Source organism: Harpia harpyja, chromosome 3 (assembly GCF_026419915.1).
Source record: "Harpia harpyja isolate bHarHar1 chromosome 3, bHarHar1 primary haplotype, whole genome shotgun sequence".
In the NCBI taxonomy this organism is placed as follows: Eukaryota; Metazoa; Chordata; class Aves; order Accipitriformes; family Accipitridae; genus Harpia; species Harpia harpyja.
Genome location: NC_068942.1, coordinates 83,361,330 through 83,505,508, shown reverse-complemented (window position 1 = coordinate 83,505,508; position 144,179 = coordinate 83,361,330).

Sequence of the window (144,179 nt, the reverse complement as noted above, 5' to 3'; positions counted from 1 at the left end):
TCCCACCGACACGCAGCAGCAGTGAATCACACCAGCCTGGATGCCAGGCTTCTGCGTGCTGAGAGGGCAGCAGAGCAGACTGCAGCCCCGTCCTGCGACGCCTCCCGAGCAGACATCACCGTGATGCCTTCTTATTCTGCTGTGTCCTTCCCCTTCCCACGACTTCTCCTCCTTCCTGCTCTGCTTACTTGGAAACCCCCTTCTACCAACATTACATAGCCTGAAATGCCATATTTTGAAATTGTCTTCTGAGAAGTAAATGTTATGACATCCTTATGTGTAGAACTACCTGAAAGCTAATATCTCCATTTTATGAAAAATGTCCTTGTTTTGAAAAGTCTTATTTGTTCTTTCATAAGTTTAGGAGTTGTAATGAGACTGTGAATTTTGTTGTATCTTATGTTTTAACATCGGAGAAAGACTTACATCAGAGTAGCTGCAAGCCCAGGGCGCAGAGCATTGTAACTGGCAGGAGTCGTGGTTTAAATTCCCAGGCAAGCTGCCCAATAACAGGGCCACAGGATCAGTCTCCTTCCCTGCGGAGATGTGCGGTATATACAGAGAACAGCTCCAACACAAACTGCTGGAGAGACTGTCTTAGTCACTTTGCACACAGCAGTTTTTTACAGCTGGTAGCCCCTAGACAGGTGCGGGGGGGACATAAACATGATTGGCAAGAGCCTGGGAGCTGGCAGATGAAGAGACAAAGCCTTGATGCACCTTAGTTGTAGCTCCAGGTGCTATGGCATGAGAGCTTTTCTGCTGCTGCTAAACAATCACAACAGACATTTCTGTTATAAATAAATATTTTGCACATTTATTAGCAAAAGGTGGTTTGTTTTTTATTTCATAGAATGAAAAGGAATGCATTCATTTCTCAGCTGCTTTTTTTCCCCTTTTACATCTTCAGTCTGATGGCACCAGGAAGGATCAGTAAGCACATTTCTCTGAGTCTAGCTTTCCTCAAGGGTGCAACTCAAGCACATTAGCATCAGATGTCTATTCTGAGTGGAAAACTGGTGTATGAAGGTTTTAAAACTTAACCTGAATATCCTGAAAATAATACAATACCGCTTGAATTTTAGCATTTTACAAAACATTGTTAAGTAGAATATATTTTATGTCTATATTCTCTTTTAAAAGTCTGGTGTTACTATAAGAAAATAATGATTTGATATCATTCTTGCTCTTCCTCTACTTGAATAACTAAGTACTGTATCTTCCTATGTTTCAGTTTACTTGTATTACTTACACATTAGTGGTGCCTCTTGACTGAGACTGAAGTTATATGGATGCAAGGAAACCAGATAGTGAAGTGGAAAAATATTGTGCATTTTGCCTTCAAACAAAGCAGATGATATTATTTCTCTGTTTTTCTAGATCCTGACCATCCTGGCGAGGGTAATAAGCTTCAAAGGTGGTATCCTGAAAAAAACAATTATACTGACTAGGTGTATTAAGCAACAGCAGCAAAGTACCAGTTCCAGGTTTTCTACTTCATACACTAGAAATATAGACAACAGAATGAGTGAAATAAATTCACAGGTTTCTTTGTGTTTCTTAAAACAATCTTTTAAAATTTAGCTAAAATTTAGGAAATCACAGATAAATGCATGACTGTCATCTTCCACAGGGCTTACTAGAGAAAAGAAATGGAGATGCCCTCCTGATTACAAGAGGTGCTACTGCTCTTAGTATTTATTGTAGCAAAGACCACCTATTCCCTGAACATTCTGAGGATGTATGAGAAAGAAATGAAGATCCTCATCTCAGGTGAGTACAGAAATTATGCAAAGTAAGGCACATGTGGTATTAAAGTGGTTTGACAGTACACAGCAATTTACTTCTTTACAAGAATGAAAACTGTTTCTAGTAAATCAGACTTTTGGAATTATTGGCTTGTGGGTTTCCCATTTCTCCACACAATTCATTGGATAGCCCTACCAGTTGCCTTTCCCTCAGCTTTATTCCAGTCTCTGGTCCACAACGGCTCGTACATGCAGGGATCCTGCAGCAGGGTGCAAGCCAGAGCAGGGTGGCTCCGCACCAGAGCCCGGCACTGCTTCCAACTGTACTAGCTAAAAGCCAAGAGGGGACTCTGCTTCAGACAGCGGAATCCCCTGTTTCTTCTCAAAGCTGTGTAATGTCAAATACTCAGTGTGTACCGGGCTCTGATATCACATGGAAATTACTTCAGTGCCTGCTTCAGATCACATAACACACTTCTAGTGAGACAACTTTGCCGTTAATGATGCATATGTGAATTTATCTTCTAAAAGGTATGCAAGATTCATTCCTTCATTTATCTGCACACATAAAAAGCATGACATTTAGACTTTGAGTCGTGGGAGAGAGGGGGAAGCTGATCTGGATTTTTTTTTTCTTTTTTCCCCTCCTTTTCCAGCATTACTGTTATCTTTACAATGTGATTATATGAGCAAGCAATTGGATTACTGAGAGCATCCAGCTCACATTTCCTCTGTTGAAAAGAGCTGTGAAGATCTTTATATCTATGGCAGGAAAGAAATAGAGATACCATAAAGTAAGTGTCTAGCCTGATATCTCTGATTAGCTGTGTGAATGTACTAATGCTCAAAAGCAGCATATTTCCTTTTTCTTTATTTAGCATTTTGTGAGGAAGGTCTTTCTATTTTATGTATTTGAAATATCTGCTGCTGAGGGATTTCCTTCCTGACAGGTAATCTGCTTTGTTTGTGAAAATCTTTGCCTCAGTTTTCGCAGAGCTCTGTCTCTGGGGTTCCCCTCTGAAGATGTCACATGTATCTGTGGAGGCACCCCCCAAATCATCCCTCCCTATGCCAGAGACATGGGTGCTCCTGAAAGCAGGAGTCACTTTATGGACCCACTGCTTTAAGTGTCTGTGGTGAGCACAGTGAATGTAGGTGTGTTCATGTGCGGTTGCGTGTGGCTGGATGTGGATTTTTCCCCAAAAGACAGCAAAACAACAACCCTGGTAGATTTCCTGGAAATAAACTGGTTTGGATGACAATTGGATACTGGAGAAAGACAGACACCTACCAAGATCCCTAGTCATATACCATTATTCTTTGAGAAAATGATACTTTTCTGTGTTTATGTTTCCCTGACATGAACTGAAGATTTTTTCTTTGTTATTATTTTTTATTTTACAATGAGTTCTTGCCCCAGCGCTAGTGGCTTCTTTATTCAAGAGAGAGCAGTAGACAGCAGTAGCCAGGAAAGACACTTCTGACTGTGATTGTAAGCAGATATGTGATATGCTGGGGCTTAAAAGAACTATAGGGGCTGCTGCTGCAAGCCAGACAGATCAAATAAAAAGGGGGGATTGGAAAAGTAGACTAATGATAATAATGGAGTTGCACAAAAAAGTCCAAATCTTGTGTGATAATATTGCAGAAGATGACAAGAACTAAAGTTATCAGCACTCCCAATAAAACAAAAGCTGTGTAGGTGAACAAAAATATTGCCAAGAAAAAAAAGCTTCTTCAGAAAGCCTACTGAAAATTTTTAGATAGCTGGAACAGAGAGCCGAGGAGACCATAATCACAAATGAACACATTTTTAACTTTTTTAAGCACATGATTCTCTGGTAAAGTGAAATGAGAAGTCAAATACTGTGATAAAGTTCTGTAGTTAACCAAAGGGAAGAATTGACCAAAGCTGAGTAGAAGCAGTGAGAAATGGAAGAAAATGGTTTTTTCTAACAGGCAAAATACTAGAGGGGACTAAAATCTATAGCTTTTGCTCAGAGAGCTAAGTAAACCTACATCCAAGACTCAGAACAAATCTGGAGCCACTGCTGGGAAAGATGTACCCAACTAAATGGTGAAATGAAGTACTGTGAACAGTAAAAAAGACCTGATGTCTTGTGGGTACAGCACTGGTACGATGTAGACGCAGCGAAGAGGGAGCCTTGAGTATCCTGTCAACAAAGCAATTGAAATATATGAATACTGCAAGAGATATTAGTTTTAAACAGTTGGTGTTAACTATTGGTCTGCTTAATTTAATGTTTTAACTGATAAATAGTTTCATTTATTTTTCATTTATTTATCTATACCTAATTGAAAAGGATAAAGTAAGCAGTACAGATAATAAGGGTTACTGGTCTGAGATTATTGTGCCAACTATGGACCAAATAGTATACAGCTATGGGTTTACATTCATTAACTTCCTCCACTCGAGCAAAGCCAAAGTACATTTCCTGCATGTGAATTGACTCAAAATGAATTCAAACTGGTATTTCAAATTCCTTGACTTTCATATACAGGAGGCGAATATTTTCCTTAAATGTTTGTTTTGATTCTGTTTTATCAGTCTCATGAATTAATTCCTTTCCACTTTAGATGTGCATATTTTCTAATTTGTTTCAGTTTCATCTCATTGGCCCCAGCTGGAATGAAACCAGAAACCAGAAGAACTTTTCTCATACTAAACTGAACTGGAAAACAATGACATCAATCACTCACTCAATCGCGACTGATCTTGTCCTTGTTTCTGAACTGTCGCTCTGGAGAGACGCTTTCCTTGCCGCGTGCTGAGCTGTGTGGGACAGGCGATTCAAGATGCCACACGACGTGTGAACATGTCAGAAGAGCTCCTGGGTGACGTCGTCTGCATCCCCACAAAGCACAGCTGAAGGTCCCTTCCTGGGCAGAAGCCAGCAGCGCTGCACAGTGCAGATAGAAGGCAAGGTGCAGGTATGGCGGGACGTTGCCGTGTCCAGCAGAGCCTCTGGTGGGACCAGGCCCTGCATCCAGCATCACACCTCATCTACACCGGTGCCAGGCTCGCCCATGGGACCAAGCCTTGTCTTGACCACCCCATGGGCTCAGGCTTGCTCACAGCAGCAATAGTGGTCAGTTGTTTGGGGCATTTCAGGAGAGAGGTCTGGTTCTTGAGGGCAGGTCCTGGGAAGGACACGACCTTCCAGGCACCCTTCGAGGCTGTCTGGTAGCAGCACCCTCAGACAGGGTGCTCAGAGGACTCCGACCACATCCTGCACTGTAGGCGCATGTGATAGTCTGGGACAGCGGTGGGGAGCTGGGCATTGATACCTTCCTTAAATGTGCCCTGTCCCCAAGTCCCAGATAAAGTAGTCAGGTATTTAGACCACATGCCTTTAAACATTCTGCTACCCAAAACTAGTGGAAAGTAATCCTGTTTACAGTTTACTTTAAACAGGCATTTCAGAGAGTGGCTATAGCTTTAGGGATCCCTGTTTTTGTTTGTGAAGGAAGTAATGGTGTTTTTTTCCACGTCGTAGTTTAAACCCAGCCAGCAGCTAAGCACCACACAGCCGCTCTCTCACTCCTGCCCCCTCCCAGTGGGATGGGGAGGAGAATCAGAAAAAAAATGTCAGACTCATGGGTTGAGATAAGAACAGTTTAATAATTAAACTAAAATGAAATATAATAATAACAATATCAATAAAACATAATAACAATAATAACAATTCTAATGAAAAGGAATATAACAAAAAGGAGAGATTAGACACAAGAAAAGACAAGTGATGCACAATGCAATTGCTCACCACCCACTGGCAGATGCCCGAGCAGCACTCCACCCCTCCCAGCCAACTCCCCCAGTTTATATAGAGCATGACATTCTATGGTATGGAATATCCCTTTGGCTAGTCGGGTCTGCTGTCCTGACCATGCTCCCTCCCAGCTTCTGGTTTGTGCACCTGCTTGCTGGCAGACCATGGGAAACTGAAAAATCCTTAACTTAGGATAAGCGCTACTTAGCAGCAACTAAAACATCAGTGTGTTATCAACATTATTCTCACACTAAATCCAAACCACACTGTACCAGCTACTAGGAAGAAAATTAACTCTATCCTAGCCGAAACCAGGACACTTTGGGATGCGTTTTGGCTTGTCAGTAAGCATTACAGTAGAACCAGTCTGCTTTTGCCCCCAGTTGCGAACAGCACTGCACAGCTTGTGACAGGTGATGTTCTTGCAGATCATTTGGTATACTCTGAGAAACTGTTAAAATGCAATTCAAAAGATACTAGCAAAGCAAGAGGCAGAGAATAATTTTTTTAGAGATTATTTTAATGAAACTATATAGTATTTTTACTCATCATTGTGTTGTGGGATGATTATTAGGGCAATAGGGTGGAATTCAGCGAAGAGGTGTCAAAGGGAAGGGGCCAGACTATCCCATTTCTGTCTGAAAAACCATCAGCACAACTGACATTTCTTGGGATTTAGTCACAGAGCAAAAAACTCTGACAAGAGAACAGCTGATATCCGTTAGCAAACTAAAATACAGCTACAAGCAGAAGTTTTATACCTTGGGAAACTCCAGCAAAAGTGCTTTTCCAGTAGAGATGATCAGGGCTACAGCCCAGCCCATAGCTCTGCCTGAAAGCAGGCAGGCAGGCAGAGAGGCCTGGACCTTGGTGCCCTCAGACCTGCGTTACAGGCAGGACTCAGCTGTGCAGCCATTCAGGCTTTTTCCCTTAGTATAGGGCAGTTTGAAGACTTTGCTTTTTTTTCATTCTCTCAAAAACTTCTGGCTCAACTCAGTAACCTTTCCTGGGGCTCTGGACCAAAGCTCCCTGTTAGAAAAGTTAGCCCCACAACACTAACATCCCTTCAACTTTCTCCTTTTGCCAAAAGAAACAGCTTAATGAGAGCTGTTACAGGACACCAGCTACGGCACACTCCCAGAAGGACTGTTGAAAGGAGCAAGGACTCGGTGCTGGCTAGCAGAGCCTGACCTTGGGTGACGCGGCAAACTCCGTTTCACTAGCCAGGCGGAACTGAAGAGAGCAGTCCTGGAGCCCTGCTCACCCGCAAACCCGCCGTCGGTGAAAGGCTGGCTAGGTCCGGAGCGCCCAGGCTGTGCTGAGCGTGGCACCGTCCGGACGGTACAGCCTCCTGCGCTTGGCAGGGCAGGAGCGGCCGGCACAGGCTGACCGACCCCTGCCCGCCGCTTGCCCGGAGCCGGCTGCTGCTCCCGCAGAGCCCACGCGTTTGGCGTGGTCCCGTGGCATCCTCCTTCTGCTCGGCAGCTGAGGGGCCCCAGCAGACCCCTCTCTGCACTGAGCGGCTGCAGGCAGGCTCAGAATTTCCTCGGGTGTTGGGGACGTGCTGAGAGGCACATCCCAGTGCCACCAGCACCTGCTGCTGCTGGAGAACCTGCGGTCACAGCACCGCATGTCGGGGCATTGGCCCCCCTGCGCTCAAACCAGCTCTGGCTGCTGTAATTTCACTGCAGAAAGTGGCGGTGGTGGTCGCCGGTTTCTGGCAACGCCGAATTAAACCTTAGCAGCTCTTTTCTTGTATCATCTTCCTCCCACCCAGCTAACAGTTGTTTTGCTGTAGCTTCCCCTGTCTTTCTGTATTTTTCATATCTTGCTCTTCTACTTATATTTTTCAGTGGATCCAATGAAAAACACTTTAGAATAATCAACTGGGAAAACTTACTGGGCTGGCTTGTGGAAGCAGAGCTTGCTCTGCAGGTATCACTAGACCTCACCAACCAGAAACTCTGCAAACACATTAGCTTCCTCTACCAGGGAAGGTTCTTCCACAGATGTCGAAGTAGCCTAAACAGCAACTAATTTGAAAGCTGAAATGGAAGAATATTTATGGTATGGGAGGTACAAAGCTCCACAGAGATCCCGGACAAGCCTGGATTTATTTTTCGTGCTAAGAGCTATTTGGGCTTCGGGTTGTTTGTTACCAACTTGCAATTCTGAATTTTTTGATTAGTGCTTGAAGCCATATTACTTGGTTTGCAACATTAATGCCTACAGGAACAATGACTGTGCTTTGGAAAACTCATGTTTATAGAGCTTTTAAAATATACAGTCTGCCTCAGAGAAAATTAAAGTGTCGCTCCATTCCTTATCCAGGAATTGCCAAAAATGTAACAGAACATATTTCAGCAAAAGGTGTAGCAGAAGCAGCAAATATTACTAATTTCATAGCCAAATATTATGATTTTTTCTTCTCATGTACCCATGAATTTTCCAGACAGATGTGTGCAACAGGCTTCCCCATGACACTATCAGTTTGAATGACTCATTTATGGCTGTTTTAAAAGAATTTTAAAAATAATTTTTCATCTATACTCCTTGTAGATGGGTAGCGAAGGTGGCTGTGGAAATTACACAGGCAGAACACCACTTATGTAGGAAGAGAAAATATTTTGGATTGGTATCTTGATGAAAAGGACTGGAAACACAGGCTGAAACCATTAAGCAATGTGTTTTGGTACAACATGTACAAAGAATGCAGGGATGGCTGAGACACGGAGGCAGTGACTACCTGCCACCCATGCCAGTGGAGGTACTGAGCTGCCCAGGTCCCAAGGTGGAAGACTTGCTGGTTAGGGCTCACCCTCACAGCTTTGGCCAGTAAGGAGGAAGCTATACATCTGGGTTGCTACATGCACTGAGAGGAAACTTATTTTCCTTCCACAAAAAAACCATTATAAAAGCAAAGACTCACCTCTGGTACGAATAGATGCATGCTGATTTGTGACAGCAAAGGACCTTCCCGCTATGGTTATGCAATTCTCGATCTGGTTTTGTAAATCCTTAATATTAACACTATGACAAAAATATGGACCAAGAGGGTGCTTTCAGATATGGTAGGCGTTACTAAAACATAGCTAGCAATTTTGTGTTCCAGATGGTCAGATGTGCATTTTAGTATTCATTTATCAAGGGCTAGCCAGAGAATATCTGTCTCTACTTATTATCTGACCAGCCCAGGTTCTGAAAAGGTTGTTTTCTTTGAATTCCTAATTAGATCTGAATGGAAGTATATCATTTAGCTAAACAAAGATACTTACATGAAGAATGATACCGAGGGAATACAGGGGCACACATTACAACTGGCCAAAGCAGAGCAATATCCATGCTTGATTTATAGCAACATTCGTCCTAAACAGGCCTTTGAGGTAATACACGACATATATAATTCTGCTTTAAGTGATCCCTGCGAGTTTTGAGAGGTGGAAATACCATGCAAATAACATCTGCCAGCATTTTTATTCATCGATCTGAAAAGAACAGTGTCTCATATGTGCATCAGCTTCACATTTAAAGAAAGTTAAGGTCGATAATTGCTTTTCTTTTCCTCCTACTTATGTATAGCTGTTAGGTAAGAGAGAGAGAGACTGCACTTTTAATAAACAGGCGATATTTTGAAATTGGCAGTTTTATGGTACCTGGGTGCCTGGCATTTATTTTCTGTGTACCAGGCCTGTGGAGGGCACAGTTGGCTCCGTCGTCCGTTCCGAACCATGCCTGACCGAGAGCTTTCAGCAGCGAGAGGCAACATTGTCTGTGCGAAGCAGGCTGGGCGAGGATGTCCCAGGGGAAACGAGAAGTACTTACTGAATCAGGGAAAGTCAGCCCCTTTGCTACACAGGTTAGGACTTAATGCTGCTAATATTATGGATAGCGCTAGGAAAAGAAGCTACAAAGCACGCTTGGCCAAATGTCTTGACTTTCAGTTGCAAAATGCTAATAGGGTGCACTGGGCTTTTCTTCAATCACAGGCGTATTCAAGTGAGACCTTAAATTATAATTAAATGTAGGATGCACTTGTCCTGTGTAAATATGATAATTGGTTCATAAATGTATAATGCTGTTAATTAGCGTGTGATCTCTTGTAACATAGGAATGTGTGTTGCTGTCTCCTGAGCCCCTGAAGATAGAATAATGAATCACAATTCAGTGCTCTTGTAGTACTTGGAAAGGAAAGAGCATCGTTCACTCAGATCAGGCTGTTTAGAAACTTTGAAGCAAAGTAAGGAAGAAAAGAGGAGTCTTTGCATGACCACATCTGTCTTGCTGAAAAGCTAATAATCATCTAGTAATAAGACAGAAATATTTTTCTGTTCAAAAGAGGGAAAAAAATCTTTTTACTTTTTGCATTACTCTCTGTCACATCCAGTGCCTCATGGTCACATGGATATGACCGAGGAACATTCCTATTTTGTATCCCAGCATGAAAGCTGTGATAGAAACACAGTAATTAAAAGAAGCTGGGAGGAAAATGTACTAATACATGCACACATGCATGAACACATTTAATATCAGCTCTAGCTGCAGGAATATACAGTAAGTCACATTGGAAGCATAAATTCATGGGCTCCAAGAGCAAACGACTCCATCCAGAAGACCTGTAACACTCAGTGTGGTTTCATTAATTATTGATTCGGCTGTTCACTGTGTTTCTCCTCAAGGTTTGTTTGAACAGTTGTTTTCACTTGAAAGATATGCTCAGAAGCAACTATAAACAATTGGAGACTATTAGCATTTTGTTCTGAATCAACATCGTGCTGGAGATACAAGGGCTTTCACTCTGCTTGGCTTTAAGACATCAGTTTAAGGTGGATTTCATCCACTGTTCCCTGGTCTGATCAGATCTAAAAAAAGGTGGCTTATCTCTTTCTCAGCCAGTCAAATTCTGCTTTCCTTTTAGCAATTTTTGATGCAACCAAATATATTGAAGGAAAAAATAGAGAACGCAACTTGATTTCAAAAAGAAATACAGTTTTACACAAACCCAGGGCACATCCTTCTCTGTCTGCCTTGCATTACAGCAAAACATCTTTGGTTTAGAAATGTGTTTGCATTGCAGAGCTGCTGTCAACCCTCTCTCCCACCAAATCCTCGCCAACCCCGTAGACTTATTGCAGGGGAAAAAAAGTGTTGAGCTGGCTATCCAAAACCCAAGGAGACTGAAGGCACTGGTGATAATTTCCAGAGAGTGCCCCTCCTTGAGGTCTCCATGGCACAGCAAGGACAACAGTTAGGGGGACACGTGGAGCGGTGGTAAGTGGAGGTTACGTGACAGTGGTCATTATCTGAGCAGGGACCTTTGTGTTTGAATCCCCCGCAGGCTGTGGCTGTGGTCAGAGCACTTAGTGCAGAAAAACACTTGAGGTTTTTCTTTAGTGAAAGAGGATGGGCATGGCCTCTTGTTGTTTCTCTGACAATGGGTTAAGGTCAGAAAAGAGAAGATACAGAGCACTTTTCCCACTAGTTGGTTTAAATTTACTCTTTATTGCCTCAGCATTCATTGTAAAAAATAAGCTGTTGTGATGCTCTTAATCTGCACTGTGATAGCTGGTATTTGTCAGCTTTACAGTTTTCATTTCATTTGTCGCTTCCATTTGTATAAAGAGAACAAATGGATGAGAATGGATAATAAAACAGCTGGCTGAAACAAATAGTTGGTTTAGTGAAAGTTTTTCTATTACAGGAGAACTAGGTTTCTGAGAAGACATAAAAATATGACTTCTGGAAAGCATCATATAAAATGAAAGTAAAAGCAAGAGAAGTTGCTGAAACAATTCCAGACAGACAATGGCTGAATGTCTTCTCCAGAAAGTTACTGTGTCAAGGACAGAACAGACTATATTTCTGTGAGGTCCAAGGGCATGGGAAGAAACCAGATAAAAATAGATTGGTGGTTTTTGTCTGTTTTCTTGATTACAATGCATGTATGCACCCCCAACCAATCTGCCATATACAATGTCCCATGACATTTTATTGCCTCCTAAGTAAAACACCACTCATTTTCAAGAGAAAATTTCAGGAAAAATTTGCAAAGATCTATCTTTGGCTCTGTTGGCAGGGAAATCAGCAACAGGGGATAAAAAATAGAAAACAGAGCAGAAGCCTGCTTTCTCCCATGCATTCCCCAAGTATTAATTTAATAACATCCTTTTGGTGTTATTCATGGCCTGACTAGGTTCATTTATCTCACTGACCAGTGTGCTCAGTATCCCTACTCACAACAATTTTTAGTGCCTTCAGGATTTTCAGATAAATCCTTTTTAATGAGGGATACAGGTCAAAATGATTATACATAAAAGTGTGTAGTTTTAAGGTAGACTCAGACTTGTTTTTCTTAAGACAATGAGGCTGCTTTATTGCTCTGGAAATCACTGCCCTGAAAAAATCCTGAACTCAAAGCTGAGACCTGGTGGCAAATTCAGGCTTTTGCTACTTGGACACATCCAGATTAGGATGGAGGGTTTCTAAAGGGGAAGAAACACACTATTTATTTCTGCCTTGTTTTCCACACCGGTTATAACTCATCTGCTTGGTGTGCTCCAGCCAGCATGCAGCCAAAACGGTGGGAGGGGGGCATGGGGCCCCGTGCCACCCCGGGGATGATGAGCCACAGCGCGGGTCCATCGCTTCTGCCAGCGCCCGTCCCCGTGGCCAGGAGCAGGGGCTAAAGCTGCCCCGCGGCAGCGGGAGGAGGCATTTCGGGAGCTGTGTGAGGGTGACGGCGTGCCCAGGGCTGCGGTCGCTGTGGGGTGCCATGGACGCCTCCCCGTGGGGTCCGGGCGCTGGGTGAACGAGGCCAGCCCCGCTGGCTGGTGGGAGCTGGTGCTTGCATCTCAAACTCTTTAGCCCATGAAGAACTAATGGTGTCCCAGCAGCACGCCGGGGCAGGAGGTGCAGGCTGCAGGGGTCCCAGGAGGGAGCTGGCAGGGAAGCTCAGCAGGGAGGTGGCCGTGCTGCCGCCGGGCCACGGGTGCTCAGGAGAGCCACGATCTGCCGGCCGCTGTGTGGGGTCCTGGACAGAAAAGGGCCAGAGCACCCAGGCAGTGCTGCCGGCTGCCGTGCAGGTCTGCGCCGGGAGAGGCTGGGGCAGCCGCCAAGGGATCAGGGCTTTCTGCCTCTCCTAAGGAAGACAGCTATTTGGCTTACTCCTCAGGCAAGATGCCCAGCAAAACTGGAGTTCAGTCATGAATTCTGTGTTCCCTAGACCTACCTCTTCATGCATACAGCCCAGGTGAAATGGAGTTTTTTTACTTGTTCAGTCAAGTGCAGGCATTTCTGGAAGGTCACTGAAAACACATTGCACGGAAAGCCGCCCAGGCATGCAGACAAGTGTAGATCTGGGTCTTGTTGTCATAGAGAAGTTCAAGATGAAAGTTTATTAGATCTTAAACCCTATCAACACTGCACAAGAAACCAGATTAAGAAGAATGAGATTGTCCAAAAGCAAATGAGAGTACCCGTTCAAAGAAAATCCCCGTCTGTAGATGAGTAGGGGATCCACAAGCCCAGCGTGATTCCTGTGGTGGCTCTGGGATATCCGTCTTGAGCTGGGAGATGTTTTGAAGTGTCTTGTCTTCTTTTTGTTCCAGAAGAGGCTCTGCTATTAGGCCATAACAAAGACAAGTTTATTAAACTGTTTTGTAATTGTTTTATTAAAGCAATTTTGTCATAAAGCAGAATTTCCTTCTTGGACAGTGTACTGGTTTGGCTGAGATAGAATTGATTTTCTTCACAGTACCTTGCACGTTGCTATGTTTGGGATCTGTGCTGAAAACAGTGTTGATCACACAGGGATGTTTCAGTTACTGCTGAGCGGTGCTTGCACAGTGTCAAGGGCTTTTCTGCTCCTCACCCTGCCCCGCCAGCGAGCAGGCTGGGGGTGCAAAGGGAGCTTGGAGGGGGCACAGCCAGGATAGCTGACCCCAGCTAACCCAAGGGATGTCCCAGACCACGGGAAGCTTTGCTCAGCAATAAAAGCTGAGGAAGAAGGAGGTACGGGGGATGTTCAGAGTGATGGCGTTTGTCTTCCCAAGTCGCTGTCACAGGTGATGGAGCCCTGCTGTCCCGGGGATGGCTGAAACACCTGCCTGCCCTCGGAAAGCAGTGGATGAATTCCTGATTTTGCTTTGTTTGTGCACGTGGCTTTTGCTTTACCCGTTAAACTGTCTTTATTTCAATGCACTAGTTTTTGCAATTTTACCCTCCTGATTCTCTCCCCCATCCCACTGTGGGGGAGTGAGCGAGCGGCTGGGTGAGCTGAGTGACCCACTGGGGTGAAACCAGAAGAGAAAGCCAGCCTTTGGTGCTAACTGAGAGCAAGCTCTGTCTGATGTGGGAGCCCTGCCCTCGCTGGCACCATCTGCCTGCGGCCAGAGAGCCGGAAAGGACCTGGTGAGCGGCCGCGACTCCCCCGATGCCCCACACTGCACGCCTTTGTCTCAGTCACACCCAGCAATTTTTCCAGGCAGGTTTAGTCGCTTCTTTCAGTGTTTGCAGAAATGTCCAGGGATGAAGGGAAGCCTCTGTTCTCTGATGCATTAATGCAGGGGACCTTTTTATTAATGAATAAGACAAGGTCTAGCCTTTATGACTCTAGTCAAATAGTGCTCCAGAAAAATTTTTGGTAGGATTTGAGTTGTCAGCATGGCTGTCTTCTGGAAAGATTTATCTATGAATCTGCAGGACTGAAAGAGAGGAATTCTGCATGGCTTTAATTCACTCCCTTACGATTCCTTGTATGCGTACACACAAACACAGAGTCACACATGCAGTGACCAAGTTTTTTAGACCTGCAGTCAGAGAATAAAAAATATCCAGTGAAAATTTTAACAAACACATAAAAGCTATTTCAACACCTATACATTCCCAGTATGTTCCTTATTATGAGTTTTTTATGGTTGTCTGGTTAGAATTGGGAAGCTTATTTTCCTTTAGTAACCTACATAGCTGGCAGCAGTGGAAGTAAGTGGTGGTGTTACAAAATCTTTGAAATATATACATTCTTACCAAATTTGAACTACTGAAAAGAAGGTAAAAAAAAAAATTAAAAATATTAAGCAGAAACCTTCAAAGTTTTTTTTCTCTTTTTAGTGCCAGTCTTGTGCTCAGCAGCAGTTCTTATCTCAGAAAGCCACAAGAACCCTGAATATCTGCTCTGTCTTTAACCAGTTATTAACAGTTCATATAACTATAACCTTTCTGCAAACCCATGTAGGTGTCTCTTTGTTTATTCTTTTGCCCTAAAGCCAGTTTCTGCCATGTCTTCATCTAGATATACTCTGTTTCTTTTCTCATTTTACAACAATGTCCTTATTGCTGCCTTTCTTTATAGCTCCATGCAGAAGTATTGCAATAACCACTTAAACTATGCAATTTTATTCTGTGTGTATTCCTCTATCTTAACTTCACCAAGTAAGTTCTCACCTCCTTATTGATGCTATCGAACTCAAACTTAGCTGCTACTCGATATGTCAGTCTCCAATTAAGTAATTTGCTTTCAGCAGCTTTTCAATGTAAAGAATCCTTCTTCTATTAAAGGTGAAGGGTTTAGGGAAATCTTGGTGCAGAGAAATAAAATAGAGGCAAGACAACTCTGTGTGAGATTCAGTGAGTTCTGAGCCTCTGAAACATGCTTCTGAGTGACCTTTATTATATAGTTGATATTTTGCTCTTCTAGTCAAGACATTTATTTATAAAGAGGGAAAATATCATGACAGGTCAGAAGAGCAGAGACTTAGTTTTAAAATGTGTTAGGAGGTCTGATTTAGTGATCAGTGTTCTGAAAAGTGTGGTGTATACATTATTTAGTTCAACACAGGTTAAGATCTCTGCAGGCATGCATGTCCACATGCAGACACGTAGTCTTGAGTTGATGAGCAGTTATGGATGCTCATCACCCCTCTCAGTCTGGAGCTTCCTCTTCCCTGTAGTGGTCAAAATGTTACTGCATAAATGTATTTCAGGTTGAGTTAGACCCTCAGCTGATGCAAAAGTGTGAAAGGGCAATGTCCAAGTCACCAAACGTACGCTGATTTACACTTTTCCCATATAACTGTATGACAGCACCTTCTTGCCATCACTGAGCAGTGGTTAGTCCTACTGCAGATGGGTTAGGGGGATGGATCTGTATTTGGTCCCTGGAAAAGCATTGGGTTCAGCATCTCACACCCGCTGGCTGTACGGTAACTGGCAGCCTGGCTGCAGGCATGGAGCAGAGAAATGCACTCTTCCCTTGCAGCCAGGCGTGGGTGAAGACTGGGAGAGGTGCTGGTCATAAACTTTTTGGGCTGTGCCAGGCCAGCATAGCTTGCAGAGCTGCAAGTGAGCTGATGTGCTGGAGCTGCCATAGGAGGATCTTTTCTGCTCAACCTAGCAGTTGTGCTGTGCAGTGTTTTTATCTGTTTGCAATTTTGTTTTGTTTATCTAAATCTATGCTTTTGAATATTATTTCATTTTTAACTGTCTGACAGCTCCCTGGAGCATGATAAATCCTTGGTTCAAGAGCAGACCAGCAGTCAGTGAAGACGTCTACCACCCAGAGAATTGAGGGCTTCCTAGGGGTATGCAGCAATCCATCTCTTAGCTGCAAGGGACAGCAGAATGTGCCAGACTGTGCAATGTCTTTCTCTTGCTAAATCTCATTAGGGAATTCTTATGGTACCCCTCAAGGTGAATTAAATGCATGTTTGTGCTTAAATATAAAAGAAAAAATTAATGAACAGTGCGTTGAGCAGAGCCGTACTGCAATGAGCGGTTCTACATGAAGTCTGCAAAGATGTGTCACAAACAGATGCCTTATATCCACTTGCACCAGCACCAGTCCTGAGAGCAGTTGCATGGGGCACCTCAGCCCAGCCACGGGTCCATCCCCCAGCCCAGCTCTGCTGTTAGTGTGATCTTGTCCAAAGAGCATAAGGACTGTGTTACACAGTGGAAGCCAAAGCCTCTCATACTGTCAGCGTGAATGACAACTGCACTGGCCCTGGGAAATCCATATGTAGAACATGCATGAACTAGAAGGGTTTGTTTTTTAAATGATTAACATAATGTTGTGAATACTGTCCTGCATGTGGAATGTCTGTGTCTGTAGAAGTTTTCTCAGTAAACAGCTGTGTTATGATGATGTGCAATGACTGCAATCTGACATTGGGTTTTTAATCCAATAGTCCTGGAGAGTTGCTTTTTTAATGGCTGTTCACAAATTCCTAAAATGGCTTTTTCAAAATTCTGTCAAACTGAAGGAACAGGAAAGGCAAATGTGGAGGTATTGGCAGAGAACCATGCACTTGTTTAAAGGGCAATGAGGCCAGTGACCTAGATTTGGCTGGCTGCACTGCTGTTTAAATGAGACGAATGGGTGAAAACCACTTTCATTAAATAGCAGTCAGTTGTTAAAAGGCTTTAAATTATCACCTCCATTTGTATTTTTTTAGTCTGGCTTCAGCTTACTTCATGTGTGAGATGCTTTTGACTCGTTATATTCTGGGCAAGCAGAACTAACTCCTGAATCTTGACAGCCCCCAAGTACTCTCCTCCTTGCCCATGTACTTGGAGCACAATTAACAGACTTCAGGATGGAGAGGTGAAGAAATAGTGCTGGTCAGCAAAAAACCCTTTCACTGCATTATTCATGTCTTAACTGGAGATAAATGGCCATATGGGACACAAGCAGTGATACATCATCTTCTGAATTCTTGCTTTTTTCTCCAGAGGCTCAGCCATTCTGCACCACCAAGGTCTCCACTGTGCAGTCAGTAATTGGCTGCGACCTAATTTAGATCCTGAATAATTCTAGAGACACACCGCTGTGGCCTTCCAGACCGCTTCACTTAAACGTAGTCCTCTCCTGATGCTGAAATTGCTCCCTTACCTGCCTCATGCACAAGGTTATAAGAGTTCCTGCCTGCCAAAGCCGACTGGAGAGCAGGGTATGCTGTTGCAGTGTTTGGCCATTACGGCACACCTAACCCGTGTCTGAGCTTGGGGGGCTCAGGGGGTGATGGGGGCTCAGAGACCCCCCTCGCCCTCTTTGTTATTGCCCAGTCCATCCCAGCTCAGGGGCTGGGCTGTGGTGGGGAGGCAGCGGGTGCTCTGGCACGGTGGCTCCGTGGGAGCCCCGGTGTCGCAGTGCCTGAGCTCAGCGATCACGGGGCTGACAAGGAATGAGACCCTTGTGGGACCGTGTCCAGCTCTGCCCCCCGCACTCCCTGCCCGCTTCGCCTCCCCGGCTCTCCCTTCCCGCTCTGCTCGGCAGCTCCTGTTTTCCCATCGCTGTTCCTGCAGCCCCCCAGAGATCCACAGCGATGAAGGATGAGGACGTTCTTTTTTAACTACCGTTGTACTGTTGGCAGTGTAGCTAAGACTACTTGCCCTATCATACAGAGTTTCCACATGGCTGGAACTGGAAAGCAATGCAAGTATCTCTCCACTTCTTTCTCCATTTATTTTCCTAACAGTTGCAGAATTCAAATCCAATTTCTGAGGCTGTCTGCAAGTGCAAATACCCTCCAGGAGAATGCCCCTGCCAGGGTCAGAACAGGCAAACTATTCACGCCATGATCTTGTGGCTTGAAACCTTACAGCAGCTACAATCACTGCATATGCCAGACTGTTTCAGGCAGTGTGTTACTTCCAGTTTAAGTCTTTCAACTTTAATTTCTGAATACTAAATGTAACAATGCTGCTACATAAGCTTCGCAAAAGGGCTTGAGGAACATGTCAATAAGGTGAACACTGAAACAGAGCTTCTGCCATCTTAATTCCCTAGCCAATGCATGCAAATAATTCCTGCACACAGCACCTACAGTAAACAGTGTATCTCTGCACATAAGAATTCATTCCAGTCCACCAAAGCAAAATTGAAAAGTAGACAAAGTATTTCTAATCAACCTTTTATTCTATTACTAAGTATATGCACACCATTTTACGGTGTTTCCTACCCCCTAGAGATCTTTCCCATGTTTTATGAGTCATTTCTGGCATACCACTGGGCGAACTTAGATCCACATTGCACAGAGCACTGCACCACTTGTGTCCAGAGAATTCATTCTCCAAATACACAGGGTTGAAGGGAATGAGAGAACAGAGAGTCTTCCATCTTTTATAGACAAGGAATCTGTGTGTGGGCTGGATTTCCTCACTTCCAACTAGCCCCTTAATCAACAGAGTAGATTTCCTTCAATCAATGGCCACTGTAAGATGGCCTTTGATTCTCACAGACCACAGAAACACACAGTGACTCAGAAACAAAGTAAAATGAAACTGGTTGCATAAATGGCTGCTGATCTCTTCTCCCTGGGATCCAGGGACAGGACACGTGGGAATGGTTCAAAGCTGCATCAGGGGAGATTCAGACTTGTCCTTAGGAAGCATTTCCTTACCAAGAGAGTGGTCAAACACTGGAACAGGCTTCCTAGAGAGGTGGTTGGCACCCCAAGCCTGTCGGTGTTGAAGAGGCATTTGGACAATGCCCTTAATAATATGCTTTAACTTTTGGTCAGCCCTGAAGTGGTCAGGGAGTTGGACTAGATGATTGTTGTAGGTCCCTTCCAACTGAACTATTCTATTCTATTCTATTCTATTCTATAAGTCATGACAGCCTGCTTCTGCCACTTCCAAGGTAGGACAGCAGCAGTGCTAGTGCTGGTGTTCCCAGCTTGGTGCTGTCCCGGGGGGCTGTGATGCTGCCTCCTCTCCCCTGGGGCTGGAGGGATGGGCTCCTTGCCAGCCTCACCACACTGCCACATATGGGAATCACGCTGCCCTTTCAGGCCTCTCAGATGCCTTCTGCTGACCATGAAGAATTGGTAGTGAGCAGTCTGCCATGACCACTAATATTGCTGCACTGGTGCTCTGTAGAGTCCCCTCACGTGCATCCCCTCAGCTTACACTTACTAGAGCCCGTGCTCTGTGAGGAGGAGCTTTGCCTGACCTGTGCTTGCACGGTGCCCAGAATGACACTGTACTGCTTCATGGCAAAGGCTCTTTGCCCTGTGTCAATGCAAATAATAAGATTTCTACTGGGTTATTTTGGTTTTGCCACAGGAGCAGTTTAGAGACATGCATATTCCTAAATGTTGTGCAAAGTGATTTTTACCAGTTTACAGCTTCTCAAAATTTTCAGCTTCAGAGGAGTGCGTTAGATTATAGTGTGTACATCTGCAATGTGCATACTATGTAGGAAAAAGTCTTAAATACACATAGCAATCTGAATATGCATGCATGTAGGCAGATAATGTTGAGAGAACAGACTTGTTCGAAGCGAAACAAAGCAAGTAGGGACTCTATCCTCAGCTGTCTACGGGTTAATCATGTTCATGGAAATGCAAGCTCCTTGGTGGTGCATTTCTCTCCATTAAAGTAACTGAGGAGAAGTGAGTAATCTGTCCTATCCCAGGATGACTGAGTTTCACCCTATTGTTTCTGTTTCCACCCCCTAAAGGACTAGAAGTGAAGGGTGAACTACAGCTGAGGCTGCTGATCCCCACTTTTCTGTCAGGAAAACACAAGAGCAGTGGGAAGGGGCTGGAAACGGTTTTACCTGGGTTCATATCATAGTTTTCAAGGGAAGTGGCCATAAGCAAGTAAGTGTGGGTCTACCCACAGAACAGCCCATATCTTCATCAACATGAAACTCGTTCTAGACACTGGCTTGGGAGTGAAAGTTTCTATTGACTTTTCTTTCACACACACACAAAAAATTTTAAAAAATCACCTTTTTGATCCTTGCAAGCATATTTAAGAGGCTATCTACTATAAGGATGAAGGAAATAATAAATGATAGCTCAGTCTTGATTAATGTAGGCTTTTAAATATTCTTTGGAAACTGAGTCACAATTTATATTAAAGTCTATAAATTTCCTTACAACTTTTAATATAAAATACTTTAAAAAATATCAGTAGTTTTAATGTTTTTTCATTGTTACTGATGTTTTATAACCATTTAAAAGACATTTTGCTGACAAGCTTACAAATGTCTTTAATATATATCACGTAGTGAACATTTTATTATCATTTATTGAACATCCTTCTGTCACTTGCCAGTCCTCCATCAACCACTCCAAGTAGAACTTTAACATGAAGGATGAGATATATAAAGCTTTTAAAAGCTGCTTGAATATGCTTGTGATCTGTCTGCTCATCTCAGTTCCAGTGAACAGCTGGGAACCGCAGGTGAGTCACACGAGCCAGAGGAGACAGGGGAGCCTGACACAGTACCGTCTCACTACCGACGAGGTAGGTATTTGGATAGCTGTCTATCAAAGCAACTGATGGGGACATCCTTCTTCTTTAGAGTCTTCTGAGTGTGAAGTAACATCTGAAATATGATGTGTGAAATCCTAGCTAATTAAGTGAACGACAGTTTTGTTGTTGATTCCACCAGTGCTTAAATAGGTGTTCAGAAACATCAGTCCCAAGTAACATGCAAATTATAGCGGCAATCATCAAGTTTAGGCTGATATGAAGAACATTTCTGATTTTTAGAGTTGCAAAGGGCATTTCTCTTTCAATTAGTACCTCATTAAGAACCTCAAGGTGCTCAAAGAGGAATATGATAGCAATAAACAAGCAAACACAAGAAAGTGAAGCTCTCTCCTGGGATATCCCCTCTTCTGCTGTGGCCAGTAAATTCCTGCTACAAAACCAGAACATATATGTGCTATCTCAGCAAGACACTCAGCAACGTATCCATTGGGTTAAGTCTGGGAGAAAAGGACTAGTTCAAAATTCAGAACTTGCCTATGAGCATGGATTGTGGGCATTTGCTGACAGTCCTGGAGTGAGATCCAGAGGTTAATTTTGTGGAGGAGTCTCAAAGGAAATACCCAAGTGTAATGAAGCTAACAGCAGGAGCCGAAAGGAGTCCAAGCTGAGCCCAGCAAACACACTTTTTCCATTGACAGCCTGGGCCTCAAGGCAGGCAGAGCCATCAGAAAAGTCATCCAGCTCTTGGCAAACCTGCTTGTCCACAGGCAGAGTAACAGCGGCCTGCTGTTCCTCTGTCCTGGTTTCAGCTGGGATAGAGTTAATTGTCTTCCTAGTAGCTGGTACAGTGCTATGTTTTGAGTTCAGTATGTGAAGAACGTTGATAACACTGATGTTTTCAGTTGTTGCTCAGTAGTGTTTAGACTAAAGTCAAGGATTTTTCAGCTTCTCATGCCCAACCAGCGAGAAAGCTGGAGGGGCACAAGAAGTTGGCACAGGACAGAGCCAGGGCAGCTGACCCAAACTGGCCAACGGAGTATTCCATACCATGGGATGTCCCATCTAGTATATAAACTGGGAGTGGGGGCTGGGAATCGCCGCTCAGGGACTAGCTGGGTGTCGGTCGGCAGGTAGTGAGCAATTGCACTGCGCATCATTTGTACATTCCAATCCTTTCATTATTGCTGTTGTCATTTTATTAGTGTTATCATTATCATTATTAGTTTCTTCTTTTCTGTTCTATTAAACTGTTCTTATCCCAACCCGCGGGTTTTGCTTCTTTTTCCCGATTTTCTCCCCCATCCCACTGGGTGGCGGGGAGTGAGTGAGCGGCTGCGTGGTGCTTAGTTGCTGGCTGGGGTTAAACCACGACATCCTCCCAAGTTTTCCACTTCTCACCTTACCTCTCAAAAATTGTCTTTGTGTGGAGAAAAATGGATCATCTCGGTCATGATGTGCCACAAATCACTGAGCTTTTTGTGCAGGGTAGTGGGGTTAGGGAGCCTGAGCAGGAAGGCAAAAGCAAAGCTCATCCTTGGAGGAACTGAGCCCTGGAGTTAGAGCTGCATCTGGTCATCCCACATCTTGTGACAGTTCAGCATTAAATCCTGAAATGCCGCTGATAGCACTGTCTTACTGTGTAATTGCTCCCTGATGCCACTGAAGTGATTTTGGTTTCCATTTTTGAGTATGTGTCTGATACATGGGACACTGAAGCAAGATGCTCTAAGGTAAGATATTAGGGATAATATTGAAAGAAGAAACCCACCATTTATCTCCATAACTTCCCTGCATGCCTAAACACCAAAAGCATTTCAAGTCGTGATTGACACATCTGCTAAATAGTGAAAGTAACTGGGCTTCATGCACTTTCTGCTTGGCAGTAACAGATAGGAGTGCATTTTGAGTATTCATTTCTGATATTTATATATAAACAAGACCAAAGGATCCCATCTACAGATTTATTTAGGGGTTTTTAAAACATTTTACTTAGAAAAGTTTACGTTTTTAAAGGTGAAAGGGACTGATCTGTCAATTATTTATATGGGAAGGAGACATTGAACTCAGCGGAAGCCCCTGAGGCATGCCTGAAACTCTTGGAGGGTTAGCTGGCTTGGGCCATCAGGAAGGCAGCTGTTTTGTGCAGGGATCAGATACACTTGTGCTAATCACCTGTAATGTATTTCTTCTTGCATGCCTGTACCCTGTCTCTGTGTGTCGCTGCGGTGTGGAGCAGGGCTTGCTGATGAGACAGTGATGTCCAGTTTCTGTCCCCAGCCGTTTCACACTGGCTTGCAGCAGGTGGTCCCTACAATGTGCGATGCTCTTCCTTCTTGGAGGTAAAGCTCTCGTTGCCTGTAAGACGCATGTCTGACGGCAGTCGCAGTGCAGGAGAACAGTTCTGGTTTCATGTGACGCTCTCGGACTTGGTGGCCCGTGGCGTGTGCCCCTCCATGCCACCAGAGCCCAGGACGGAAGGTCTGGCCAAGGGCGGCAGGAGCTCAGCTCTGCTACCCCTCTGCTCCGGGCACAGGCGGGAGAGCACGACCCAGGGCACGTTTGAGCACGCACCCACCTGCCCTGGCACGGACCGGTGCTGCACGCCTGTCGGTGTGACATGGCTGCTGTGCATGTCCATCCCTGCGCCTGGCTCTGTCCCCCCGGGCAGGCGCCGTGCTCAGCTGGCCACCAGCTCCTGCTCCCTCTGTGCTTTTATCCATCCCTCTCCTCAAATACTCCACTGTTCCCTGACTGCTGGGATGCTGGCTGTGGATGCTGGCTGTGGCCGTGGCCCTGTGGTAAACTGGAACGTGCTTCAGCCTGTGTAAAGCCCCGTAAGCCTGAGCCAGACCCACCCATCAGCGATGGCACAGACTGTTTGCAGTGTGCTGGCTGTGGTAATTAATCTCCTGCAAAGTAATTGCTCTGTGCATGGACGGTGAGAGCAGCCTGGCTGCCTGGGGCCACGGCAGATGTGCCCACACTGTGCCGGGGCTGCGCTGCAGGGCCAGGGGCTTCGCAGGTGAGCCTGCGCGCGCAGGAGGCTGGTGTTGAGGCAAGACCCCCCCATGAGTCCCCACCGTCCCAGGCCCCCACTGACCCTGCCCTGGTCAGTGGGCTCTTCCAGCTACCCTCCGACTCTTCTCCAGGCTCTCCTTCATTCCTCCCTTCTCACCCAGTTTGTTCATTGCATTGTAGCTGCTGTTTAATTGCAATTCTGTCTTTGTGAATGCTGCAGCAGCCTGGATAGATGCTGCTTTGAGATTGGCTCTTTCATATGCAGATGAAGAAATAAATATCCTTGGAAAGCTTGAAGTGAAGGCTTGCAAAGAAAGATATATGCAACATTATCATTAAAGTACACAGCATATTGTGATTATGGCATACAGTACATTATAAATCATTTTATTTGGATACAGCAATGAGGATTAACAGAAAACTGAAGGGTTTATTTATTGCTCAGAGTGACTAATAGAAATAAAACAATTGAATTTTAAAGTGTAAGTACTGTCTTGTTTATAAACAAAAAACGCATGTTACGTCTAGACAGAGTAAGCGTAGTATCAATAACCATGTTTTGCATGTTTCATTGATTTTCTCTACATGGACTATTAATCCATCTCTCCTCCAGGAATTTATTTCAGCATTCCATTTTCCTTTAAAGGCATTTGAATCAGCCTTAAAGGGAAAGGGAATAAAATAGAGCCATCCCTTCTGCTTTCTCCTCAACATGAAATTTTCTTCATCCACCAAACAGAAAAGTTAATGTTTCCAAACTCCTGAACAGAAAATATGTTACAGTTGTGTTGTAGAGATGTTTTAAATGTGTAGTCATAAATTATTTTCTGTTGAGGCTTGTATTATTTGGCTCATCGTATTAAGTTATTAGGTGTTAAAGGTAGACAGTAACTGCAATTCAGTAAGGAAAATAAAATAAACAACTAGCAGTTCCCCAGTCTGGTATCAGTGTGCTGTGGAAGAGCCATCCTGTGCAACAGGAGGAAGGTGCCACTGCCTTCATCGCCCTGCCATGCCCTGGTCACAACTGCACAGTGACACTTCAGACTTGAAATAACCAAGCATTCATGCGACCAAACCTGACTACTCGTACCTGATAGAATGCAGAGCAGGTGAATAGCTGCACCAGTATCTTCATGTGCTGAAATACCCAGATCAAGAGCTAAACAGATTATACATAAGAACAACTGCTGAGCACCACCTTACAGCCCATCACCGTTTGGTGCCCGCTGCTGGGTTCACACCAACGCCGAGCAGATTGGCTCAGCGTAGCCACACTTGCATGTGCCAACATCGCTCTGCAGCTGGAAGGGGGCGTGGGGGCGAGGTTAACTTTTTCTAAAGGAATTTAGAACTGACTGGCATTGCCAGAGGACATGTACTTGCAGGAGCTGTCATATGGGTGACTGGCTTACCAAGAAGTCCTGAAACAGCACTGGGGGGGGGGGGGGGGGCAGGGAGGTGGGACCAGAGGAAGGGAGAGGAAAGAAACCCTGAGCTGCCTGTCTGGGAAATGTGGTGAGGTGTCCCAGGGCTGGGGAGGAGGGGGAAGGATGGGCACCGCCGGAGACCCTATGTCGAGCCCAAGTGCAGGCAGGGCTGCCAGGGCAAGGAGGGGCTGTGCTGTGGAGAAGGGTCGGGTTTGAGGGACAATGACACTGCTGGAAAGGGATGCATCTTCCCAGGAGCAGGCATGGTCCTCAACAACCCAACCTGGGACTGTGCCTGTTCAGGGGCATACTGATGACTTTGCCTAGCGAAAAGCCGGGACATACAGCCAAGACTGGGGAGGAGGGAACTGTTATTTTGGAGGTATTGGCTGACCTTGAGAACAACAATGACAGAGACTGTATACAATGACAGAGACTGTATACAATACAGGTTTAAAAATTGCAGGAGCATGCCTTCAGCAACGAATTGTAGGAATTTCTCCAAATAAACTGGATCTCGTTAGCTGGAGTTGGCTGAGGTGTAACAGGGTATGCTCTGATCACGAGGGATGGTAGGTACAGTGCAGACAACGTGGCCCTAGAATGAATGTGGCGATTGTTCCCTGGGAAAAAAAGGTTTGTCCTGATGCACAAGTCAATCTATAAGACTGAATAATTTTGTTCATCTATGTCCAAATAGATTCATTCGAAAAGGAAGAGATGTCAAGGAGGATGACAAGGTGATATTGAGTATGAAAAGCCACTCTTGTTGAAGGAAACTGCAGAGGTAATAAATAATGTGCTTTCTTTGGTAGCAAGCCAGAGGTCTCTCCCCAGCTGCTGCTCACTTCCTACCACCACCTCACTGCAGGCTTTGTCCTCCTTTCTCTCTTCGCTTTGCTCCTTGCTTCACTGTGGCAATGCGGGTGCTTGTGCAGCTGTGCTGTGAAGGGAATCGTGGAAATGGTCTAGGCTCGTAACAGGCCTGTAAAGCAACATTTTTGTTAATTGGGATGGTCACAGTGAAGCTGCTTACTGCAGGGCCCACAAATACCTGTGTTGTCTTATGGGGGGAGCAGTGAGCTTCATGGCCAGCATGGGAAAGGTGTTTCAACATGGGACAAAAGTTTTTATGCTGGTTTCTGTGCAGAAAGATATGCATCATGTTGTATCACCCAAAAAGAGCCTGCCTCTAAGGAACAGAAGGCTGAGTTGCTGTTTGCGAATAGTCATGGAGGTGAACATCAGGGAGGGAAAAGGACTCTCTTTCTAATAGCCAGTGTAGGATCATGAGCACATGGATATATGGGTATATTTAGGTTGTAATTTGGATGGCTTTTAATCAGGATCATGCTAAGATTCAGAAGGGTCTTATAACAAACTATTCAGACCAAACCACACAGTCATTCTTACCTGAGAGCATGATAGAATTGCAGAGAGGGCTGTGTGGTGGGAGTGAGGGCTGGATGTGGCAGGGTCAGCTGTCCCGCTGTATCTCCTCCCAACTTCTTGTGCCCCCCCAGCCTGCTTGTTGGTGGGGTGGGGTGAGGAGCAGAAAAGGCCTTGACTCTCTGTAAGCACTGCTCAGCAGTAACGAAAAAGTCTCGGTATTATTGACACTGTTTTCAGCACAAATCCAAAATTTAACCCCATACTAGCCACTATGAAGAAAATTAACTCTATCTATCTCAGCCAAAACCAGTGCAGCTTACTTACTCTGCTTTATTAAAAAGAGTGGTTTTATCATTGCTCATAAAAGCAACAGGGTAAGCTGCAGGATTCAAGAATTCTGACAGAAAATATTTGAGCAAAAGACAAAAGAGCAAACATACAACAGCAAATACACTCTAAATCAACGGTGCAAGAATAATATATGAGTCTACAAGCTTTAACAACAACTGTCTGTTCATTGGGCTGCCTCATTCAAATGTCTGGAATAACTTCGAAAGTTTACAAAAACGTGGTATTTTAAAAGCATATGGGAATTTTCCTTTAAAAAAAAAAAAAAAATTTTTGCTGTCACAAAGCTTGTTGTTTCCAGCTCCAGTTTGAAAAAGATGGCTAACATGACTGTCAGGAGAAGAGTGCTTCCTTTGCTGTTTGACACTATGTGCCCAGCAGCTGACAATGCAGTCCTGCAGCATCATGCAAGCCCAGCACGGGGCCAAGCACTACCCCAGTTGCAAAGGAGCAAGCCGCTGCCATTGGACTCTGTGGAGGTCCTCAGCTGTGATACTGCTGTGAGGACAGGCTATTAAAGTTGCTGTCCAGCGCTGGCCTAACAAGCCAGGTTAAAGTTGTGCTAGTGAAGGCTTTTGAACTAGCTGATAATACAGGCTGGGATTTCAGAGGTTTAAGCTCAGATAGAGCATAAAGAGAGGTGGGTTGGCTTAAAGATGTTTTTTCAAATGTTTTACCCTGATGTTCCTTCACGGAGACACATTGCTTGAGTTGTGTTTTCATGCTTGTGCCTCTGACTCTTTGGTCAAACACTCTTCTAGCATGCCAAAGAGGGGAAGAGGCTATAATATGCTTTGCAGCAGCTGAGGTGAAGCTGAGGTTTTATACTGCACGCAAAACTGGTTGAAAAGGAAATTCAGAAGCCTCAGTATGAGACCCATCCATCCTCCTGTCCTTTCAGGAAAACCCTGTTAGGGATGTCTGATGCTAGGGCTAGCATGGTCTCACATACCAACCTATCTTTACTTATGAATATATACATTATATTTTGGGCAGAGTTTTTTTCTGGAGCAGTTTGGAAAGTCATCCTGGAGCCTGCTTTGATCACCTAGCTAGAAAACCTGCCAAACTGTCACTACTGGGCAGAGCTTGGATTTCAGGTATTCCAGCTCCTCTGTCTTTACAGACTTACATGAGCACACACGCCTGCAGGACATGTGCATATGTGCACCGTATGTATATATGCCAACATAGCCTAGGCTCTGCCTGGATCTTGGCTCTTTCAGCTTGTAAGCATAATAAATGGCACACAAGATAAGTTACAAGAAGTCATAGAGTCCCTTTGCTGTCTTAGTAGACATGATCTTCTTAAATGTTTTATATGTCTCGTTCAAACTGAGAGAGTAGTCGTAAAAACAGATGCATATTACTCGATGGAGAAAAATAAAAAACTGCATATCCAGGCAATGTTCTCAATGCAAATCACATCCTGGGTCTGTAAAGCCGTAATTGTGTCATCGGTTCTGTTCTGCCCTGTAGTAGAGCAGGCACTGAACCGTTTGCTGAGGCCCAGCCTCCACCTGAGACTTGTCCTGGCCATGAGGTAGGTGGTGGGACAGCATGGCCCCCAGCTCAGTGGGGGACACTGCCCAGTGTGGAGATCCTGCTGTCTCGGGCATTTGGACATGTGTGGGAGAGGTGCTGAAGGACACATGGGAATCACTACTTCTCTTCACGGGCCCCTCAGTCTTGAGCCAACATTTCCTGACTGTGAGATGCTGCCGGCGGCTGGAGACAGAGAGAAGCCGAGGTGCAGGGTGCCATGGCTGGGAGTCTCTGCTCACAGATGGTGCCAGCCTCTGCACTGCTGAATACTCCTCTTTGCTAAGTTAAAAGAGAAAAGGAATGAGAAAGAGAGAAGCATGTAAAATACATCAGCTGGCTGAGTCACAAATCCCCAGAAGTGTGCACTCCATCACAAATCACTCCTCGGCATTAGCACCACAGATCACCGTAATTCAGCCATCTGCTGTGAACTCTGCAACCTGATAGAAATGTTTCATGATTGAACAAATGTCTCTGTCAGAAGTGGCTCAACCTGAGCATTGCTTTAATGCCATCCAGAATTAATGTGCACGGAGCTGAGCGCGTGCCTTTGCTGCAGTGTCAGGCACTCGCTTGCTGTCACTGGGTGAGTGTGCCTCCTTTCCTTCCTGGTTGTGTAGATAGGAGCACATAACTCCACTAGGCTTCTTTAATTGCCTTTTCACATCTCCTGCTGTTGAGCAGATTTGTAACCTTGCTGGCAGTTTGAAAAGTGATTTAAACTGAGCTAATGATGATCTCCATTATCCTTTATGGGAGATGACTGAAGGTGAGTCAAGTGATGTGAATCCCTTTATAGACTGTAGCAGCAAAGGCCACTGTAGCCAGAGTCCCACACTGTCACTTGTGGGCCTTCAAAGCAAAGTGCAGGAGAGGGAGCAGACCAAGAACGGATGTTCCCACAACTCTCCTTAAACCAGGGCTCATCCAGGAGGGTGCACGTGAGAAAACCAGGGTGTCTGCATGCTCCTTCTGGCTCTGTCCACTTCACTGATATTGCCCACCTAAATGCTTGGTGGAGGAGGAGAGGCCAAGTGAAGGTGGCTAATGAAGCTGCAAAAGCAAAGCAAATCAGAACACAGGTGAATCATAGAATCACTTAGGTTTGAAAAGACCCTTAAGATCATCGAGTCCAACCATAAACCTGACACTGCCAAGTCCACCACTAAACCATATCCCTAAGTGCCATGTCTACATGTCTTTTAAATACCTCCAGGGATGGTGACCCAACCACTTCCCTGGGCAGCCTGTTCCAATGCTTGACAACCCTTTCGGTGAAGAAATTTTTCCTAATATACATTCTAAACATCCCCTGGTGCAACTTGAGACCATTTCCTCTTCGATCATCCCTTTCAGTAGTAACAAGAATTCGGACTCCAAACTAACATTGTGGCTATTTGCCAGAGCTGAGATGAAAAACTGAGACAGTGCCTATGAGAAGGAGAGGCTGAGAGGGCTTTCCTAGGGAAAACTGAAATATCTGTGAGCACAGAGGGAGACTGGCTGGAGATGAGTTGAACCTCTCCTCCAGCCAGAGATGCAGGAACAAAACCAGAGTGTCCCACATACAGGTAGCAAGGGTACTGCTGGCCAAGGGAAGGTGCCAGGGAATATGAGGGACTGTGCACACACTCATCCACATGCTTATTAAACAAAAGGCAGCAAAGTAAGCAAAGGGTGATGATCATCTTGAGAGCTGGTGTAGGGCCCTGTATAAGCTACATGTTTTGCATAGCAGAAGTGCAATGAATTTTTATTATTTATTTTTTAAAATACAGGAACATTAATTTCCACAAGTTGTGTAGTAGCACTCCAGGGCAGGTACACAGAACAATGTGCTAGTTTACAAAGCATAGAGAAAGAACAGCAGATAAAAAAGGAAATCTTTGTAGTGAAAGTTGTCACTGCTGGAACAACAGGGAATTTTCTTCACAGAATTCTAACAAGGTGGATCAGTTTTTTGTAAAGCAATCTGGATTGTCTCTATCAGCAAAGATGTCTGTTTTCCAGCAGACTGAGTTCCAATAATTCATCTCACCAAACACTTGTTGGCAGGCAAGAAAGCAATTTCCTAGTCTGAAACAGTAATTTCTTTAACATCGCTGATGCTCGTAACACTGATTTTTAAAGTTTTTATGGAGATGTTCATAGACGATAAGTGCCATTTTCAAATGACTGGGTCTGATTTGTATGTGTGCATTTCAAGAGGCAGCAAGAGAGCTTAGCTGCCTGTGCAAACCTGGGAATTAAAGGTTAAGGGATGGCTCCTACAGGTCTGTAATAACCTGGTGGCATAAAACTACATTCAGCATGTTCTTTGTTACCTGCTGCTTAATGCATCACCAATTACTCCCAGATGTGGCTGTCACCTCATGAGTAATAAGTAGTTGAATGCCACAAGTCCTGTTTTGTATTTGGTGTTTGGTTTTTTACTGTCAGGGTGGTCAAACACTGGCACAGGATGCCCAGAGACATTGTGGAGTCTCTGTCTTTGGAGAGCAACCTGCTCTGGGTGACCCTCCTGTAGCAATGGGGTTGGACCAGATGACCTCCCAAGGTCTCTTCCAACCTTCACCATTCTGTGATTTCAATGTTTCATGGAAGAGAGGGAAGCAGATTTTCGTGGTGGTAATGAATACAGTTTTCACACACTAGTATGGGGAAAAGGCCAGTGTGGCCAGTTCAGAGCAAAGTGGAGGCTGCACTAGAGATGACCCGGGTGGTTGGGATAAAGGGGGAACTGTGGGAGCACTGGATTGAGCTGGGGGTCAATGCTGGTCAGTTAATTCAGCTGTGTGTGGAAATTGCAATGTTTACACCTGCAGCTTCCTGGATGCATGTGTGGGATCTGGTACTTTTGAGCACGGGAAACACCATGGCTAGATAAAGGAAAGGTAAAGCCACAACTGCCACAGACATGAACATTTACTCAGAAAAAAGGAAGGTATCACTACTGTGGTGGTAGGAGAACGGCAGGAAATAAAGAATCTGAAATGAAAGCAAAAGGCATAATGGGATTGCTAATGACATTCAAGAATGAAAAAAGGCACTGACTTTTAACACTGATGAGTATTAACCTCTGGCAGCGACTCTGAGGGAAACAACAGATTTGCACCTCTTGGAGGCTCCAAAGCAAGACTAGATACCCTTCTGAAAGGAACACTTCAGTCAAACAAGCTGCTGGGATCATGCACATATCAGAAGTGAAATTCTCTGGCTTAAGTTACTCAGTCTATCAGATAAAATGATTTAATGGGCCTCTTTGGTCCTACAATCCATGTCCTTAAGAACAAAATGCAAAAACGAACAGAAAGACATCTCTGTGGGATCTCACATTATGTGTGTCCTCCTCTGACAGTGGAAATCTGCAGACAACGTGTGGATGATGGTTCATTGAGTGAGACTGTCTTTTATAGGTAATAATGCAAAGAAAATTAATTCACAAGGTACAGGCTACACATTTCACACACTTTCAAAACCCTTTGCCAGATTTCAGAATCATATTTTCTTTCCTGAGGTACAGAACTGCTTAGGTGTATTTCTTCCTCATTTCTGGTTTTCTTTCCTTCCCCACACAGGCGTGGAAGAAAAGATTACTACTGTATACTCAACCAGAGTAAAGGCAGAAAAAAGGCAAATCTACTCAGGCATCCAGCCCAGAGTTGCAGGTAAGAAGAGGTCTAACACCTGTGTGCAAATATCTCCATCCCAGAGCTGGTGCCAGTTTTGCTTGTTATTAATCTTTATACCCTTCTTAGCTCACAAGCAATAGCTTTGGACAGAATTCTTAACAGCAAATGGGTTATTAATTTCAATATGTAACAGCTGTCACAACATTCTTCTGAAATGGATGCAATGGGTTCCAGCATTTACCAGTGGTTTTTCCCCATTCTCTCTAATACACATCAAGCACATTTTGAACAGTATGCTTATAACAGGGGTATATGTTTTCAGGACACTGTTTTCCTTTCATATTGTGTAAGAAAAGAAAAAAACTGTAAGCATAAGCCTTATGCTAATATACTCAACTTTCGTAAACTTGAAAGTGCTGATGGAAGAGAAATCCATAAATATGTGCTCACTCTCCTAGCATGTGTGAGGAACCATGAAAAACTGTTCTTTCAATGTATTTCTCAGAGAAAAATTTTGTCACAAAGAGGAAATTACTACAGAGCTGGTGAATTTGAGAACTGAGACTGCTGTGTACCACTTTTTGCCAAAAAACTGCACTGTTACTTCGTATTCCTACGAGTAGACCCCTGACTGCTAATCAGCCATAGTACTATTGTCACATTAAAGCAGAAAAAAGTAAAAGCTAATGCAGGCAGGACTAGCTGGCTGAGGACAGATCTACTTTCAAACTACATAGACAGACATATACACAGCACAGAAGTGATTTGGATCAAAAGAGTATTTAAGTAAAAAACATCCAGTTGCATGTTTCTTCTGCTAGTAGAAGAATTCAAATAGAAGACATTCCTGTGGATTTTAGATTTTCTTTCTAGCTGTAGTTTATCTTTTTCATTCAGCTTTCTTACTATTATTTCATAACTCTCTACATCCAAGGACTTCATATATATTTTGTTGCCAGGTGCTATTTGTCATCTTTGCAGAAAGCCTACAGGACCCATCACTGTATGACATGATGCTTCTTCAAAGAAATTCTAAATTCAAGAAAAGCCCACGAAATGATGAAGTGCCATGTAAAATACTTATTTCCGATTCCAGCGTTTGTGTTTTAGGAATATGAGTAAGGAGAACTGGTCTCATTTCATGGAGTTTATTTTAGAAATACCATCTCCCCACGTTCCCATGTAGAAGGAAAGCCAGCAGCAACTTGCAGGTAAGAGTGAGGTGAAGGTCTCTGTTCCTGGCACGTGTCACAGGGTGCCAGGTAAGCAGGGGCTTCATCCAGAGAGCTTAGGTACCGAGACACATAACTGTGCTTGGTTATTTCAATGCCAAGAAATTGGCATTGAAATTCTGGTCAAAGACAAGAATCAATGTTTTAAAAGAAAGAAGAATAACAAATACACCCATAATCACCTCTACCTGTCAACTGTTGAATACATTACTTATAAAAGCATTGTTGGCTCTCAGTCATGGTTCCAGTCTGTCAGGTAACAAACCAAGAATACAAAATTCATCGCTGAGGAAAGGAATTCACAAACAGGGAGATGCAGCTGGGATGGGTTTGGCCCTGTTACCTATCAGCAAAAATTTCCAGGAAAGTATCTCTTATGTTACTGTCAGCAGAAAATTGAAATGTCTTTTTTTTCTTGGAAGTGCATTTATTTTGAAGTAGTTAGTGTCAAGTGGTAATAAATGTCCTCGGAAAGTGGAAGAGATGCCTTGATTTGGGCTTTTACTAGGAGATTTCTTTTTATGTTTGAACAGCTTCTGAGTGGAGGCCAGCATGATACCAGTGAGGTTTTATAGGCTTAACTTTGGGCCTAATTCAAAAGGAAATCCTGGAGTACTTGCTGGAATTTGAGGTCACTACACAAATACATTTTTGTGTAGTAGTAATAGGACAACATTTTCATTTACTTCCTGAACACTGTTTTGATATTATTGAAGAGTTCAGTCACCACAGGTACATTGCTTCATTTTCTAATTTGTTTTACTGCCAATGCTCTCACGACCATACAACTAAATAGTATATGTTTTGCATTGTTGTGCAAATCATCATTATTCCTGATCTCTTCCTTTATCTCTGGCAACCATCATTTAAAATACAAAATACTTCTGTCCGCTGCTGATACCAAAGCAGGAACAAGCCGCGCATGCTTGCGGTGCATCCTGGCTACACGCCCTTCTGTGCCTTCAGCTGCTCAGAGAAATACAGGAATATTATAAAGGCTGGCAGCCTGAAAGATTCTCAGTGAAGTCCCTGACTTCTTTTAAAAATATTCCTGGTTTTGGGCAGGTCCCAGAATGTAAAATATGTAAATAAATTATCCCATGGTGTTCCCTCTAAAAAAAATATGCTCTCCACACTTGCCTCCCCTTAACGTTGAGGTAGGGGTACAGCCCCCTTTCTAAATCTAACATGAAGAGGAGTGCAATTAGAGAAGCACTTCAGAGTCCGGTCTTTAATTTTTGATAACCAGCTCTGTTTCATCCCATCAGGAATTTGCTCTGCTCCTCTAAGCGTCTGTTGAGACTTGTGCTGCCCGCGCCCTGGCCTTGCCCGCGTGCTGCCTCCACCACTCGCAAGGGGAGCGGGAATGGCGGCTATTGCCCGGCGCAGGGAGGCCCGTCGAGCCGCGGCGCCGGCGCCGGCACCGGCCCGGCCGCTGCAGCCGGCTGGAGCGCCAGGGCCGGCCGCCCCCTGCACCGCCCTGCCTCGGGCGCCCACCGGTGCAGGGGCACGGCCGCTGGCCCGGCACAGCCCGGCTCGGCTGGCCGGGGAAGCCCCTGCTCCGCGTACAGCCCTGCCGGGCCTCTGGCCTGCGGAGCCGTGAAGCGGGAGAGCAGGCCACACCTTGCCTCGCTTCGTTCCTGTGGGCGGTGGACGTAGGCTGACAGGAGCCACTGCCTTCTCCCGGAATAGACACCTCAGAAGACATACAACCCGAGCCGCATGCTCCCTTCGGACGTTTGAGGCGGTCGGTGTGGTTTACGCCTGGGGCGGCCCGGGAGGAGGGAGGCCCCGGCAGTGGAGGGGACGTGGCCCGACGCGAGCGACGGCGGCAGCGGCAGCGCCCAGGAGGACGCTGCACCTCTGAACTCCGTCCCGTGCCGGCCCGCTCTGCTCGGGATCCCACCGGCAGCGAAAGCCTCCCTTCGTCCGAGGTGGTTAGGCACTAAGGTAATAAACTTGATGATGGATGATAAAGGAATAAGCATGTGCGAGTACAGCCAGCGCTGCCAGCTCCACCTATTACATGGTTCTGTTATATACTCCTGTGAGAGCAGAAAACCTCTGAAATTACATTAATTTCACGGAAAATGTATGGAAATATCATCAGTGATTCCCAGGCTTGCAGGATTCATTTAAAATGACTAAGAAAGACTTTTCCCTGTTGTTGGTTTTTTCCTGAAGACAAATGTCAGTGTCAGTTAGAGTCATCATAAATACAAGTATTAATCGCAGATGCTTGTATGCCAAGGGCAGATGAATAAAAATGGATTTGCTGAGTGCTGGAAGCAGAAATAACAGATGTGTAAATTACTTCTGAAATTTTCATTCTACTTTAAAGCAGAAATATTTATTTTAATACTTTCTGCATTGGCTGAATCATATTTGGCGCAGAGCGGTGTGTCTGGGCGGGTGCTGGCGGCAAGGATCCCCGCAGCCGCACCCAGCCCCAAAGCTTGGGGCTGGTGAGAAAAGTCTAAGCATGCAGCAGAGCCTTCAGCCCCGAAGGTGTCACTGCACAGGACCTGTCTTCCCACCCACCTCCTTCCCAAACGATGACCGTTCATGAGGATGCAACATCTTCCTCAGGTGACTGTGGGGATTGGCGTGGCTGCACAGCTTCAGTGAGCACCGGCTGCGGACCCTGGACTGTGTCCACCAAGAGGCCCGGTGTTCCCAGTGCTGCCTTAGCCTTAGCTGTGGGGTGTGTTGCATGACCTGAGAGAGGGGACAGAGGAGCTGTGCGTGGGGCCAGGGACACAAGGCAAGGAGGGACAGAAGTTGTTGGTTGGTGGGTGCCTTGCTCTTGCTCACACCCTCCCACGCTGCCATTGGCAATGCACAGGGCTCTGTTTTATGCAGAGAGGCAGTCAGTGTTGCGGGGGGCACATCAGCATGTGCAAGGGCAGGGATACTACACTTCTTGGTGGGGAAATCCCAGTGATTGCAAACTCCAGGTTCTACTTAGCTTCACTGGATTAAGGACAGCATTCTCCCCTAACAGCCCTCAGGAAGGACGCTGCCGCCTCAAGCAGAAGTGTCAGAAGAAGCTGGAAGGGAACATTCTCAAAATAATTTTTCAAAGACCGAATTTTTCCCCAGTCCAATTTAACCCCTGACAGCACAGAGACAAATCTCAAAATTACTCATCCAGAGAGATGAAGCTCGAGTCTCTGGAATATATGGCTATGAAGATAGATCAAAAGGAGCTGTAAGAAAGGCTGGGAGTAAGTTTCTTTCACCTGATTGAGTTTCCTAATAACAATGGAGAGGAGAATAACAACAACAATTCAGGTAGAAAGAGAAGATTTTATTAATCTTTTCCTGAGCTTGTCTGGCAAACTTACTCATAGCATCAGTAATAAAACAGAAAGAAATGTAATTGAATCAGCTATAGGGCAGGACTTTCAGGGGTAAATAATCCAGCTGCAATGTCCCAGCATCATAAAAGACACATGAACTTTATCTGTGCCTCACTCTAAGTGAACTTTCAGGCAGAACAGCCAGCCCTGGGAAGTGTACAGAGGAAACTCAGCGGTGCTACACTCCCATCTCAGCTGCACCAGTGTGCCGCTGTGGCGGCGGGCAGAGCAAGGAGGTGGTTTCTGGTTGTGCTGGCAGGTCTTTGCAGAGACCATGGTCAGGGAGGAGCAGTGGCCATGCATTTCACTGCAGCAGGAGGAGCTCCTGGATAGGGGCACCTCATTGGGCATGCATGGGCTCCCACTGAGATGCACTCAAAGCTCACTGAAGACAGTCAGATTGAACTCCCCATTTCACACATGCCTCTCCCACAGACAACAGATCGTGAGTATGTGACAGGACCTGTGCAAACAGAAATCATTTGAGCTCTGCTCAATGGCCAGTCCCATTCCAAGTGTCTAAGAACTGGAAGGCTGAGGCTTTTCAACTGGGAGTGCCATCTAATAGCTTCATTGGGTGTCTAAAATCCCTACTCCTGATCTTGGATCTCTTTGGAAGGACATGTCCACCAGCCAGAAGGTAGATCATCCTGAAACTAAGGCTGCAATGCTCAACATGCACCTGCTCCAGAGAAACCTGGTGAGGACAGTACTGTCATGTGCAAACACAAGCATGACTACATCATGTTAGAGCAAAGCCCTCATCCACCCACACTGTGTTCTCTGCACATAGATGAATTAATTACACCTGATGGTGTGTCATTGCCCAGCTCTATGATGAGGAACATGGGTGACCAGCTGAACGGTATCTCCATCTCCCCAGTAATGTTAAGAACTAACATCAGTGGATCCCAAAGATAGACTTTCAGACAAGGGAAAAGTACCGTGACCCAAGGGGACATTGACCTAGCAATGAACTCAAGATGCTCACAGGACAATCAGGCACTGATCCTGCATGGGACAAGCAGCAACTGATTGCACAAAAGGTAGTAACTGATTAGCCCACCACTTAACATGGGTGATTTGCTTGGCCAACACAGCTGTACTGTAACATATCTAAACCCTGCCTTCCACAACATCGGAGTCCCCCAGCATCAGGCTGGGGCACCGCATGCATGTTGCTTAAGTTAAACCTCCTTTTTAATTCTATGCCTTGACTGTCTCTCTCTCAGTTGGCAGTGGACTCCCATGGTACAAGTGTGGTTTTGAGTCCCACCAGAAAACAAGGTGGACTGGTGGGTTCGAGTCCCACTAGAGGAGGTGGGTTCGAGTCCTACCAGAACTCCCTTGACAGTTTGGCTCAAAACCTCAGAGGTCAGAGCAGCGCAGCCTGCCTGCTGCATTTGCTTCCTGGTCCGGAGTGCTGGGGGCACAGGGCAGCCCAGAAAATTTGTTTTGAAAGGGAAACAAATATGATGGGTGTTTCTGCAGAGCTCAGACCTCAGTGGAGGCATGGTTCCCCTCTTCTCCCTCATGCACTCTGACCTGAGCTCTGGACAGGGGCAAAGGCAGCTGCCCAGGTAAGTGTGAAGGGACAGCTGCAGCATGGAGAACCAGCAGCTCTTTGAACATCAGCCAGCGCCAGCAGCTTCGTTCCCACCAGTGCAGCAGCCTGTCCCAAGGATAATGTGAAACAGCAGGAAAGGACAGTAGGCAGTGGAAAATATCACTGTGCACTTTCACAGTCAGATGTGTTCACTAGTTCTTTTGTTCCCATCTGGAACACTCAGCTGGAAACTGTGATCATCCACTATTTAGTTAGTAGGTGGAAATTAGTGCATAATCTAACTTTATTATTTTCATCATTTCTTTATCTTTCTTGTTTTAATCATTGCAGCCTAAAGCATGATGTTATTATTAATAATTCCAATATCCAATTTATATCCCCATTTTATATGCTAAATGTAAATTACAGACAGGAAAATACATAGACAAGCCTTTCTATGAGGCAAATATCCTGGAAAAAGTATAACCAACTAAATTCTATCCCAGAACATTTCTACCAGTTATATCTGCTGCATCATGCAAAATAGACACCTTGTTCTCAGCATGTCACACGGTACCGTGACAGAGCACTGGCCTGGCAGCACAGCACTGTTCCTTTGTGCATCTCAGTCATCGTGCCAGCAGTCACTGGCCAGAGTGCATCACAAGAGGATCAGACATGCAGAGGCACATTGGCACATGTCTTTGGAAGCACACAAGCTCCTAATTACTGTTCATTGTTCTGGTTTCCAAAAATTATTTGCTTCAGTCTCAGAGTGAGTTGATAATTTGATGATTACCGCTTCACTTGTTTAGAAAATACAAGGCTAATTAGAAATGTATGTTGAACATCGGTTTAAAAAATCATACTAGTAACAAAAGTTCAGTATTCAGGGAAGAACTAGTAAGATCTGGAAAATACGGTGCATTGACTGTTAAAATAGTTGACTGTGATGTAATACCTCATATTTATGGCTATGATGTAATGGCTATGGTGTAATACACTTCTTAGCAAATTCTTTTTTGCAATTGTGTTAGCCTTCTGTGCATTTCAGTATAGTCAAAAACAACATGAAGTTTTTATACCTGCTTTGCAAAAATGCCAGAGCTCCCATATTAATGCCACTGCATTTTAGCTTTAATTAAATGGTTTTACCTCATGGCTTTCTTATGTCACGTTCTGTCCCCAGCTGATAAACAGTAATCAACACATACTCCTCTGATTGCTTTTCTGTAAGACACTCAGAAGCCAAAGGCTCCCAATCTCCATGCCAGCCTTGCCTTGTCTGTGATCTGAGATCACTTGCTGCTCCGTACAGCACCCTCTATCTCAGCTGCTGATGCTCTGTCTGGTATTCAAAAGAAAGAAAGGCATCACACAAATGTGCAAAATTAATGTTGCATCCTCTTGCAAAGATGCAAGTGAACACTGTTGGGGTAGGTGGGAGAGTTTGCACAGGCTCATTGCTCTAGGCATTTTCTTGCATCAGTCCCATGGGCTGCCTGCCTGGCACCTGCTCCCTACGCTGCATAAGAGAAAAACCTAAATGATACTGAGAAGTGCACTCACATCCAGTTTTTTACTGTCATAAAAGGCCCTGAAGTCGCTGCTGACATCTGCCTTCAGTGGCCTGTAAATGTTTAATGTTGAGAAAAATTCAGCAGCCAAACACTAGTAAACAAGAATAAATAGCTTTAATTGCTATCATGCTCTACTCTGGTGCAAAATGCACCAGAATACACATGTTCTGTGTTCAGTGGTTGACACGTGCTTGAAAATTAATTTTAAAGACAGCCAAAAGAGGAAAAACCTGTTTCTTTCTGGGCACACTAATTGACAGGATGATTAATTGTTTGTTACCTGGGTTCAAAAGTAGAGGAACAGCCAGCAAAAGGTAAGCAACTCTTATTATACTTGCAGTTCATATTTTTCAAATGTTTTCCTACAGACAAAGAAAAATATATTAGTATTATTAATTTATCTTCTCCTCAATGGGGCCTTGCCACGTTTGTAATCATAATTTAAAGAAATGAAGAGATGTTTTCTCCATCCCTCCAAAAATTCCAATAATTTATTACTTCTCAGCCAGTGAGTTGGTTTCATATAATGCTTTTTAATTTCAGTATCGGACAGAAAGCAGTTGAGAAGGCCACAAGCAGTCCAGAAAGCTGTCAGACCATGCAGGGACACCTCTGGTTCCACAAGGTGAGGATGCTGTGGGAGCTCTTCTCCATCATTAGCAAAAGGTGGTTTTCAGGCTTCCATTTTCTAACCTGGGCTTTAAGTAGGAGAAAATTCAGGTGAAAATTGATGAGTAATCTCACCTGGGGGAAAAGATGGACACAGTGATAGAGTACGTTGGCAATTGCAAACTATTTTGTTTTTCTGGGATAAAGCCAGGGGGGACCTGGCTGCCATAAAACAAACAAGGGAAGGTACTTTCCATTCAATTCCAGACCAGTGGGGAGAGCAGCTACCAGCTGACAGGGAAAGAGGGACTGGACCAAGTCCTGAGCTCAGAAAGGAAGTTTTTCCCAAATGCTTCAGCGCTAGCCCTGTGGGTCCTGGTGCATGGGCAGGGCACGTGCTGTGCTCCATCCCACGTCACCCAGGGCACGGCGGCCCCTCCACAGCATGCAGCTGCCTGCATAGCTCAGTCCATGTGTCTTCCCATGCACAGGTGTGACCAATCTTGCACTTGGAGGATGCTGTCCTTAAAGACCTGCCAGTTTCCTCAGTTCCTTGCCCTTCAGAGCTACCTGCTTGTGCTTTCCTACAGTACAGGGCTGTACTCTGAGACTTCCCCTCCTGCAGGAGGTCTGGTCTGGTCTGGTCTGGTCTGGTCTGGTCTGGTCTGGTCTGGTCTGGTCTGGTCTGGTCTGGTCTGGTCTGGTCTGGTCTGGTGGCCGTGGCCACCCTGGCCGTGGTGGATGGTCCAGCCACACTTTGCTTCTCTGGAAATGCTGTTAGGTGAGCAGGCGGTTGCCGGAGGGTGCAGGTGTGCAGATGCCTCTGCACTCAGAGCCACAGGTGAGATGCCAGGTCCGGAGCTGCCCCTGTGACTGCTGGCTGTGGAGGCTCGTCTCTGTTCTCATGTATCTCAAAAGCCAGACCAGCTTGCTTTGATGGGCTGTTTGATACAGAGGAGGCTTTGGCATCATTTGAGGTAAATGATTAAATGCTCATCACTGATTATTTTTAATTATTCAGTGGGAAATGTAGTCTGAGCTGCTGACACTGCTTCTACCTCTAGAAGTCACAGATGCTACAGCTGACCGTGCAGGCAGACTGAGGCCAAACACTTCAAAGCTGGACATGGTGGAGTGCCACCAAGGCTGTGAAGGGATATCTGGCAGCGGTCACCCCTATGTGCCGCAGCATCCCCAGGGTCCTGCTCTCCAGGGGTGGCAAGTGCAAGGCCTAATCCTCTCTTTGCTCCACTCCCAAACGGCCTCAGTACTTCTCTCCTCTTTCCTCTCATGGGGTCAGCCTGCAACGTGGCGAGAATGAAATTTTGTAGAAAGCTGTCAGCTTAAAACTAGGGGCTGGTGGTGGGGAGTACCGACACCGGGGCTGCCTCACCCATGGCTGGCAGCCCCCTTGTCTGCACGGTGTGTGCCTGCACCTGGTGTGCCATCCCGTGCTGAGCGGGGACAGGACTGTCTCATTCATCTGGCTGCTCGCATCATTAACATGCTGGGCCCTTGCTGGGCAGCATAGGCTATTTGCAAATGCAAAGGATAGATAAAAATACCATAAGAATGTGATTTTTAGATGAGATGGAGCTCATGGTAATTAGTCTCACCTGCTTCATTAGAGACCATTTCTGAGAGCTGTACAGCAATAGGATTCCAGAACAGGAAACATTAGAGCTAAACCAGAGAAATAATAGCCCTGTGGAATAATCTGAAGAATATATAGCAGTGTTAATGGTAAGTTAAGGACAAGTCTCTAAACACAGCCTGGATGTAACCTGTGTCTGCAGGCCTGCTAGCCCAACATGGGCTGCACGCTCACAGCATCGATGGCCCTGCACACCAGCAGGAACCAGCCCTCACCTCCACTGCACCTGCCTGTACCAGCAAGGGCTGCTGGCAGCCTGCCGTCTACCGCCATGTGTCTGACACTGACAGCCCTGCTGCAGCATTCAGCGAAGGCGGGACATTCATCTGGCAGGACTTTTATCTCCCCTCCTTTCCAAGCAGCCTTGGGGGCCTCGGGGAACACCAAGCACTCAGTCCTCGCTTGGTCCCATGGTCTGCATTTTCCTCCCTTGGCACTGGGCTGCCTATCTATTCCAGGATCAAAACCTTCGGTTTTCAGTTGGATGGCTGAGTCCAAGAGGTGCTTCTGAGAGGGCGAGCGAGCCCCTTGTCGTGGTTCTCAGCCCACAGCTGGACAGGCTGGGACATTCATGCAAGGGGCAGGGAGACACCAGTCAGGTTACAACTGCTGCACCAGGGCTGGCTGCTTCCAGCTCTCTAAGTCAAACTGCAGGGATAATACTGTCTCTCTCATCATCTCAGCCCAGTATTTTTTTGCACACCTCCACAATGACCTTTCCTTGCCATTCCCCTGTTTCATTACGTTTAGTTCCCAGCTGAGTGCCCCTGCTGACCTGTGACCATGAAGACAAAACCCTTCAGTACAGAGTAGGGAACTGATAATGAAAATGGGTGCAAATGCAATTTCAGAGTGATGTTGTTACCTGCCTTGAGGTGGAAAATAGGCACCTGTCTGCCTGGCAAACATTACAGTTTATTATGCTGCTGCACAGTACCATTTCCAGCACGGTAGGTCATTTCAGATGATAATTCTCCATCCAAGGCATCTGCCTGAGGCTTCCACAGCCCCAAAATCTTCTCCCAACTACCTGGTTGGTGTTGCAGTGGGTATGGAGGTAATTTAGTTGCAGCCTCACAGGGAATACCAACAGTGACTGGGTTGGGAAGTGCTGAACTGAGCTGTCATGTATCTCCTCACTGGAGTGATAATAATGCAACAAAACGAACTTCACAAGATTGTATGCCATCCTGGATCTCTCAGATGCTGCCCATGCTTTGCTTGGCACATTGAAGCGATCCCCTCCCCATGCTGCTCCTGCAGAGCCTGGGTCAAAGGCACTGCTAGGCTGTGAACAGAGAGAGAAGGACGATACAGTGAATTAAATATTCATTATGACTTGCTCATTCAGCTCTGTTCATCACTAAAGACTTGCTTTAGGAGCAAATACTATACAACATGGCTCTACAGAGGTAGCAGAGAATATTTTTTCTGCAGTACATTGTAAATCTATGCACGTTTCTGCCTCTGGCGCTGTCTCCCTTTCTCTCTCTCCTTTTCTCTCTCTGTCTCTCTTTCACTCTCCCCTCCCTTATTTTCTTATTGCAATACATTTCCTAAGCTAGATTTTTCTGTGAATTAGTTTTTAATGCCTCCTTATGAGAGGCAGTTTTTCATATTTTATATCTCCATCAATAAAGATTTCTTCCTTATCACCAGTAAAATTGGAGTTTTGATTAAATATGATCCAGCAGCACTAAGCACATAGTCTGTATTAATTTCAGTGCCTCATTATATGCCAGTGGTATTTATATGGGTTTATATATCAAATATACTATGTGTATATAAGCAGAGACTTTCAGAACAAATACTCGATATATGAGCCATAAAAATTAAAATGGAAGAAAGCCTCTCACTTGGTCCAGCCACAGAGCATTTACTGACCCCCTCCATGAAGGTCATGGAGACAGTGGTGAGGAAGGGACATTTTCAGGGACTAGGAGAGCCCTGGGAACAGCAGCAGCATCAAGCCTGATGCTCCTGCAGCAGAAGAACCAGAAGGTGCAGAACCTCATGGCACTGTGCTCGCTGCAGCCAGTCCTCCACTCTTCTGGAGAAGTCATGTGTAGAAAGCACTGATGGATGAACATCTTCTCTAGAAGCCATCTGTTCATTTAAGAGAAATGGTGCAATGTTCTGATGGTCACATGTTTATTCACTCTTCATTCCCAACATGGCCTGCTTAGGTTTGAGGGAATCCTGGCTGTGTGGGCACTACATAACATAGGGCAATGCCCAGGGACTTGGTCACAAGCAACCATTACTACACTGGTACTTCTAGCCTAGGGCTCTACATTGCACAGACTTTCTTGTGGGCTTGATTGAAAGTACTTTCTACTGAGAAAACATCATTTATTTATAACCAAACCCCAAAATAAACAAAGATTACAAAATGTGTATTGGTGGCCTTGACAAAGTGGGCAGCTCCTTGGCTTGGAGAAATACTCTGTCAAGAGTATGATGTAACAGGGATCAGAGGGGTTGCTCTGAATGCAGGCTTCAGGGCTGTTTGCATTCTGGTGTTTTCTGTGTTCACCCTAAGGAGGCGTTAGCAGTGCTTTAGAGATCATTAAAAGGAAAATGCAGATGGCAGAAGTTTGTATTCAACCTAATGCCACACAGCAGTTGCAAATGTATGTTCTCCCTCCCCGCAACACTCCATTCCTCTCTGTCTTGAGCTCTTTGGACAAGCTGGAATTGTGTGTGAACTGCTGCGTGTGCATCTGGCTTGCTCTGCACACAGGCTGTGCTGTGCTGTGCTGTGCAGGAGACTGGGCGCTCCTGGAGGAGTGACACTGGAGCAGGCAGCCAAGCACAACTCACACGCATGGAGCACAAGATGCTTCTGGGGTTTCTGGATAGTCAGCCACCGGTTGGGGCTGCTCTGGACCCAGCACCAGCCACTTGGATACCTGAGCAGGGTACTGACTACCCACACAGACAAAGCCTTGGGGTGGAGAAAGGGATGCACCCAGGTGAAGTTCAGATATATGGTAGCATTAAATTAATTCACGTTCAGCAAAAACTGTCCCATCAAACTCCACGGAGCTAACTGTGAGCCTGCTTTCTCAAGATAAAGATGTGCTTTATGACCTTTTCTTACACCATAGCATAGGGAGTGCTTCGCATTCATACTTCTGCCCTCCCTTCCTAACAGTTAACTTTCACTTGTAGTCAAGATTGAATAGAAAAATCCAGCGGATTAGAGAAGACAGAGAAAAAGTCTAAATTCTGCTCTGCTTCCTGACACAGTTCCCTATCATCTCACCAAAACTTTTCTTAGTCTTGTTTGGACTAGTTTGTCACTGTGATCAGTAAGATGCTGCTGCCCTTAAATGTAGTGCACATCTGGAAATGCTGCTGAAATCAGTGGGGACTCTGCACTCCTCCTTCCCTCCGCTTGACCCAGCATGGGTATAGCATAGCCTTGGTTCCTGAACATGACGTTCATTGGGGTGAGCAAGTCAGGGTGACTGACCCCCTCTCACAAACCCTCATCTGGGTCAGGATCAGGGCAGGGTGGGAATGTCTGTGCTGGTGCTGGGCAGGGGCCAGAAGGCGAGGAGCGAGGTCAGGTTGAGCAGCGGTAGGAGGCACGATGCGTTGGTGGGGTCTGAAAAGCTGGAAGAGGGACTGTATTAGCAACACGGGGTATGGCACCAGCACCAGCCTTCCCCCCACAAGCAGTCATGTACCACGGGGCATGTGATGTAATGGCTTGCAATGCTGACCTTGGGGACCAAGAAACACCTTGCTAACCTCTTCTCTCAGCTCTGGCTGGGAAGCAGCTCTCTGGTGGATTGCCCAGTCCTGCTGCAGCTCCAGGGCAGGTGCTTCCCTGTGCAAGGCTCTCCAGGAACTGCGTACACCCACTGGGAGCCTGGGCAATGACAGTCATCCCAGCAGAGCTCCCCACATCCTTGTGTGCGGAGCGTGGGACGTTCTGGGATTGCTTCTGACAGCTCATCTCACAGGGCATTCAGCAGTGCTACGGCTCATCTGTGCCTGTTCTCCAGCTCAGAGCTCGTAATGATGATCTCTCCTTTTTCATTTGATTTTGTTTCTTGCTGAAAAAACATCTCTGGGGAACATGCCTCCTCCGTTGTGCCATCTGAGAACAGCTGTGAGATACCATCATCAGAGGACCAATGGAGAGACACATTTGCTGCTATTTCCTACTCTCATTAATAATGGTGTCACTGAATCAGATAAATCTCACAACTGTTCTAAAAAATGTGCAGTGTGTGGCTCTCTGAAAACAGATTAAGATTTACTGCTCTCCATTTAGATAACAGTTGATGAGGATAACAGGTTATCTCTGCAGGGCACTGTACAATTTTTACTCTCTCAGACTCCATGGAGCACCTTATTTTTATTCTTACATATATAACCAAATATGTCAGAAGAACAGAAAGGGAAACAGATAAATCATCCATATTTGAAACAGTTATGACTCAAGTAAAGAATAGTGTACAAATTCCAGAGTGTTCTTAAGGAAAATTATGGGTATGTGCACAGTAATGGAAGCTTTTCTTATCTGAGTTTTTATGTTGAATATCTTTTTTTTCCCTATTTGCCATTATCAGACAAGAACAGAAAACAATTAACTTCTAATAGTTCTTGAACCTCCTCTCTGAGGCTCCTCTATGTTTCTTCTTTAAAATAAAAGGCAGGATTTCACTACCATGTAACAGATGTCATACGTGTGGTTTGTTGCTGCAAAGGTGAAAACAATTCCTGTAAGTGGAGACTCTCATCTCATCGCTGTTTAGAGCCTTTTCAGGTACTTTAAGAAGGGTCTGGAATGGAAAGTCAGCACTTGCCACACATCCATTTATTTCCCTTCCTCAAAAATGTTCGTGCATTTACAGGGTGCATGACTGGAAACCAACTCCAGTGGAGCATTGCTGACCTACAACAGCTGAAGACCAGCTCTGAATTGGCATGAAAGCCTGACCTGCACAACGTGTCTCTGTAGGTTTTGTCTCCCAAAGGAAAGCTGTCCCTGGATGTTGCCTGGGAAGAGACAAGCAGGCAACAGCAACCTGTTTCTGAAGGGTTGGGTTTGGGTGTCCCGTGCCACAAGGAAAGGGCAGGACTCACCTCCTGAGCAGGACCAGCCCCTCTCACGTAGGTCAGTCGTGGACAACAGCCTTACCCAGGCCGTGCCACTGTCCTGGGCTGCCTGTGCCTCACTCAGCCTAACCAGGACCCGCACCTTGCCAGGTGTTGGCAGAACTGCTGCAAATCCCTTTGATCTCCGAGTATTTATTACTGCAACCTCTGCTGAGGATTTTTGCCCTTCATCTGCCTTTCCAAGTGGAACCTGCAAGGACTAAATATCAAGGGTTGTCTGGCCTATCTGACTTACAAGGTTTGTGAAGGTGTACTCCATATGCTTGTCAACTGCTGATGAGAACGAGGGAAGACGGGAGCATGTCACCCCCACATACTTCTCAGAGAGTGTCTTGGAGGCACGGCACAGTTGCAGTGGTACCTCTACAGAAACCTCCAGGAACACAGCATAAAAATAACTTGATGCATGCAACATGGGGCTGGATGGAAGAATGTATTTAGTGTAGTAAACTCAGTAAAACTGTCCCCAGAAATAACAGCTCAAAGTGGTTATGAAGTTGCTTGGACTACAGTTTTCATGGATTTTTTTCCCCTGCTTTTTGGCTGGGACAGCTGTGATTCAGTGGGTTTAGTACAAGGCTGTGCACATCAGCCGGGAGCGAAGATGTTCCCAGCATGGCACAGCTGCCTGACACGTGTGTGGGATGAGATGCATAGTATCTGCAAAGCACAGGTGCAGATTTGGTATATTGGAACAGGGACAGCAAGTTTGGCAGCTGGATGGTCCAGTGCTGTAGACAGCCACGGTTTGTGCCCACTGTGTAACTTATTGAGGCTGTTCTCATTGTCCATGTCGTGTTTAAGCACAGCCACTGAATTGATGAGTTGAGTAACATACCCCCACTGCTGTGAGCAAAGCGGCCCTCCTCCACGTTCTGCACCGGGACTCATCACCCGAGGGCAGCCCTGGCCAGGGGAGTCAGGGGCAAGGGCAGCACTGCGCACCCCCACCTGTGTTCTCCATCACCCCCTGCCCCAGTGAGCAATGGCCCTCTGTTTCCTTACTCTTCCCTTTGCTGCCAGTGTAGTTGCAGGCACCCTGCTGAACTCTCAGCTCTGGGCAATTGAGCTTCCTCCTTCTGCTGAGCCTGAACTCTTTTCCAGCCCACCGGGGTCACCGGTACCTGTCCATTGCTGCAGCCCTGTTGTGCAAGCCATCCCCCTCTGGTGCTGCGATCCCCACCAGACCACAGCTCCACAGCTCTGCAGTGGCTTCTAATCTTCACTCTTGCTTCCCCTGCTGCATGCATCATCATTAGCTTCCTCAAATATTTTAAATTATTTGACTTTGAATAAATTTTAAATTGTCATAACTTACTGGGATGGAAACATACGTTCTTGAAATAAGTAGAAGAATACTGATTTCAGAAGGGGTAGGCTGGATTTTAAGACTAGAATGGTCTAACAACCTCATGTGCAATGCCTTGTACATTTCCTTTGGGTTGTTTCCATCTCAAGCCCCAAACTCTCAGGTATTATATAGAGACAGTCCCTGGAAGCATCCAATCTACATTGAGTAACTTCCACCAAAGGAAAATCCTTCGTAACTACTGGAACAACTGGTCAGGGGCTAATTAGTGTTTAAAAGATATTTTATGTCTAGTGATCTACTTTGAAGTTGTGGTTTTGAATCCTGTAGGTTGCTTTCCAGACTTCACTTGGGTATAAACATAGAGTAATTTTAAGTAACTTAGTAAGCTAGCTTTTGTGTGAAATTTTTTTATGAGGGATCCTGATCCAATGACAGAAAGAAAAAGGTAGAGATCAGATATTAAAATTACAGTTTATACTAGGATGTTGCAAAAGAAACCAAAGTAAAAATGTGATTTCAAGACTGTTAAGCAATATATTCACACTGCTGTGGGTGTAATTCTACCTCCTCCATGCTGGTGACTTCAGTAGCCACCCTTCATAACAAGTTCTGGTTTTGTCTGGAGCTCACGCAAGTCTTGGAACTTAATTATAGTTCTAATACTCTTGCTAATGAATTTGAGCATAATTATGGAGTGGAGTGATTTCAGAGGTACTTTATGTGAATACTAATCACTCTCTTTAAATGCCTGTGTTGTTTAACTGAAAATACGGCTTCCTCCCGGGGGGGCCTTGGAGGTAGCATGGTGGCGAGCTCAGCAAGCCCTGCCGAGGCGGAGGGAAGGGGTGCCGGGGAGCATCGCAGGGGGCTGCGCCTGCGGCACATCATCCAGCAGTGGGTGGCCATGGGGTGCACCGAGGTGGCTGGGAGAGGGGTGCTGGCCCGGGGACCTGCCTCAGGGTGACAGGCTGCCATCCTCGGACCCAGGCTTTTGATGTCCAGCACAGGCAGGCAAGGGGATGCCCAGCCCTTGAGTCCGCATGCCTGTGGGGAGAGGCGGGATTCAGCCGGCACCTGAGGTGTGGGGGGAACCAGGGCAGGGTCCTCTCTCACAGCCGGCTGTGGCAGACAAGGATGTGACTTGCATGGCCAGGAAATAGCTCTGAAACTCTGCTTCCTTAAAATGATGATTTATGACATGTGTGTGTTCGTATGTAAATGTCCATGCCTGCACGGCCACACACAAATGCAGCCAGCAGAGATGAGCTCTGTCCTCCCCTGGCCGAGGGGCAAGCAGCCCAGCAGGGACCACTTGGCCTGCCGCTGCCAAGCTGGGGTGCATGCTGCCAAAAGCTGGGGACCACAACACCCCAGGGCCCTGGAGGCTGGTGGGCCAGGACCTGCCCGACCGCAAACCCAGCCCTCCTGAGACATGTTAAGTGTCAAGACATGAGTGTTTTAGTCAGAGGAAGAGGTGGCAGAACATGGACGACCTCACTGCTCAGCACACCGGGGAGATCATAAAATCATAGAACAGTTTGGGTTGGAAGGGACCTTTAGAGGTTGTCTAGGCCAACCCCTCCCTGCTGTAAGCAGGGACATCTTCAACTAGATCAGGTTGCTCAGAGCCCCGTCCAACCTGACCTTGAATGTTCCCAGGGATGGGGCATCTACCACCTCTCTGGGCAACTTGTTCCAGTGTTTCACCACCCTCATTGTAAAAAACTTCTTCCTCATATCTAGTCTAAATCTACCCTCTTTTAGTTTAAAACCATTACCCCTTGTCCTATCGCAACAGGCCCTGCTAAAAAGTTTGTTCCCGTCTTTCTTATAAGCCCCTTTAAATACTGAAAGGCCACAATAAGGTCTCCCTGGAGCCTTCTCTTCTCCAGGCTGAACAACCCCATCTCTCTCAGCCTGTCTTCATAGGAGAGGTGCTCCAGCCCTCTGATCACCTTCATGGCCCTCCTCTGGACTCTCTCCAACAGGTCCATGTCCTTCTTATGTTGGGGACCCCAGAGCTGGACGCAGTACTGCAGGGGGGGTCTCACCAGAGCGGAGTAGAGGGGCAGAATCACCTCCCTTGACCTGCTGGCCACGCTGCTGGTGATGCAGCCCAAGACATGGTTGGCCTTCTGGGCTGCAAGTGCACATTGTCAGCTCATGTCTAATTTTTCACCTACTGGTACCCCCAAGTCCTTCTCGGCAGGGCTGCTCAATCCCTTCATCCCCCAACCTGTATTGATACTTGGGGTTGCCCCAACCCGGGTGCAGGGCCTTGCACTTGGCCTTGTTGAACCTCATGAGGTTTACACAGGCCCACTTCTTGAGCTAGTCCACTTCCCTCTGGATGGCATCCCATCCCTCCGGCGTGTCAACCACACCACTCGGTGTCATCTGCAAACTTGCTGAGGGTGCACTCGATCCCACTGTCTATGTCACTGATGAAGATATTAAACAGTACTGGTCCCAATACGGACCCCTGAGAGACACGACTCCTCACCGATCTCCATCTGGACATTGAGACGTTGACCACTACCCTCTGGATGCGACCATCCAGCCAATTCCTCATCCACTGAACAGTCCACCCATCAAATCCATATCTCTCCAATTTAGAGAGAGCCTTGCAGTCCCTCCGCTCGAGAGGTGTGGGAAGAGAGGCTGCCAGTGAAGACTGAAGCAAAAGAGTTGTTGAGTACGTCAGCTTTCTCCTCGTCCATTGTTATCAGTTTGCCTGTTGTGCTTATCTGGAGGGTACACTTTCTTTGACCTTCCTTTTCTGGATGACATATCTATAGAAGCCCTCCTTATTCTTTGCCTCCCTTGCCAAGTTCAGCTCCAGCAGCACCTTGGCCTTCCTCACCCCATCCGTACACAACCGGGCAGCATCCCTGTACTCTTCTCAGGATACCTGTCCCTGCTTCCACTGCCTGTGCATTTCCTTCTTACCCTTTAGTTTGACCAGCAGGTCTTGGCTCAGCCATGCTGGTCTCCTGTCTTCCTTTCCTGATTTTTTATACCTGGGTATCAAGAGTTTTTCTGCTCTGTGGAGATGGCAGGACAGTTCCCCTTCCCCACACGAGTGCAGCCCCAGCTGAGACCTGGCAAGGCCTGGGAGCTCCTTTTCAGGGATTATTGCACCAGCAGGGATTTGCCTTCCAGCTGCGGGAGCTCCAGGGTGGGGTGCAGCGCTGGTGGGCTACTCCTGGGGGAGAAAAGGCTCAGGGCTCATTTCTGCAGCAGTGGTGAGGTCAGCATTCCAGTGCTGTGGAGCACTGCCCAGCTGTAGTGGCATAAGAAGCAGTGTGCATGAAAACACTTGTGAAGAAGAGGTCATGGATGGATGGATGCTCTTCTGAATGATGTCTGATGGAGAGGAAATAGGTGTTCCAGCAGAACAGGGGGCTGAAGGATGCAGAGGAGGCTCCAGCTGTCAAATGGGCCAGGCTAACTTGAACAGAGAGTCTGAATTTTATGGTATCTGCACAGCTAATAAAATCAACAGAATTCTGTTCCTCCAGGCAAAAATAACATTGCTGCTTCTCTGCCTTTTTTTCATGTCTCATTTTATGCTTGCAAGACATTCCAGGAGTCTGAGACATGACATTTCTTTTCATATGCTCTTTGTCTTAAGGCAAAATTTAACCTCTGGAAAAGATTATTGATTTGAGAAGTTTTGCAAAGATCAATACAAATGACAACCATTATTGAAATGGAAGCTTATGGGTTGCATTGAATTAATGCAATATCCATATTGAGATGTGTTTTCTTTCTTTCAAATAATTTAATAAAGTTCAAATCTCCTCTGAGAAATAATTAATTGAGCAAAATGTTAATTAAGGAAAATTATTTTTTCACAGCACAGTTCTTCTAATGAAATAATGCTGAGTGAAATGACTGAAGTTTAACTTGATTAAAACCGGTGTCAGTGTTTGCAGTCTCACAGTGTGTGCACTCCCTGTGCCTGGCAGAATTAGAACTTTGCTTAGTGATGATGTCATTTTGAACAGCCCACAATCATTTCTTTAGCCCTTCTGCACAGTGACAAATGGGAGATACATATTTACATCCTTATGTTTACTTCATGGTTATTTAAATTTGAAACTATTTCCTTGCCCTCATTCGCATCATCACATTTACTGCTATGCAAAATCTATCAGATACAGGATATGTTTCTATATGTGATTTACTGGGATTCCTGTTTCTTAGCATCCAGTGGAAAAATGTACATGCATACACAAACATATATGTATATGCATATAAGTGTGTGTATATATAGTTACATATAAAGAGAGAGAGTAGAATTACAGTTTGTACTGAAGCTGGTTATTTGCTCAGGAGCAGACCACAGTCCTGTGTGCAGTGATCTATCCATATCTGAAGGGTTTCTGTGCTCTGGCACACAAAAGCTGCACGAGCGCTGTGTGCTGCCTTCACTTGCTTCTTGCAGAGCTCTGACCGGTGCTATCAGGGTCTGCCTGAGCGGGCAGACCTGGGGGGGCTTAGACATCTCCTCCTGCAGCTGCCCTGGGCTGCACATAGAAGGCTTCACCACAGCGTACTGGAGCCTGTACTGGTGCTTGCCATTATTTCTAACCTGGTGCAGTACCTGACCTGTACTCCTCTAAATTGCATCTTCCTGTGGAGTCATAGGTGCCTCATTTTGCACAGAATAACTGCTTGTTACTACTGTATGTCTAAAAACGGTGCTTGTTTCTCACATAGGTAAAGTTAAACAAGTCAGGCATAGCCACCTGGGAACTAGAAAAATTCCTGTTCAAGCAAGTTCAGGAAGACTTCAGACAGAGCAAGCCTGAGAAGGCCCAGCCCTGAGGTCCTACAAACTCGGTACAAAGCCTGTGCCAACGGCAGTAGTGTACTACTGGGTTACAGGGCTGCAAGAAAAATGCACCGTCCGGATGTGAAAACAGGTGAGGCATCAAGGTGTGTGAACTGGGAAATGCTCATTATTTGTGTGGTCAGAAAGATGGGACTTCAGCTGTTGTTTCCCCACGATGGGGAAAGGCTGCACAACCACAGAAATACAAATAGCTGAAAATGTGGAAACACTATTATTATTCATTACCATTGACACTGAGATCCCTGTACACAGCACATAGGAATTTGTACCCCTAACAGCTACTAGCTTCTCCCAGAAAAGGTTGGGTGATGAAAACCAACAGGACACCACAGAGGAAAGGGAGGGTAACAGGTTCAGCAGCACTACTCAAAGTGGCAGCCACCGTGGCCCTGCCGAGACTGGAAACAAACGATGGTGGAGAGCATAGGAACTGAATTAATGGCCTAGATGTGACTTTCACTTTCTCTAATTTTTAGGTAATGTCTTACAAAGCTTCCGGATTGCTGAAAAGATTAGAGGTAAACTGGTGTTTATCTTATGCTATGTTTTGTTCTTATCAAAATAGAGCACAAGTAGAAATTGCCTCCTGCTGCTAAGGGCAGTGCAGCCACCTAAGTCACACACGACAGAGGAGCAGAGACATGTGGTATCCAATGTTCACTACTGATAAACTGTGTGTGTAAGAAATGAGTAAATAAGTAAGACTTGGAAATGTACTTGACTTGTTATCTTGCAAAATGAAGTATGGGGGGAAGCCTTTAGAAAATTTCATATAACTTTATTTTGACTTGGAATAAATAGATGAACCTCATGGGATTTAGCCGCTTTGAGCTGTAATCTGGCAAGCACTTGCTTTCCTGCAGCTATTTTATTGCCATCTTGCAATGCCTGTGATTCCTTCTTGGGGTCTTGTGCAACATATCTCTCTGCCTTAGACACCTCTGAAGCTCTCCTCCCTTGGCATTAACGCTCCCTGTCCTGGAGTGCCCCGTTGCCTTGTAAGCCCTCTTACTGGGAGCAAGTCCACTCTTATTTGGGTTAATGGTGAGTAAATGAGCTTTCAAGTATGAGGGGTGGTGGTAGCAGAGGCTGCAAATTATCAGGCACTGGGTTCCTTCTGGCTGCTCCTCTGCTGACCTCAGTGTCTCAGCACATTCGCCCTAATTCCTGTTGAGGCCCAGGAGCAAAAAGCATGACTTCTTTTCCTTCCTTTTTTTCCTTTTCCTTTTCCCTTTCTTTCCTTTCCCCTTCTCTTCTCTTCTCTTCTCTTCTCTTCTCTTCTCTTCTCTTCTCTTCTCTTCTCTTCTCTTCTCTTCTCTTCTCTTCTCTTCTCTTCTCTTCTCTTCTCTTCTCTTCTCTTCTCTTCTCTTCTCTTCTCTTCTCTTGCTCTTCTCTTCTCTTGCTCTTCTCTTTTTTCCTCTTCCCTTTTCTTTTTTTGTGTCTTTCCTCTCCTCCCCCCCAAAAAAAAGAAAAAAAAAATGTTGCTCATATCATTTATCACAGAAAAATTTTTGGAGCAAGATGAGTCATTGCAATTTGTTATTTTGGACATAGTTACAGTTTTTGAAACCATTGGCAAGTCTGTGTTTCCCTCTGATTTTCTGTTTGACAGGCAGAGGGGAGGCAGCGAACAGCTCTCACCCTGCGGCCAGTGACACCCGGTCAGGCTGGAGCTCATCTGTGGCAGCTGATGGAAATGCTGCTGTCCTGAGTCAGCTTTTTCCTAGGGCCAAGCTGGGCTAGGAAACTGGTGTTTTCTCACAGCAATTAGATGAAGCCAGTGAAAACTCAGAACCAAAGGCTCATGTGTAACTTTCCATCTTTGAAAACATGGCAAATTGTGGTAGAGAAATAAATGAAGAAGGTGAAAATGAAAATAATGCTCCAGAAGCCAGCTGATGCAGTTGTACAGGGAGTTTCTTCCAGAAAAAGGACCCTGTGGAATGATTGCTGGAGGTGAATTATAGATATGACACCCGCCGCTCAAGGGAAGGTGAACCTCCAGGGTGGAATGCAGTGGACACATAAAGAATCAGTTCCATGGTGGTTCCCTGAGCATCATAACATGCAACTTTAGATGTTAGCAACACCAGGGGAGCTTGGTGTACTGACTGAAAAGTAACACGGAGGGTGGAGTGGAGCAGAGACGCCACGGCCAGGCTCTGTGATTGCAGGGGTAGGGAACTGGAACAACAGGAACAGGAATGGTTGGTCCCTGCATTGAATCCACTGAAGCAAGGAGGTAAAATAATGGGGGTTCTGTCGACCTAAAGCCCTACTTCTGATTTATATCACACGTGTCCAGTTCTGGGGTACTGACATGCAACGCCATGTCCTTTGGGTGAACTTTGCTCATTATAATACCAAAACACACCTCCATCCCCAAAGTTACCCACCTCCAAGGTGCGACCAACCCCCCCATGGAGCATGTGCTCTGAATTTTTTCTAGCATATACCTTTAAAAGTAAAGTGAGAGAACTTTATACCAATCAAAGTAAAGGTACGTATGACTAGAGTCACTCAAGCTCCACCTAAAAGGAAAAATAGGATAAAAAGACCCCAAAAGAGGAAGACTATTAGGGAAGATACCACCACAGACAAGTTGGGAGGACATCACTGACTTCTGGGATCAGTCGACAGGCTGAACATCTCTTCCCCCCACAGGGACGCCTATTGGGTGAGATTCAAACACTCGGCTGTACCGAGTGCTTCCCCAGGAAACTTAGAATTCTTTAGAGCTCTTTTCTTTCATAATTTAATGCGCTTGTAGTCGACTGTATCATCATTTGCACGTGCTTTGCAGACAGTGTATTTATCACCAGCAATCCAAAAGAGCCTGTACTGTTGCTTCAATAAACTGCGCTGCTCATTAATCTAGTCATGATAGTTTGTTAATGCAACCAAACTCCCTAAGTCTGGTAATTCTCGTGTGTTGAACGCGGCTAAGCTGAGAGTGCAGTGTGCTATAAGTGCATCCATCATCATGACATGACCAGACTTACAGAGCTGAACTGGACATTACTCAGAAACTACCCCCAGCCCCTCTGACATCTGAGGATAAGCTGGAACGCAAGGGGGTTTATTTTCTGCCAAACTTCTTTACCTTTTAACGCAACAGACCCTAAGCCTAAGGGTTTTCTTTCTCCCTTTTAGCAGTCACCAGCAATAAGCACTGAAGTGGAAGAGCCTTTTCAGCCTTTTGTGAATACTCATGTGCTTTTCCCTGATTTGTGAAAACTCAAGCCAGCCAGTGAGAGGGAGCATGATGCCTGCGTGGTCGGTGAGGATGAGTGTGCCAGAGAGGGAGCTGAGCACATCCAGGAGAAGAGGATAAATAGAGAGCAACCTCCTGTACTCTGGAGAATCCTTACTAAGGCACTGATTGAATGACTGCACAGGGGAATGACTAGTTGACAGTGCTCCCAGATAATGGGCACACAGAAGTGCCAGCTAATTTATGATGTAAAACTGAGACCACCATTGGGATGAATCCAGCCCCTGTGGACCAGCTGCCTCTTCGGTGCGCGCTTCTTTGGCAGCTTAATCTGAAGGGAAACTAGTTTTTGCGTGCAGAGATCACAGGGGAAGCAGCACACTGCCCACTGTGCACAGTGCAGCCAGCGGAGACCACTGGAGCCTCCTTCCAAAAAGGAGCTCCTGAGGCAGCCCCGGGGTGCTCACCGAGGTCTGCAAGCACTGGTGTGAGCCTGCAGGGAAAAACAGCACCCCACAGCTTCACTAGCCTTCAGAAAACAGGTAACAACATTTGCCAACACTGGCTTTGTGGGTGCTGCTGGGCTCGGGCAGTACGTGCCATCCAGAGCTGAGCCAGACTGTTCTCCGGAGCAGCTGAAGGCTGCACTGCAGCATGAACCATTGCCGCTGCCAGGCACAGCTACGCTGAGCAGCACTACCCCACCTCTGCTTTAATTAAGAATATTGACTCTTAAAAAAGAAAGTCAAAGGTTTGGACAGGAAATAATAATTCTTAATAATCAAAGTATGTAAACACATGAATAAATACATCAGTCACTGGCTAATGCAAAAGCATACATCTACAGATGAGTGTGTAAGGGCACATGCATGCCCTCAGGCAGCAAAGGCATGCTCTGTTACTTTGATGCCACGCTTTAGTGAATAACTCCAGAGATAAATTCCTAATTCTCTTTTTTGGTGGTGGTAGTGTCTGCACAGGGTGATATGTACTGAAAGTGAAATGAACTCTGAGGATAAGGCACTTAGCAGACAGCTAGAGAAAGAGTATTTCTTTGATTTTAGACAAATCCTCCCTTCGGTGTTCTGCTTTTGATCTTTGCATGGAAGGATAAGTTTTATGTAAGACAAATGTCTATCAAAGTTTTATTGTAAAAGCATGCTTTTAACGGAAGGTGGCACACTGATTAAATTTGACATTTGAAGCAAGGTAGTCTAAACAGCCCAGGAATGCAGAAGGATTAAAGTGAGGTCTCACATAAAAACTATTGCTGTTTTATCAGGCAAGCATAGCCTTTTAGGCAATGAAGTTTGGGCGCTATTAATCTATGCTGACAGATAATGGCTAATATTTGGGCAGTTCTGTGACTTTTTCTGGTTAATAGAGCATGACTCAGTACACAGGGTTCTACTTGATGTAATTTTGGGAACAAATAACAGTTATCTCTTGGAAACACTGTGTCTAGCTCTTGGGGACCATTTGAAAAGCATCATTTAGAGCCATAACTGAGATGGTTCAGAGCTCCTGGGAACTAAGGATGCAGAACCAGCTGCTCAGGGCCTGTGTCACCGCACCAGCAAACTGCAGCTCTGCAGGGCTGGGAGAAGAGCCTGGGAAACAAGCAGGACCCTGCAAGCTGGGAAGTGAGGGCTGCAACTGATGAAGGGACTTTACCTGGTTACCACGACTGCCCTCATGAGGCCTACATCCATCTCAGAGCAACAAGAGCAAGAATGGAGCGGTGCAAATTCCTTGCAGACAGGCATGACCCTCTGATGAGTGTTTAGTCCAGATGGAGAGTTCTTCTGTCTTACTCTGTGCTTTGCAAACCTGTTGCAAGATTGCTGCCATTTCTGAATTATTGCAGCAGTTTAAGGAACCATAAGAGTCAGTCTCAGTGCTATATTACATTTCTTGTTGATAACTCTTTCCTTTTGTCCAATTCATCCTCTTGCCTAGTAATCAGAAAGGTCAAAGAGTAGCATTTATTGCAGTAAAAAATTGTCCAGCAGAAAGGAGAGTTGAACTTTAAGGAACATGACTGATACACGAGGGATTAATCTCTGTTTCCATTTGTCTATAACAGCAAGTGTCCATTCATGTCTTTGCACTTCTGATGGTCATAAATAAGAAAAAAATCAAGTGAACCTTCTAATTTATTTCCATGTCATATAGCTCATATCAGAGACACAACTGGCACATGCGCGGGCTTCTTCATTCTTTCCAGGGTGCAGTTTACAAAGCGCAGGAGGTAAAAATGATCCAAACCAGAAAAGCAGACTTCAGCAGCACCAAATACACAATTCTCCATTCCAGTGACCAAGGGAGCTCAGTGCCACTGTCCCTGCTGTGTGTAACTGGCTCAGGCCAGCGAGAGGAGAGTTTGCACCATTGGAGTCATTCAGCACTGCCAACACGCTTGGACAGCAAGCTGAGGGCTAGAGCAGGGGGCTGGGGAGATGCCCAGTTTCCTTTCCCAGCAAGAAGGCACTGGCCAACCCACAGCCACAGCACGCTCCTGCCCGTCCTCAGGCTGCCTGGTCTGTCTGTGCATGGTGCCAGTAAAACCACAGCAAGCAGAGCTGTGCCTGGCTCAGCGTCTGGTCAGAGGCTCCTGACTGTCCACCCCTCTGACGAGCGTTGCTGGTTTACCCCACCAAGACAGTCACTGAGCTGCTGTCTAACCAGGGTCAGGGCACTTTTTAATACATGTGCTAATTTTAAATCAAACGCTCTTCCCCCGTTCCACCACTGTTTCTGCCCAGGCAGGGATGAGTGAGTGCAGATACGAATATCCTCTCACTTAAATCTCCCTTCCTACCTCAACTCCCGTGGTGGCTCAAGGACAAAGCAGTACAGCAAGGGGTAAATAATGGCAGCATTGAAGATTATGCAGAGCATCCAGGTTCTCGTTAGAGAACTGGGTCCTCAGTCAATGGACTGGCATCACTAATGGCCCTGTATTGAGATAATAATTGTGGCAAACTAAATACCCAGCCATTAGAGGCCAGAATGTATTATAAGAAACCAAAAGTGCATTAAAGGTCAGGCAACGGGTAAAATCTTCGGTGCCTCATAATTAAATAAATGATTCTTTGAATCAGGAATGGTAAAAGCCAAGTTTTAAATAGAGCTGACTTTAAAGTGCTAGTGAAGATGTTTTGTCTGTGCAGACTGATCAGATCTGAGCAGGGAGAACCACGGAAATTTGTCATGGTGAGGCACCACCTCATTCAGCACGGAGACCCAGGGCTGCCGGGGTGCTGGCCCCTGCAGGTGGGGCAGGGGATGCCCTCAGAGACAGGCCAAGCCCCGTCCTCTGCTCCTGATGCTTATGCTGGTGGGTGATGGCCAGACGCTGCCACGGCCTGCGGCGGGCTGGGGGGGTGACCCCTGCCACGCGTGCAGGGACAGTCGCAGAGCACAGAGCAGGCAGAGAGGCACCCTCAGCCCTCCTCGTCCTCTCCCAGTAGCACACCCGCAAACACTGCTTCAGTGGTGTTTTCAAACACTGTTAGCTAGAAACAAGGAATTGTAGGAGAGAGCTTTGCTCTGCTCCTGCGCGGGAACGGCCGAGGCAGCTGCCTTCTCCCGGTGTGGGTACCACCCGTCAGGAAAACCCTCCTCACCCTGCTGGGAAGGGGCTGGGGAGGGGCAGGAGTCCAGTGAGAAAGCCTGGCTGAGCAAAGCTGTTCTGGCATGGATAAATGCGATGAGACCTTGACGCCGGGGTTTTTACCATGAGGTCAGATCTCCAGAGACAGCTGTGGGCAAACGGCCAGTGCATTTCCAGGGCCATCAGCTGCAGCAGGTTGCTGCTTCTGGACAGAGCACCGAGGGAGCTGCAACAAGCGCAGTCTGTGACCGGCATGGTAAACACCACCAGCATGCTGCTGCTGGAAATAAAATCCCTATAAATTGCTTGAAGAGTGCTTGAATGCCAGAGTAATGATGGAGGTGGGAACATCCTTGCTAATTACAGAAAGAGTGGGCTGCCCTGGGAAGCAGAGTGGGCAGGATTCCTCCTCCATATTTGTGCTGTACAATCAAAGGTTTCTCTCACTGCCCCGAAACCTTCCTGTTTCCTTAATGTCTTGCATGGAAAGAATAACACATTGCAACAAAGTCATGGCTGCAACAACTATACCTATGTTGAAAAATAAACAAGGACAGGGGACACGCTGCTGACCCAAAGGCAAATGGCAGCGCTGTGGAGTGCCCAGACCACGGCGGCTGCACGTCCAGGATCAGCTGCAGCCCAGGGGAGGCAGGTGGGCTTGTCCGAGCAGAGCCGCAGATGGCCGGCGGGGAGTCACTGCTCAGGCTTGCACCCTGTTATTTAGCACTGCAGACAGAGATGAGAATAGGATTCCTGCTACAGAGTGCGATATATACATGAAGAGTGTTTGCATATGAGATGTGGTTATAAGACTGAGAGGAAGAAGGAAGTGAGAGAGCTCAACTCGTAACTCTTCATTCAAATTGTTAGGGAGGATCGTTCAGCTGTGCTTCCCACCCTGGAAACAGTCTAGAGGCTGTGTACTAGTGACTGAGATTTTTAGCAATATAAAAATATGAATAATGAGAAAAATTTGATTTAGTATTGATTTAATTAGAGAGCGTTAATACTGATTTAATAAAAGAGAGTGTCTGTGCCTTATGCTCAGCTGGTGGAATTAGTCGTTTGGTCAGAAGGGAGAATCCCGAAGGCATTCCTGCCCAACCTGAAAAGCAAACCCAAACAGCTGCTGGTCAGCAGCTCAGTGTGCTTCAGGCAATTGTTTCCCCTCAAAAAAGAAAAAACGATGACAACCTTAGAACAACTGGCAGGAGATGCCCGCTGAGCGCTGCATGATTCTATGTGAAGACGTAAGGTACAATCTAGAGCAGGGCTAGCATAAAAGATTGTTTTTACCCTATGCACAGCAGTAAGACCTGGATGAAGGAGAGTGGTCTGAGCCCGTTAGGACTCAGACCCTGAACTACATTGCTTTGGAAGAAAAAATGTTCTGTATTATGCACATCACTGGGAGGCAGCCTTCATGCCAAAGGAAGATGCAGTCTCTGTCCTTCGTAACTAGGTGAACCGAGTGACACACATCTGCTGACACACTCTTGCCTGGCAAAGTGTTGCCCTTCGGAGGTTTTCGGAGCCCAGGGCCTCCACCTGCAATCCAACAGGTGCCTCCTTCTCCAGCCGCTCCAGCTCAGCGATGCGGACAGGCAGAAACAGCCAGGGGAGCGCCGTGCTCCCCGGCAGTGTCCCACGCTGGGGCACAGAGACACCAGCCTCTGCGCTCCGTCTCGCTGCGGGGCCAGCTCAGAGCGGCTGCAGTGACAGCAGCCTGCGTGGAGGAAAAAATGGGGAGAGCAGAACCCGGGAAGCCTAGCTCAAGACCAGGGACTGCCTGGAATAGGGGGTGGACGGGGTGGGGAGGGGACGCCTCCTCTTCTGAGAGCTGCTGGGGAGCGCTGAGCTCGGGGGGGTCCTACCCTGACTCTGCGGGGAGCAAGTTCGGCAGGGAAAGGGGGTGACCCCCCGGCTGCGGCAAGGCAGGGACCCTGCCGAGGTGAGTCCGGGTCAGCCAGGGCCAGGCAGGGTGAGGTTATCCCAGGCTGAGTGCGTTCCTCATTGATTTCCTGGGAAAGAGGACTGCGGGCGAGCACGCCTGTTGCTTGTACAACCGGATGGCATTGCCTTTGCTTTCCGTACCGCTGTGCCTGATCCTGAACGGCTCTGGTTTAAGGCTGAATAGATGGTTTCTGTCAACATGAAAGAAAAGCTTTCCGGTTTTCATTTCAGTGAGAAAAATACTGTTTCCATCTGAATTCTTTTTCCTCCTCAGTTTTGGCAGCTAATCCCAAACTCCTTTTTTTTTTTTCCCAGACTCCTAATTACAAAGTGTCACACTGGGGCACATCAAAATATAAACAATAAGAAAGACCTTCACACTGGACGTGGGCCTGGGACACATAAATACTGACATGAGAAAAAGATTCGGTGCTGGAGCAATTCAAGAGCAACACCGACTTGTTGCTTTTCTGAGTTTCTGGCATTGTCTCATTGTCATGGAGGCAAGCTCTTCCCTTTCCCTCCTCTATTTTACTGTCTTTTATCCTATTAGTTATCTTGACTTGGCAGTGGGTGTATATTCATTGCAGAGGTAATAGAAAAGGAAGAAAATTAGTCTTTCGGTGTGCATTTCCATGCTGTGCTCATAAACTGCTTCTCTGATTGTCATAATAATAAGTTAATAAGCAAACAGAAATAGACCAAAGATGGTTTTCCCATGTGTTGGGTGTACTATAGCTACACTGGAGAAGATGCATGCTTAGAAATTAAAATAAGCCTGTCAGTGGACTGCTCACGTATTGCTTCTAATTACAGGTATTAGTTAAATGTTATATTTGTTTTATTTCCAAGTCACAAAAAATCTACATTTTTCTGCAAGATGCTTTTAGCAAATGATAAATATAGAGCTCTCAGAGAAATCATGTTGCTTTGTTAACCCATGCGCATGTTTTTGGTTTATCTGCTATTACAATAATAAAAATAATGATGTACCTGCTTATCACTATGTAAATCAATGTATTATTAATAAGTAAGGCACATTTTTGGTTGACTAAGGCTGGCAAATACCCCATTTCCACATCATGAGATGTGCATCCTCAGAAATGTTAAGGGGAGAATATTCACTGTATCAGCGTTCTCCATTCTCTGGTACTAACCAGTTTATTGCTGGTCTAGATTTGGGGAAAATTGGTTTAACATGGAAGAGAGTGTTGGAATTTTTATTGACTGTTTTTTCTCTTGCTTTTTGTTGCTATGGAAACAACCCCTTCTTATTCTTAAATCATTTGATCTTACCATTTCCTATCAAGCAGATTTACATTTCTCTTGCAGTTTCAGTCATGCCTTGCCAGTAACAGTTCCTCCCAGTGATCGCTGGCCCTGCACCACCCCAGTTTTTCACATTTCTTCATTACAACAGAAGGTTAAAACTGTGACATTTCTCCCAAACCGCTTGTCCTTCACAGCAGTGGTGCAATAGGAAAAGTAAAGCTCTGCGAGCTGGGCTGCATGGTGCTCACCTGCATGCAGCGACCGCAGTGCCCGGCGGGCAGCCAGGTGCCCCAGCCCTGGGGGGCACACCAGCACCCCCAGTCCCGGCACCCAGCGCGGCTGCCTGGGAGGGTTGGGGGCAGCCTGGGCTCGCGGTGCACAGGCTCGGGGGTATAATGAGCTCTCATAGCTCCTCATGGCCCTATTTGGCGTAAACTGCCCCAGGAAAAGAGAGAAACAGGTAAGATGAGCCTGCGAAAGCTGCAGACGTCTTTTTTTTTGGGGGGGGTGTCTGCGCCTCCCCCGTGCCTGGCCAGCCCAGCACCCTTCCCACGTGCACTGAGCCCACGCCTGTGATTTTCCAGAGGCACAAAGCTCCTTCGGGGTGAGGAGGGTGGCTGCCTGGCCCCAGGGGGGGTCTCACATGGCTTTAATATCACCGGCACCGCCCCTCCATGGAGGCTGAGGGGCTCATACCTGCTCCCTGTGTCTTTGCACACAGGAGTGCTCTGAGTGGAGACGGCACATCCCCAGCCTCCACAAAGATGCATGTACTGGTTTTGGCTGGGGTGGAGTTCATTTTCTTCGTAGTAGCTTGCATGGTGCCATGTTTGGGATCTGTGCTGAAAACAGTGTTGATCACACAGGGATGTTTCAGTTACTGCTGAGCGGTGCTTGCACAGTGTCAAGGGCTCTTCTGCTCCTCACCCTGCCCCGCCAGCGAGCAGGTTGTGATAGAGGAAAACAGGGACTTGGTTTTTTGGACCCAGTGGTCAGCAGGGTCCAGATTCTGCTTCATCCAGTGTTTGTAAAACCTTTGAGTAAAAAATCTGGGGTTTGTTCTCTCCTTCACCTCTTCCTATTATTATTAATCTCAAATTAAGATCTACCAAACCTGTTGGCCACAGACCCATGGATAGGTCTTGTGGTAAATGGAGGAAAAGGAAGAAACATAGCGTTATGAACATACACTTGAAGTAGGCAGATCCTCAATAGACTGGTCTAGATTTATTTATTTTGGCAAACAGTTATGCTGTGGGCTTTAGGGAAGTGTTTTCTTTAGAATGTGAGGTTTGGTCAGCAGTGAGTGCAGTACACAACGCTCCTCATTTATTTTGATCAAACACTAGAGAAGACAGAAGGAGTACTTGGACTAAATTGTATAGATTTTGTTTCACTTCCGTGTGAAGGCTGGCAATCTCTTTGTCAAGCTTCTGAAAAAAACAGAGCATCAATGTTTGACAACAGTTCTGATTGCTGAATAAATGGTGGTAATTATATTATCAGTTTGTAAGAGTTTATTACATTAAAAATCCTCTCCATTATTCGACACACCTGTGCACGTTATTTTTGGAGACGTCTCAGGCTTGTTAAAGTTTTCTTAAGTATTCTAACAGTAGGTGTAGGCTTGCCTTTATATTTTTGTTGTTTCTACCTCACAGCTGATGATTGATGTTCTTATTTACCATCACATTTGAGTCAGAATCTGGGCTGATGAATGTTGCTGTTTGTAGTTTGCCTCCCACTCACAAATTATCAGCTTGATCCTAATGTGATAATCTTAAACCTGGGACTCCTCATTTACATACTGCTCTGTTTACCAGTGCTTAATGGTTGCAGCAATTAACTTTGTTTTCACTGACTTCTCTTGGCTACTGTCCTGCTTTTAATGCAAATCTGGTATAAGAGCATACGTGTTTAGAAAAACAGACTGGTAAAGTGAGGATATACCTTCCTGAAAAATCAGAAATGATGCATATCTCACAGTTTAATATATGGAGATTACAGTCAGGTTAACATTACTGAAAATCTTGAAGAAGCCAGTGTCTATGCAGGCCCATATGAATGTCTCATAATGTGCCCTCAAAAAAAAAGAAATACAGAAAAAAAGCAGGAAAAAACCTACTCATTGAATGACAGGGAAATGCTGGCTGAACTTTGCATGTAACATGCATTTTCCAGTGGTGCCTTAGACGCATATGCGAGAAGGGCTGAAGCTGGGAAGGAAGGGTAAGTGCCGAAAACAGAAAGTGCAGCAGAGCAGCTGCAGTGGGCAAGGGCCGTCCGTGACCAGCGTCCCAGGGACAGGGCACAGCGCTGGGTGACGGCTCGGCTCTGCGGCTGCGCGCCAGACCCGACCACCAGTATCTCCCTACTGGAGCACCCGTTCTCCCGGGCAGTGGCAGAGCTGCAGCCCTCTGCCAGGAGCCCACCACAGCCAGGCGCCAGCCTGTGCCCTGTCCGCTGCCTTTCTTGCTTTCTCAGGACAGAGAGGGTGTCCCCTGCGCAGGCAGAGTGGCTCGCGTCTGCTGGCGACAGCATCTGGCAACCCTTTGCCGTGGCCCCGCTGGGTGGAAGAGGCACTCTTCTGCAAGATGTGATCTGGGGAGAGAGCAATGGGTTTCCAGGTCTCACAGAGACTGAAAACGGCAGATTGACAGCCTGTGATGAACTGCTGGCTTCAGCTACTGGCTGCTCCATCATGAATAAATGATTGATGACGTGTGAAGGGGAGCGCAGCATAGAGGGGACCTGTACGCTGAGCTGGTGTTGATTGACTGTGCAGAGACAGCTAAGTTTCTTGGGTTGCTCTCCTGTGCTGGGGATGCAGATGAAGCAGAACCTCGGTGTAATCAAGAATTAAAACCATTAAAGAAACCTGGTCATTTCAACAAGACACATAAAAATCGCCATGGGCATGGAGAAAAGGACATTTCTTTTCCATGTCAGCATTCAGTTGTTCAGGGGCAAAAAGTCCTATTGCTCTTCTGTGAAGTAACTTAGACATTATAATATCGGTTGCTAATTATATTTTTTATTAAACCTATGCACGTATTAGGGTTCTAACAGAAATAAGACATACACAATCATTAAAACTAATTAATCACTTTACAGTATGGCTTTGCTCCTTATTTATTTTAAGCTAACTTCAAAAATGTTTCTAATATGATACTATCAACTAACCTATTTCTTCAGCCTCATCTGAGAGACAGAAGTTCAAGCAGCAGAGACAATTTTTTTTCTTTTCCCTGCAGAGGTCCCAGACACTGCACGTGACACCATGCAGCAGGGAGACTGGAATTATGCAGAGGTTGCCATACTGTATTAAATGGCATTTAAGTTGGTGCTAATATGTGTGAAATTCAGTAGGAGCCGGCACAGAGGGCTTCCCTGGCCGTGGGGCTGAAGCTGAGCTGGGGAGAGGCTCAGCCTTCAGAGGGCAGACACTTTGCAGGGGGCCCTGGAGCCAGTTTACAGCCTCTTGCTAAAACGAGCACCACTCGCAGCTCTGCTTGCTTCTGAGTTCCAGGTAGGACCAAAGGTTTTATTCTGGCTATGGCAAAAGTTTAAAAGCAAATGTCAATGGACATTTTATTGCAACTAAGGGCAACTTGTGCATAAACATCTCATTTTCATGCGTGTTCCTTTATCCTGGTCAATACTCGTACATTAATTTTGTATTCATGTGCAAAACACAGAACACATATAAAGGGATGAAGCGCTTGCAGGTAACCCCCAGGTCCAAGCACTACAATGGTCTAACTTTTTTTTTAATGGATCAGAACACAGAGCTTCTTGGAGTAGTATTCTTTGGTGCACTTTGCCCTGGGAAAATAGGTAATCAAATGCATAAGGAAGAGAAAAAAAGAAGCAGCGAAAACTCTCTCTCAGTTGTGTTACCAGTTTTCACCTGGGAGCCCTGTTTGCAGTGCAGCTGGAGGGATGTGCACGGGAGGCACCCGTGGGCAGAGCACATGCCGGGTCCGTGCACGCACACAGGGTGTGCGCTGCTCCCGTGTGCGTGCGTGGCATTGTGCCCTCTCCCAGCCTGTCCCACGCTTGCCCGCCGAGCACTGCTGGGGTTGTTCGGTTTAACACCCCTTGTGCTTTGTGAAACTGTGTGCCTTTGCAGCATTAGTTTTACATCGCCGTGTTCAGCACTTGAGCTGGGGATACCTTCAGTAACAGTACTGTCAGACCCTGCCGTACCTGTCACGGCTTTTCCGTGTGGCTGTCTAGGCTACGGAGAGCTCAGAGACCAGACCACATGCCCTTGTGCAGTCGTCTGCGCGTGGGAGGGACAGGCGGTGAAAAGGAAGGATGAGGATTAAGCTGACAATTTCAAGCCGATATTGGGCAGATAGAACAATTCTCACCTTTTGCACCAAGTATGGAGGCTGCCAGGATCCTGGCCATCCCGGAGTCAGCCCGGAGGTGCGTGCCCTGGAAGAGCAGAGAGCCGAGGTGGTTGTTCCCATGTAAATGCCAGCACCGACACCACGCTCCTCATTGTTGCTGCTGCTCCCCTCTGCAGCCCCAATTTCACCCCGACTGCGCTGCGTTCCCGCAGGTGCTGGCAGGGGCTGGGGAAATGTACCGGGTCTCACAGCATATTAAATCTTTGCTATCAAGGGCCTGTCTGTAGCTTCTCATGAATGAGATGAAACAAAGCCTCAGAAAGCAAAGAGAGGAAAACGAAATGCAAGAGAATATTGATTGTAATATGAAGAGTGGAGTCTGGTTATTACCAGATACTACCAATGTGCTTTTCACTAAGTTTTTCGTGACACAGGACATAAGCAGCTTTCATCTGGGCATTTGGTCCTTTCCTCGGATTAAGAAGGGAAGTTGTCTTTGCTTTAAAACTTGCTTTTGATTAATTTAAGCCGAACTGATGAAAGCTGTGTCCCTTCACCAAATTCAATGACATGTCTGTGCCGTAGGTTATGGTAAGGTGTCTATAAAATGATGATGCAATGGTAACTGGATAGATGAGTCATGCATGCAGGGCAAAAGAATTGCAGCAAACCCTCTGTGACCTCTGTTCAAGCAGTAATGAACATAGGTATGCACAGAGAGCTTGGGATCCTGGCTGCTTTAGCAGACAGTTAATGAAATGGCAAATATAGCGAGTTTGATTTCTTCATGACCTCTTCCAAACACCTTTGAATTCTTCACAATATCTTGTCTGTTTTCTGACTGGCTCTTTGCACTCGCCGTGTGCTCTTATGTTTTGTTAGAAGGGAGAAAAAAAAAAAAAAATTCCCCCAGGAACTCATGAGCACAATTTTGCTACATCAGCTTTGTGATAAGTTGGCTTTGGGAAACAACTGACTGTATATTTCTCCTGCTGTATTTAGGCGAAAATCAGCTGTGTCTCTTAACTGAAATGTTTTAAGCTTGCATGTGTCAGGTAATAAAATTGTGTTGCTTTTTATAACTAAATGCCTTGTGATATCTATTTCGAAGGCTGACATTTCTAATGCACTAACACCCTTGAGCAGAAAAAAGCTATTCAATTTCAAGCTTAAATTCATCCACAGATGTTTTAAAGATCTAAGAAAAGGTCAATAAGGACACTGATAGAATGATGTGGATGCTCCATGCTAACACTGTCCAAGATGCTGTTTCAGCAGAGGAGAAAGGGGATTTGGCATCCAAGTTCATTTAGTAAAGCTAATAATCTCAGCATTTCATACATAGCAGGAGTTTACAGGTTGATAGCAATCTCAACAGGGAAGCTTGAAAAAGCAGTTAATTATAATAAAAGACCTTTGATACGGTCTTCAGTTTTGAGCAATTTTCTACTTTTTCTGTTTATCTGGAGTCTGAGGTTGGTGCCCTTTAATGGAATTCCCGATCACAGATTTTATTTTGCACGTTCACACAAACAGTTCCTGTTAGGTCTATTTATTTATTTATATTTGTATGAAACACCGCCAATAAATTTTTAACTTTATCTTAATGCTAGCTGATGTCATCTGGCAATTTTCAGAGTCTGCTGGTGTTCTTGGCCCCTTTGAAAGGTCTGTGTGCATATTTAATGCATTGTTTTCCCTCTTTGGATGCTGTTCATGCACTGACTTTATTTCTCTGAAGTTGGTTGTCCGAAGGGCAGAGGCGGATCATGGAGGGCACCTGACCGCAGAGCCATGGGGCAGCGTTGGGCTCTCGCTGCGGGAGCTCGGCATCGCGGAGCGGGGTGTCAGCCAAGGTGTCCCCCGTGGCTGCGGGCACAGGGTGGCTGTCCCTGACGGTCCTCCCTCCACAGCCTCGGAGGCTCAGAAGAAATGCTGATCTTCACCCCATCATCTGAGCCTGCCACAGGATGGCATCCTCAGCATGCCACACCAGACGACCACACCACCACCCCTGGGGTCTGCTGTGTGGCTGAGAGAGGCAAGCAATTTACCCATACCGTTGGCAGGAGGATCTGTGGAGGGCCATTGACTTTGGCCCTCTGGTCCCTGCCATGGGCAGGCAGCGACCAGCAGAGCCTGGCCAGCCCTGATGTTCAGTTGCTGGGCTAGGGGTGACCTGTCCTGCCACAACAAACAGGTCCTAAAAATAGGATCAAAAATGAGGGTGAAATCCATTGCTCACAGAGCAGATGGTTTTGGAGCAAATACAGGCCATGGACAGGTCCCAGTGGGCAACTGGACAGAGCATCCCTGCTCTGGATGTGGCCCCTGTATGACAGCTTAGCATTAGGAGCAGCATCTACACCATACCTTACAGACTCAGTGCCAGGGAATGGTCCTGAGCACATTTAACTTCCTAAGATATGCATACCTGCCCCCAAAATAAAGAAAATAGAGAGACGGGTTCAGCCTTCTGCTGTGCTTTGCATGGAAAGGCACCTGTGCTTGTGGACTTCACAGGAGTGTGCCTGAGCTGACCTGTGGTCCAGACCCTCAGGAGAGCAGCACCCTGTGGATGCAGCTGGAGGCCAGCGAGAGGCAGTCAGCATCGACGTGAAGGTCTCCATAAGCTGAACCCTAATTGTGACGTGCGGGCTGGCTGGTGGAGAGTGACTGACCTGCTGCTGCTGCAGCAACCGCCCCAGTGCAGCAGAGGCAATGGTGAAGGCTGTCCCCCTGCCAGCAGCAACCTGCTTCACACCGAGAAACACCGCCAGGCAGCTGGGTTGATACCAGCCTGTGAAGTTGCTCCTGCAGGGAATTTAGCACTGCACATCTCTGGCTGGTATGTAACACAGCGCCAAAAACCATCAGTCTAAATTATCTACAGACACCCTGATTTTACTTTCTGATTTCCGGACTTCCTCCCTTACAACTTTAGCTTGTAAAGGCAGAGCCAGCCTCAACTGCTAGCAGCTCTCCATGCCTTGATATTAAATATTTATGTCTCCTGCAGTTCTCAGTGTGTGGGAGTCACTAAAGGTCACCAAATTAACTAAAGCAAAGTGATAGTCCATGGCACTTTACCAATAATCTGCTTTGGCGTGTGGCACAGTGCCTCTCTGAGGCTATGCAGAGAACTTTCTCTGCATCTGCAAAACAAAGACATGGCATCTGCTGCATCTTTAGTTTCTGAGGGAATTCATGCAAAAACCCACTGGTGACAATTTGTACACTGGCCAGGGGGTGTCTGCATCCCAGCATCGTTTGGACCTACACGTATGCTGAGGCAGTAGTGTGGAAACGTGGGTAATTAGAATGGAAGCAGGTTCTTATTTTGGGGGGGAAACATAACTGTGGTCTGCAGAAGTACCAAGATTTTCCAACTGAAATTGTCTTCTCTAGAATAAAAAATCTTTGAACAGCTAGAGAGAATATTTAGGAGTACACATCCAAAGACAAGGTGTGTAAGGCATGAGCACCATGCTAGGTTTTTCAACTAACAACTCTGCCAATATCACTGATTACCCCAAATTATAACTGCATATATTTTACATTAGATTTTCCTGTTAAGGTCCCCCTGGACTTGCCCATGACCATGGGTTTTCTGGAAGGTGCATTCCTATAGACATCCATCATTGTCCTCAAAAAAGTCCTGAGGAAACAAATGTGAACACGGGGAAGGGGAAGAACGTGAACTAATGCATGTGCACCCCACTGTCAATATTCATCAGGGGTCCTTTCAAAATCTGACTTCCTTTTAATTTTTCATTGTAGAAAAATGTTTATTTCTGTGTTTTTACAGGTGCTGTTAGCCCTGTTATGCTAGTTTCAGGCTTTCCACAATGGGTGTCAGGCACTGAAGAGCTTTTGCAATTTAGAAGATTGTTCATCAGGTTCTTGGTGATACTGCAAACCTCATTTGCTCTAAAATCCTAGTCAAATGTGGAATAGGCAATTCAAAGCTGAAGACAAGTGCACTGCAAGATAATGGATTAAATTTTGGGTTTTTAACTTAATAATAGATTTTTTTTGTTCATTATCAGTTCTGAAAATCACAGTCAATTTTTAAAAATGTGGAAGATGAGAAGCCCAGAAGTGGAGTGATAAATCCAGTAAAGACCCTATAAATCAGCCTCACATAAATAAATGGACTGGGTCTGTCTGTTTCCTCCAATGTTGATGCCCACAACTGGAAGGAGAGAGGAAAAAATAACCTAAAAATAACCTGTGCTCCAGATTCCCTTACCAACTGTCCCAAGGCCCTGAAGTCTCTTTTGATCGCCCTTGGACTATGCGTTGCAGCTTCATTGCCACTCACATGGAAGTGCGGTAATGGGTAATAGTCCGAGGGCCGTACGAGGCTTGAAGTTTCCTAGTGATGTCCTTAACCCGGGCCCCAGGGAGGCAGCAGGCTTCCCTAAGAGGAGGCTCTGTCCGGCATCTCGGACCCTCTGTTCCCCTCAGAAGGGCGTCACCTACAACTAACTACAATCTGTCTTTTCTTCCTTGTGGAGACGGTCGTGATAGAGGGGGTAAGCCTTTCTGACCCTAGCAACACCTCTGGTGTAGATGGACCATCATTCACATCATCCATTGACTGGCCTTCCACATCCAGAGCCTCGTGCCTGTGGTACAGAGGCACCTGGGAAGGCAAGCTGGGCAAGGAGGGCGTTCGCCTGCCACCGAGCGTGACTTGCCTCCATTCGCTCCTTTCCTTTAAGTTACTGCCTTCTCCCTGGTGGGGGGAGGATGCAGGATCCCCTTTATCTTGGTTGTTTTCTGTTGGCTGTTCCTGTTTCTGCCTCAGGGAGGGCAGAGCATGGTTCCACCAGTCTATCGCTTTCTCAGACTTTGATAGTGTCTCACAGGCATGATTAACTATATGTGAAAATCTTGTCGGTGTTTTTTTGTACAGATCTCTTCAAAGAAAGCACAGAGACAACAAGCAATTATCTATTGTTCAGTTGTCAAAGCTCTGTGATTATTTTCTACATGAAGCCAAAGGGAGCACAGCATTAACTTGCTGCTTTTGTAAACTACCAGTGGACAATTTGGACCTCTGTTACAGAAAAAGAGCAAAGCAGAACACTATTTTGGGGAAGCTAAATAGCAGTCAGTGCTTTCAGAGCATATTTGAAACTTTGCATGCCTTGGAGAAATGGTAGAGGACAGAGCACAAATTCCGTCGGGCATATTTTCAGTTTCCAAAAGCAAGTTGTTCCGTCAGAGAGCTGCTTCAGAGAGACACCAGAAGGCTCTCGTTATACTGGAAATTGCTTGAACTATGGGCTGAAAAAACTGAAGATGTCTCATCCAAGATCTTTGTTTGCCACCACGAGCGTGAAAAAGACCCCCCCAAAATTATTACCACTTTGGATTTTTGTTGTTTGTTGTTTTATTTTTTTAAAATGTTTTTCAGATGTTTTTGTTAAGGTCAGTGCTCAAATAGAGCAGATGGAAGGAGGTGATCCTTCCCCTCTACACAGCACTGGTGAGGTCACAGCTGGAGGACTGTATCCAGAGCTGAGCTCCCCAGTACAGGAGAGACATAGACATACTGGAGAGAGTCCAATGAAGGCCCACAAAGATGATGAAGGGTCTAGAGCATCTCTCCTACGAGGACAGGCTGAGGGAGCTTGGACTGTTCAACCTGAAGACGAGAAGGCTCAGTGGGATCTTACCCATGTGGATAGATACCTGAAGGGAGGGTGCAAAGAGGCTCTTCTCAGTGGTGCCCATTGACAGGAAAGATTGAGGTTCTCAGATGTGCTGGAGAAGCGATTTGCCGCTTTTTCCCAGCCCTCCAGCACAAGTGTCATCTGTCCTGCCGGGGCACTGGGACCAGGATTTGTGCTCCCCAGGGACAGCACAGATCAGGGCAAAGCAAGCACCACAGCTGTGCAAGTGTTAAATAACGACAGTGACAGCCCCTGCCGGGGGGGGCTTTTCTGCTTTTCTGCTTGCTTTTTGCAGAAATAAATGATTGAGGGCTTCTCTACAGTTGTGCTGTCCTGACAGGAGTGTAAACTGAGGAAGAGTGGTGGTCTTCCTCCAGGGTGGGGCAGGCAACCTGGCAGCCGCTGGGATGGCTGGGCACTGCGCGGGCAGCCGAGGGGTTCTGCACCCCACGCCTGGTCCCGAGTGGGAGCCACTGACCAGAGACCAGCACCCTTCCTGGGGGATGCAGGCGGGCACAGACATCACCCACGCCATCCCAGGCGTCAGCGTGACAAACCCTTCGCGTTCAGACTGCTGAAACAATCCCACCCGTCTCAATGGAGCAGAGCCTGTTCTGTAAAATCCGCACTGTTAAATATCCCCATCTGTGACTTCCCGAGGTTAGCACAACAAATTAACAATGTATGGAGCTGTTTACATGTTGAGGCCAATACATCTTGCTCCTAAGGGAGGGTGTGAAATGTGGAGGAACGAGGTGCAACAGAGTGCCTTTGGAGAAGCATGTATAAAACATTAATTGCATCTGTCTACAAACAATAACAAATAATTTCTCAAATCTACTTTGAGCATTTTTGTTTTTACTGCTATCACATGTTATTTTCTAATTTTCTTTATAACACCAACAGAAAAGGGGAAAAGCACTTTTTCAGCAGTCTGTCTACAAGCTAAAGAAAATACTTTATTTAAAGCTTTGCAGCTCTATCTTATCTTTTCCTTTCTGAAGGATTTGATCATGAATTATACATTCCAGCAGAACATGAAATATTTAACTCGTGCTCTTCAATTCCAGTTCAACTTCCCAAACAGAGAAATGAGTCTGAGCACAGAAAAGGCTGGGTATATAGATATGAATCCACTAGTGCTTATAACAGCTTTCCCCTGCTTAGTGCCCAGATCAATAGGACTGAAGCCTCAGAAGGCTTCAGGTGGTCAGCACTGCTCTGCATGCCATTCACTTAATTACAGGAGAAACTTGGCTTCAGCAGATGGATTGTGCAAATATGAATTCAGGCTTGATGGTCTGAAAATATGCCTACAGATTTCTAAAGGTTGGGGGGAAAATATGTAAGAAAAATGAATTGCAATAATTATTGCTCACACAATGAAGCTATCCCCTTGTTTCAGAATTTCTTCAAGCCAGCAGGAAGGTCACAGCACTGTAACAGGACAGCAAATGTTAAGGGAGGATACAACATCCATGTCTTGGACCATTCGCTTACACCATGCTGTGGTTGTGCTGGCTTCTCCTTAGAGCTGTGCTGGAAGAGATCTGATACAAAGCAAATGTGAATCAGGTCAAGGGTTGTAAGCGAGTGCATTCAATTTAATTTTAATGAGTGTGCATAAAAAATAGAATTAGAAAGGAATTCTGACTTAGTTTCCAGTTGTATTACTGCAGATACTATATGGTTACACACAATATCATTTGCTCTGGTGTTGTGGTTTAACCCCAGCCAGCAACTAAACACCACGCAGCTGCTCACTCACTCCCCCCCACCCAGTGGGATGGGGGAGAAAATCGGGAAGAGAAGTAAAACTCATGGGTTGAGATAAGAACGGTTTAACAGAACAGAAAAGAAGAAACTAATAATGATAATGGTAACACTAATAAAATGACAACAGTAATGATAAAAGTATTGGAATGTACAAATGATGCACAGTGCAATTGCTCACCACCCACCGATCGACACCTAGTTAGTCCTCGAGTGGCGATCCTCCACCCCCACTCCCCCCAGTTCCTATACCAGATGTGACGTCCCATGGTATGGAATACCCCTTTGGCCAGTTGGGGTCAGCTGCCCTGCCTGTGTCCCATCCCAACTCCTTGTGCCCCTCCAGCTTTCTTGCTGGCTGGGCTTGAGAAGCTGAAAAATCCTTGACTTTAGACTAAACATTACTTAGCAACAACTGAAAACATCAGTGTTATCAACATTCTTCTCATACTGAACTCAAAACATAGCACTGTACCAGCTACTAGGAAGACAATTAACTCTATCCCAGCTGAAACCAGGACATGTGGTTGTCCAAAGTGTGTCATGGTTTTGATTAGTTGGCATTATCTTTAAGAAAAATAATGGAGGAAGCCATAAAGGTAACTGTGTCCATTTTCCAGCTAAAGGAATTACATAAATATTTGTTACACACACAAATGGAATATACAATTATTTTTTAATTCAGTGTGCCTGTGGAAAATATAATTTCAGATCTAGAACAAAATAACAGCTTATCTTAACCATAGCCCAGCATTTGCAATTACCTAAACTTGTTTAGGAGTTGAAGAAAAAATTCCCTAAGACTCAGGGTAGAGGACTGAATGCCATTAGTTGCTCCATTTTCTCACTGTTGGAGCATGTAACACGCTTTGCAAAGCATGGCAGACAAGTAGCTTCAGGAAGTACTGCCTCATAGAGCCACTTTTTGCTGCGCATGAAGCAGAAACTGCGCACAGAACTACTGGATTTTGCAGTCCTGTCCGACCGGATCATGCGTCGTCTTCTTGCATGATGTCACTTCACTGACATGTCATCACCTTCTGAAGCACACTGATTTAACTATCTTCTGGTAGGCTTGGAGCATGATGCCTGAAACCAGGCAGCCTATGCTAGAAAAAATTAAAATTTTATTTTTAATCTATGGGTGTCAGCTAGTCTGCTCTGGCAAACCTAGAACATTTCTTCCTGGTGACTGGAAATGCTACATCCCCTGATTTGTGCTTTCAGATAAAACAAAACTCGACAGCCTTACAGTGATGAGAAATAAAAAACATTCATTCAGACAGTTTGAAACAAACTAGACTTGCCCCCTCCCACCTGAGGGTTCACCCTGAGGTGTGATTACACCGTGTACATGTTGGCTGTGCTCATGGCCCTGAGCCTATGGAGATCCTGAAGCCCAACCAGCAGGGAGCCACAGGCTCTGGAAAAGTGTCACAAAGTCCTCAAATTTTGCTTGAAACTGAATTTCTGAGAGGAATTGCTGGTTTTCTCCACTCGACTTGGATGACCTTCCAGTCTGCCAGGTGCTACGGACTTGTTGCTGCTGGTCATCCTGCTGGAGGGCTCCCCAGCCCCTGCTCCCCTCTCTGTGGAGCAGACCCGAGAAGGGCAGCCTGCCACAGCCAGCGATGTGCTCAAAGGCATGAGATTTAAGGCAAAGGATGGCCACAGCCAGAAAGCAAAAGGTGACTTTCTTTCAAGGGCTTCCTTCACTGCTACTTCAAATTTGATTTGGTCACTTCTTAACTTGCCTTTGTAGTTTTGGTGGTGGCATTTGCTAAGGTAAAACAAAATCACACCAAGAGAATGAAAGCAATTCCTATGCTGTTCTGAACAATCTTGCACTACTGAAACTCCGTTCACTAAAACCCTAAAGCTTCACAGAGCAGAGCAAGGAGAATAATTTTACTGTGTGAAGAGGTTACCTTTTTATCTGCTTTGGGTAATTTCACATGCATCTTTCTTCTGTAACTGCAAGAACACGGCTAATATTCATGTTGATCTGCCAGTTTTCCTGCCCAGAGAGTTCTTACCAGGAGCAGGAAGGACAGACAGGGAAAGCATCACACACTGACAGTCATCTCAAACACAAAAGACCCACTCATAAAAATAAGTCACAATAGAAAATTCAGATTAAATACGTTTTGTGTACACTCACCCTCTGTGAAGGCTAGGGAAGGCTAGGGTTGTCTAAAATGCTACTGAACAGCAACCAGATTTCTCAGTCATGAGTGGTAACACCTACAGAGCAGGTCATCGGTACGGGCTAACTTTAGATGACACTTTGATGGATGAAACTTTAGGGGAGAGTTCATGAGATTTATATTGTCACTGGTATGTCATAGCTCTCCTTCCGTGGGTCAGCTGCAGTGATGTTCTGAGGAAACAGGTCCTTGGCAGAAGGGCTGCCTGAGCCAGACACCCGTGCTTTTTGGCCAGGGAACTTCCAAAGCATCAAGATAGACAGATACTTAAAGACTGGCCAATGCACTTATTCAGTAAATGTACCAAGCAAAAAACAGTCTTCTCTCAGACCCACGCACCCTGTGAAGGTAGTGTAGGTGGGGTCTATAGCAAAGCAAGCTTGAGTCAGCTATCCCAGTGAAGAACGGATCACCCTCTGCCCTGACAGCCTGGGATACGCTTTCTACTAGTGGACCTGGAGCTTCTCTAGAAGCCCATTTTAAAGTTTTACCTATAGTTTTTACTTTTAGTTTTACCTAAAGTTTATAGTTTCACATATCAGTAGTGGTAAGGCCAGAAAGACTTGTATTATATCCTTTCTCCTGCAACAGCCCTAAGGGAAGCTCACGAGAGGCCATACACCAAACATATGTCAAATTATTGGGATGTATGTTTTGGAGGCCATCTGCCTTGACATTAAGTATCCAGCTAATGTGGAATCTACTTAACTTCCTACCTACACTGTTTCAACAGTTATTTACCTTACCTGTAAACATAAAAATGAAAAAAAAAAGCAACCCCTGAAAATTCTGGTCCAGGTCTGTTTAGTTTCAGCTTCTATCCCTATAATTTAAAATGTACTTTTCTTACACTTTCTTACTTTGGCAAGACTAAGGAGCAGTCTAGAATATCTAACTTCTCTGGGATAATGGAATAAGTAGGGTCTTCTCTGTCCCTCAGTGCATGTGAGGTTTTCCTGTGTTCATGCCACTCTGCAGCTTTCTCCTCGATCCTGCCAGGTTTGTCACCCCCTTTGTGAACACTGGCATCTCTTCACAGCACAGTGCCTCTGCATTGCTCCAGAAGTGCTTTTAGTTCCTTCTTTCTGTACCTGGTTACTACCCTCCTGCCTGAACATCACTATTAATGTTTTCCCTTTTGCCTACGAGATGCATATTGCCTGCCAGAAGTGGAAAATCTCACAACTCCAGCTTCTGCATAGCTCTAGTCACAGCAAGTTTGTTCACAGAAAACAAGTACAAACCCTGACTTTCTCCTTCTTTCCGCATTTCCCGTACTTTTACAGGAGCCCATCTCTCTCTGAACCACAGCCCTGGTTCTCCACTACTGTTTTCAACCTGTTCATTATACAGACCCTGCCTAAAACCAGTAACGTGAATTTCCACCCTGTACAGATCCCACCCCAGCCTTTTTACCTGAACTTTTCAGGGAAGGGGGCAAGCTGTCCTTTTAAGGCTGCCCTGCAGAACGAGTCCCACCTGCCGCAACTCTGCTGGGGTTCAAGGAGAGCGAGGGATGCCCTCAGAGGAAGGGCATGCTGAGTGCCCCTGCCCTGTCTCTGCAGGGGTGGGTTTAGTCACCCGAGGGTTTGTTTTGGGAGGTTTTGTATGAATATGCAAAGTAAAAACCCCCAAACTGTAGATAAACCTTCGTGGGTGCCTTCTGCACTGTGGGTGCGCTGGCTTGGCTCGACGAGGGCGAGAGATGCTGCCGGGTGGGCAGAGAGGGGTGTGCGATGTGGGGGTGGCCAAAGGGGCGATGGCTTCGCAGGGGGTGACGGGTGGCCAGGAGGTGGCTGAGCCGCACTGATAGCGGAGGCTGCTGGGACCCCCGGGGTGGAAGATTCCTCTTCCAGTGCTCAGAGGGGCTGGCTCTGCCCCACAAGGCTACCTTATAGCTCAAAAAAACATCCCCCCAAAACCAAACCACAAAATCATTTCATATAACTGCATAAAAATGCATATGAAAATCTTAATCTGATCCCTAAATCCCCTGAATCAAAATAATTTACAAGGCTTCTAAAAATGCTAAACTCTGTAAACCAAAAAGCTCCTCTGCTAACTCTGCTCTGCATGCGTGTGTGTGGAAGAGGATGGCTTATTTCCAGATCCCTGTTACCTGTGGATTAGCAGGTCCTTGCAAAGCATGTTAATGTGGGGCTTTCTGGAGAACCTAATTTATTCTGTATCTAAAGAACAAGGATAAATACACTAATAGACTTCTTAGGCAAGGCTATAAATGAGAAGACTAAACGTACAGAGGGAAAGCTAAGGAAAGGCAACCAATCATGATCAAGGGGCTTATAATATAATTTGCACTCATTCAGTACAAATGAATTCAGCCTTTTAGAGTCAATAATTAACACATACTGGTTATGACATTAATGCATTAATTTTCTATCTTCCATAATATATAGAAGCTACAAGAAAAAGCAGAAAATAAAATCAGATATAGAATATGGGAAGGTCTTTCCTAACCTTGCTGTTTTTTGTTAAAACTAAAATTGAGGGTTTGAAGTGATAGAAGGATAATTTTTAGGTGGGGTTTTTTTCTTTGGGTTTTTTTTCTTTTTTTTTTTGCCACGGCACAGAAATATCAACAGATCAAAGACCAATGTGAAGAAAGTACAGCTGAATAAAGGTATATTAAGCATTTAATTCAACATAGATTTTAAATTCCAATGATCAATGTAATATTTTGGAAAGGAACTATTTCTGTTCGGAAGCTCGGTTCTTTGATTAATCAAATGTTATGAATTTTCTTCACTAATCACTTTGAAAGAAATGCAGGTATTTTGAAGATAACATATAATGGCACAGATCCATGGGAAAAGCCTTGTTCTTTACTAAGAAATGTTAATTTAAGTCCTCTACAGTATCTGAGTGGAGGGTATTGTATCAGGGCCATCAATCACACTCAATCTGAATAAGAAATGTTCTTCCCTCTATACCCACAGTAGGTGAGACTGAGCTTATTTTGATTTAAATTTATCCCAGATGTGCTGTCCTGATCTTGGCCTCATCCTTGCACCCTGCCCTGCTGGGGCACCATGCCTGCCTGAAGCATTATGGGTCACTGGCATCCATGGGCACTCTGGGTCCTGGGGAGGAGGGTAACCAACAGCATGAGAGCGGTGCTACAGAGAAAATAAGCATGTTTCTGGCATCAGCAGGAGCAGAAAAGTGTCGGAGAAGCCAGATGAGCAATGCAAGAGGACTGTAAGTCCATGTCTGGAGCTCTACCATTTGTCCTCACCTCTCCTGCCCGAGGGCTGTGGTCATGATGCTGCAGCATTTGTTTGTCGGTCTGCATCCCTGCACGACAGCCCCTGCCAGGCTGTCCTCGACAGAGTCCCGCGGAGCCGCTGCAGGGAGGGACGGCCACCGTGAGGGTGGGTGACAGCTGTGAGAGGCTCCTCCAGACTATGCCTCTCCTGTGTCTCATTAGTTCTTCCCTGCAGGTGATGGCATTTCCCTGACTTAGTGCTTCATAAATCATGAGAAACGCTAACAGTAACTGCACCTTAACAGATCAGGTGAGTCTCATTTCATTAGCTCTTTGCAGAGGGCATACTGGACACTTCAGAACATGAATGACTTGTTATTTCGAGAATGTTTTCTACACACCTCTTAACTGTTGTAAGGGTGATGTCATTTCAGTGAAATAACTCTCTAAGAAATGTCACTGTGTATTGGGTTTGCATGGCAACGTTTTGGTAGCAGGGGGGCTATAGGGGTGGCTTCTCTGAGAAGCTGCTGGAAGCTTCCCCCGTGTCCGATAGAGCCAATGCCAGCCGGCTCCGAGATGGACCCACTGCTGGCCAAGGCCAAGCCCATCAGCAACAGTGGCAGCGCCTCTGGGAGGACAGATTTAAGAAGGGGGAAAAAAGTTGTGGCAGCACAGAAACTGCAGCCGGAGAGAGGAGTGAGAACATGTGAGAGAAACAACCCTGCAGACCCCCAGGCCAGTGCAGAAGGAGGGCGAGGAGGTGCTCCAGGTGCCGGAGCAGAGATTCCCCTGCAGCCCTGGAGAAGACCATGGTGAGGCAGGCTGTCCCCCTGCAGCCCAGGGAGGTCCACGTTGGAGCAGATATCCACCTGCAGCCTGGGGAAGACCCCGCGCTGGACCAGGGGGGTTCCCGAAGAGGCTGTGACCCCATGGGAAGCCTGCACTGGAGCAGGCTCCTGGCAGGACCTGCAGATCTGTGGAGAGAGGAGCTCACGCTGGAGCAGGTTTGCTGGCAGGACTCATGACCCTGTGGGTGACCCACGCTGGAGCAGTCTGTGCCTGAAGGACTGCAGCCCATGGAAGAGACCCACGCTGGAGCAGTTTGTGAAGAACTGCAGCCCGTGGGAAGGACCCATATTGGAGAATTTCATGGACAACTGTCTCCTGTGGGAGGGACCCCACACTGGAGAAGGGAAAGAGTGTGAAGAGTCTTCCCCCTGAGGAGGAAGGAGCAGCAGATACAATGTGTGACGAACTGACCCCAATCCCCATTCCCCGTCCTCCTGCACCGCTGGGGGGAGGAGGTGGAGAAAACTGGGAGTGAAGCTGTGCCCGGGAAGAAGGGAGGGGTGGGCTGAAGGTGTTTTAAGATTTGGTTTTATTTCTCATTACCCTACTCTAGTTGATTGGCAATAAATTAAATTAATTTTCCCCAAGACAAGTCTGTTTTGCCCATGATGGTAATTGGCAAATGATCTCTCCCTGTCCTTATCTCGACCCACAAGCCTTTGTTATATTTTCTCTCCCCTGTCCAGCTGATGAGGGGGAGTGATAGAGCAGCCTTGGTGGGCACCTGGAGTTCAGCTGGGGTCAACCCACCACACACTGCAATACTCCCACTTGCAATGTGGTACTGAGAATAAAAACCTCCAAAAACCTTGAGATTAGTAACCATCCTTTGGATTTATTTATTTATTTCCAGCACAGCCCATCCCATCTGCCTTTAGCTGGCTCCCTGCCTCCTTCATGTTTTCTGTATCAGGTTAAACCTCTTTCTTTGCTTGTCATTTCCCCCATGTAGCTGGTGACTGATGACCAGAGTGAATTGCTGAGCCTGCAGCAATTCCTTTTATAACTATTTTATTAGGGTAACTGCTGCAGCCTTGGAGCACTGTCCTGGATGCTGCTGCAGTGGAGGTCTGCTTTTACACTGACTGAAGAGCTGGATGAAACGTGGATTTCAGGTATGTCAGAGCCTGTAATCAAACAGAAGGAAAAACTGCGCCAGTGGATGTCAGTTTGTGCTCCCTCTGTGGTAAGTCTGTCCAAACCACCTGCAACTCACATTGCTTGAGAATGCCGACAAGCCAGAGGCAGGAGCCCTCTGGCTCATCACACTGACCACCCGGGAAAAAGCACTTGTTCTTACTTCTGGGAAAGCTGAAGTGAAGAGAAACCTTTGCAATACTAAACCCAAAACCAAACCAAATCCAAACAATCCCCAACAACAACAATCACAAAAATCCCAAACCCCACAAGTCATGTAAATAGTTACACCATCTATATTTCAGTAAGAGGTTTAGTAAGTGCTGCCCATGTTGTGGATATATTTTGTTGAGCATTGTTGATTTGGCTGAGGTCCTTGGATGCTTTTTCTCTTCCTTTCTGTGTTTTTTTCAGTGACCACAGACCATTTAGTGTTTCTTGTTACATATCTGACTTCCCTTATTAATGAGGAGGCTTGGTTACTGTTGCTCTCTACAGTGCCTTGAGCAAATGGCTGTCTCAATAGTGCTGTTGGTAGCTAAAGAAAAAGGAAACACGCCTTCCTCTAGCAGGACAGCCTACGCTGCTTTGGGCTTGCAAATCAGCGCTATCTTCAGAGGTTTACTGTTCAGTGGCACAGGTGGCTTGAAGAGAAAGTCGTGGTCTTTATATAAAAAAAAAAAAGTTTTGTTTGAATGAGATTTCAGAACAGAAGCATTAGCTGTTTTGTTTTTCCAAAGTTAAAAGATGTTATCTGGTAAAGCTCCATGTTAGAGGCATATGAGGTGTGTTTGTCAGGGGTTTGACTGTCAAAAGTCACTAACTTCCCTAAGTTTTCAAATCTGAACAATTCACCGTGTGCCATTCTTGTCTCAGCACCCAGCTCTTGTCACTGTATCCCATCTGATCTCTTACCCACAAATGATTTGTGAAAGGCTCTTGGAGATGTATGCGGCACAGGTTGTGTGCTGACTGCTGCGTATGATAGCACAGCGTCATAGGGACATGGAGGCAGAGAGAGAAAGTGATGCGAATCCAAGGGGATGCGGTGACCCACATCAGACCATGATCCTGGTGAGAGCTCGTTTCACTTCTCAGTTCAGGTCTGCTCCAAGTCCTCACCCTGCCTATTAATGAGCAGGCTTCTAAACTACTTCAGCTGTACTTTTTTCTATTTGTCTTCTCCAGTTTAATATAAGTGTATATAAACATATGCATCATTAACCTTAGGTGCATTTCAGTTGTCAGAAACCTTGTTTCTAGCTGAGTTGTCTTTACTGGCAGTCTGCTTGATGTAGCAACAGCCAGGGGACAAACTGCTGTCCTTTCCGAAAAGCCGACATTTCAAAGAGATGCTTAAACACAGCACTGAGCTTTAAATACTTAAAGCCTGAGAGCCAGTAAGGAGCCAAAAATGCTTGTATTTGAAAAACTGGCCCTTCTGAAAGATCACCTCCCCTCTGTACTGCTTTATTGCTCCCTGCTCCAGAAGCAAACCTGAGAAAGGGAGCAAGGACTTGAGATGTTCCACCTGTGTTATACCAGCTATACTAAGGGGGTGGGGGGGGGTGGGGGGGAAAGGACCCTCCTGTCTGAAGCTTACAGCTGCTTGGTGAGCAGCCTTGACACCATCCTGTGAACAAGCCTGGCTGCCTGTAACTTGCTCCCCAAACAACTTGGTACCGTTAACACTGGCTCGGACCAGGGGTCACCCTTAGCACAAGCAAAGAACGAGGACTCATCCTTTGGGAGATAATAGAGGCACCATAATTTCTGCCTCCTCCCATTTGGCAATCAGCATTGCAAACCAGAGTGGGTGGCAGAAAGAGAAGGCAAACTTCTTTAATCACTTTTTATGTTTCTGTAACCCAAACCTCTGCATGCCTTTGAGTTATGTTCTAGGTAAGCTTATAAAGCATATGTCTCTAGTGTGCCTCGTGTTGACTGTGCTCTGTCACTGCTGTCATTCTGACAAGTCCCCTTACATCTTCCTCTTGGTGCTTCCCTTCTTCCCGTTGGGCAGGTGTGGGGTGTGTGAAGGTGGTCCCTGCGGCCAGACAGGCTCTGCCCAAGCACAGCAGTAAACATGAGATGTTTTCTCTGCTGAATCAGCCTCTGGTCCCGAGAGAAGCTCCATTCCTTGGCCATATCTACAACAAGTGGCTGTGGTGGATCTCCCTACTGTAGTCACACACACACAAAAAAATACTGATCCTTCTGGAAATGGATTAACTGTCCTTGAGCCTTTCTCTAAATACAGCTCTCCCCATGCCTCTGAGGATGCCGTCTTGTCTTTCCCTTGATGGCTATTTAAATAATGAATATTTATTGGCTTATTAAAGCACATTGCTATGTTTCAGGAGGACAGACACCACTAGAACATGCATTTAAAACATGGTTTGGTTGTTGCCAGCAGCTTTCGAGTCCTGCACCTTCCAAGTAGAAGTTAACTACAGTGATTTCTGGCCAAGAAGTTAAACGTGCTTTATCCTGGTACTGTCCATCCACTGTCCATCCCGAATGTGTGGTGGTGGAACCCAAATAAGGTGGGGTTTGCTGTGGGTTGTTTTAGTATGATACTGTGGGAGCTGAAAGGATTTGGCTCAGTCCTTCCTTCTCTCCCCAGAGCAAGTTCAGCTTTTGCAGCGCTCTCAGGGACTAGCGTAGAAGACCCCTTGAGATCCCTAATTAAAGTATAGTGGCGCTAACTTAGGAAACTGAAACACTGTGTTTAAGTTTTGCCAGCTTCAGGGAAGTCTTTAAACTGGTAGTCTGATAGGTTGGAGGATAATGCTGAATGTTACTGATCAGTCCTGAGCAGAAAGCAGACTGAAGCAATGGAAGACCTGATTTGTAATTGTTTTCAAGAAACAAATGTCTTTTTCATTCCTTCAAGGATCATCATAAACAGTAGAGCGCAAGAATGCGGTACACTGGAAAGTTTAAGAAGATAGGAAATTGGGAAAGTAATTAATCTTTTAAAATGCAAAAATCTAGATATTCTACAATCAATTAATGTTTTTTGTATGGGGATCTTTTACTGAGTTTCGTGGTTTAACCCCAGCCAGCAACTAAGCACCATGCAGCTGCTCACTCACTTCCCCCCCACCCAGTGGGATGGGGGAGAAAATTGGGAAGAGAAGTAAAACTCGTGGGTTGAGGTAAGAACGGTTTAATAGAACAGAAAAGAAGAAACTAATAATGATAATGGTAACACTAATAAAATGACAGCAGTAATAATAAAAGGATTGGAATGTACAAATGATGCACAGTGCAATTGCTCACCACCCACCGATCGACACCCAGTTAATCCCTGAGTGGTGATCCCTCACCCCCACTCCCCCCAGTTTCTATACCAGATGTGACGTCACATGGTATGGAATACCCATTTGGCCAGTTTGGGTCAGATGCCCTGGCTCTGTCCCATCCCAACTCCTTGTGCCCCTGCAGCCTTCTTGCTGGCTGGGCTTGAGAAGCTGAAAAATCCTTGACTTGGTATAAACACCACTTGGCAACAACTGAAAACATCAGTGTGTTATCAACACTCTTCTCATACTGAATTCAAAACATAGCACTGTACCAGCTACTAGGAAGACAATTAACTCTATCCCAGCTGAAACCAGGACACTGAGAGATTCCTAGCAGGCTCTTCTGCTCAGTCAGCTTTCAGCAAGACCAAATTTCTTGTGAACTGAGAGAGCTGTAGTAAAAGCAGCAGCAGTAACTCTTAGGGGACTGCTCTGTGCTGCACCAGCTCACTCTGCACTTAGAGCTACCGCTGAATTTTCTCGGGTAGAATAATTGTTGCAGTTTGTGTGAGAGAATCTTTGTAAGGAAGCTGAATTTGTTTTCTTTCCAGTGTCTTTGCTCACAAAAAATGCACTTTGAGTTGCATGCTGTAGATGGGTTTCTACTGAAGTGGTCCCGTCCTTTGGTAATCTTCACCAGGTTTTTTTATTAGCTTTCTGGAATCCTAACTTTGTGGATTCACATCCCATGTATAAATCATACACTCCCACAAATATTGTGCTGAAGAGCATTGCTTCTGTAATTGTTTTCAGAGGTAATTGAAAATGGCTTTCACAGAATCAATAGTGACCATTTGAAATGCTAGCTAGCTGCTGACAGTATTTTGCAGGCAGTGTGCTCTGAAGTTTCATTAAATAAACTCACTAATCAACAAGTGTTTGTACTTCATTCATTGATAATATGGGGACAAAAAAAGTGAGAAGGGGAACCCTTAAAATAGTAATTTCTTTTTGAAGAGTTTGCATAGCCAGCACAAAGACAAAAATCCAACATGAACATTGTTAGAAGATAACTCTTTCTAAAATTCAGTTCCCAAGCAGTCAGCTTACTTGCTTTGTTTACAATACAAATTTATAAGATATAATTTGCTCTCTGAGAAAACAATAATGTCATAAGTTTTCTGATGAATTTACAACTAGGTCAAACATAGCAAACATACTATCTTCTACTGAAAATAATGTAAAATGAAGTGTTGATGCATTTTTGTCTACAGTTCATTTAAGAGATTTAGAGCACTTCAGTTTGAACCAAGGACTGGGATGATCTGGCAGACGGTGCCTTGTCTGAGGGTCTTGGTGCTGTTGGTCCTGTCTCAGGACGGGAGAGTGGATGTAGGCCAGATGACCTCTTAAAGCATCCTCCAGATTTCTGCTCTCTGAACCTGGTGCCGTGAGGCTCTTGTAGTTGCTGGTGCCAGGCGTTTGGGGTGTGCTCCCTGCCCTGTCCTGACGCGCTTGCTCCTCCAGCACCCGTTCAGCTGGCAGGTTGAATGTGAGCAATGCCCAGAAACCTGAATGTATGGCACACTTGGGACTGCAAAGTTTCACTGAAATACTATAGGAATGTTTTTTCCTGAGCAAGGCTTCTTGGTATGCTCTTTTCCCTTCCTTCAGTGCCAGGAAGACTAAAGGAGCAAACTGTCACCTTGGCTTTTATGGTAATTCACATAGGTCCTCAAAGGGACGTGAAAATTAAGGTTAATGAAAAAAATGAAGGTAAGACTTCCTCAAAGCTTTTTCTGAACCAAATCCAGACTATATTTTTTTATTTTGTGCAAAAGTAGGCTTTAGCTGACCTCTTTCTTCCTATTTGTAAGCATATTAAGGATGTGTTTACGTGTGTGTCTGCTTTCACGCGCAGTTTTTTGGCTGGCTGTCAATGCACTGCTGTTCAGATGGCTTGGAAGGCATAATTATTTTGTAAAGTTACACAATAGGCTAATATTAGGCAAAATGAAGCTTATTATTGCCTGATGGAAACGTAGGCTTCATGAAAGCTACAGCAGGGATTAGTTCAGTCCATTACATTCGTTAGGCAGATTTTTTCATTTCCCACATACGAAATTTTCCGAGATACATGAAAACAATGGATTTGGAGAAAAGATTGGTAACTGAAGATAAACTTGTTCTCGACGTACCAGCGAGATGTGCGTGCGAGCTCCCATGCTGTGACTGATGGCACTCCCCACGGCACAGGGCCGAACGCTGGCTCTGCGCTTTGCCCCTCCTTGCCCGGGTGCTTGCCCTCCCCAGAGCCGCGTGCCCTGGGGCCGATGTGGCAACAAAGGGCAGCTGAGCCCTGTGGCACAGCCTCTGCCTGCATCTCCTGCCGCTTTGCTGCTCGGCGCCATGCGGGATGGGCCGCGTGCCGCCTGGTCACCGCTCGGCGCAGGGTGGGCAGGAGCGGCAGCCCGTGGTCCTGCCCGATCCCACCGTGCCGAGTGCTCTGGGACACCAGAACTTGCACCCGCCACTCCCGAGGACGACGCTTGGTGCACTGCTCCAGGGCGTCCGACAGTTCTTGGTGTTTGGAGACGTCTGACCTCAAACGTTTCTTTTGGAGCCCAAATCTGACAGTCCTGTTCCTTCCAGATGCTTCTTGCCATTCCATTCAGCTTCTACCTCCTCATGTGCTGTTCAACGTTGAGTTTAAAGATCTTATTTGCATGCATATAGTGTCTGGAATCTAGATTAATGTTTTTGGAAAAAGGATATATCTCAGGATCATTTTTTTTTGTAGTTCAAGTAAAGTACTTTAAAATTACTTGGCAATTTTATTGGTGATAATAGGATTATGAAATGCATTTGAATTTGGGGGGAGTGGGGAACATAAGGAATCAATTTAAACTTCTCTGTTGAATGGAAACCTTGTCAAATCTCCTTAACAACAAATTTTCACTCGTGTCACATATTGGATAATCCAATTAGGAATTTTAACTTACATATTTTGCTAGAAATAACATGTATGGAAATGGAGTACATTTCAGGCAGTTTTAGGGTACTAAAACAATAAAATAGTTGGGTTTTGTTTTGTCACTGTGATACCTGAAAATGTAGAGGTACCCGTAATTTGAGTTCATTAACCTGTTGTGCTCACTGGAGCTGGATTTTTTAGTTACAGAGCATCCTCTACATGCCGTCTCTTGCTCAGAAACAGCTTGCTTAGGAAATTTGAAGAGTCTCAAATGGAGATGATCTGAAGTAAGTGGGTAAGGATGAAGCTCCTTTTAGGAGTGAATCACAGTCACATTAATTTCAGCAGGCTTTTCCTGATTTATATGTTGCGGGGGGGAGGCCCATGGACCACAACTTACAGACACACAACACTGGAGGGCATGTTCCTGTTTGAAACTGGAGGACACAAGCCAGGGCTTGCTTTAAATTGCATTGGGGAAGTAGAGAATGGGACAGAGTGGGCAATGTCGGAAGTGTGGCATTCGCTCTGAGAAAAAAGCTTAATTTAACACAGTCATGCTTTTGTAGTGATCCATTCAGGGAAAAGGTGAAAATCAAAGAATCTATCTCCCAAATATGCACAACGTAATGCTAACTAGAGCTGCACCTATATTTTCAGTAAGAGATAACTGCAATAGTGTTGCCCATTATCAGCTGGCACTGCAAAGTCAACCCCGGGTTTGGATGTATCTTTTATATGTTTTATTGGGATGTTCCCCACAAATGGCAATAGTCAATATGTAAATGTGTTCTGGTATCCCTCTTATGTTTATATGGAAATTGTACTTCCTCCTGGTATTTTTGCCTTGAATGTTTCACATTTGAGAACCCAAATACAGCAAGAAATCTCTAACTGATGTATTCCTCAGGCAGTACCGCAGGGGCTTTTTGTGTGTAAATGTTTTCATTCCAGCACATTAATCTTGCACAATACTCAGCTTTTGGAAGTCTATGTGGAATACATGCCACCAAAATGGATTTCAGTTTCCTGACATAAAAAAAGAGATGTGAAAATCAAGAAAATCAAGAGAATCCAAACTTCTAAATGGATTTCTTCTGCAGGGGGAAAAAGCTCTCTTAAAATTGGAATTGGATGAATTTTTTCCAGTGCTCTGAGAGTTAGCATCTTGTCTTTCAGTTATACTTCTGTAAATTGAAACACAAAATGCTTCTTAACGGCATTGAAGCTAGGATTGTCTAACTGGTATGGCTATGTCTATCAAAGGGGTTCACAACAATTTTTGCCTTTTTAATACTTATTCCAACATTGTCTCCACAGAATTGCAAAGACTTACTGATCATGGACATGTAAACATGTTTTTCATTTGAATACCATCATTTTAGCAACTGGCAGTATAATTACTCAGTTAAACACTGAGTATGTGGAAAATAAAAGACACATTGGTACTTTCATACCTTACTATCTTTTTTAAAGGAACTGACCTTTAGGTATCAAACATTTACAAAGTAGTACTTGGTTGCTACTTATTTTATCACTTTCTCTTCCTTCTCCTTCTTACGCAGAATTTAAATATCCTCTTTTAGCTAGCCACATATTTCTGTAGACAAAAGGTTTGAATTTTACAGTTATAACTCCTAGACTCTTACTCTTGCAGTAAGTGAAGGTTGTTTTGGCAGCAGCTGGCAGTAAGCGTGCTGGCAGCTGCCGGCTGCACGTTGGAGGACAGTGCCACGGGGGATGTGTAGCCGTGCAAGTCATGGTTGGCTTCATATGCTTTTAGGGGAACAAAGGACACAGTAGTGCTAAACATGGTTTATCCCCATATCAGTCACCTTCATGACTGGGCTGTGGGGCAGCAGCCTTCATCACAGCACACTGCTGAAAGGAGATGTCTCTGATCAGGGAGGAGCAGGAGGATGCTCAAGCCCACAGGATAGAGCCCCATTAAACATTTCTCGTGCCGCTTTCTGCGCTCCCAGTGCCAGTGTGGTGTATCATCTGGCCTGTGGAGGTGGCAAAGGCATCCTCATGGAGCTGGGAGAGTGGCTCCTCTGAATGTGGTGTTGCGGTTGCCTTTGCTGGAGCCTGAGAGGAAAACTCCCAGTGCCTCTCTGCCCAGCAACCCTTCCCTGCCAGTCTGGCAGCCCCCTTGCCTCTGAGACCTTGATTCCTTTTCAGGCTCTGGCTGAAATGACTGAATGGGTTCAGAAGCTGTTAGGAGCACGGATTGCAGCAGAAAACAAGGGTAAATGTTTTGGATCTCATTTTCAATCCAGCAAGGACCTGAAGTAAATAAAGTTCTGCCACTTGGCTTGTCGCAAGGTCCCAGGGAGTTGTGGTTTTCTGCACAGCCAGCTTCCAGCAAGTTGTTCTGCTCCCCCATGACCTTCACCAGTGCTCCCCTGGTTATTGCTTATGCTGCACGGTGACATTAAGATGATCTTTCTGCACATATGACCAAGTTCCCTAGTGTGAGGGCAACCAGCTCAGGTCACTCGGTTTGAGTAGGTGACTCCTTTCAGTATCCCCACGGTGTAAGAAGTACGGCATCAGGGACAGGGCAGGCTGAGTCACGAAGGGCAGGTAGTAGCTACAAAGGAGTCTGCTTTCGCAGGAGGAATGCCACCGCTGCTCAGGGCTGTCCGGGCCTCGGGAACTCACAGCACGGGTGCAGGGTCCAGCTGAAAACAGGCACGGCCCCTGGAGCCTGGCCGGCCATGCAGTCACTGCTGGGCAAGCATGCTGCTGGCAACCGCCTGATCTGTAGGAAGAAGTGATCTTTGGGAACAAAAGGATCTACCATGAGGGCAACGAAAACCCGTTTGTTAGCACAGACTTCAGCAGTGAAGCTGTGAGATGACCTGGCCTTGTCTATTGCAAGGGTCTTGGGAAAGCAGAGGCTGGTTTGTCCTTCCTGGCTGTGCTCCCTGCTTCCAACAGCACAACGTACTGTTCAGAGGCAGGTTTGTGCTCCCTCATCTGTACCTGGCTTTTAGAGACAGCAGTGATGAGGCCACTTGCAAGGCAGACGCTGCTCTCCGTGGTCGGGCGGTGTGAGGGGCAGGGTGGCTGGAAGCACTTCGGCTGCATCGAGTCTGAGCAGAACTGGATACCTGCGAGATGGGGAAGGCGTCAGTAGGTGGCAATCGTGATATGCAGCTCGTTTTCTGAATTTTTGCAAAGAAAGGGAAAATACATTCACTTTTGCGCATTTTGGCTGGCCTCCGCTGACAGCTTTCGGTTCAGCTGCCGGCCCGGACGGCGCAGCGGGCAGTGAGGGCGGTGAGGATGCTGGGGAGAGCCAACGTTCCCGACACCGGCAGTGCTCCTGTCCCTGGCTGGGAGGGTTCGGGGCTCCAGCGGGGGCTGTGGGGGCTGCAGAGCAGAGCCCGGTGCGTCACACATCCAGGCATGCAGCTAATGGCAACCTGGGCGAGTTTCCAAAGAGCATCCTTGCTCATGCTTCCCGCTTGTGATTTACTCGGCAAGAAAATCTACCCATGCCAAATGTCACTGGAGAGGTGAGTCTGTCTTAATGCAAGGTCAGCTCAGCTTCTGAACAAGGTACTGGCTGCGTCCCATCCCTGTCCGTAGCTGTATCCCATTCCGCATATGATGGAGCCGTGCTTCAGCAGAGCACAGCTTCAGGCCTAATGTCAGCATAACATGAACTTTCCAAACCTTCAAAAAATCAAGTGTGAAAACCCTCTTTCAAATTGTTTGGACTTGAGACATGTTTTCCCAGTCTTTGCAGGCAAAGTCAGTGTACAAGCCGTGGGGAAAGGGACAGCCCACAGTGACAGCACAGCAGGTTGGGAGCTGCTTGGGGGAACTGGGTTTGTACCAGTCTGGGGGCTGGTGGGGACTCACAGAGGATGTCAAAAGGGTTGGTTGATGTGACTGTGAGCTGTTGTGTATCACCTGTGAAAAATCGTGGTGATTAGGAGAGGACTGTGACTGGAAAACAGTGATATGGCCCTAATCTTTAAGAAGGGGAAGGAGGACTCCTCAAAGCAAAGGGCTGGTCAGCCTCACCTCAGTTCTGGAACGACCATGGAGCATGTCCCCCGGCATCTGTTTCCAAATGTAAAAGACAAGAAATCAATTGGGACCAGTCAACATGTTTCCCAAGGCCGATGGTGCTTGAGCAGCCTGATGGCTTTCTCTGGCAGCATGACTGGGTCTGTGGGGCAGGGGGCCCACGTGCCTGGGCTGAGTGGGGACCTCAACACCATCTCCCACCATACTCCCAGGCAGGAGCTGAGGAGATACGGGCTAGGCTGGGATGGATGGACCGACTGTTGGGTGCAATGGGAAATGGCTGGGCTCAAGGGGTGGCTGCCCAGTAGTGACTGGAGCTGATGCTGGGGCCAGTGGGGTTTCACATCTTTTTTGCATCCTGAATGAGGAGACAAAGTGCACCCTTGGGAAATCTGTAGGCGATCCTAAATTAGGGGAGTGGGTGGCATAAAACTCAGCAGAGATTCAGTACAAAGGGACCATGAGGAAATTTCTGGGCCAACAGAAGTATTTAAGTTCAAGAAGGAGAAGGGCCAAGTCCTGCCCCTGGGGAAGGATCAGCCCATGCATCGGCGCAGGCTGGGAAGTTGCACAAGGTCTGGAGATATTGGTGGGTGCCAGGTTAGGTAAGACCCAAGGGGGCATTCCCCCACAAATAGGAAAACCAGCTGCCGAGTGGCATGAGGAGGAGTGTGGCCAGCTAAGCAAGGGACGTTGTTATCTCCTCTGCTCAGAGCAGGCAAGGACACCTGGGGAACTGCATCCAATTTCAGGTCCCCACTTCAAGAGGGATGTGGAGATACTGGAGTGGATCCAGGAGAAGCTGCCACGATGGTGAGGCACCCTGGGTGTTTGGCCAAGGGCAGAGCTGGAGGCTTGTTGAGCCTGGCTATAAGGTGAAGGGATGGTCCAAGCACAGCCTGGCTCCTCTGTTCGCACCAGGACGTCTCCTCCGCCAGGAGAGCCAGGCAGTGTGGGGACAGGCACCAGGGAGGTGGTGGAGTCACCGTCCCTGAAGGTTTTAGGCTGGACAAAGCCATGTCTCACCTGATCGAGAGCTGATGGCAGCCCAGCTGGAAGCAGCAGGTTAGGCCAGTGCCCCAACCAGTGTTTTTATGGTTCTGTGTAATATCCGAAGGAAATGAGGAGAGAACTGGTAGATTTTCACAAACTACAGATGCTTGATTTCATATATTCTGTGCTTTGATCCCCATTTCGTTTTTAAAGTTCACTTTGTGTAATAAATAATTTATAGAATTTGTTACAAAATATTATAATATATCAAGATTAAGGATATATGATACGTCCAAAATTTATAATTTGTTATGAGAATTTCTGTTCTATTACTCCTGGAACAGACATCCAGAAGAACATTTGTATTAAATGCAGAGTCATTACTAAATAAGTTGTTTACAAACATTTAAGGCTCATGGAAGATACTGATGTAATGACCCAGAATTTAAAACATGTACATACAATTTTTCAAGTGATCCACGCTCATAAGCCAGTTGCTCCTCTACAGATGACAACAGGGTGTGTTCTCTCTATAATTCAGGCTCTGCTGAAATATGCATGGTACTCCTGAGAACTTTTTACAAATAATGCCCATGAGAGACAATTGATAATCCTCTGGAAATAGGCTTTAGTTAAAAATTACAGGACTATTAGGAGACTAGAATCCTATGTGTAAGTAGACATATCTATCTTGCTCTTTGTAGATTAGTACAATGCCTTTTAAGTCAACTGTTAATACCTTATTAAAATATTTACTATTGTTTTGCCTACGTACTTCTGGAGCATTTGTGTCTTTCATGTAACCAGCGTTCTTCTTCCAGGGCTCACAGAGTGCATGGCAATGGAGGTCTGCTGCTTTAACCCTTTTTTATTGAAACTCAAGCCGAGAAAAATGGTATGACTTGTGCAAAAATCACATGGCAGGTCAGTGGCAGAGATGGGGACAGAGGGCCACTCTCCTAATCCCACAGCACTTTCATCACTGAATCAGCGTGCAGTATAAGGGACGAAAGGACAGTAAATTCTTTAATGATGAGTTGACAGTACTATCACTGACCAAATCAATCCCCCTCCTCACCTAGATGGACATCCACACAGGGATGCAGTGTGCCAGTCCCTTGCAAGCCTTTTGCTGGGACGCTGGGCTTCAAGGTGGCCCTTTGTGCCCAGAAGGATCCCTGCAGCCGGGAGACATGTTGTGCCATCCACACTGTACCCCTTCCAGCCTGAAATGCCAACAAGAGCTGAAGATGAGCCTGAAGAGCACTGTCTGACCTTCAATAAATGTCCCCAGGAACCATTTCTTAGACGTCTTCAGTCTCCCAAAGAAGGCTGGTGTGGCAAAACAAGCCGTGAAGTTCAGAGTGAGTGACATTTTATTACTAGAAAGGTCCACAGCGTACAGTGGGGGAGAACAGCTCATCCACTCTAACTTGATGAAGTGCAGTGTCCAGTGTCTCCCTATCCATGAATACAAAGTGGTAGCTGACTCTGTAATGGCAATTGCATGGCCATGTCTGAGGAATGCAGCTGTTCTGCTTGCACAAGATGCCCTTTGGTGTCGAGCTATATTCGTGTCCCTGGATTTCTATTTGTGTTCAGAGTTTATTCCCATTTGGGAGTTTGACATTGTCACCCATGCTTTCATTTGTAAATAGAACAGCTAAAGTTCTAAAGAATGAGGATCATGTGGTTATTGCATTTTGCTTGTTTGTAGGCTACACCTGTGCTGTAGAAAAAGTCACTCTGTTCTGCTGGACTCCATCACAGCTGAGCACAAGTTCTGCAGTGCAGATATGGGTGCCTGACTGAAGATCATCTCAGAGGGCTGGAAGACCACCCTTAGTGAGGAGCCTGGCCAGCAATGCAGATGTCCTGTGGCCAGAGTCCAGCTCCCCACCTCCCCACATGCATGGCCAGGGAGCTCTGCTAGCCCAGCCTGTGGGCACCCTGATGCCCAGCAGTGAGACCTGCCTAGCCCAATGCTGCCCAGGGCCAAGGTGGGGGAAATGTAGTCCTGGTCACCTGGGAAATATCACTATTACTAGCAGTTGTACTGAAAGGTGATTCTTTCAAATTGGTGTTTGTTTTTTCTTCCAAACACTAACAGGTAATCAAGGTATTTCATCAGAATATTCACTCTCCCCTCTTTTCCTGTTCTTCCCTCCCAAAAGTCATCCAGAACCCAATTCAAAGAAATCAAATGAAATCCTTGCCTGGAAGCATTTCTTTCTGGTGCATTTTAATGGTTTATCTGTAAGGATTCAATTTTGTCAGCAAGTTTCAATGGCATCTTAAAACTCATTTCCTTGGTATGAAATGAGCATTTTAAAATCATAGCTTATAGGTTAAAAATGGTTCTGTGTGTTGGTCTTTTGGTATCCTTCTCACAGATGCGTGAGGACAGTAATAGATCTTGTAGATTCTGGCACTCATGGAGCATAGTAACAGACAAAACACAGAGCAGCAGAGGTGCTGTCCCATATCTAATGCCGCTGAAAGGTAAATCATGGAATAATTTACTGTTATTACAATTTGAGACACATGAAATATCCATAAAACTTGAAGAGAATAAACATGTTCACCAGCTTCTGAAGCCACGTTGACCAGTGATAAGCACTGCAAGCGTGCCAGAGGCACCTGGTTTAGATGCAGCCCTCGAGAAACCAGAGGACCGAGCCCCCGGCAGCCCGGTACAGCCAGCCGCGCTGGCTGCGGGGTGGTTGCAGGAGTCAGTTTGGCGCTGGCTGCGTGGAGCAGGGTGCCCACCCGCTCCTGCGGAGTGCTGGGTGCACTGCCAGCCGCCAGACACGGCTCCTGGGTGGGAGGCCATGTTGCACAGTAGGGCCTGGAGGCTCCTTCCTGCTCAATCTGTGCCAGGGAAGGTAACAATGTCAGAAATAGTTTTAGTAAGAATTTTTACTGTGCATAAAATCGAGGCTATTTTAAGAGTAGAAATAAGAGACTCTCTGTGTTCATAATTTCATTCCCATGAGCGCCTCTCTGCTTATAAATACCTCCTATTTGCATTGAATTGTTTATTGTTAATAGCTTTGCTGTTTAGAAGGTACAAATAACATCTCCACTGGGAAAAAGGAAATGTCTTTCCTGACATACAAAATATCTACTTTGTCTACTTTTGAACTAAGGAGAAGTATTTTGAGAAGTATTAAATAGTTTTTAACATCTAATGGGAAATTATGGTTTGACTTGCAACGCTACCATCTTGCTGGTCCCTTCGTCCAGAGCCTAAGTTTAGGAAGGGTGATGCCACACACACCCCACTAGCTCTCACTGTGCAGCAGCCCAGCCTGAGGGGCCGGCCAGCCCCCCCAGGCTGCAGGTCTCTGGCAGTGCCCAGGGAGGGTCAGCTGTGCCTGGCCTGTGCCCCAGAGAGCAGGGCCGCCGGAGGTGGGGAGAGAGGGACGGAGAGCTCTGAGCCCTTGCCGAGCTGCTTTGGAAGCTGCAGCCACTTGTGCACAAAAGCAGCAGTGTGAAAAAGCTGTTTGTTTTCTGGGGGGTGTATTTATAAATTTTGCTCCTCCAGCTGAGAAGCATCACTCGGCCTTGTTCAGTGAGGATTTACAGGTACCGGCACCATGAAACCGGCTATATGGCCATGAGCAAGTTTCAAAAAACCAGTTTTTGGCTGTTGTCTGCTGGCTTTAACTGCAGTATTAAATGAAGAAATCGCCTAGTAAATTCATTTATTAGTCCCTTCAAAATCTAATAAAGAAATATGTCAGGCATTAATTTACCTGGAAAGATAATCAGAAAGACTTCTCAACTGGAGCAGGCAGTCTGGACAGCGTCTTTAAAGTTAATGATCTATAAAGTGAGAAGCTGAGAGTCTGTGTAGCTTCAGTCTCTGTCAGCATCTCTTTGCTGGTGGTATGCAGCAAGAGTTGGCAAAAGAATATCGATTTCTTCCAAAAATGCTCCGTAGCCCTCCCCAGTCCTCAGCTCCCCACAGCAAATGAAAACTTCTCAGGGGAGGGAGGATTTTTCACAGCCCTAACAAGGCAGGAGGGAGCCGGGACCTGCCTCTTCTGGGCCAGAGATGGCTTCTGAGCTGTGGGTCACGGCTGGTGGAGCGTCGTGCAGCATGAAGAGGGCAATGGGAATCAGTGAGCATTCAGGGGCTGGGGAGCACTGCAGGGGACCAGCCCGGTGGCCCAGGAGACACAGCTCCTCGCTGTGGTAGAGGGCTGCAATGGCACCGATCCGACCTCTGCCTCTGGGCAGGGGGTGCCAGCCAGGCTGTGCAACTGCCGGGCTACACAATGGTGCCAAGACCTCTCCGGCCTCAAGGCTTCACTAATTAAACACTGAGGAGCAATCCTTCTGAGGTTTGTAAAAAAGTTACGATTTCTGAGTCACATGAAGCCACACGTTCTGCTCTCTTACAGCAAGATTAAGTAGCGTCACGCCTTTGCTTTTAGCCCGTTTACACTGCTGCTGTTCCCTGTGTAATCACACCAGTGGCTCAGAGGCCCTTCGTGTCTGCCTTGCAGAAGCAGAGATTTTCCAGGGGTGCAGTGGTCTCTTCCTGAGCAAAAGCTTCTTGAATCATTTTACATATGGGGCATATCAACGTTAAACAACGGAAAAGTGTCTTGGATTGTAGGATCATGCCATCAAGGGCTGGGAAAGGACCTCGGGGGTCTCTGCCCCAGCCCCTGCTCAGCGCGAGGCCAGCCCTGGGCTCGGACCAGGTCGCTGAGGGCTTCACCCCCTCGGCTCTCTCAAAACCCTCCACGGACGGAGATCCCGCAGGCCCTCCAGGTCCCGCTCCGCTGCCTGGGGATAAAAGCTTTCTCCCCACACCCAGCCCAAGCTGCTCCAGCTTCGGTGTGTGCCCCGGCCTCCTGCCCCGCCGCTGGGCTCTGCTCTGCGGCGGCGGCCCCGTCTCCCCGATCACCCCTCGCAGCGCAGGACGGCGGCTGCCGGCTCCTGCCTCGCCCGGCGCTGTCCCTTCGCGGGCCGAGCCCACCGCAGCCGCCGCCGGGCTCGCCCCAGCCAGGCAGCGGCCTACGTACCGGCGCCCCAGTCCGCGGCCACCCGCAGACCTGGCGGCCTGGCGCTGCCTCAGCCTCCTCCGGTCCCCCGCAGCCGTGCCGCGGCCCCGCCTCCCGCGCCCTCTCCTCAGGAGACGCCCGGCTCGTTCCTCGGCGGGAGCCGGGCGGAGGGAGCGGAGGAGCCCGCTGCTCCCAGCGCCGCGGGCTCCGGCCCCGTTCCTCCCGGCGCAGCCGCGGACCGGCAGCAGCCCACGGGCGTCCCACGCCACGACCACATTTCACTCAGCGTGGCCTCACCGGGGGACTGCCTCAGGGGAAGACGTCGCTGCTGGTGGCTTTGCGTGCACCCGTAGCGGCGGTGAGCGTCTCCCCACAGGACTCCCGCTCTCTGCCTCGGGCCAGTTGCTTCCACCGGCGGTGACGGGCGGCGACCGGGTCCCCGGCGCGGCTCGGGGAGCGGCAGCAGGGGGCGGACGTGCCCGAGGGACCTCTCGGGAGCCTGGAGAGCGCACGGCTGCCCTAGGGAACCGGGGTGCGCCTCGGGACAGCGGCAGCGGCGGCTCTAACGGCCCGCCTCTCGCAGTCAGGCAGGGCCTCCGCGGCCGGCAGCCACCGGCGCCGCGCCGCCCCGTCCCCACGGCGGGCTGAGGGCCCCGCCTCGCGCCTCCCGCCTCCCGCCTCCCGCCTCGGCCCGCCCCGCCGCCGGCAGCCAGCAGCGGCGGCGCCGCGCCGGCAGGTGGCGCTGGAGACGCCCGGGGGCCGTGGGAGGGGCGGGGCCGAGCAGCCGAGCGGCCCCGCCCCGCTCCGCCCCCGCCCGCCTCGCCCCGGCGCGGCCCCGGCCCGGCGGCGGGGGCTGCGGTGGGCCCCGGCCCCGGCCCCGGCCCCGGCCCCGGCCCCGGCCCCGGCCCCGGCCGAGCCCCGCGCTCGGCTCCCGGCACCGCGCGGCGTCCCGGGAGGCTGCAAGAAGCGCGTCGGCCGGCAGCGGCAGCCGGCGGGAGCCGCCAGCCCTGCGAGGGCTCCTGCGGCGGGGAGAGCGGCCTGCCGCGGAGGCCGGCCGGCGGAACGCAGGGGGGCCCCGGGTGGCGGCCTGCTTAGAGAACGGCGCGGGTGGGCCGCCGGTCAGCACTGCAGCGTGGTTAGGTCCCACAGGGCGCGGGTGGCGGCTTCAGCCGTCCCGTGCCGCCTGTCCGCGGTTTACGGGGCCGGCACGGCACAAATAAACCGCCACCTTTCCACAAAATCGCAGGCAAAAAGCGAGGCAGTGTACCGTATGCATCAAAAGATTGAGGCTGTTTGACTGCTCTCTTAGCGCCTGTGGAGTGCCTCCCGGTTGGTGTGGGGAAAGGAGCTAAAGCGGGGCCGGAGTCTGTAAAACGGTTGCATTCTCTCCGGGATGAAAAAGGCTGTATGTATACGGCTGGGGGTGCGTACCATATGCTAAGAAGTAAAATACCTCATGACGTTAAAAGAGCCTTGCTTTTACATTTAGAGCAGATACACCAGTTCTGGTTTGTCCTTACTCCAAAACTGAGGGATGAAAACATGACATTTTTAAATGAAGAATATCCTACAGAAATAGGACCAAAATAACATAGTGTAAAATGAAATAAAATACTATACAAATCAGGAACAGCAAACGCATAATCCACAGGCCAGACGCAGCCCACCAAACAGCTTGCTCTGGTCCACAGGCTTCTAGCAAAAGGCACTGGCCGGCACGCAGCCCGCTCCTGGCTGCGTCACTGCGTGGGGCTTTGGGGAATCGGCACGGTTACCTTTGTGAGATGTTCCCCAGCGCTTCTGGATTTGTGGGGAGATGAGAAGTACATGCCTTTTGGACATAGTCTGGCCATGGCGTTACAGAGAAGTTTTTAACTTGTTCTTCTGTCTACTCCATGTGCTTGTACCCTTGAGACTGAGAAAAGCACGCATCTGGTGAGTGCTGTGGCATTCTGCCCAGCTTTTCGTTGTAAGTATTGTCTGACTGTGACGGAGTCTTTCACCAAGAGTGTTTCTGAAAATGAATTACCATCCCATTTTTCTCCATGTTAAAATCAACATTTAAACATTCTTTCTTCGTTCTCTAGAGACAGTTTTTTCTCCATAGAGAAAAAAAAAAACCACCAGTGGGAAATTGGTTTGTAGTGGTTTTATAAGTTTATTTTTTCATATCTGTGGCACAACAGGTAAGATTTAATAGGCAGCTTAGCTTTTCATTAGCAAGGTCTGTTGGTACTGCTTTTGCTGAGTTCAGCTCAGTACCAGCCAGTGAATGAGCAGGGAGAAGTCTGCAACCCCATGGCACAGAGATCGAAGGGCAGGCGCTTTGCAGCAGGTCGCTGCTGGTAAGGCAGCGTATGGTTAGCTTTTCCCTTTGGAGTTATGCTTCCTTATGGACTGTATTTCATCTTTACTTAAAGGTGCATTTTCACTTAAAGTAATGCTAACTCTGCAGAAATCAGTGGACTTAAAACCGGTGAGAAACAGCTGTTTTCTGGCTCTTTTTCTTATCTCTCAGTTTTACCTGGTCCAGCAAAAGCTGAGCTATAGTATTGGGAGGGTTATGCCACTTCCTGCGCTGCCCACTGCACTTTTCTCTGATTGCTGCTAAAACTACTGACTCCATCTTCCACTAGCTGACACTTTTTTCCCTCTTATGTGTACTTTGACCTTAGCTGAAGTTCATCAGCTTGCATGAAAAATTATGAACAGACTTCTGAACACAGGATTCTGAAGAGATTTGAGCAGCCGTCTCTCAGAGACTGCAATAATCAAAGATGTACAAGTCCTTTCCACTCAGTAAAATCCAATGGACATTGCCTAAAATCCTATAAAACCTGTGAGGTGGAAAATGCAACTTCTTCTATCATAAACATACCCGAATGGACATACCAGGTCTGTCTTTGTCAGTTCAGGTTCTTCTCGTGCGGACTCCAGCTGCCCTGACTCAGTCTCTTCTGTTCAGGTTCCTGCATTGCACTAATCCTGTATGCTCCTTAAATCTTACTGCTTCCAAAAAGCCTGAAAACTCAGCACAGTGCTGTGAGAAAGGCAAAATGGACAGTTTTTGACAGACGAATAGTCATTTTTCCAAACCATTTGTTCCCTTCATCCCTCTTTTGGTTTTGTACACCTTTTCTTTCTGTCTTCTCCTAATTATGGTCTATTTGGACTGCAAATCTTTGTGGGTGTTGACCTCTCACTTTGTCGTATCTGTCCACAGCCCCTCAGATGGAGCGCCTTGGGAGTAACATCGGTTTTCAGGACAGACAGAATGACAGTTCTTGCTTAGAAAGGAAATGCCCATTTCACAACCTGAAACATCATCTCTAGTATGAAGATGTCGCAAACTTGGTGACTGAGGTGGTAGCGCTGTTCTCTTTCATCACCTAACTGCAAATTCCTGTATTTTAGGCCTAATGACAGACATGCCTCCTGGAAGCTAGGATTCCTCAGCTGGGCAGAGATAAACGATGCTGAGCTGATCACTGGGTCGGTTGGTGAAACCAGGGGAAGCACCTGTACAAGTGGCAGTGCCATCCGCTGCTGCACAGCATCCAGAGGAGCAGTCCTGGTGGAGATGGGATCCCTGACTCTACCCCTTGCCCAAGGAGAGACCTTCTCTGCAATGGTGAGAAAGCTGGATTCAGACTGCAGCGGTTCAGATGTGTGCAGGCTAAAGGGATGTGGCTGTCGGTCCCAGCCCACGTGGACAGGCTCCCTGTGGCTCTGCCTGGCCCCTTGCGCTGCTGCAGGAGTGATGAGCTGCCGGGGAGAGCAGCCCCCGAGAGAGCCTCCTGCCCTGGCAGCCCTGCGTCTGCCACAGGGTGCAAGGGCCTAGCTAGAGAGGAGGCCACGTCCTGCAACACAAGTGGAGGTACCGAGCCCTCCCTCCCCAAAGACCTCTGCAGTAGGTGGGGGTAATGGTGCTCTTCGTTGTGTTCCTCTCTGACAGCTCGTGCCCCAGCATCCAGAAGAGTGATTGAGAGCCGCAGCAGTGCCCGCACCAATGGACAAGGAGTCAGTGCTGCACTGGCTGTGCTGCTCTTGGTAGGGTTAGTAAGCCTCCAGCGGTGCGTTGGCATATGCAAATTTCTCTCAGTGAAAAATTAATCTTCTGCCCTTTCATGCTGAATTTTAACTCCATTTCTGATCACTGTAACAAAAAAGACTAAGTTCTGCATGTTGTCTTAAAATAAGAAAGCAAAAAGTTTCTTGTTTACCACGAAACCAAAAAAAAGAAAAAAAAAAAAAATCCGTGGAAAAAACCCATTTGTTCATCCTCTATAATGTAACTTTTTCCACTAGGATTAAAAGGGTTTTAAATATCTTCTTCAATGTCCACTGTTCAATTGTTTTTCTCAGGGTCACAAACCGTTTTGCGTATGGAAGGAGGAAAGTACAGCTTGTTCTCTAAACCTACACTCTCCTCCTGCCTTTCTGGGAAATCTCAGGCAAGCTGTGTATTTTGGAAACAGCAGGTTTCCAGGAATACTCCAGTGAGTAAAGACTTTCTCACCAAAGCAGAATCTGAAGGCTGAGCATGCGGATCACAGGGAGCGCTGTGTTGGATGGAGCCCAGCCATTCGAAGCCCCAGAGCCCCTCGGGGTGCCACAGGCAGGGCCCCGCCGGGGTCCGGGCTGCCTGCAGGGACCTGCTGCCGGAGGACACCTTGCCTTGGCACACACCCTGCTGAGGGCAGGCGGCAAGTTACCTGCTGCCACACGGATGCTCCCCTGCTGCAGCCATGCTAGGAGCAGCTCAGGTTTAGGAAATACACTTCTGAGAAATGACCTTTTTAGAAATTTTTAGCAGAAACAATGACCCAGTTGTGCTGTGGTATGAAAAAAGTTGGAAACTGTGCCCAGGATGGTTTGTAGTTGTTCTGTTGGCTAGAGAGGAAGGCTGGAGAAGCCAAGCCCCTCAGGAAGGGTTTGCAGTGGGCTGTGCTGTGTGTGCAGCAGGAGCCAGGCTCTGCTGCCTCTGCCCTGAGCATCTGCTGAGCTGCACCTCCTGGGGTCAAGACAGGAGGGCGAGACGACCCTGCTCCTCTTATTGCAGCTCTGAACAGGAGGGGCTGCTCTGGATTTACCCCTGGAAATGGCAGCGCTGCATTGCTCCAGCTGCTGTCACGGGCTTGGTCTGGGGCTGTCTGTAGCCCCATGCTCTTACACACTGGCCCAGTCCATCATCCCTCTCCTTGGTGTATTTTCCTTTCACTTATTTCTTCTCTTCCCTCATTAACTGACCAGGCTCGCTCGTTTCCAGCCTGGAGGACTACTCTTTTGAGGCCAAGCATCACACCCATCTGCCCTTGCAGGTGTCTCTAGGCAAGCTGCACCCTGGGTTTTCCCTAGACGGGTACCCTGGGTCCAGTCCTTCTTCCACCAAGGGCCCTGGATGGTGCCCTGTGTACTCAGCTGTGAGGAGGGTCTGCACTTGCAGCTATTCCCTGCTCCCTACCGCCACTGCTCCTGGGCTCCCCCCACCCCACCAAGAGGGCAGTGAAGATTCCCCAGACTTGATTTGATCTCACCAGAAGAAAGAAACCCACTCAAGCTCCTGCCACGTAAAGCACAATGTTAAAACATTTTAGAATTGTACAATAGCTCAGTCTAATGACAACCTTTTTTCCTTCAAGATAGATGTTGCCATTAATCAAGTGTTTGCTTGCTTTGCTTGAATAAGCCAAGCTCGTTCCAGAACAAAAGGGCTGCCACTGGAATAGCCCAGCTTTTCAATTTCAAACCAGCTGCAGATTACAGAATAAATGAAATATTCAGCATACACAAATACTGTACAGAATTATATGATACAGACCATTTCACTTACTTTCATCCTTTTCCAACTTATTGGCTTTTAAGTAACGGATAGACCTACATCAAAAGCACCGCTCAAATAAGAATAAACAAATACTTAAAGCACACACATTACACATGGCATTCCTAGCCATCTGTAAAGGATACAGAATTATTCTCTAAAGAATAGAGAGGGAGATTCTTAAACTATTCCACGAGACCAGAGCATGAAACAGTGGCGGGGTGACAGTTTTGAACACTCAGCATGTGTAAGGCACCAGCTGTCTATAGGGGAGCATCTGTATTTGATGACAAGAGTCAAGACAGACTTTGCTGATAAGACCCTACAACCCACTGGAACCTTTCAACCCTTTCCTGTTTGTTTTCCCCCTTTACTATTCAACCACCTTGAAGACTGTCAGTTAGTCTCTTTTATGTCAAATTTTTTGGTATTTCAACTTCTATAGCTCTGTCTCCTCCTCACTCTCCTCTAACAGGTCTGTCTCCTAAACAGGTCTGTTGGAGGATACTTTTCCTCTCCTCATCAACTTTCAGTCCAGCTTTTTTCCCTCCGCCCTCAGCCCTGTGAAACCTCATCTGCGGCAAATTCATCCATGCTGGGTTGATGACTCACAGATGCACTCTCTGCTCCAGACCTGCCTCTTGCTGAAGGGCTCTGTCCTCTCACCTTCCCACACCCAAACATGGAGGATTCTTCTATCACATCTCTAGCAGACAGTGGTCATTCATGCAGCCCAGGTCCTAGCTGAAGCTTTCCTTACCTCTCACACGTGTTTGCAACATCCCTTTCTCTTGCCTTGACATGTGCAATCCTGGCGCAGTAGAGTCTGGTCAGAAAGCTGTTGCAATGATCTCTGTGTTACTCCCTGTCATCTCTTTAAATTGCTGCACTGGAGCCCATTTCTCTGTCATACGAAGCATAAGCTGCTTGTCATCACGTAGAGGGCTCCTGGCACCCAGTCCTCTCTCTGTCTGTCACTCCCTCTCTAGTGAGATGCGAGTTCCCATCTCAAATGGCTCATGATAGCAGTCTTCAGTGCCACATTGCCAACTTTTCAAGCAATCTCTCTTATACTATTCCTTAGTTTGGGACGTGTATTCAGTAAGGCTCTAAGAGGCAACTTCATTATCTGTCTCTGTATCTGCTTGAATGCCTTTTTCTGCCTCACAGAGTTGTGATGGTCAGCAGGCTGGTGCATTGCATTGCTGTTCCCTTGAATCTCCAAGTGCTTATGCATGTGGCTTGCACTCAGACTGCGCTGCCCCGTCACCCTGCTCTTCCAGTCAGGCACCGTATGTTCATTTAGAGCTGTATTTGTGCAGGACCTACCACAGGACAGGAACTGTGATCAAAAGTGCTGCAAGAATCCATGCATAAGCTCTTTTGTTACATATGTTCTGACTGATTAAGTCCAGTCATTCACTGACTACCATCAACTCTTCTCCACTTTCATTCCTGTGGGAGTCTGTCTTTCTCAGACATGAAATTTTAGCATTATATACAAAATTTCAGGTGTTGATAAGGCCCGTACAATGACACTCATGATTTTTTAGCGTATCTTTATGAGTCATGCCTTAGGCACACCAATTCAAGTCATGATCACTCAGTCCAGTTACTTTTCCTGATTTCAAGTTTTCCGCACTGCCCATGCTATTTTCCCAAATAACACAGTTCTTTACTCTTTGGACCAGTGATTATGCCACATATTCTGCAACCGGTCCACATTATCATTTGTGCCATTTGTTCCCCATCTCTGAAGTTTCGCACAATGACACAGTGTCCAGTGTTAGGAAGGTCTCTCTTCATATACACGCCATCCCTGCTCTACAGCAAAGTCTCACCATTACCTACCTGAAACGTCTCTGACAGATTTCCAGTGCTGCTTTTTACCAGAGGCAGGAGCATGTCCATGGCACCTTGTCGGGATTCCTTATATCCAGAGAAATAGCACCCCTCCCTGTCAGAGCTACATGAGCAACACCTCAGCACCTCAGAGGGACAGTGGAAGAGCACTACAGCACAGCAAACAGTTCAGTGGTTTTATTACAAAATTTTGAATGAGGAAAAAAAATCTCACACAGTAGGATGAGGTAGTCTAGATTTAGACTAGATATAAGGAAGAGTTTTTTTACAATGTGGCTGGTGAAACACTGGCACAGGTTTCCCAGAGAGGTGGCAGATGCCCCAGCCCTGGAAACATTCAAGGTCGGGCTGGACAGAACTCTGAGCAACCTGATCTAGTTGAAGATCAGTCCCTGCTCATGGCAGGAGGTTGGACTAGATGACCTTTAAAGGTCCCTTCCAACCCAGACTATTCTATGATTCTATGCTGTGAGCTTATGCCTGGTCTGAGTCTCCTTCCTCCCCAGCACAGGGCAGTTCCCCAAGGCACGTCCCTGCCGCCGCGGCTGAGCTGATGTTTCTGCTTCCCTGGGTATTGTCCCATGGTTTTCATTGCTACCAGCATTTGATATCAGCTCTCCAGCTAGTATCAAAGTGCAAATGAGTCAGCCAAGCTCTTTCTAGGAACTCCCCTTCTTTCTTCTCACTTCTTAACACAGTTGAATTGTGGTTTTGATTATGTTTTAGTGACTTTGAAACGGCAATGAAACACTGTTAAGCTGTCTGAAATTGAAGGTTTTTTTGTATTTAGAGGGTACTTTGGAATGTTTTTCTTTATTTTATCTTTGTCCTGCTTAGTACGTAATTGAATGACAGCTTTACCAGACTCCTCTGATGCTTTGAAATGTGACATACATATTGTGGAGTGCTTTTCTTGGAACTATTGTCCTACACAATACATATTGCACCTATTAATTACACAGTAGTTCCTATAGACTCCTGGTTTGCAACATGCTGCTGTCTTTTCTTAAGATACCACAAATGATTTTTTTTTTAAATGGTACAGATGGCTGACATTTATTTGAAGTAGTTTGTCCCCAGCACCTCCTACTCATACCACCTATTCTCACGCTAGTAGGTCAGACTGTGTCCTAGCCATCATAACTTTTCCATTGTGTTCCTTCTACCCAAAGTACCAGCCCTCATATGCCACTCCAGAATTTCAGGTCCCCACAGCCCAATGCCCCCAAGCTCTTGGCAGAAGTACACAATCATTTCCATGTTCCTTCCTGCCTGCACTCCCTCCCCTGCTTGTCAGGCAGCTGCCCTGTTCACTGACCCTATCATCAACTCAGCTGCTGTTCTCGGGAATTAATCATTCGTTTCTGGCCACTTCCCATCCTTTTACCTACTGACGTTCCAGTTCCCATTGCTAAATTCTCACTCATTTGATTTCTTCTACCTTTGTGTAAAAGTAGACAGTGTCTCCATGCTCTTTCCCTTTCTTTCCTTAGTATTAATTTCATCTTAATCTGCTATCTTCAAGCCCTGGAGAAAAGGCCTGAAGGATGCACCCTTCCTGGAATGTGTCTATTATCCTCCCCAAACGTGCCCTGTAGCACCAGTTCTGAGCCCTTTACTTCTCTCCCTTATCTTGTGGCATCTTCACATTGCTTCCTTAGGAGGGTCCTGATGGCTCAAGTCTTCACACCATGACTTCACACCACATCAGTCTTCTCTGATCTGTGCATCTGGCATTGTCAGCCTTTTGAGTTTTATTCCTTAAAGTTAGTCCTCTTCTCTTTTGGTTACAGCTGCTAATGGGTCACTCTGTCTGCTGTGATTTATGGTATGTCCATAAAAGGTTATGGAAACGGCACATAACTCCCTGAGCAGCCCTATCCATCAGGGCAGAGTCACAGTAATCACCTATTTATCTTCTGTTCAATAGATTTGCTACAGTGCTCATTATGAATTCATTTAAACTGAAGTACAGTGTCCCATTATGTACTAATGGTGATGAGAAACATGACAAAACAAATGCTGTTCTGAAATTGCAAAATGCATCTGTGCGGCAAACTGCATTACTATGGCTACTGATGGATTCTTACTTTTGGGGTCTGTTTGTTTGCTTGCATGTTAAAACTTCATCCCCAAATTCTCATCGCCCCTTGGGGGCACTGCTCGTTGCTGTTTAGGCGAACACACGCTGTCAGTGAGCGCAGCTGCCCTTGCAGTGGTGCCCGTGGCAGGCTGTGTGTCCCTGGTGTGGGGACAGGGCTGCTAGGCTCTAGCAGACCTGCTCCCCGGCTGCCGGAGGCTGTTTCTCCCTCTGCTCCGGTGTCTCGCTGTGCAGGATGGCACAGCCCGGCGGGGATCGCAGGGCTGGTGTCTCCGCTGGGGAGGCGGTGGTCTCTAGCTGGGGTATGACGCACGGGAAAGGGCCAGGAGCTGCTGTTTGGCCCTAGAGAGGGCTGTGTAAGCTCTCCTGGCTGCCGGACAGGAGGTGATGAAGGGGTTAGTCGCACCGTTTTATGCATACAGGGCATTCTGCTTCATTTATGGATAATCCATATCCTTTTTAATTAGCTGTTGTTAGCGGAGTACTGCCAGGAGATAATCATGCTGTTTGTTGACTGGGGCTCGGACCTCCATCCTTCTCACTCTGAAAACATTGGCCTCAGGGGGCTGGTCCCAGCTCATTGCGCGTGGCCTGGCATAGCTCAGCTAGCAGGACCTCCACTCCTCCAGAGAGCACAGGTGCCGTTCCCTCTCCCCCGTAAAATCCCCACAGTCACGGAATGCACCGGGGTATCCACGCCACTGCCAGCACCATGGTGCCAGAGCTGCCAGGAGCGGAGGCGACCCTCCTTCAGGGTCCCGCTCGGACCACTGTCCTTCCTCGGTGCTCTGTTTGTACGGACGTGCCCTGACCTGTCCTCTGAGATGGTCTCCCAGCCCCTCGGCAGCCAGACCCTGCACCCAGGCGCTGCTGCACACGGGTAGCAGCACCCAGAGGCAGCAGCACCCAGGGGCTCACGGCTCCCTCGGAACTGGCTCAGCTCGAAGGTGAGGTTCATGCACAGGTAGGCTCCTCCGCTGCCAGCAGTGGGACCTCCAGCTGCTGCACACCGCGGCAGCCCAAGCTGCTCGCCATTGTACAAGTCGGTGACCCCCCGCGGTCCACTGCTGGGGAGGGCGAGTGGCTCCTCTGCCAGCCCTGGCCCTGGGCAACCGCGCACTTTCTGGTAGGCAGATGTCTGATGCCACCAACCTGCACTTTCATTTGGGGCATCTGCATTTGGCTGCAGCAGCACCAAGTTACTAACTTTGTTATGTTTGGAAATGAACCTCTTCACCTGTGTTCCCCAAACGTGGACACAGAGTTGGTGCAACACCCTGGGGCTTTACCAGATGTTCAACCACTCTCAAAAGAATGAAGAGAAAGGTTAAGTCTGTCCCTTATGTCCTGAGAAATGTCCTCCCCACGCCCCACCAATGCACATTCGTCTGGACTCTTTGGGCTTTAAGTTTATGCAAATGCGTTGTGAATGTTACCTAGCCTTCCTTAAATGCTGTTGGGAGAAACAGAGATGTAAGGAAGGGCTTGATTGCCACTACGATAGTGACAGACAGTAACTGCTAGTCATGGGACTTTCCAGGATGGTGGGAGGGGGAACAACCAGAAAAAAATGGTTGTAATTCAGCTCCAAAGACCCAGAAGCATGAGTGCAGCCAAAGAGAGGAGTGTGAGTGCCAACACTGATCGAATCTGGAAGTGGGGCTAGTCAATAAGAGAAGAAACTGAGTAGACTGTAACTGAGGAACCTAAACGAAGGGCAAGTGAGTCGCGCCGTAACTGGACACATGTAGATCAGGCATCCCAGTCTCCCCGGTATATCCAGTTTCTCCTTCCCAGCTCCGTCTGGTCTTATGTAGAGACAGACCGGCCACCTCCGTACCTGCAGTGAATGAGCTGCCCTTCCACGGACAGACAGCCATACCTCCTTGTTGTGCTTGGGGCTGTATCCTGCCCTCAGCTGCCCTGTCAGAGAAGCAAAGCTGGGAGCCCACCCCCTGCGGTGGCTTTGTGGCATTTACTCCTCAGCGATGGTGCGTCCTCCTCCCCACCTCCCCTTCCCTGGCAGAAGCCATCCCCGGTGCCGACCTGACAGCCGGCTGCGTGCGGGTCCGTGCCGGCCTTCAGCAGGGCCAGGCACAACCCCGGCCCATCGCCCTGGGGCCGCGTGTGGCTTGACTGACACCTGTGACCACACTGGCCCTGCTGCACCAGAGCGCAGCTCACCACTGCACCCCTAGAACTGCCCCGAATATTCCGTATTGCAAGCCTCTTCCCTGCTGTTACGTTCAGGAGGTATGGGTTTGTAGTGTTGCTAAATCATTTTCTGTGAGACTTGAAGCAACGTTCACAGTGCTGTGATGTCTTACAGCAGCGAGGGGAGGAAGCCTGGTTTAAAATAAATAGAAACAAAGATTGGACTACTACTCTGCTGATAAACAGGAGCAACTGAAATAAACCTAGTGAACCCAAGGAAGCAAATGTCATACATGCAGCAGAGGTGAGCTTTCATCCGTGCTATATTGCCTGCCTCTGCTTTGGGATCCTGCCAGGGTCTTGCAGAGCATATAGGAGTGTGTTGGGGGGGGCGGGCAGGAGCGAGTCTCTCTTGCTCACATCAGAGATGTATTTTCATCCTAAGCAATTCTTTAATGCCTTCAAACGGAGGCACATTGGACTAACAAGACAGCTCAGAAAGCTGTTTACTCCCTTTCCCGGCTACTGCTAAGAACATCAGCCAAATAGTTTGACTAACTGGAGGGAAAGGTAGTTTTAAAAATGGTTATGCCATGCAGAGCTGTTCAGAATAGCCCAGGAAGAGATGGCACAGTGAGCTCATTTTCTGAAGACTGGCATAAGCTTTGCAGCAGGTTGTGCCAAATGTCTTATTGCATCATATTCATCTCTGCAATTCTAGGGATACTTTTATTTTGCAGGTGTGGAGAGGCATTTCCAAAACCAAATGAGACTCCTAATCATGAAGTAATGATTGTTCTTGGCATACTGCTTGATGTACAAAGGCAAACTTTGGCGTGAGCTGCTGTGGTGCCAGCTCTAGTCAGCGTCTCAGCAGCCCGTCCAGTCCAGAGCAAGACAAGAGATGGAGCTCCTCCAGCCTGTGTCAGCATCTTCTGGAGACATGCCTTGCTGCGGTGTCCTTCACTGCAGCTGCAGGTGCTGAGTACAACAGATGCTACTATCACATTACTGCCTCAGAACATTATACGTTTATTTCTATGCAAAACCAGCTCGTGGGCCTTGTCGCTTTGGCGATGCTTTTTCCATCATGCCAGGAGATTTCTTGTAGCCCGGCGTGGAGCAGCCAGCACAAAGCTCTCTGCTCACATCAGCCCTGTGCCTCATTTTGTGCTTTCAGACAGAGAGAGAAGAGTCGGTTTCACCTTCCACTTGCTGTGGTGGGTCTCTCTCAAACGAGGCTGGTTCCCTTAGCCCTGTGCTACCAGGAGGAGCAGTGGTTTGTGTCTGACCTCTCCCTGGACCACGACTTCAGCACTGGTGGCTCAGCATGGTGAGGACACTGCCTGCCACCCAGCTGCTGCGGGGTCCTTCTGGACTGACTCCAGCCACCCTGCCCTGGAGCTGGGGGGGTCCTGTGGTCTCTGTGGGGAAGCTGCCTGCCCTCGGCAGGAAAAGGCTCCCTGGGGCGTTCCGAGGTGGAGCGCATCAGGACCTCCAGCCACTTGGAGGGCACCAGCCATCGTGTCCATGGCGTGCAAGATTTCGGGCTGGAGTGGGGTCAGCGGCAGGGAATTACTGCAGCAGTGCTTTTGTAAGGAGCAGCGTGGTGAAGCAGCATGCTTTCAGTCACCGCTGTCAGACCTGCCTCCAGTCAGCCTATTTCTCCAGGGGGGGGGAAATGCTGAATTTTTCTGGAAGGTCACAGAAGAGAGATAGACAGTGCTCTTGGCCAGAGATTTTGCCTACTGGAAACAAATAATAATGTTCTGTTATTCTGTTTCATTTAAAATAATAATTCAGGCTGAAAATCCATGGCAGCCTTTGTATGAAGGCAGAGGGCAGTTCTGAGTCAGTCATACCACCGAGGGGCTCTCAGCTGCTGTTTGTACCGCACAATAGATTTACAGCCGCAAGTGCAGTCCCATTTTCTCCCAGCACTCAGTGTGCAACAGGGACTGCCGTAATGGTTGCTTCTCCACGGGTGTCTCATGCAGTGCACCATTTAAATTCTGTTTGCAGAAGTGCAGTGCCTCAAGGAGACGCCTGCAGCCACTGTCTGCCAGAATGCTGCTCCGCAGCTGCCCTCCCAGCCCCTGCTTGCAGGGGCTTTGCTGACAAGGAGCTGCAGCACCAAGGGCTGCTTTTTCCTCCAGGGAAGGCCAACATGTCTGCGCTTTGCCCAGATTTTCTTCCTAAAGCAGTAGCTTGGCCATAGTTCTGCAGCATAGTGCTGCAGTCTCCTAGGATGCAGGGTACCTGCGAAAACAGCCCCAAAGGTCCCAGCTATGTCTGTGATTGATTACCCAAGTAGCTGATGTCTGGAGAGGGAAGGATGGATCCAGGAGGGTTCAGACCTCCTTGCCTTTCCATAAAGTCCTGTGTTCAAGCAGTTTGACCACAGCTTTTTGAAAAAGGGGTGCAGTGGGAGTTTATGGCAAAAAGACATCTCCAGCAAAGGACGTGTGCGAAGAGCAAAGTCCTCCTTCCCTCATCAGCCTCTGTTGGCAGTACTCCGGGTGCCTCAGCCTCCCAGGACCGTCTCCTTTCCCTACAGAGCTGCCCTGGACATCCAGCCCTTTGTGCAGGGAGCCCACAGCCAGGGCAGAGAGGCCCCAAAGCACCCGTGCAGGGTGGGTGCCACGGGGAACGGGGCATGGTGGGGAGAGCTGGAGCCTCCAAAGACATGGCTTGTACCAGGCTCATGCAGACCCAGGAGGGGCTGGTGGGAGGGGAGGTGATGTATAATCTCCCTTCTCCCCCCTTCCAGGCTTTGGAAACAGTAATGGAGACCCTGTTGTACCTGTGACGATGCCATAAGCCAGAGGTGTCCAGCTTCTCTCACTAGCACTAGGTCTTTCCTCCCCAAACTTGCCGACTTCTACAGGGAGTGTGATCTGGGCTTCGGTTCCCTTGGAAACCTCGGAGCAGAGGCCTCAGTGTGAGACCATTTGGATGCCATCCCAGAATCTTACCACCAGGCAAAACCCGCACAACCAGCCAACTAAAAAAGTGTATCCTGATGTGAGATCACAGAAATGCTGCGATAAATGGAGAGAGAAGTCAAGGCCACTAATAGCTATTAACTTTTTAGAACGAACCTGCCCTTTACCTTGGGATTAGTGACAGAATTTCCTTGTGTGTGCGTGTGGACTTGTAAAACTCTGATGTGTCAGAGGCTTGTATGCATTTAAAACTGCAGAAGCAAAATAAGGCCCGGTGTCAGTTTTCAGCTATTTTAAATCAGCCTTTTGGAAGTGCAGTGCAGCACCTCCCCTGCCAGAAACCACTTCGTTCAGTGCCTCTTGGACTGATCAGCCTCTGCCTTGGGAGCAGGGACGGTTTCTGTACCTCAGCACCTGACAGAATGGTCTTCCCATCAGTTCACAATATTTCACTGGCAAGTCAAGTGCTTCTGAATTGCCTCTTTTTAAGTCATAGCACACTACATGCACAGTGCAAACCCACGCTCACCATCACTGCCCAGTGTGACTCCTCACAGCCACTCACAAAGATTTCCTCTAGTTCTTGGGTTCAAAATGCGACTAAATAAGGGTGAGTGCTAAGAGTGCTCGATATCATGAAATCCTTTGGCTCCTGGCAACAGCTGTCATATGTGGTATAATTAAAAGAAATGTGTTGCCTGGAGTATTAATTAATAGGCAAATAATCAGCACTGTACCTGTGCACCTGAGCTCTTCAATCACACTGCAAAAGTGCAAGTGCTGGCCACTTTGCTTGAAAGCCAACTGTGCACATCAGTGCATTAAAATGGTCCCTCACTTACGGTGGTTTCATTAAAGGAAGTTTAGTGAAGAAATCTCATTTTCACAGATGCCAGTCATCTAAAAAATCCTCAATTTTTACTGAGTGCAAATTAATTATAAAACATCCATGTAGAGAGAGGATGCAGGAAAAAAAGGTGAATTTTCACATTATTTAAGAACTATCCCACCCAATTTTGTCTTTGTGTCTGTTTTCTCATCTCCATTTCAAGAACAGGGGGCTGCCTGCTGCTGCCCAGGGCTCAACACCCATGGGCAGCGGCTGGGGTGGGCTATTGCTCCCCAAAATGTGCACCCTGAAATGCCAGGGAGGGTGAAACACTGGACATTTTTGAAAAGTCAACATGTCAGGTGAATCACAAACAAATTCACAGCTGCAGCTAGTTTCAAGGGCAGGTCAAAAATGGCATCCTTGGATATTGCAGTATCCCTTCGAGGTGCAAGTGAGGGAGTTAGCAACATTTCTCTGGGATAAAACAACCGTAGTCCTTGTGGTGGGAGGCTGAGCCTGGGTGGACGAGAGGAGCCGGTGTATCTACAGGGTTATGAGCTGGTGATGCACAGGAGGAGATGTTGGAGTGCAACACAGATGGTGAGCGAGTCTGCATGGCGTCACACAGACAGTCCATCTAGCCCCACAGCCCGTCTCCCTCCGTGGGCAGGGCGGGTGTTGAGTGGCTGTTTTCCACAGTGTAATCTCCTGCTTTCCACCACTCTATGCTGAGGGTAAATGCTCTCTGCATTTAAGGTTAAAGGCTCTCAGTGGAATTTTCTTCGAAGAATTTGTCTTATTGATTTCTCAGTTATCTATACTTTTGGTCTCTGTAACAGTCCATCTCAGCAAAAAGCACCATTTATTTACACGTTACTTCTGTTGCTTCAGAACCATTGCCTGATATTTTTATTTGATCTTCCCGGTTCTTGCACAAAAGAAAAAGCAAGTAGATTAGTTGCTTTCTCCATGCTGGTTATTTCTTCCAGAACCCTAGCGCTTCCTTGCATTCATTTCTCTCTTTCACAGTTTGAGGACTCCTTTTCAATTTACTCATTATTTAGTTCTATTCTCTGTTCCCCTCTTTGAATCACAGATTAATTTAGGCTGAAAAGGACATCCAGAGGACTCACTCAAGGACGAGGCAGTGCTTGCCTTCACTGCAGCCGCTGAGGACTGCCCCGGCTGCCGGGACCTTTCGGTGAAGCTGGAGAGCAGCATTGCAACGACACCAGTCCCTTAGGGTTCATCATCAGATGCATAATAGCATAGTGTTACTTGTAACAATTTCTGGCAGGGAACTTTCTTTTCGGCAACTTACGAGCACCGAGTTGACGTTTTCTTACTTCTATTATAACTCCAAGTTGTCATTCCTGAGTGGCAGTGATCAGCTTTCACAGCTCATCAGGGTCTCTGTACAATTCAGATTGTTTCCTGCATGTCCATCATTTTAACGTTTATCAACACTGAATTTCACCTGGCACATCTGCTCAGGGAGGTGCCGAGATGTAGTTTGCTGCGTGACTGCGCTTGCTCCATTTGTGTTTTCCATCGCACCCCCCGGGAGGCTGCCTTGGTAGGTCGGCGACTTCTGGCCGCCTGCACACGCGTGGTACCCTGTCACCCTGCGTGAGCCGGGCAGCAGCAGAGGGGACGTGCAGTGAGAGCCCCCCCGCACCGCCTCCGGCCAGGACAGGGGCTGTGGATGCATCTGCTGCTGCTGAGGGTTTGGTAACCGGGGGTGTCAGGGTGCACGGCAGCCTGGGTCCGGTGTAACGGCTCCCTTCCCAACGTCAGCTTTTGCAACGTGGTTTGACAGCTCTCTTACCTGAATGGGACATGTCAGGTAAGGATGGAGGAAACCAGCGTGCTGCTCAAGTGAGAACTTGTGCGTTGTCTGACCATGGCATGCTTCCTGTTAATCACTTACACAAATTAACTGTGACAGTCAGTGAGAAACTCTCCTATTTTTAGACAGCAGTGCTTTAGGAGATTTACCTCACTTCACAAAGAAGTGCTGGATTTTCAGCTTGAAGTAAACATGAACTGCACTAAAAGACTTTGTCAAGCAGAGCAGAGAGCATCTCTAGTTTAAACACCATTGCACAAGAAGAACTCATATCTGTTTTCTGCTCAAAACTTTTCCACTCTTCTTTTTCCTTTTGACCAGTATTGCATGTCGTTTAACAGAACAGGATTAATAAAGACTTACTATGAAAACCCCGTGAAGCTGCCTGCTGAGTCCCTGCTGAGAGCTGGCAGGTGGTGGTGTCTGGTTGTGTTTGCAGCGGTACCTGGGGACAGCAGCCCGAGGAGGAGCGGCGATGGAGCGGTGCTCAGAGGTTGCGGAGATGCTGAGGGAAGCTCCGGGATGCCAGGAGCTGCTCACGCACTCCAGCCGGCTGCGTGACAGCCTCTCCATGCAAAACCCATGGTGCTTCTGCCAGAGGTCGAGTTAAAAGCCAAAGCAGTATAGGTGCAAGCCCCAGGCTCTGTCTCTTTTTCTGTCAGGGTTTTAGAAACCAAGCGAAGGAAGTGGAAACAGATGAGAGAAAAAAAGAGCTAGCATTATTTCATAGTACTTGAGAGGGTTTTTGCCAGTTTCAGACATTTCAGGGGTATATATTTCTGTTATATCCATATGGCAGATGGCTTATCTGTACCATAACATGAATAGTTTTCTTCCCAGATTTGTGACCATTTATTCAAATACAGTTTTCTGCAGATTTGCTCTGGAATCCATGTTCAGCTGCTCCCCTGAGTGCTGAGAGTCCCTCAGCTGAGCAGAGCGGGCACCTTGGTGCTAGAGCACCGCTCGTCCGTGGAGTCATGCAGGCACACCAAACCACTCCCTATCTGCTGAAATCATAAAATAATTTAATTTTCTTCTGTATGTTGGGGGAGAAATATGTGCCCATTGCATTTGCAGGACTGACTTTCAATTTACCAGTCACTCATTCTTCTTTGTTCTTGGTTCTCTCTTTCCATTCTTTGTCTTGTTCATACAATGCTTTGTCTTTTCTTTCTACAGCACTGATGAGAGGAAAATTCTTCACAAGTTAGTGCTTTTTGCTGCAGATGTGTCAATGTATGTCTTTTAATAGCTGCACCATCTGCCTTTGTCATGCTATGGCATCCAGGATGCTTTTCACCCTAGTCAAGCCACTGATAATCAAAATTATGATCATAATATAATGATGATGGTAACAATAATAAATGATGAGGAGCTGCTTTTTAATCAAAGCTTTTTTTTTTTTTTTTTTTGTTATCATGTAGAAAGAAGTCTGGGAATGTAACAAAACCAACTTAATAAAAAAATGGTAAGTAAAACTAAAATGGTAATGTATTTGTTCCTGACTGGCTATAAAAGGATGCAAAATTAAAGAAACACTTCAAAAGTGAGAAAAAAATACATCCTAGAAAACCTGCCTGTGCTTTGTAATGAGGCCTTGCTGACTTTGGGGAACTCTGTCCATTGGGTGACAGTCAGCCCTGTGGCTGTAGGTGCCGGGGCCACGGGCACCAGTGGGTCTGGCTCCTCCAGGGAGGTGCGGAGCCCACCCGAGGAGACACGGGGGGTGTGGAGGGGGAACTGCGCCCACCTGGGGCAGGACTCCACACGGGCAGGGACGGGGCAGAGAGGGGCCATGTGGGCACACGCACGCGGTGTATAAACGTGGCACACGTATATGCTTGAGTGCTGGGGAATTGGGCAACCCTGCGTATTGCTGTTGTCTCTATAGAACATTTCTAATAAACCAGGGAGCTTCAAACAAATTAGTTTCATTCATTCAGCCTTCATGCAAGGTTGAATAACTTGAACACAAACCAGAGTCTAAGGTGATTGCAATAACGGTTTTTGCAAATTGTTTAATTAAACAACTTCTGGGCAATTTCTTCAAACAGTTTCACTTCCCCTGCCTGTGGACACTCTAGTGCTCACCACATCTGGCTGCATGGATTCTTGGTGGGTGCTGGATATTTGAGGCCAAGCACAGAAAAGATTTTTGGCTTTGAAGAGCAGAAGGAAGGCAATAAATAAAACTGAAATTTCTAAATGCTATTCTGTTTTACTAATTTTAGATGATTTAATACTTGACATTTCCTAGGAAGCTTTGGTAAACCTTTGCTTTCGGTAGTTTTCTCAGTCATCACCTGCAGGTATTTCTCAGCTGATTATGCCTTGTAGAGGTATGGGGTCAGGCAGAAAGCAGAAACTAAAGAAAATCCCGAAGAAGATGGGAAAAAAATGTATTTTAAATATCTCCCAAGATGTTCAAAAGAATAACAATGTTATTTCTATTTATAAATTAACACTAACCGTAAATCATTCCTTCCTCAGACACTGTGCTTTGTTCTTAGCAAGGTTCCTGTGGGTTGTGATGTTATACCTGGTATGTCATTACTTTTCTGGGATTTGTTTTATCCATTTCTTCTCTCTCAGCTTCGTAATCCTATGCCAGAGCTATCCTTATGACCAATTCCTGGGCAGCAGTGCTACGCTGTGTCACAGAAGAAAGAGTTACCAGGGAGGCAAAATGAGGAAAGAAGGACCCAGAGCTCATCTGGGGGAAGAACATGGCCCATGCTCCCCTGGATGCCCAGGGCCAAGGGACAACCAGCTCATGGACCATGTGCCAGCAGGCACTGGGATGCACCTCCCTTTGCTCTCTCCTTAAAATGGTGTAAAGTGATTTGGTGAAAAAGGAACAAGGATTGGTCATTGACACAAGCAGCAGATAATCTTCTCCTGCTAGCTTGTGAATAATGGATGCAAATTTTGGTCTGGCAAGGAAAGTAAAAAATGCACCCATTCTCGTTAAGGAATTATCAGGTGCATTGTGAAAGAAAATCCTTCCTCACATTTTGAACTCCTGGTAAGAATTTCATCAGAGGTAAGCAGCTTTGCAGCAGCCATTCTCACAAGCTTGTTCTCTGGCTTTATCTGTTTTCATTGAGGCTTTATGATCTGCCCTTTCAGTAGCATTCCTGTCTTGTTCAATGGCTTTTAGCCACGTTGGTTAATCATTTCTGTTAACTTCGTTTTAGTCTGAACAATTTTAGCTCCCTTGAATGCCTTGTTGTTTCTTATTAAGACACTAGCTACTACTGGTAAAAGATGACTGATTGCAATAGCTGTAGGCAGACCCCATGCTGATTAACAAGCCACTTGAAAATAATATGCTCTTTAGCCATTAGAATTATTAATAGTAGCTTTGCTTTCCTTTCTCGGGGCATTTAACACTCTAGGATTTAAAGATTTAGCCAATCAAGAGAATTAAGCTTTTAGCTCATAGTGGACTCCAAACTCAATCTCTCTAGCTGGAAAGGGGCTATGCGCTCATTTTCTTTTCAAGACCCCATGGTGTTTGGTATTTCAGTAGAAGCTTAATTGCTAAAACTGTTCCTGATGACCTGCAGCAAGACTGACTACTAAGAGGAGGAGCTTATGCAGCTGTAGCTGAAGGGACAGGCCATGTTCAAATCGCCGACCTGGAAGATTCTGTACTGCCTTTGACAAGTCCTGTAGCAGCTGTCTTATTTGCCGTGCATAAATCCAAGGGAAGACCTTTTCCTGGCTACTGGTCTTTCCTAGGGTTAATGCCATCTCTGTCTGTGCTTGGATTGCCATGTGCAAATCATCTTTCAATATACAAATATCACCTGGAAGAATAATGTGGATTTAAAGACTTGGAGAGATCTTTCTATCCCTCTCCAGCGAATAAAATTTTGCTTTACATTTATGCCAGTAGCACGTTGTTTTGTTGCTCATCTCCACTGAAAGCTGATAGAAATTTTGCATACATTATGCTCAAATTATCCTACACCTCATTTAAGGCATGCAAAAGGGGGTGATACGCTGCGGTACGGCAGTGCTGTTGCTGCTTCCCAGGCCTCCGACAGTGCTGCAAAAGATGTCGAGGTCACACGGAGCATCGCCTGCAGGAGCCTGGTCAGAGAGAGGCAGCAGGCGTTTCTGACCGAAATTTTCATTCTGCCTGGCTTTTATGGGTTCTTTACCTTGTAAGACCGGGTATTAGTAATTAATATTTCCACTTTGTTTGCAGGTTAAAGGGAAACTGGGATAGGGTAAGATCTTATAGCTCTTCCTGGGCTCTTTATCCGCCCCCATGGGAGCAAGAGTTACGCAGATCTGTGACGCTGTTGAGCAAAACAAACCTGCAGCTCACACATAGGACGTTGTTTCCTTCTGTCTTTTTAAATTTTTTTTAAAAAATGCCCCTCTATCCATCATATCACAGGGCAAGGGGTAAGGCTGTATTTCAGCCTCTCTTGGAGAGGTGATTTAGATATTAGTGTTAAGAAGGAGTTTCCTTGAATGACAGCCCAGCAACCCATGGTGTTGTTGCTGTTAAACTACTGAAGCTCCTTCATGTGTGAGAAGAAAACATGTTCCCCTGGCAAAGGCACGGGCTTGCAGTGCTGAGCAATATCCACACATGAAATGTTTGCCCAGGACAGAACAGGACTGCTCCTGTGCTATGAACAGGATCCAGGCCCAGCCTGGCCTAAAAGTCCTGTTTACAGCAATTAAGCCAATTCACTCCAGTCTTTAAAAATATTTCACCATACTCTGGTGCTGTGACACTTCCCCAGGCAGCCCAGTAAGTGAAAATAATGTAATACTGTTTTATTTGATTAGGTTTTTCTACTGATTAGTGGGAATACCCCTACATATTTAAAATATTGATATTTGGATTGCATTCAGCTGCAGAATCTTTATGCATATTTCTGAAAATTTAGCAGTAAAAGAATGTCTGCCTGGCATAATAATTAGAGATACAACAATAAATCTTCCTTTAAAAAGGATGGCTATGTTTCATGTACTAAAAAAACCAGAATGAAACACAAGAATAATATCTTCCCCTCCAAGGCTTCTGCTGACAGCAGAGATGTCCTCACGAGGGGGAACCCGAGAAGGAAGATCAGATTTTGCGCTGGGTTGGCTTCAGCTGTGCAGAGATTAGTGGCTCCCAAGACTGTCTTGCAGAAAGGGAATCTGCCGTCTTCTCGTCTCGCTTCTTCCAACTGAAAGCAGTCTCAGAGCTTTCATCAGACAATCTCGCTTTCTGCTACCTGAAAGCAGCAATTTGAGAAAACACACAAAATCTCCAAAGAAAAGCACTGTCCAAAATTCTGCCCTCTGGCAGACAGCATCAGCGGATGAACAGAAGTTGTCTTTCAATAAGCAGAAAATACCTTGAAAAGGTACTCCCAGAGTAAGGCATCTGTGTCTGCTGATGGTTTGATGTGGAGCACGAGCCTTTACAAATGAGTTCAATTCATGGGGAAGGGATTAGAGGCTCGGTAGGCTGAGACTCAAGGCTTTCCTACAGCTTGGTCTTACTGCCCTCTTTCTGGTTTACACTTCTTTTACACACCGAGATCCAGCTGTCCTTCGGTAACAGACTGTGCTCTGTGTCTGCTCCCACTCGAGTGCCTGACCCTGCTATGCACAGTCGTGGTAAGAGCGATCGAGATTGCTTTGTCTTCCATCACAAACACAGCTGGTACCTCAGCTGTAAAAATCCGTGATTTATCTTTGCCCATTTCTTCCATTTTACGTAATGCATGAGATGGGCACAAATGCTCAGTGTTAGAGATGTTAATGAGCTTCCAAATTCTGTGCTACTTCTGTGCTGGATAAATGGGGAGTAATTACTGTAATCCTTACATGGAAAATCAAAGCAACATAAATGCCACCAAAACTCAGAAAGCTTGGGATTAACAACTTTGATCTATTTACAAGCAAAAACTCTTGTAAATGATTTAAAGGAAATAATGGTGATATGCACACTCCACATAGTCATCATAAAAAGGAAACTGTACAACAAAACATGCATCAGAAATCACTGTGAGTGAATGATGACTCCCTTCAGGAAAATCAGAGACGCACTGAGTTATAGGCACTGTCTAGAAATGAGGAATAAAATGAACTGAAATGAAGCAAGCCATGAGATCACTAGTGGAAGTATTAAAATATTACAGTTATGGGCTAAGCACAAGTAAAAGTGTCCCCTTGTTCTAGCTGGAGGTCTGGGAGCGAGTTTCCTTAACAAGTATCTCACGTCAAGGCTGGTGTTTTCTGATCGATGCAGGCAACTACCAGTCTGTGAATGTGACTTGAACAACATGCAAGGTGTCAATTTAGAAGTAAAGGATAATTAAGGACATGGATTTAACATACAGCATGCATTTACTGAAGGTAAGTCATACCCAACAAATCTGAGAGCTGATTTTCTAGGCAAAGGACACACTCAAAATTGCATCTATCTGAAAATCCTTAGTGAACCTGATATGCAGCCACATAGGAAACGCATTTGTGTTACTCCAAAAGACAGGCATTAGCAGAGAAAGGGGGTTTAGTGGGGAGCACTGTAAGGAAGAATATCAGGCTCCAGTATATTTTCTTTTACATTTTCATGAGAGATACTGGTAAAATATTCTGGCTGTGCTAATTAAATTTTTCAGTAGCAAAAAACTTCCGAGATCTTTACAGTACAGAGAAGGCTTGGGACAATCTCAAAAGATGGCCTTGAGTATTGAAGCTGTCCGCATGATGCCACAGGCTGGAATGTTTGATTATTTATACTGATGAAAATACTGTGGTTTTGGAAATATGGTAAATGTATGTAGGTATATATTAAATATATAAACATATAGTAATTATATACGCCTATATAATGCACATATAATACATACACAATATGTGTATATATCTCTGGAAGACAGCCCTTCCAATCCTCCACTCAAATATGGCCAGCCTGGAGGTCAGATCCGACATCAAAATTCGGCCAGGTTGCTCAGGGCCTGTCCAGTCCAGCTCAAATATCCCCAAGGATGAAGATCCTGCGGCATCTCCAGGGCTCTGCTCCAGCATCTTACCACCCGCATGGTCAAAAGCGTTTCCCCGTACCTGATCACACCTTGCTTTGTTCCAGCTGGTGTCCTGCGCCGCTGCCCACCCTGCGAGAGCAGTAAGACGCCTCTTCTGCCTGTCACCCCTGCTTGTGCAGCATTGCTTCTCCTCACTCAGGGTCCATCATGCCTCTGTTTCAAAGTGCTTCAGAATAGGAGTTTTTTTGAAAATATGTACTTGTACACGTGTTGAAAATATGTACCATCACAAGGCTATCAGCACTCCGGTTAAGCCTTCATCCATTTCTATAATACACAGATTATATAAAGTGATAAAGGACAACTAGTTCAAAATTACTCTAATAGCTTTCTGATAGTCCAAGCTTATGGCTAGCATACACCATAAAGATCTCTCTGGCTGCTTCACATATATTTGAAAATGTTATTTAGAGGATGGGCTGTACTGAAAAACATTACATCCTGTGTACATTGTGTTACTCTTCAGAAAAGATTACTTCCTGAAGTTTCAATTAGCATACCAGGTCTCCAGGTAAAATAAAAAGAACTCACTGGAACATCAACATATTTTGCCATGAAATTTTCTGTAGCTTTTCACAGAAAATAGCATTCCACAGCTCCCATTCTCCGCGCCTTTCTTTTAACCTCTCCTTCATCAATCATTTGGAGCTGGTGATACGTTTCCATTGAAAATCATATTGTGATACAATGCAGTGTGACAACCACAATTTGGCACAACATGACACATCAGCTGAGGAAACAGCAAGGAGCATTTCCCTGAAACCGCGGTTTCGAGAACAAATCAATTACTGCAGCAAAGCTGCTGCTCAGAAATTAAACAACCTTGATTATCCTCAAGTACATTTCAGATCAGAGGAGCTCATGCTGGGGCTTGTTCAGGGTTAGCAAGAAAGCTCTATTTCAGGGCACTCGTAAGAAGGGATGTAGCAGTCCCACCCGTATTGATAAGCCCATCTATTACTTATTGTAGCCCAGCTGTTATGTGGAGATCCTCAGACAAAACAACAAACCAAATTAATATGTGCTCTTTGTGACTCCTCTGTCACCTCTTCATTCCAAATGTAAAAATGGATTAAAAGGAGAAGTATAAGCCACAGTGCAAACAGCAGCACTATTCAGTGTTCACAGTGACTCAGAAAGATATATTGTCTTTTCCCTTGACTTTTGGACATTGCTAGTGACAGCGAGAAACCCAGAGCAAAACCAGCAGCTGGCAAAATCCTGGCCCACGCCAGCCACAGTTGCAGAAAAATGCCCGGCGGCCGAAGGAAGGTTGTCCTGGGCCAGCCCTCACCCACCCCTCAGCAGCATCCCTCCGGGGCAGACTTTGTCATCGCCCAGGGACTGGACGTCCCCCCCCCAGGTCCTTCTGCCCTTCCCTGCCCCATGTCCCACATGGACAGGATTCATGGAAACACTTGCTCTTCTACCTGGTAACTCAGTCAATAACTAAAACTCTGTGTGGGGAAGCCACTCAATATTAATTTTTATTCTTCGGTATCAGCTTTTGAATGTAAGGATTTTCACTCAGCCGACAGCACTGCACACATTACGGACTAATAGAGCGTGCAGTTTATCTCCCAAACAGAAGGTTGTGTTGAGTTATGGAAGCATAAAATACATATACCTGAAAACAGGAGAGGGGCTGTCACAAAGGAAATAATGATCTTAGGGGTGCCCTTACAGGCTGATACAGCTACGACATCGATCATAAAAATTCTACATACAAGTTAATTTTTCTTCTTGTTGTTCAGCATAATTTAAGGCTGAAAAGGCACCGGGAAGTGAGCCGTTTAAAAAAATATTCTGTGCCAAATAAAATAGACCTCCCCAGAATTACAGCTGTTGCACAAGACTGCGATGCGTAGGACGCGAGCCGCAGCTGGCAGCTTTTGCTGCTGACCCGGTGCCTCAGAGCCAGGCGTCCGGCGCGGCGCGGCCGGGCAGGGCTGCTCACCCGCGGCACACGGCTCTGCCGGCGGCACCACCCGCGCCGGCACCTGCCTTCGGCCTGCGTGTTCGCTTGGCTTTGCTCGGAATGCAGCTCAGGCCTAGACCACAACACGTTAAAACGGGAAGAAATATTTCCTAGCGCGCCATGGTTTTGATGCTTTTGTTATTTTAGTCTCGTTCCTGACTACAATAAGCGCTCAATCCAAACCACACCAGACCTCAAATCGATGCGGAAGCTGGTTTGTGCCTTTTCTCAATCGGAGATACCGTTCCATTTGCTTTGTTTTCGCCCTGCGCATGATTTTTACCATCGCAGCTGTTCACAGCAGCACTGAGCTCCCCGCTGCGCTCTCCCTACCTCCGCACGGCCGCCCTGACCACCCGGCTCCCGCAGCGCATCCCAGCCGCCTCCTCGACGGCTCCGGGGGGGGAACACGCGTCCCGACGCGCGGGGACCCTTCCTGGCCGCGGGGTGCCCCGGCACAGGGCTGTACCGGGGGTCTGGCTGGGTGCGGGGTGCATCCCACCCGCGGGACGGTCCCTCCGCTCGCTGCGTATGCATGCATGGTTGAGCGACACGGACCACCGCGTGCCGTCCTCGAGAGACGTCTCTCGGACGTGGCGAGACGGGGAAGGGGCTGTGGCGCTCGGCTGCCACGGGGCTCTGCTGTGCGCCCGGTGCTGCTCCCTGGCCACGAGTCTGGGTGCTTCTGTCCAAATTCATACTTTTTTCTAAACTCGCCGGGAAGACGCACAGATTTGTGCGCCTGTGCGACCAACCGCATTGAGCGTGAAAGTTGGATCTGACCTGAAGGTTGGCCCGTGCCACCAGACGCACCATCTCGGATGGAGGGTGGGACGGCGCCCGGGGACAGGGTGCTGTAGGATGGCTGTGCTGCTGCCCGAGGAGGAAGGACCGGAGCCGGGCGAGCCGAATGGCTGTGCTTGCTGGGGACGCCTCTCGCTGCCGGAGCAGCGGGCTGGGTCCCCCGCTGCCTGCAGCACTTTGGCCACCTGAAAGGGGGGCAATCAAACAGTTACGGTCTCTTTAAAGTGGATGGCAGATTTCTGTTGTGGCGCAGAATTCAATTAATGCGGTATAACTGATGATATCCTATAAATCCTATTAAGTAATGTTAAACAACTATGCATAATTCTATACCTAAATTCTTTATTAAGGTTGACTATCTATTTTTAACTATGTAACTATTTAACCTTCTGATAACATGACTAACCATTAGGCAAGGGTAGGTGCATGCCGCCTTTTCTTTCCATCTTAGAGCTCTTGTAGGAAACATCTTTAGCCACAGACTCTGCAACATATCCTGTTTGTTCTGGATACTTGTGATGGCAATGGATACAAAGGGAAAATAATTTAAGTAATGAGGGAACAGTGTAAGAAAACGTGAAGCAATAAGCACTGCAATGGGGAGAAAGCTTTACAATAAACAGTTCAAAAGGATGTGAAAACAAAGAAAATAACACCATCAGTGGAGCAGAAATTATTTTACAAGTCAATCATTTTAACTGTACAAACTGTTTAAATGGAAGGATATGTTTAGCAATTTGAAACAAGTTGCAAATTCTTGAAAGAAATGGGTTTGCTGTGACTATGACATACATTAAATAGTTGACAGGACTGCCTAATGTGTTGTTACATTTATAATGAGGATCCCATGTCATTCTGTAATTAATTTCATTGCAAGTGTGATATATGCATGCCTAAGATATCAAGAGGTAATGTGCAGATGTACGTTGTTCATAACACTATCATTAATTCCACCACTGTTGACAATCAGCTCATGGAAATAAGTTGCCAAATCCCAGCAGGATTCTGCTATGCAGAGTTTGAACCCTTCTTACGAGAGATGAATATCCTATGCTGAAGTGCTGTGTGCTTCTGAAAAGTGGAAATCAAAACTCTTGTGAATTGAATGGCCTCATTTGCTCTACAGCTAATTACACCTGGTTTTGTTCTGCTCTGTGTCAAGCAACATCTTTTGAAAACTTTTATTAAAAAAAAAAGAAAAAAATTGCCTACTCAGTATTAGTCAGTACTCATGGGAAGAGGGCCTCTGACTCACTTGAAGTTAAGACTTAGTGACTTTTATTTCATGCAAATTTTGCTGGTGTACTGGCTGTTGGTTAAGCACAGAAAATGGTATTTTGAAAAGCCAGAGTTTACTGCGATACCTGTCAATACCCATAGGCACCCGCAGAGAGGACAGAGGAAGGACCAAAAGCTCTGCAACGTGCAGCATCGTGCAGCAGCTCTCCCTTATGACAGCTGAGCATCCCTGCCCCTCGGACCAAAACCTGGGACAGCTTCTCAGCAGGTCGTTTATCAAAGCCGATAAGCTCCGAGGTTATCCACTCCAGAAAGGACAGTGGCTGAGAAGGGCTAACACGACAGCCTTCAGATATTTAAAAATATCTGCAGAGAAAAGACGGTCTGCTCCTCAGGCCCATGGTGAAAACAGCAACAAGCAACAGTGTCTGTCATGCAACGAAGGCTCACATCAGGCATTAGGAAGGGCTCTCTAAGAACAAGGAAAACTGCTGATAGAGACCCCGAGCTTTCCCACAGTGTTCCTGAAGGACAAACTGGACAGTTCTGAGGGATATTGCAAGTAAACTCACAATCTCCCTGTGCTCAATTTTCAATAGTTCCACATTTCTGTCTCGATACATCAGCTTTTTCTGACAAAAACTGTTTCAGCACTAAGCTTCCAACCAGGTCTGCTTTTACAATTGCAAGTGAATAACTAAACTGAATACAATGTCATTAATAATCTGAGAAATAAAGTGTACAAGTGTTTGAACTGTGCACTCACAACTGAACAGTTAAAGCAACTTGAACTTAGGCTTGTGTGCACAACTGAGAGTTGGATATAGCTCGCATGTGTAGAAGCAGGGCTGAAAAAGAATCAGTGGTCTGTGTCTGGGAACTCTATTTCTGGAGCTGCAAACACTAGATTTATCAGGAATTAGTGCCCTCAGTGTCACACTCCTGAATCTAAGATTCACTAAGATTTACCATTGTAATGAAATTAGGCTGTGCTCAGCTCCGGTACCCGAAGGACTCCTGCTGAGCATGGGACAGAGGAGAGGACAGAGCCAGTTCATGGTGGGGGAGCTGGGATGGCACCTGGACCCATCCTGCTGCTGGCGGGTGGCAGCGACCCCCCTACCAGCCAGCTCCCCTGGGCATTTCTCTGCTGGGCTCTTATTTTCCCCTCCACCCAGCAGCAGCCCGGTGTCTGGTGCTCCCTGAGGGTAAGAGCTCTTCCACCGCCTGTTTCTTACCATCCCCTGACACTGAAAACTGTCCCAGTCTCAGACCAGGAAGGTGTCAGTACCTTGCACGGATTTCTCTATCAAACCTTGCATCTCTTAATTAGCAGACCTTGGTTAGCAATCAAGGAGACCTGAACAGAAAAAGCCAAGGACCTCTTTACTGCCTCTCCTTGCTGAATCCACGGTCCCCAGAGTCACCCAGGACACCAAAACACCAGGTGCATTGATAGGGATGGGGCCTGACCCAATCTGCATGGCGGGGACCACGCGGTCCAGTGGCCCGTGGAAGGAGGATGCTCTCTGTTAGCTCTCATGATCTACTTCTGTTTGCCTCAGGCGAGACAAAGCAAAGCAAATCAATTCTGCAGGCAGTAATCAGGAACTGTCTATTAATATGCCTAATTTTCACTGACCTGAAAATAATGTTTATCTCGTCCAAGGATGCAGTTCTTATTTCACACTTCTTAAATGAGCCTTGTTTTCTATGAAGACTGTTTAGTGAAACAGTCTGCGATTCTTTGTCAGGAGCACTTTTCCTAGCAAACCAACGGTGAGGCATTCCCACCTGCTTTCCTGTCAGTTTGCAATGTGGTATAACTGAACCCCCCAGTGACACGCCTCCATCGGGAAACAGAAACGCAATGAAAAATGTCATTAAGTGCCATTACATTGTTATGAACTGCAGGGCTGCAGGCTTCCTTGAAGAAGCAGTTCTGGTCAGGAATGAGACCATCAAGGAAGGTTCTTATTTTGAAGGGCTTTTATCTAGTTACACTAGGCTCACAGTTTCTTTGATGACTAAAATATAATTGAAGGAAGTGCTCCTGTCAGTAAGACTGATGCTAAAATACTCCCAAGCTTGAGAAATATTTTCTTGGTTTAAAAAAAAAAATAGACAAGCGGAACTGGGGAGATGAACAGTAATTCTTTTGGTTGAGTTTAAACTTGTGCTTGGCTGTGACTGAGGTTCCTTCTGTTTGAAACTCTGAATTAACAGTTCAGGTTTAGTTCTGGTAATAAAGTTTTTTAAATAATAATAATTGTTCAAACCATTCATAGTACAGGTTCAGCTCAGCTCCCTGAGAAGCCTTTTGTACAAAACCATGTATGGAGGAATACCAAAGGTTTGCTTTTCCCAGCAGAATATACTGTACAAAGCAGTCTTCAAAGCATCCTAGACCTGTGAGCTCATGCAAGCAATCTCAGCCTCCTACAGAAAGTGCACAATAAGGGCAGGTACCAGTTTGACCCTTGCACATTTCAAAACAGGAAAGGATTCACCGAACGTTTTCTCCAGAGAAAAGGCAGCCATTGTTCCTTTTAGAGACCCATTTTATTTCTGAATTACTGTGCCACAGGAAGTGACCCAGTATTTGCTTTAAGATATCAGAAATGTATTTTCTTTTCAGCGCTATGTGAAATTTCAAGTTCTCCTTTTTCCGTTCACCTTGTGTAAAACTGATATTAGCCGCTGTCTACCAATGCTATTTTAACATGCTTCAAAGATAATAGAAGTTTCTTCCCTGGTACGTTGAATCCCAGTGTTCACTGACTATTTCTGGCAGAGTATTCAAGAATATGATTTCATTTTGTTTTCTTAAAGAGTTAAGCAAGAACGTATAGATATGCCCATGGCCTAAATTGAGCTAATCTTGACACCTTCTCTACACTTCTCAGTACCCTTTTTTTTCCTGAAATTAGGCTTCCTAAAACCTGTCGGTTTGGGAACCAGGTGTGGGTGAGCGGCAGGCGGAATAGCACCGTGACAGTGTGCCGCGCCGTGCAGCGGGGCTGGCAAAGCGCACCGGTGGCAGCAGGGCCCGGGCTTTTCCCACTTTCCCCCCGTGTCAGGCTGGCGCTCGGCCCCTGGCCCGACTGGGTGACGCTCCTGACGCGGAGGTCCGGCCGAGGGGGCTGCGTGGCACCGGCTGAGGGCTGGGAGAGGAGGAGGTGCTCGGGAGCTGCCCCAGCTCCTGCGTGCCATGCTGGGCTGTGCCCAGGACCCCACGGGTGTCAGGCATTGACGGTTCTTCGCTCGTGGCTGTTCCTGGGGTTGACGTGGAGCCACAGGCTGGGTGATGCCCACCGTCAGCACCGCCAGCCCGTCCTTGCAGAGTTTGATGAACTCAGCCTTTCACATTTCACAGTCTCCAAGGGCTGAAAACAATCCCCGATATACGTAGTTTACCTGAGAACTTTTGAGAGACAGATTTTCAGTTGTTTCCATTCCTTCTCAAAACAAAAAATGATAAATTGGAGAAATTTGCTCGCCTGCATAGGATTCCCATTCCTGCACTTGTGAGCCTTTGCCAGTGAGTCAGGACACCCATTTCAGAGTCAGTGCAGGCCTCCAGGACTGGCAGAGTTTATCTTTCCCAGTGATACCTTCTTTTATCACAGCCAGAGCAATATCATCACTCAGTGTGAAGATCTGTTCCTCAGTCTGTGCATAGTGCTCATCTCTGTCAAAGGATCTTGGCTGGAGAAGGTTGGTTTTGATTTTTACATGAATTATATCAGTCAGAGCTCGAACATACTGACTCGGTGGGCTCATTTTTCATCATTCTAATTCCTTTGCAGAAATTCTGATAGCGACAGTTTCTTCTGAGCTGGAGGAGGGGGGCTGGAGGGCAAATGGCTCCTATACTCTGTACAAATCCTAAATTACTCTTTCTGAAGGCAGGTGATGAAATAAGACCATCAGCATAAGCATAGACCAAATAAGCATAAGCAACAAATTCTTAATGCTTCATGGTCATCTTTAGGTCTCCGTTGGTTGTGCATGGCTTGATTTTTAGAAAGATGTGAGGAGCCACATGCATCAATACCACACTAAGCATGGTAAACAGTCAGTTTAGTTTGAAACTTAATTAAAAACTCACAACAATACTTTTCTTTTCATGGCCATAATTCATCGAGTGCATTGAAATAAATAAAAATATTTCTCTTGAACTTAGAAACAGCCCCAGAACTCATAAGCATTTGCTTAAGTCTGAAAACCAAAATTACATTTACATGCTTATAGTTTACCCAGAGAGTACTATGCAAGTTTGATCTAATATATCTTAAGACAGACACTAAGCACTCTTCAGTATGTCTGCTTTCTAGTAGTGAAAAACTGAAAATTTTTGATCAAGAGAAAAGACCAATGTGGCAAGAAATGACCAATAATACCAACAAGATGTAAATAATTTTCAGAAACTCTAACTTCTCTTCTCCCCATTTTCTAATTACCCAGGACACAGGTGAATTGGAGCTGAAGCACACAAAGCAAGGACAACATTCACTTTAACCCTTGCACAAGTAGAAGCAGCAACTCTACCATGACAAAGCTGCAGGCTTACACAATACAAATTGCAGAATGACTGCAGAAAGCCAAGACAGCCCATGTTCTTTCAGGATATCAGGCTAATTATGGGTGGTTGTTTGACACCAGAAGCTCCTTTTGGCCTAACACATTATGTCTATTTTCCCCCAAACCTGTGACATTAGTTTATTAATGGACTACCTTCTCCTAATCACAGTAAATTTCCCTGCGTCCCCACTCTCCACCCCACCTCCCCCCCAATATCTGTGCAGTTCAGGTGATTTATTCTTAAAACTACTTTAAAGATGAAGATTTCATCTCTGGCTGAAGAGGTCAGTACTACAAGTTGCTGGAGGCTCAGAAAGCACTTTGAAGAATCCCTACTATATGTTCAGCTTGCAATATGTACCCTTGACTTCAGCTCTTGCCCGTGATCGGGGACGAGACGGTGCCCGAGACAGACAGAAGACAGCACGGAGACTGAGGAGGTGACATCAGGTCTAGGGAGGAACTGCACAATGATTGCTTTGAGGGAACGTTCTTCTGATTAATACGACTAGCTTTGCATGTGCCAGCTTTCTATGAGTATCCCACTTAAGGCACGTATACATGAGGGTACTCATAGAAGCAAGGAATCTTCAATTAGTATTGCTGGGTATTTTTGAGATGGGATATTCTGAATTCATAATCTTGAATATTCATTTCTGGGAACTGCTCCTGAAAGTCCTTTGGACCCTGATCTAAAACAAATTGAAGGACGGGTACATATTGCTTTCATAGAGGCACAAAGAAAAAGAATAGCACTAATCTACTCCAAACAAGTCAGATTCTGTAAGCATAGAAGTTATTGAAGACAGAGAAATTATCTAGCAAGAAAAGAATGCTAGGAATATTTAAGGAAACTGACCTTATAACCAGAAATTTGAGAGCAAGCAACAATATGGAGATAAATGGGTGTAATATAGAGGTTTCCATTAGCCTAAGTTGTTTAAAAAGCCTCCCAGTGTTATATGAACGTAGATTAAGTAATGATAGAAAAGCATCTTTGGATACATTATTCCTGTAAGCTTTTTATGCATTATCCCCACATCATTCTGAGAAGATTGTTGCAAGACATGTCTGCTTATTTCCTTAGCTCTTTATCAGCTCCAAAATAGACATAACCCTGATTAAAGTCCTGGGTCATCCTTTCCTAAACTTCAAGCAAATGAAGAATAGAAACACCGTTTTTCATCTAAGTTATTGGCTCTCATACAGCACTTTGTGCACAGCTTCACAGAGCAAAGTACTGCCTCAGACAGATGTTTCCTGGTGCTGCCCTTGGCCTGCATTGTCTGCAGTCGGGTAAGCTCCATATTCACCATTCACAGTGCACAAAGACCGTGGGTTTCCCGGTATTTCGCATGTGCGTGGGGAGACGTTGTCCCTGGCCCAAGTTCCTCATCTACTGAAAGGGAAAATAACAAGATGCTTGTGGCATTCATGGTACAGGTTTGAGTTGAGATCAGTAAGGGAGCACTGCACAGATCACTTTGGAAGATGTTTTTCTGCCAAAGTCTGTTTAGAGGGAGGATATGAAAATTTGCTTTCACCAGAGCTGAGAACAAGAGAAAATATCACAATTTTTCTGCAGATGAAAATGGTTTTACAGTGATTTGCAAATGTGGCACAATTAATTCTGCAAATGAGTCTGGAGTTACAATATGTCCAATCTGGCAAATTATGTGACTCTCAGATCTCAGCTGAATTGCAGTTCTTGCCTCCTCACAGTGTTAGAGCATGTGTTTGGGGCCATACTGGTGTTCTCACCTCATTGTGGGAAGACTTACTGAAATATAAATCTCAGGCTTTATCTCTGATCTCACTAATCAGAAGCTTTTGACAGTGGGATGAAGCTGTCTTTGCAGGCTAATCATATTGTTGTCTTGTTTGGCAAGGCTACAGGCAACAGATGAGATCAAAAGAATTCAGGCAGATGAACAGGTTGATCCAAACCCTTTCTCTCTACCATAAGCGCATCCATCATGCCACCCCGGGAGCTCTGCTGTGCCTGCGGAGACATCCCTCTCCCTGCACCTTCACCTGCAGCAACTGGGAGTCAGAGTAGGGTTGCAGGACATCGCAGTCTCCTCTATACGTTCATTTTGTTCTCACCCTTAGGGCAGCAGGAATCAATTAGACAACACTGATGGAAGCTCTGACTTGGCTCCAGTTCCCCTTTATTCCTGCTTAGGGGCTGAGGCCAGCTGTCCCCCTGCTCCTGCTCGGCTCCCTGTCCCCAGGCACGGAGCCGGGTCCTGTCCTGCACTGGTGCCAGAGAGGAGCCCCCAGGGCCCCCAGCTCTAACTCATCTGTCCCAGTAAAACCCCAACCAGCTCTGCCTGCAGCAACACTGCAGGGATGGGGCTGGCGAAGCTGATGCCCCAGGAGGTTAAAGGGGGATGCATGCAAGCTCCCATTGCCAGTAAAAGTGTGCGACCTGCTATGGGCCCTCCCCTTAGGGAAAAGCACAAAGCTGGATTCTTCATCAAAGCAAAAGTCAGTTAATTTGGGTTGCTGCCTTCTCCCCACCTCCTGGAAACATATCTAAACGTAATGACAATATGTATTTTCTCGTTTGCTGGAATCAATAGCCCAGTGAACATGATGCATGTATTAATCATCGCCACTGAAGGGGGATGACAGGGATCGCCCTTAGAAAAGGCAGCATTCAGCAGCACAGTATAAGGGATCAATATATCTTTCTCAAAAAGTAATAAAAGCGTATGAAAGATGACAGGTTATTCACAAGAAAACAAAGAATGCAGTTTTAAAGCCAGCTGAATAATATTTGACCCCAAACTTCCAATTAATGTCAAGCCAGAGAGTTCTAATGGGAAATTAAGTGGGTGCCTGGGAAGACATGGCTGAGGACATGACCTGTGGAGAAGATACTGCAGAGGCAGCAGCAGTACACTGTGAAGAGAAGGGAAAGCAGAGCCTGCAGCTGGAAGATACAGCAAAGGCTGGCCAAGGGCAGGTTTGGGTAGCTCCTGCAGAGCAGCGGCACCACCCAGAGCTGGAGGTCTCCATGGGTAAGGAGGGCTTGGTGGGTCTCTGCTCCCCAGCACAGCTTTTGGGCATGTCTAAAGCGTGGGCAGGGAACTCGCAAATTGGGTCTGAACTGGCTTCACTTTCTGGCTGCGAGACCCCAGCACACTTGACTTTGGCCAGGAGATTCAAGTGAATTGTTATAAAAGGTTAAAGAATTCTTTCAAAATAGTATTTTGTTACTAATGAACAGAAAACAAAGTGAGCACAATGGAAGAGCAGTGGGAGTGGTGAGATGATCCTCCCAACAAGGTGAGGTAAAGCCCCAGGAGGCTTCAGGGTCTGAGAGACAGAGCTCAGCTTCTCTTTCGTGATCACCTTCTGAACATGTTTGAGGGAGGGAAATGTCCATTCACAAAATTGAGTGTGCTTTAGTTAGTGGTAACATCTGCCCAAGAAGAGAAATTCCCCTTGGCAAGTTGCCTTATTGTATCTTGCACTGAGAGAAACACAGAAAATCCGTGACACATCTCTCTCGAGAAGAGAAGGGACATGTTTCCTTGGCAAACCTCCCCACTGCCTCTGTGCAAGCTGTCCTGGCACGAGGAGCTGCATCCCATCACGCTGATGTGCACAAAGCCACCGCCTGCAGCAGGAGCTCATCCCTGCCCATGCAGGGCAGCTGCCCGTCAGCTCTGGGGTCTCCATCTCCCCCGTCTTCTCCTCCCGACACCCCCGGGGGGTGATGCTCGATGGTGAGCTGCGGCCCTTGTGCCGAGCTGGGCTCCTCTGCCCTATGCTCCAGCCCCAGCTTCCCTTCTAGCTGAAACTGGGCAACCCTCCTGACCAGCCTCAACCCTCCACTGAGCCCTGTGTTTTGCCCTACCCTAGGAAGGGACTGGAAAGATGAAAGTGGCCTTTCCCCACCATCTGCTCTGCTGCCCTTCTCCTGCAGCTCTCTTGTTCCTCTGTGACACAGACAGAGAAATTTCTCCTCTTCTCCTCCCCTCCACTTGCCCAGTCACTACCCTCTCTGATCCTCTGCTTTGCTTTTGCTGCTCCTCTGCCATGCCCCTTCGCTCCTCACATTCGTCTGTTCTTTGCATTAAAATAACATTCTTTAATCCCCCTCCTTTTAAAAATAATCCCATCCCTCATCCCATTTGTCTTTCCAGCCATAGTTCACCCTGCTTTCATCTGGAAATTTATTTAACATGCTATACAGACTGCCTTTCATCTGTTTTATACTAGACAGTTACCAAACACTTGTGGACTTCGCACCCACCTATTCCCAGTTAGTTTGATTCCCCAAAAAGAGAACACGAGGAAGAGTCCTCTCGTAAAAACACCTGTGTTTTGGGCAGTCAGTCCAACAGTATGTAGGAACAGACAAGCTATTCACTCTCCACTGGGCTATCCCTCCAGCATATTTGTTAACTAGTAATAAGCGAGCTCAGCACTGTTTATGGCATCGAGCATTTATGTGTCCTCCTGACTGTCATCCACCCGGTCCCTCTGCTCTATTGGTACAGACACCTGGACATGTCGAGATCCAGCTACCAAAGGGAACGTTCATGCTGCAGCTGGCTGCAGCAGTAAGCTGCTTCCATTTGCCCCGAGGTCTCCCTTCTGGTTTACATGCACACTTCAGTCTCTTACAGCTCTCACACCTACACTGAACTGGGCCTAAATATATTTGGTGGTAACTCACATTAGCCACACACCAAAACTCCTCCCAGTAAAATCTCTAATAAACTGTTCTCAGGTGAATCTGAGCTCACTCAGTCTGCCAGCCATCTTCCCTTGTACTGATCATGATTAGGTCAAGTTTTGTTATTTATATTTTAAAAATAATTAACACCTATTATTCAGTTTGGACATTGCTGATGCTCATGTTTCTGATTTCAGTTGGACATGTATTATTCTAAAACAAGTGTGATGAAGCCAGAAGTTACAAGGGAAAAACCAGGCTCATGTGTTAGTTTCCTGAGTCAGAGAAAAAATAATTCTGCTTTAGAAGAAGAAGAATCAGCAGGGGCCTCCTATCATTTGCTTATTTAAGCATTCACTGAGTCTCAGAGGTGTTGAACAGTACAAGTGAACACGCCAACACCCTATGAGGTGGTGAGGGACCAGTTCCTTTGTTCCTCCACTTTCAACATCCCTGTCTGCTCCTCACATCTACCAGAGCCCTTGGTCAAAAAGATGTCACTGTTAAACTCTTCCAGGTGTATTAGGCAGGACCTGAGGATATCAGAGCTTCCTGCTTTTTGGATGAAGTACCAGAGCAAGCCCAATAGGACCTTTCTGTGGCCACAACTATAGCTGGAACTGGCAGCAAACAACTTCTTTAAAAGCTGCAGTCCCATTAATGTCTGGTGAGTCACATCAGGCTCAGAGAACGAGATGTTTCCCAAATGTACATCTGACACATTCAGTGGGATAGTGAGCTGATAATCAAAATTTTTTGCCAGATAAGGCAAATTATTTCTGAAGCTCTGTATTGTCACTGTTTGTGGACAGAGTCACTAAAGCTTTCACTCTTAAACCAGCTGTTGTGAATAATTTCCTTGCTAAGCCATATGGCATAGTTCTTATTTCATATTGAAATGTGATTTTTTTTTTTTTGTTATTATCATGCTTTAGCTCCCATGTTTTTGTTCCTCTGTATGTGCACCTCTGGAGCAACAGCACATTCAGGCTGCTGGCCCCCATGATGCAGGAGGCCCCTTCAGCTCCTTGTGCTTCATGCCAGGAAAGTTAATACTGGTGAAAGGCATGTGTTATTGTAGGAAGAAGGCCTGGATAAATCTTTCTCATCACACCCATTCATTAGACTAATATGCTGTCTGAACATAATGCGTAGTGTTTTAAAAAAAAAAATCACAACTGGAAGTTAAGACTGTGTTATACTCTTGACATGGGGTGATGCATGTCCAGAGAATGCTCCTGTAACAGTAGTGAGGATGTAGCAGACCCTCACAGGCAAATTATGTATAATGATCATCACTGAAAGGGCAGCAGGAGCAAAGCAAGAGAAGGAACACATCTACTCTGTTACTCGATGAGAAACAAGGAAGCTGACTTGCAGGGGATGTGTTTTAAAGTACAAGAGCCCCAGCAGAGATCAGAGAATTGCTCTGGGTTTCTCCATCCTACCAGCCTCCAGAACAAAGCTCAAATCCAACCCATGGGGAGCAGCTGGTGTAGCTGGGCAAGTCAAACACATACCCCTTGTCGATGAAAAATCATGCAGATCATCTCATACCAGACATAAGTACTGGTGAGCCTAACACCTGGGGTGCTCTTATCTTCAGTGGTAACAAAACCAAATAATGTGACTTATCAAGGCAGAGCAGGGAACTTGCAACCCAAGACCTCATTTGGAGAGCTCAAAGGCTGGTAATTGCCTTTGGGACCTGCAGAGATTGCTGGGCTTTGTGGAGGATCTTTATTCAGGAGGTACAGATGAGGTAATCAAAGGACAGAAAGACATATCACAGCTTTGGGCACACCCCCAAACTTTCACAATGTTCCTAGGTAAACTAGAGCAAAAATGAATTTCCAGACTAAGGGCTTACAAACTGTTTGGCACCCAGGACTGCACTCCCAGAGAAGAGTCCAACACTTGGAAACAGAGCGTATAATTAAAATGCTTAAACAACCATTACAGAGGTGTTAACACACTGCTGTAATTACACAGCTGTTTGTTCATTAAAGGAGGAATTTAATACAATTATAATATTCTGCACACTAAAAAACAAAACAAAATTAGAGTTTTTAAGAGCGATACAAACAGTCCTGTCTCCTCTCCAAATTGGCCTTTAGATATCAGAGCTTACAGAAAACTTTTACAAGGGGCAATGTACTCAGGGCATTACCAGAATTTTCCCCATTCAAATGGTTGAATCCAGAACTGAAAACAGCACCAGTGGCTGAACAGTCCCTAATGACTTTTCAAATGGCAAATTTATCCCAGCAGAGCACTGCAAAATTCCTGGGATAAGAAAACAGAGGGGAAAGGACTCTAGGACAGAGTCCAGCGAACAGACACTCAAGTCGCAGCAGCCTGCTCTGTCTAAACCCTTTCCCAGAGGGGCACAGGGCTGCGTGGGATCCAGGATTTGTGCTGCTCAAGCTTTTCTCCTCTTGTCTGAGCTCAAAGAGAGGAATTTCACTCCCTTCTTCCCACAACATGAGCAGAACAGCCCCCAAGACCATCTTCCACCAGGAGTTTAGACCAAGAGTGCAAAGTACAGGCACAGAAAAGGAACACAGACTAAAGCAGACAAAAATAATGCAAACTGTGGGCAGCACATTTGTGGTCCAGCTGCAAAGAGAACAGAGGGGCACTTCAGGTGTCACACACACCCCAAGTGCAGCTGAAATTTTGCTAAAAGCATGAGCAGTTTGGAGTCAGCTAAGCTGTCCCCTCTTCTAATTCATACAAGATCTGACTTCAGTACCATCCAGTTTACAGATAGCAAAACACTTCATTGCCTGAAAATGGCAGCGATGTGGAAGAGCAATACGATCCCAAGTAAGTAAATGGGAGAAGGGCAGATGATGCAAGAGCTTAGCTGTGCAGAAAGGAGATCCCATCCTGGTGGAACTAACATTACAGAATCAACAGTCAAACCCGCGGCTGTTTGCAGAGCCGACTTAGAGGAGCCCTCTTTAGACTCAGAGCTGCTCACAAACCACCGAGAACAGCTCTGTTGGGTCTCAGCCTTTCAGCACAGCCACTCTCAGGGCTAATAGGAGATAAATGTGCACTTAATATCGTGAAAGTGCTGGAGCCTGCCTCCTCAGAAGCGAGTCAGTACTAACCCCACATCACTGCACACAAGCACGCTGGGAGCAGCACTCCATCCCCTCGGCCAGAAACTCGAGCAAACAGCCTCCAGCCAGAGCCCAGTCAGTAGTTACCACATCAGGGCTAGAGCTCTGTGATAATGCCTTTCTTCTTTTCCAGTGTGCAGCCCCAGACTTTTCACTCATTCAGAATGGGCACTTTTTCTGTCTGTAAAACTCAGTCTCAAAACCTTGTCTTTAAGCAAGTGTTGGAACTTTTTCAACTCCCTAAGGAAACGTTTCATCTATTTCACTTTTTCCCTGTTTTTAGAAGCAAACTCACTGTTATTTTTCATCTGAATTTACATGCAACTTTACTGCACCTGAACTTGCATTTCTGTAATTAATGTATTATTTCATAAAAAATTTAGAGCAGATATTGCCAGGAGGTGTAGGAATGGTTTAAAAAAAAAAAAAATCACTTTTTTAGAGTATTGTTGATTAAATCTTTGCACCTGCTGCTGAGTTACAGGATTTTGTGAAGGTGGAGTGGGGAAGTTTTCTACACAGAACAGAGACTATCCAGTGTTCATGCACCATCAAGGTTAGTTATTTTATATCTCAGTTTGAGGGTAAGAAACATGACTGTGATCTATTAGCAATACAGATATCAGATGCTGCTCAGGATTTTCACTGCAGGGTGAGAGCTAGGCACAGCAGAGAGCTGGTCCTACATCACTGGGTAAGTCCTGACAGAAGGGAAGATAATGAAGACTCAAGCAGGGTCAATGGTATTTATTAGAGATGTTCCTGTCTAACACTAAAACCTCTTTTACATCAGTTGGCTGAACCACTCCATGTTTGCCAAGCTGGCTTAAAGGCAAGAGAGAAGAAAAGGGATTTCCTGGACGCTTCTACTCCCATTTGCATAGTGAAAGACATCCAGAATTGCACTCCATCCTTCCCCACCTTCCGATTTCAGAAATCATCCAGGAGATGCAAATAAGAAGCAGTACTGAGATGGTGAGCATTATTAAACACAATTGGCAAAGGTGAAGGGACAGAGAAATGTGAATAAATCATCAGGATTTACCACCAGTCTTTTTTTTTTTTTTTAAGGTGTATAGCTTGGTATAAAATAAACTATTACCTGGAGACTGCATGGTAAACTGAGGAAAAACTAGAACCATAACTTGGACAGCTATGGTATTTAACTTTTCTCTGATAATATTTTACTAATGAAAAAGTGAAATTAATTGGATACTAAAGGTTGCACTTGACTTAGATGAAGCAGATGTAGATAAAGTGTCTCTAGTACATCACTCAGTCCTGAGTACATAGTAACAGGAAATTAATTAATCTCCACCAACACTTGTTCTTTCTAGTGTGAAACAGGTTTAATTAACTTATTGTGAGTGGTCAGTCACTGCTCACTCTGGAAGAGCCTTACAGATTTAATGAAGTACCATTCTTTCTAAATTTATGTTGGAAAAGTGACAATGACAAATTTTGAAGCTGAATTACTTGGCATATGTGATCAGTTAATGGAATACCTTCCTCATCCCAATTATTTAATTCCTGTCCTGTTATTTTTCCCCAATTAAGCAGTAGTCTTCTGACTTAAGCTATGAGTCCAGGAGCAAGCATACCTTAGCTTATCCCTTAGCAATAAAACAATTCGTACACTAAAAAAGTCACTTTGGTACAGGTCATATCCATCTAATACCTGTTTGATACTTTCTACAGTCTTTAAAGTGTTTGAAATAAATAAGAGCCATGCACAGTTCAGGGCAGGTCCTTCACAGCAGATAAAAAGAGGATAACAGAGTGCCTGGAGTTATCCCACTTGAGCTGGATGGAGAAGCCATGTGCTGGGGGTCCCTGCCAGCTGCAGGAAACACACTCGTTCTCTTCAAGGCAGCAAGGAGCACATGGAGCAAAAAATTGAAATGAAGTTTTTGGACTCCTGATTAAAAAAAATAATTCATGGACCCATGTCTGTTGGTCACTATTTGAGGACTTGATACCAGCCTGAGCAATTACAGCAGGAGATGAGTTGAGCAAGGAGGGAAACTCCCCCAACCGCATTTGTTTTCTTTTTTGTTTTCTCTGATCATTCCAAACATCACTGAGTCTCATGGTCTCAAACAGACAAGATTTTGATATATAAGGAGAAGATAAGTCCTATTCCTGCTAGTTGCACTACAGCCCACAAAGAAACAGCTGCAGAAGAGATCTGAGGAGGAGGAAGAGCAGGTGAGCTTGTCCTCTTACCTTTGCAGGTATGAGATGGCAGCAAAGGCTCAGGGGTCCACTGGACAATGGAGCTGCGGAGCACACCGGTGCTAGTAACAGCCTGACAGACCTCCCCTGGGCTGCATGAGAATGACATCATGAGATCAATGAGCAGAGAGGTTGAGCTTACTTTGAAACAGGTGTTTATACCTTCCCATCTTACCAGTATTCATGACTTTCACCTGCATCACCTGCAGGCGTTGCCTTGTTCCCACCTGAGCCAAAGTCTCACCACTGTGAAGGATGGCAGGACTCCCATTAGAAACACATGAACCATTTCTCCAAAGCTGGTATAATTGACTTTTTAAGCATGAAGTCAGAGTTTTCATGGTTATGGTGATGAAAGTGGGAGTACTGCACAGCTGCTCCAGCTCAGGGAGAGGGAGGCACATCTGAAGCTCCTTTATACCTAATGGCATTGCTATTTTTTCCCCCTTTTTTGTTTTTGTTTTAGTTCCAAGTCTGTCTGTACTGACAAAGTCCTTCAGCTTTATTTTCCATGGGTTACCACTGTTTGGGAGGTCTGTGCTGGAAGACCAACTTTGTGTTTATGAATAGGAAAGAGACATACAGCTTCACAGTAGGTTCATTAGCCTGTTTCTGCATTTGTGGCAGAAACATTAAACAAAATACTAAATAATTCATCCCCCTATAGTCATGGGCATCCACTAGCTCCCAGTCTGCCTTTCCCAATGGAAAGCATGTGGTTATTTCTCAGTGTTACCTGTTACGAATCAGAGAAAGTGATCTGGGTTCCTCATGGAAGAGGAGGCTATCGGAAGAGATAAGAGAAGCTGCAGCAATACAGGACAAAAGGCATTAAACTTTCCAGGAGAGAACCTAGCAATGGCAGAAATCACAAATGGTGAAGTGTTTTTATGAAGAGTCGACTCCATGGTTTTCAGCAGCGACTTGTTCTGAAGATGATCTCCGCACATGCTACAGAGTTAGAGAGTCATACAAGTGACAGGAGAGAAAGTTAGTAGTTAAGCGCCTTATAAAGATGCCTCAAGATAGGGAGATGAAAGCAGGAATTTAAAAACCCCAAACCTTGTGTAAGGTTTAATTAAAATATTAATAAAGCAAGCTTTCAATTATTCATATGTTTAATGATAGACACACACTGAGCATTAGTATGGTGGACGTGACATTAGGATAGAGAAGGGACAAAGGAGAGCTTTGACTCTCAGCACAGAAAATTACTGTGGAGTGCAGAAAACATTGGACAAGGTGATGGGGTGAGAGAGGGGATTGCAAGTGCTCGGGGAGAGATGGCTGTGAGGTGGGGGCTGCCATCCAGGGGGGCTCCTGCTCTGGTCCGCTACAGTCCCGCAGGTCTGCAGCAGCCCCCATGGTCTCCCTCCCTCCAGCACTCCCCAGGCTCAGAAGCCAGGAGTGTTGGCTCATCATCTCAGCGTGGCTCTGCCAGCACGTGTGAGGGGCACAGGCAGGGCAGGACTGCACAGGCACATGGATCGCTTCCGTCAGCGGTTCAGAATTGCTTCTACTGTTGTGTCCTGAAGGGCTCATGACAGCAAATGCAGCCAGACTCCAGCCTCTGCAATGCTGTGGTACTGCCACGGCGAATGCACACCAAAAATAATGGGGTTTATGCTCGTATTTCATAGAATCATAGAATCTCACTTTCATAGAATCATATTTGTCATGTCTCAGATGTTCTTCATTTTTTGTCATAAATGATTGTATTTGCCAATGTTTATTTACGTTGTTATTTTTAAAAAATTAATCAAATTACAAAGAAAAACATGGTTTGAGGCACCTTCATTTGTTTTGGTAACCACCATGTTTGATCTCCAAATAGAGAGTTCTTGTACAGGAAGAACTAAAAAATCCTATAATATTTTTGCATCCTTATTTTTT